Source organism: Paramisgurnus dabryanus, chromosome 13 (genome assembly GCF_030506205.2).
Source record: "Paramisgurnus dabryanus chromosome 13, PD_genome_1.1, whole genome shotgun sequence".
Taxonomy (NCBI): Eukaryota; Metazoa; Chordata; class Actinopteri; order Cypriniformes; family Cobitidae; genus Paramisgurnus; species Paramisgurnus dabryanus.
In genome coordinates this window covers 24,466,078-24,610,256 of record NC_133349.1, presented here as the reverse complement: position 1 = coordinate 24,610,256, position 144,179 = coordinate 24,466,078, and the positions used below count along the sequence as shown (strand labels likewise).

General features: G+C 37.9%; 7 protein-coding genes and 1 long non-coding RNA gene across 14 annotated transcripts; 3 read left to right on the top strand and 5 right to left on the bottom strand.

The window, feature by feature from the left end:
* Positions 1 to 14,176: 14,176 nt before the first annotated feature.
* LOC135728092 (uncharacterized) lies at positions 14,177 to 19,711 on the bottom strand. The gene is made up of 3 exons (XR_010525401.2): positions 19,616 to 19,711; positions 14,703 to 14,769; positions 14,177 to 14,532 (listed from the first exon to the last, which is right to left on the bottom strand). It is a non-coding gene; the product is annotated as an uncharacterized lncRNA (long non-coding RNA).
* ncalda (neurocalcin delta a) lies at positions 19,556 to 69,475 on the top strand. 3 transcript variants are annotated; one of them, XM_065246171.2, is made up of 5 exons: positions 19,557 to 19,720; positions 21,212 to 21,299; positions 59,046 to 59,445; positions 66,639 to 66,744; positions 67,414 to 69,475. In XM_065246171.2, exons 3-5 carry the CDS (start codon positions 59,068 to 59,070, stop codon positions 67,509 to 67,511), a joined length of 582 nt encoding a protein of 193 aa, XP_065102243.1. In that variant the 5' UTR covers positions 19,557 to 19,720; positions 21,212 to 21,299; positions 59,046 to 59,067; the 3' UTR covers positions 67,512 to 69,475. The 3 variants fall into 3 exon arrangements, with proteins under 3 accessions (XP_065102244.1, XP_065102243.1, XP_065102242.1); XM_065246172.2 differs by lacking the exon at positions 21,212 to 21,299 and having other exon boundaries at positions 19,556 to 19,720; XM_065246170.2 differs by lacking the exons at positions 19,557 to 19,720; positions 21,212 to 21,299 and adding an exon at positions 37,995 to 38,171 and having other exon boundaries at positions 67,414 to 69,474.
* A 4,178-nt stretch (positions 69,476 to 73,653) lies between these two features.
* Positions 73,654 to 85,210, top strand: grhl2a (grainyhead-like transcription factor 2a). Of its 2 annotated transcripts, none has more exons than XM_065270123.1 (16): positions 73,654 to 73,868; positions 75,070 to 75,256; positions 75,335 to 75,393; positions 75,470 to 75,809; positions 75,944 to 76,002; positions 77,522 to 77,678; positions 77,778 to 77,889; positions 78,797 to 78,891; positions 81,256 to 81,414; positions 81,691 to 81,772; positions 82,011 to 82,147; positions 82,828 to 82,880; positions 83,021 to 83,103; positions 84,068 to 84,153; positions 84,263 to 84,327; positions 84,508 to 85,210. In XM_065270123.1, exons 1-16 carry the CDS (start codon positions 73,852 to 73,854, stop codon positions 84,620 to 84,622), a joined length of 1,806 nt encoding a protein of 601 aa, XP_065126195.1. In that variant the 5' UTR covers positions 73,654 to 73,851; the 3' UTR covers positions 84,623 to 85,210. The 2 variants fall into 2 exon arrangements, with proteins under 2 accessions (XP_065126195.1, XP_065126194.1); XM_065270122.1 differs by having other exon boundaries at positions 75,335 to 75,404; positions 75,469 to 75,809.
* Positions 85,211 to 87,776: 2,566 nt separating this feature from the next.
* Positions 87,777 to 102,291, top strand: tapbpl (TAP binding protein like). 2 transcript variants are annotated; one of them, XM_065270125.2, is made up of 9 exons: positions 87,777 to 87,990; positions 88,383 to 88,595; positions 88,685 to 88,954; positions 89,113 to 89,313; positions 89,413 to 89,580; positions 98,262 to 98,365; positions 98,470 to 98,698; positions 98,901 to 98,969; positions 99,088 to 102,291. In XM_065270125.2, the coding sequence occupies exons 1-9, from the start codon at positions 87,942 to 87,944 to the stop codon at positions 99,093 to 99,095; spliced, it is 1,311 nt and encodes a 436-aa protein (XP_065126197.1). In that variant the 5' UTR covers positions 87,777 to 87,941; the 3' UTR covers positions 99,096 to 102,291. The 2 variants fall into 2 exon arrangements, with proteins under 2 accessions (XP_065126197.1, XP_065126196.1); XM_065270124.2 differs by having other exon boundaries at positions 98,901 to 98,975.
* Positions 99,338 to 106,460, bottom strand: vamp1b (vesicle associated membrane protein 1b). The gene is made up of 5 exons (XM_065270126.2): positions 106,272 to 106,460; positions 105,532 to 105,661; positions 104,571 to 104,729; positions 103,981 to 104,032; positions 99,338 to 102,291 (listed from the first exon to the last, which is right to left on the bottom strand). Coding segments are annotated over exons 1-5 (360 nt in total). The 5' UTR covers positions 106,274 to 106,460; the 3' UTR covers positions 99,338 to 102,274.
* Positions 106,461 to 107,165: 705 nt separating this feature from the next.
* On the bottom strand, positions 107,166 to 111,750 carry psmd4b (proteasome 26S subunit ubiquitin receptor, non-ATPase 4b). The gene is made up of 10 exons (XM_065246163.2): positions 111,671 to 111,750; positions 110,981 to 111,121; positions 110,777 to 110,891; positions 109,741 to 109,827; positions 109,445 to 109,513; positions 109,129 to 109,344; positions 108,939 to 109,047; positions 108,679 to 108,792; positions 108,532 to 108,596; positions 107,166 to 107,740 (listed from the first exon to the last, which is right to left on the bottom strand). Exons 1-10 carry the CDS (start codon positions 111,694 to 111,696, stop codon positions 107,570 to 107,572), a joined length of 1,113 nt encoding a protein of 370 aa, XP_065102235.1. The 5' UTR covers positions 111,697 to 111,750; the 3' UTR covers positions 107,166 to 107,569.
* A 179-nt stretch (positions 111,751 to 111,929) lies between these two features.
* Positions 111,930 to 130,568, bottom strand: pip5k1ab (phosphatidylinositol-4-phosphate 5-kinase, type I, alpha, b). 3 transcript variants are annotated; one of them, XM_065270175.2, is made up of 17 exons: positions 130,452 to 130,556; positions 127,688 to 127,729; positions 125,852 to 125,886; positions 122,557 to 122,637; positions 122,286 to 122,416; positions 121,835 to 121,952; positions 119,992 to 120,144; positions 119,522 to 119,821; positions 119,211 to 119,434; positions 118,167 to 118,250; positions 118,035 to 118,083; positions 117,155 to 117,236; positions 116,903 to 117,064; positions 116,520 to 116,652; positions 116,282 to 116,344; positions 116,121 to 116,205; positions 111,930 to 116,039 (listed from the first exon to the last, which is right to left on the bottom strand). In XM_065270175.2, the coding sequence occupies exons 1-17, from the start codon at positions 130,495 to 130,497 to the stop codon at positions 116,037 to 116,039; spliced, it is 1,791 nt and encodes a 596-aa protein (XP_065126247.1). In that variant the 5' UTR covers positions 130,498 to 130,556; the 3' UTR covers positions 111,930 to 116,036. The 3 variants fall into 3 exon arrangements, with proteins under 3 accessions (XP_065126247.1, XP_065126248.1, XP_073667757.1); XM_065270176.2 differs by lacking the exon at positions 127,688 to 127,729 and having other exon boundaries at positions 130,452 to 130,568; XM_073811656.1 differs by lacking the exons at positions 127,688 to 127,729; positions 130,452 to 130,556 and adding an exon at positions 126,068 to 126,522.
* A 5,817-nt stretch (positions 130,569 to 136,385) lies between these two features.
* Positions 136,386 to 140,193, bottom strand: ecm1b (extracellular matrix protein 1b). Its single transcript, XM_065270145.2, has 7 exons — positions 139,969 to 140,193; positions 138,998 to 139,036; positions 138,505 to 138,534; positions 138,330 to 138,392; positions 138,163 to 138,228; positions 137,810 to 138,078; positions 136,386 to 137,278 (listed from the first exon to the last, which is right to left on the bottom strand). The coding sequence occupies exons 1-7, from the start codon at positions 140,036 to 140,038 to the stop codon at positions 137,066 to 137,068; spliced, it is 750 nt and encodes a 249-aa protein (XP_065126217.1). The 5' UTR covers positions 140,039 to 140,193; the 3' UTR covers positions 136,386 to 137,065.
* Positions 140,194 to 144,179: the final 3,986 nt, after the last annotated feature.

Sequence of the window (144,179 nt, the reverse complement as noted above, 5' to 3'; positions counted from 1 at the left end):
ACAGAACAGGTCTGTTAATAAAAACGACATAAACTACATAATACCTGGAAGAACAAACTACAACCCATCATCCAACAACATCTCATTCTGTCCTTATTTATACAATTCATTATTGTTTTGAAGTAATGTGCATGATGTCCAACTCTTCATGTGCATAACGGAGATGTGTTTATGTGCTTGTCTGATTGGGTGAATTCATTTCCTAAGGGCCACTTCCCATCAAGTGATCTGAAACTCTTTAGCCCAGAATGAAAGAGCTCTCCTGCATGCATTGGTTAGTTAGTCTGAGTATGTGCCATTATAATTGTTATAAACGCTTCTCAGAACTGCACTTCACAAGAGTGCACAGAGTCTCAGCTCGTTTGTGTGTGTGTGTGCGCGTCGGGAGAGAGATTTGTTTGTGTTTATTTGTGCGCCTCTGGAAAGCCTCACCGCCCTCTTCCGCTCTGCCTCCACCGTGCGCAGTTAATGCGTCGCAACATTAGCATAGCGTTTGATGTTGAGTTAGAAGACGTTTAGGCGCTCCGTGTTTAACAACTGTGTCAAGTGTTTGCACCGTCTACATGCTTCAATAACGACATCAAACAATACACAATGTTCCCAGCGCAGGAGAGGCGTGCTTTGTCGCCCCCATCTACGCCCTCTGAGAAAGAACCGGCCTCAGAGAGCAATGAATAATACAGGACGAAAAACCTCTCCGCCAAAAGGGACCTCCAATACAGGCCAAAACAAGACAGCGCATTTGCTGGGAACCGCATTCATCTGATTCTACCTTGCCCATTTTATTCGTCTATCTGCACTTTCCTCCTCGGTCAGATAAAAAGAGCCATCGGGTGGACAGGCAGAGTCTGATGAATACAGAGGGAAAGAGGAGGGAGGGAGATTAGAGGTCTGGAGAGAGAGAGCTTCCTGGAAAAGGAAAGATAAGAGGAAGGAGGTGAGCAGAAACACTTGTCACTGCAGATGTTGGCCTTGATTTCGTCGAGAGGGAGGGAAAACAGTGCGGCTGAGGCTGGACATAATGCAGCCGTCCACTGTTCGTTCCTTGCACAAGTCATGGTGGTACTTTTCCCAGAGACCTAGAGAAACATGTTCATAAAGCCAGCAAACCAACTAACAGATATTTTAAGGGCATCGCACCTCTACAATTTTACATCCTGGGATATTTGAGTGAATTTCAAAGGCTGTAAACATGAATCTTGGATGAAGTGCTACTCTGAATGTTTGTTTAAATGATTGCGTTAGACAACGTTAGACAAAAGTAGCAGGATCACCCATTCACAAATGAGATGTTTTTTTGTTTTTATTCTTTACATGTCACCTATACCCAATTTCTCCCCAAAAACTTAAATGACGATATCCCAACTTTCTGTAAATTTCAGCTTTTTGGCAATTTTGGTTGGGTTCATAATAAAAGCTTAGGTTTAACAGGCCTGTCTTTTATATATCGTCTGTTCTTATTTTGTAGGGAAATCATTATTGAATCAAGGTAAAATAGAATGTAAAGAGAGCTGAGTTTGGTATATTCAGATATGTTGTGTCCTCTGACAATTGCATCAGATGCTTTTATGATATTAAGCTTCCAATGGATGGGGTCGAGTTCAGATAGTTTCACTGACCTTTAAGATATAGCAATCAATCGTCAGTTATAATTATTTAGTTAAGTCTCATTTTGTTTCAGACATTAAATAAGTGAATAAAAACGATCATGAAATGTGATTTCAGCATTCCTGTCATATTTAGTCTTCATTTCTGCATATTTGTGCATGTGGCTCATCCTTACTTTCACATTGGCATCCTCACTGTGGCACGAGATGCGATGCCCTTTATAATATGAAGAGCAGGGAAAAGGTTATTTGCTAGAGGTTGATATGTGCCAATCACCCTTTGCTGTCAATCTCTCTCTCTCTCTCTCTCTCTCTCTCTCTCTCTCTCTCTCTCTCTCTCTCTCTCTCTCTCTCTCTCTCTCTCTCTCTCTCTCTCTCTCTCTCTCTCTCTCTCTCCCTCTCTCTGTGTGAGTGCATGCTGGGAGCGAGTGCGGACGGAGCTGTTTGGCGTGAGTGAGAGCGCTGCTTTGTTGATGCAAACTTTTCTTCCTTTCTGGCTACTTTTCGTTGCTAGTTGCAGGATTAGTGTTTTTGTGGTTTCCCGCACTTCGGTCAGCGGGGGGAAAGGATGGGGTCGGAAGCGAGAGACCCCTCGTTTCTCACCCCCAGGCATGGCTGTAAATGCATGCCTGATGCTGATGTTTCAGTAGAGGACTGTTTGATAGCTGTAAGTACAGTAATTGGTGGAGGAAATATTCAATCTGCCTCACGAATGAATAAAGCTATCGTTTTTTTCCTCACTGACAGTCGTATGGTTGACGATTTGATAGAATCAGGCATAACTATTAACAATACTTTTGTCCCGGTGTTGCCTTTGTCAAGTCCGTCTAAAAAGGTTGTATTTTCCAATATTCCGCCTTTTATAAAGAATGAAATGTTGGAATCATTACTCCTAAGGTACGGCAAAATGATAAGCCCGATTAAGATGATTCCACTTGGTTGCAAAAACCCCGACTTAAAGCATGTGATGTCTTTTCGGAGGCAGACTTTCGTGATTTTGAATAATCAGTATGATTCCATAAATCTCTCTGCTAAATTGAAACTCGATGGGAAAGACTATACCATTTTTATTACATCAGATTCTATGAAATGTTTCGTGTGTGGTGAATTTGGACATGTCAGACAATCTTGTCCGAATCAGAACAATCCGGTGGCCTCGGCTGTGGTTGCGGATAACAGTGGGAGGGCCGAAGGTGCGGTTGTTACTGCGGCAGTTGTGGTAGAGAAACCCCAGCGGGCCGGAGAGACTCCCGCGCTGGAGACGCCCGAAGGGAGGCCGGTGCCGGAGGCCTCCAAAGTTCGCTCGGAGGAGCCTGCTGAGGAGGTAGCCGGGCCGAGTCACACGCCCGCTGTCCCGCGGACAGACGCGGGGCCGCTGTTGATGCGGCAGGCGGCATCTGATGTCGACCAGCCTAATGCTGATGATCAAACGCTGACGGATAATATTACTGACGATTCGATTTCTCAAAGTCAAGAGGATTTTTCATCCCAGGAATTTGTGGATGCCAAATTATTGAATGAGGATTCTGATAAAGAGTTTGATGATATGGAAATGTGTGATTACGATGTGATGGATCACGAGTCTGCCTCCGGTAAGTCAAAACTTTATTCTGTTAAAGAGATTACTCTTTTTTTGGATACAACGAAGGGTCTTCGCAAGCCAAAGATTGAAAATTATTTTCCGGATTTGAAACTGTTTTTGATTTCATGTTCAACGGCAATGAGAAGCGCCTCTCTAGATGAACTTGACAAACCTAAGCGATACCGTCTCAAGAAGTTTATGAGCAGTGTCAGAAGTGTTTTAAAAACTAAGAAGTAATTATGGACATATTTTTTCTGAGATACTTTTTCGGATTCTTTTTACTGTGTGGGTTTAGTACTTATTTCTCTATGGCACCGCTGAGGTTTTGCTCTTTAAATATTAACGGGTGCCGTGATGCTGTTAAAAGAGCTAGTCTTTTTGACTACGGTATGTTTCTTTAAAATGTGCCAGTGTAGTGTTTTTACAAGAAACACACACTGATGTTCAAAATCATGTACAGTGGTTGTGTGATTGGAAGGGGCAGGTTTTTTTGAGTCATGGCACCAGCCTAAGCGCAGGTGTTGCCATCTTGCTGGCCCCTGAGTTTAAAGATTTGCCTGTGAATATTACTGAAGTGGTTCCCGGTAGATTGATTAGAGTGGATGTGACACTTCGGGGCTCTGATTTCTCTTTTTTAAACGTGTATGCGCCCAATGTTGGGGCTGAACGGATAGTGTTTTTTGAAAAGCTTAAGGATGCTATTAACGTAGTCCAGAGTAATAGGATTATTGTGTTGGCTGGTGATTTTAACTGTACACTCAACCATGTTTTAGATAGGAATCATTCTGAACCCCATAGCTCATCTTCTGATGTGCTTAGATCACTTGTTATGTATCATGATCTGGTAGATGTCTGGAGGGAGTCTTTTCCCTTAGCTAGACAATACACTTGGGTGAAAATTAATTCTAATATGATATCTGGGGCCAGATTGGACAGATTTTATGTACAAAAATGTATGAGGGAGAAGTTTTTTAACAGTTCCATTACTCCGACTGCTTTGTCTGACCATCACCTTCTCTTGGTTGATGTTGTCTCTGCTGAGAAAACCTATAAGCAACCTTATTGGAAGTTTAATAATAGACTGCTATTAGATCAGGCCTTTGTGCTTTCTTTCACTTCTTTCTGGGAGTTTTGGAGAGAGAGGAAATGTCAATATAAGTCCTTAAGTCAATGGTGGGACATTGGCAAAGTCCACATTAAACTTTTCTGTCAAAACTACTCTGCCTACTGTAGGAATAATCTGGATAACACAATGATGCAGCTGGAGCAGGAGATTTTACACCTCAGCAATGAGGGGGACGGTGCAGATGTAAATGGGGCTCTGGAGCGGAATAAGTTTCTATTACGGAACCTTTTGGAGGAGAGGGCACAGGAGGTATTGACCCGTGCAAAATTTTTATCAGCTAATAGCATGGACGCTCCTACCTCCTTTTTCTTCAAACTTGAAAAGAAAACTGTGGACAAGAGAATTCTGGGCTGTCTAAAACTTCCTGAGGGGGGGAGAACTACTGAGAGTCATCGGATACTTTCGTATGCACGGTCTTTTTATGAGGAGCTCTACACTGCTGACCACTGTGAAGAAGAGATGGTTAATTTACTCCTCCAGGATCTACCTCAGCTTTCTAAGAGAGATCAGTCCTTGCTTGACATGCCACTTACTTTGGGGGAGATATCTTCAGCGGTACAGGAATTGTCACCCGGTAAAGCTCCTGGCCTTGATGGATTAAATGCGGATTTCTACAAGCGTTTTTGGACTATCATTGGGAATGACTTACTACTCGTTTTTAAGGAGAGTATTGAGAATGGTCTTTTACCAGTAAGTTTTAGAAGGGCGGTAATCACCTTACTTCCAAAAAAAGGGGATCTAGAGGACATCAAGTGCTGGAGACCGGTTTCGTTACTTGGAACGGATTACAAAATTTTTTCAAAGACCTTAACGAACAGGATTAAACTTTGCATCTCCTCTGTGATCCATGCAGATCAGTCTTATTGTATTCCCAGTCGTACAATTTTTGATAATCTGTTTCTAGCCCGAGACTTGATTTCATACGCCAAAATGCACACCTTGGACGTCGGCCTTGTTTCCTTAGATCAGGAGAAGGCTTTTGACCGTGTGGACCATGGTTTTCTTCTAAAAAGTCTTAAAGCTTTTGGTTTTGGTACTTCTTTCATTAACTATGTTAAGCTGCTGTATACAGACATTTTTAGTATGCTCAAAATCAATGGTTCCCTTACTAAACCCTTTAAAGTGGGTAGGGGTATAAGGCAAGGGTGTGGTCTCTCCGGCATTTTGTATGCTATCACCATTGAACCATTTCTGGTCCGTCTGAGGAACAATCTGAGTGGCCTATCTATAGTATGTCCTCGCAGTGCAGAATCTGTGTCTGTCAAGCTTACTGCTTATGCGGATGACGTTACGGTTCTTATAAGGTCTTCAAAAGATGTGAAAGAACTGGAAAATTCACTTGAGATCTTTCAGAAAGCTTCTTCCTCCCGCATTAATTGGGAGAAGAGTGCAGCCCTCTCACTGGGAGTTTGGGAAGATGGAGGGCCCCCGGCTCTCCCCCAACGCTGTGTATGGAGTCAGGAGGGCCTTAAGATTCTAGGCGTCTTTCTAGGAACAGAGAGGTACATGAGGAAAAATTGGGATGGCGTTTTTGAAAAAGTGACTGGACGCTTACGCAAATGGGAGTGGATTCTACCCAAACTTTCCTTCAGAGGAAGGGTTTTAGTGGTCAATAATCTGGCAGCTTCAATGATGTGGCACAGAGTGAATGTACTTGACCCACCTAAGGATCTGCTTGTTCGTTTACAGAAGGTGTTTGTAAATTTTTTTTGGGATGGGTTTCATTGGGTCCCTCCGGCGACTCTTTATTTGCCAGTGAATGAGGGCGGTCAAGGGTTGATTAATTTGGTTGCTAAAGTTGAAGCCCTGAGACTAAAGGCTGTTCAGAAGCTACTGTACTCACCAGGGTTTACCCCGTGGGTGTCTCTGGGTCTTGCCCTTCTCAGATCTTTTGGTGGGTTGGGGCTGGACAAGCAATTATTTTTAATGTCTGAGTATGGTAAGGTTTTTCCCTTCAATATTAATTTTTATGGCTCCATTTTGGCTTCTTGGTCAGTGTTTAATATCCACAGACGTGACGATTTGCACTTTGGTGTTAATGAACCTCTGTTTTTTAACCCTCTTTTAAGTGGTTTCACATGCAAGTCTAAAACTGTTGTCAGCATCTTTTTGGAAAAAGGGGTATCTACCATAGCTGATCTAATCTGCCTTCCTTCCAAGTCATGGAGGACAGCTGAGTCTATCTGTAGCCAAACAGGCTTTAAATCTGTAAGGATGGTGGAACAGATCCTGGGTGAGCTGAAAACTGCTTTCCCAGCAACCCTTCTCTCTTTTTTAGAGAGTGTATTGTTTAAAGGCTCATATGATAGTTTTTTCCCAATACTGACTGTGTCTCCAAATGTTTCTCTGGATGGTGAGCGGGATACGAAACTGCTCACTTTTAAGTACTTGGAAGGATTTGCCCTTAATGAGGCTGGGAAGGATATACTCTATCAGACTTGTGTCAAAGTCAGGTTTTCCCAAGGAATCATGAACAGAGAGGACTCCAAATGGAGGGCCTATTTGCAGGCTCCCTCTAATTTTTTGCCTTCTTGGAGACTTTTTTATAAAGGCCCTCTGCCTAAGCGTTCTGGGGACTTACAGTGGAGGATTTTACATTGTATCTTACCTACTAACACTCATGTCTCGAAATTTAATTCAAATGTTTTGCCTAAATGCTTGTTCTGTGGTTTTCCTGAAACTGTTTTTCATGTCTTCTCTGAATGCACCAGATTGCTACCACTGTTTTCTGTTCTGGGAAAAATTCTTAATGATTTGGGTTTTGTTTTTGACATGATGCACTTCATTTTCGGTTGTAAATACTCAAGGGCGCTTATGAAGCAATGTACTGTGGCAAACTTTTTAACGGGTCAAGGGAAGTTAGCAATTTGGAAGTCTCGTAAGCTAGCAAATGATGGAACAAATGTGAACCTTCTTCAGCTGTTTATGGCTTTGGTGGAGTCCAGGGTTGTTGTGGAGCACAAGTTTTTTCAGTTGACAAAAAATCTTCCAGAATTTGAGTTTAAATGGTGTGTAAATGGGGCTTTAACATCCCTTGGTGAGGATGGAACACTAATTTTTAACTGGTAAACTTTGATTGGGTCAATCAATGTGTCATGTACATTTTATTTGTTTTCCAGCTGTGATTTAGTGTGAATGGATATGTTTTTTCTAATGATTAAATAAAGGGAGTTAAAAGTCAAAGTCTCTCTCTCTCTCTCTCTCTCTCTCTCTCTCTCTCTCTCTCTCTCTCTCTCTCTCTCTCTCTCTCTCTCTCTCTCTCTCTCTCTCTCTCTCTCTCTGATAATGCACCAAATATCAGGTGAGAAGAGAGAGTGCTGGCAGAAAAGAGATTGCCTGACCTTATTGTTTGCCTTCGCCTTCTCTTTGTTCTTCACAAATAAAGGTTTTTTAATAAACTGAAAAGGTCCCCCGCCACAGCCTGGGGAACCAATGAAAGGGAGCACTGAGGTATGGCACAATGTGGCAGCCCAGAAAGAAGCCGCTCATCAGAAAATAACAAAGGTGCAAGTAAAAGATAAGGCTGCTGTCAGAGATTAATCCCACCAGCCTTGATTGTTTTCTTTAATACCGGCCCTGCTATGGCAAGCGATAAGTTTGCTGAGTAATTTAGTTTTTCTTTATTTTTTCTTCTTTTCTAGTGGAATAGGAGGCAGCGGAGAAACGTAGGACAGAAAATAATATTCAGGTGTGCCCAGTAATTGATTTTCTGTTTTTCTCCCTCCCTTACTTTCCGCTAAATAAAATGAAAGCCGAAAGTGCTTTCGTTCCACTTTTTCCCCGCTTTCTTTCTGCAGATTAATAAACTTGCTTTATTCAAACCATTAAAGGATAAAGAGGCTGCCGGGGGATTTTTTGAAAGCAGATCTCAAATTGAAAGCAGACCACCATCAAATGAGCTTGGGGTGATTTGAGGTAAAGAATGAAAGAATATCTGTGATGAAGGTAAATGCATGCGACTCAGATTGTGTTAATTAGTAACAATACTGATGAGGTGAACAACTGTGCTGATACTTAATACAACAGGGCATCTGTTTGCATGATATATCTCTTTCCAAAAGTGCATCTTTGTATCTAAAGAGTCAATTTACATATGCACATCAACAATAGATATAAAAATACTGTGCCTAAATTGTACACTGTAGAAAAGTCAACTTAAAAAGTAAGTAACCTGTTGCCTTAAAATATTAAAAAAATATTAGTTGGCCCAAAAAAAGTTTCATACGTATATTCATTTTGAAGGATGCACACGATTGATGCAAATTATGTTTCAAACGTAGTTACATCATTTTAAACTCAATTGAAATTGTAACATAAGAAATTAGCTAAACTTGATGTTTTCATTTTGAAAGAACATGATTTAGAAAGTATATACAGGTGCTGTTCATGTAATTAAAATATCATCAAAAAGTTGATTTATTTGACTAATTCCATTCAAAAAGTGAACCTTGTATATTATATTCACACATTACACACAGACTGATATTTCAAATGTTTATTTCTTTTAATTTTGATGATTACAACTGACAACTAAGGAAAACCCAAAGTCAGTATCTCAGAAAATTAGAATATTGTGAAAAGGTTCAGTTTTGAAGACACCTGGTGCCACAATCTAAGCAGCTAATTAACATAAAACACCTGCAAAGCCCTTTAAATGGTCTCTGTCTAGTTCTATAGGCTACACAATCATGGGGAAGACTGCTGACTTGACAGTTGTCCAAAAGACGACCATTGACACCTTGCACAAGGAGGGCAAGACACAAAAGGTCATTGCAAAAGAGGCTGGCTGTTCACAGAGCTCTTTGTCCAAGCACATTAATAGAGAGGCGAAGGGAAGGAAAAGATGTGGTAGAAAAAATGTACAAGCAATAGGGATAACTATGAATGAACTGAAAATGTGGGGCAGATTCACAAAGAGTGGACTGCAGCTGAAGTCAGTGCTTCAAGAACCACTACGCACAGACGTATGCAAGACATGGGTTTCAGCTGTCGCATTCCTTGTGTCAAGCCACTCTTGAACAACAGACAGCGTCAGAAGCGTCTTGCCTGGACTAAAGACAAAAAGGACTGGACTGCTGTTGAGTGGCCAAAGTTATGTTCTCTGATGAAAGTAAATTTTGCATTTCCTTTGGAGGAGAGGCACACAATCCACGTTGCTTGAGGTCCAGTGTAAAGTTTCCACAGTCAGTGATGGTTTGGGGTGCCGTGTAATCTGCTGGTGTTGGTCCACTGTGTTTTCTGAGGTCCAATATAAACGCAACCGTATACCAAGAAGTTTTAGAGAACTTCATGCTTCCTGCTGCTAACCAACTTTATGGAGATGCAGATTTCATTTTCAACAGGACTTGGCAACTGCACACAGTGCCAAAGCTACCAGTACCTGGTTTAAGGATCATGGTATCCCTGTTCTTAATTGGCCAGCAAACTCACCTGATCTAACCCTATAGAAAATCTATGGGGTATTGTGAAGAGGAATATGCCAGACCCAACAATGCAGAAAAGCTGAAGGCCACTATCAGAGCAACCTCATAACACCTGAGCAGCGCTGGAGACTGATCGACTCCATGCCACACCGCATTACTGCAGTAATTCAGGCAAAAGGACCCTCAACTAAGTATTGAGTGCTGTACATGCTGATATACTTTTCAAGTTCATAAAAATCTTTTCTTTGTATTGGTCTTAAGTAATATTCTAATTTTGAATTTGGGATTTTTCTTAGTTGTCAGTTATAATCATCAAAAATAAAAGAAACATTTGAAATATCAGTCTGTGTGTAATGAATGAACAAAATATACAAGTTTTACTTTTTGAATGAAATTTGTGAAATAAATCAACTTCTTGATGATATTCTAATTATATGACCACCTGTATTTCGATAGAAATTGTCTTTCGTTCTTGCACCACGTCATTTGGGATTTCATGGGGTATTTTTTTTTAACTATTGTCACTTCTTATTGTTAAGGTTAGGGTTAGGTGAAAGGCTTGGTTCAAGGTTTTTGGTAAGGGTGTCTTAAATCTAATCATACAAGACCATGGTTGGTTACCCATTATTAATGGATAAATATTGGACAGAACACACTGCTGGGATAAAATTGACCCAATGCTGGGTTGTTTAAACCCACTGCTGGGTTATTATACCACATGGTTGCATAAAACAACCCCACATTGGGTCCATTTTAACCAAGCATGGGGTCATTTTAACCCAGCATGTGTTCTGTCCAATATTAACCCATTATAGGTCAAAAATAACTCAGCCACTTTTAGAGTGTACATTTATCACCAAAAACTATGATCTGAAATGACACAAACACAGACAAGTGGAGTGAAACAAACAGCAAAACATCACAGTGCTGTTGAACCTAATATCAATACTCTTGAAATGCTACTCAACCAATCACCTTAGATGATCTAACTGCTTTCTAAAATATTGTAATTTTGCATGATAGATTTTCTATCACCTCTATCTATTAACCTGTCCAGAGTTCTCCGACAATGATTGACAGTTGTGGAAGTCAAGCTGAGCTGTGTCTGTTATTGCTCAGTGTAGCTGAGTGGTGGTTTTGCTAATGGACATCCGTCTAAGAAGCGTCTGCCATCCAAATGAGCACCACCAGATCCTGACATGCGTTGACACAATCAGCTATGGGGTGAACTGACTGGCAGGCACAGGACCCATAGTCAGAGAATGATAGCAATGTCTGCATGTGCATCTTTCATTTTGCAATTCATCTATTTTATGTTATTGAATGTATTAGTGAATCGGTTTATAAATGTATGTCCCTTCTCCCTTGCTTGCCCTATTTTACCCACTTTAATGTTTCTCTCTCTCTCTCTCTCTCTCTCTCTCTCTCTCTCTCTCTCTCTCTCTCTCTCTCTCTCTCTCTCTCTCTCTCTCTCTCTCTCTCTCTCTCTCTCTCAAAGGTTCTTCTGAAGATGGACACACTCCTGGGTTGTTTTTCCAATTATAGAGTTCCCTCTGCAATGAAGGTCATCACAATTAGAGCACCATTTACCTTCTCCCAGTCAAAAGCCCAGAACAGCGGATGCGGCTGTGTCTTGTGACCGGCGAATTGTCATCGCAGCCCACTCAAGTGGGTCTTTTATGACTGCGTACTAATGCATTAGAAGAAACCTGAAGATTAGCTGTGGGCGAACTCAAAAGAAATCTTGGAGAGAGAGAAAAGCTCTCAAAATCAATATTAGCCGGCATCTATTATGCACTCAGCGGCGGGTTGTATAGTCCTATATGGCTAGTGGTGATGAAAAGCAGAACGAGCTTTATGGACTCTGCTGTTTATTACATTTCTCCATTATCACTTTTACAGACAAACTGTAGATGAATGTGATGGTGGTTATAATAGTACCTTACTGCTATGGAAACAGGCAGGGAGGTTAGAAGCACGTTCAGCGCACCCATCACATCTAATTACCTGATGCATGATTGATAACATACAAGAGGGCTCGAAATAAAGGGTCGGGGCCAGCTGATGGGACCCAATGCTGCAGGTATATCGACATATTGCATTCACTGATCATTTACTTGGGCTTTAATGCCTTGCAAGGTGTTTCATTTGATTTTAGTTTCGAGATTAGGATTTTTGGGTTATATTAAATGTTGTTGGATAACAAGAAAATTATCTGGTGCCAAAATTGCATAAATGATGTTAGTTGTGATGCATCAGGAATTTTAAAGGGTGCAAATTTAAATATTGAGAAAATTGCCTTTAAACTTGTCCAAATGAACTGCATCCAGTCACAAAAATACATTGTTTATATATTTAAGGTAGGAAATTTACAAAATATCTTAACGAAACATGATTTTTTCATAATATACAAATGATTTTTGGCATAAAAGAAAAATCTATAATTTGGACCCATACTATGTATTATTGGCTATTGCTACAAATAGTTTTGTGGTCCAGGGTCACATATATCTATTTTCACATGAAATTTAAATCTACTCAAAGTGCATTCAGTTTGCTGTTGTCTCTCTGTAAATCTTTGCCAGCAATTTTGGTTTCCTCTTTCTCTCTGTGTATGAACTCCTCGTACAGTGTTTGCATTTCTCTTTATTCACGTAACTGTTGCAGAGAAAATGAAAAAATTAAAAAAGCACTGATCCTCATATCCTGATTTCCTGTAGCATATTTACCCAGGCTCTCCGCTGCGTGTTTAGAGCAGATGGTGTGGGACTAAAGCTCCATGGTGGAGGCAAGGCGTCTAATTGCTTTAAGTAAATCGATACGGGACTGCAGCAAGCAGCAATCCCTCACTTTCCATCAACCTCTCACTGCAATTACCACATTGATTGGCTACTGCTAATTGAAGGCCTCATTATTTCAGCTCTATGCGGATATGGAGACACAGGGTCCAGACCTTTGTTAAAATTAGTTTTTTTGTGTTTTATTTCTTTGTTTAGAGATTTTATGTTATGAGTATTATTAGATTTTAATATTTGGTGTCAAAGATAAGAAAGGCTGTATAATGTATTCACATAATGTATTCATATTTAGGCTATGTATTAATATCATAATTATTTTATTTTATGCATATTCAAGTTAATTATATACAAAATGCCTCTAGACAGAAACCAACATTTAAAAGGCTTGTTGAGATTTTTAATAAATGCTAAAATTGACAGAATTAATATATTTTAATATGACAAAATAAGATCTAGAAATAAAATCTAGATAACGAAAATTATATTCGTTATTTATAAATTATAAAAATTATAACTTTGATATGTTTAATATAGACGGAGTAAGCTCATGTCAAAGATTAAAATCAGTGATTGAAATCATACTTTGATGCTCCAAATCTCATAGATTATGCGGCTTTGATTTTAAAGGCAGGGTCACATATTCTGCTATAATTATTTTGATTTGACTATTTTATGCATGATCATATCTCTTCTTTAGAATAACAAATGTCAATACATATTTGTGACCTTGGACCACAAAACCAGGTCTATTCTTTTAATAGAATAAATAAAATAAATAAACCTAAAGCCTAAATAAAATAAAGCTTTCCATTGATGTATGGTGTTTTAGGGTACACTGTCTGAAAAAAATTGTCATAATATGTCCCCCAGCTGTCACTGGGGTGTACCCTTTCAAAAAGTACAGCTTTGCACATAAGGATTTCATTTTAGTACCTCAGATGTACATATTGTTACCAAAGAGAGCTTATTAGTACCTCAAAAATACATATTAGTATTTCAAAGGTACATATTGGTACTAAATGTTTACAGATCTGTACCTAATGGTCCATATTAGTACTGCCCCAGTGACAGCAAGAGGTACACTGTAAAAAATACTTTGCTGCCTTAAATTTTTTTGTTGAATCAACTCAGATTTACAAGTCATGTCAACAGAGATGAGTTGTCACAACATATAAAATATAGTTGAGAAAAGTCAACTTCATTTTATAAGTTATAACAACTCACCTGTAGTTATAATAACTCATCTCTAGTCAATATAAATATTTGTAAGTTGAAATGACTTGTAAATCCAAGTTGACTCAACAAAAAAATTTAAGGCAGCAAAGTATTTTTTACAGGGTACATATTTTGACAAATTTTTCTAACAATGTACAGTAGGTCCTTAAGGTACTGTAATCTACCAAAATTGTATTCTGTTTTGTATTACGGTAAAGGTACAAAAAGGAAACTTAGGGTATAACCCCAGTGACAGAAATGGTACAGTTACAAACCTTTTTTTTCTGACTGTGTAGGACAATTTTTGGCAGAGATACAACTATGTGAAAATCTGGAATCTGATTGTGCAAAAATCCAAATATTGAGAAAATCGCCTTTGAAGTTGTCCAAATGAAGTCCTTAGCAACTGCATCCACTCACAAAAATAAAGATTTGATGTATTTATGTTTGAAATTGTACAAAATATCTCATGATCTTTGCATAATATCCTTATGATTTTTGGCATAAAAGAAAAATGTACAATGTATTTTTTTAGACTATTGCTACAAATACACCCACGCTATGACATGGGTTACATATTTTGATGACATATACAAGTCTCTCATGAACATTTTTTGAAGATTCATTGAGTCAGTTCACAGTGGTTGTCTATTTTCAACAGGTTAGGAGAGAAGATCCCGTGGCCCACCACCCGATGACCCATCTCTCTTGGTTCTCTTCATTTCCCATGAGTCCTGGTTAAAAATGACCTTCCATGCCTCTCCTCTCTGCTTCAAACCCCCTGGAAGAATAATAAGGGTGCCAGACACATTAATTAGACGCTCTATTTAGATAAATGTCTGCGAGCGAACGTGAGGTAGTTATTAATATTTCATATTAAAATAATTAAATTCAATTTTTCATTTGGGCAAAGTAGAACGTCTGCATTAGTGTGCATTGCTTTTTGCTTACCTCCTTCCCTGTACGTGCGTTTTTACTGCGGCCTTTATTCCTCTTACACACGTTTTTTGGATTGGGTCTAAGTGCAACATGGAGTGAAGATACAGGAAATGACTGTTAATTAAAGAGCTGACAGCTCGCATGGTGCAAGTTGTGTGTGCGTGCGTGTGTGTGTGTGTAAGACTTTATGCATGCGTGCTTCTGAACTGAATACACGGACAGTCCTTGATCAACTATGTGTCAAAAGACATTGGCCATGGTAAAATTCTAATTTAGCCTATAATATTTCCTTCAACTCCAGTTTACGCACCCTTTTCCCATTCTGACGTTCCTCGCCCTTTCCCATCTCATCTCATCTACAGCGCCATCGGTCTGTTGAGCACTTTTGTGCCCTGATCTCTTCGAGGTTCAAATCCATCAGCAAAAATCTTAAATGCTTCCATTGTCTCTTCTATGGGAGGTCAGTTCTCTGTTACACCTGACCAGAAAAGGGCTAAATGGTTGCCAGGGAGACTGGAGATCATTTGTGCGTATGTGTGCGTGTGTGTATGTGTGTATGCGTGTGCACTTGTGTCTGTGCTCCTTGTTCCTTGTGTGTAGTGCTTCTATCAGCCTTTAGTCATGTTGGTGATATTTATATCCAGCCCGACAGTCTGTTTCTCCTCTGTCCAATACTCAGTAACATAAAGGCACCTTTGACCTTTAAAGAAAGCACTAATAGATGAATGAAAGCGAAGGCGGAAGGTACGAATAGCAACGGCAACCTCCTGTGAAGCAATTCGGATACAGAAAGTACAGTAATATAGCAGCTATCTATCACAGAGATGCCACACAGACAGTGTAGCACATATATGTTTATTATTGATTGAATAGCTATAAAATATTCATTTTATAATTACAAAAGATACGCCTATGTGTATATCCTTATATGGATGCATTTTGGTAAATTTGACAGTTTTTGTCATCTGGATGGCTAATATGTCTGAAGTCATGAGGGTCAAGATGTCAGAGATCAATAGAGAAATGCTCCTGTTTTGCATTTTTCTAACTGAAAACACTTTTCTCATTACAGATTATATTATCAGCATTTCATTTATGTATTTATATATTTGGTTTGCACTCCTTTTTTTTTATAAAAGCATGCATTAGATCATTTGTGCAAAAGCATGCATCTTGTGTGCTTCAGTGGATGACATCTATTGTAATATAAAGTTAACACGATAAACATTGCTTTTTTTTAAAAAAAATTAAGTGCAAAATTTTTTATATTTCTTATTCATTATACATCATATCAATGTTTATTTTATATTTTTCAAAATCCCAATAACACAGACTGGTGGTCTCAGATTTTTGTCCCCTCTTTGTATTTGAATAAAAGAAAGCCGAACAAAAGGTTTTTCTTAACCACACACAATTAATTTACAGTGATCCCTTTTATTCTGCTCCAGCAAACACCTGCTTATGCAAAGACACACGATTGTACACCTACAGTTCTTCACAAAAGAGACATCCAAAACAACATTAAAACATTTTGGCCTGTCAGTCTCCATAGCATCTCCTCAACATGATAAATAATGTGTGTTTGTTCATGAGTTAGCAGTTTCTCTACCCTAAAAAGCCAGCTGATGATTAGGCAGATATGGGGAGTATTTAGCATGTTATTCTCTCTCCCCCTGCTCTCTTTTGGACTCTTCCTTGGCTCTGTGCCTAGTGAGTGTAATTTGGATGAGTACTGCTCGCTTGCCTTTGGGCTCATTAACAACAATATAAACAGTAATTACAGTGATCGCCTAATTAATTCATTGAAAAAACGGGCGAAAAAAGGAAAACGCTGAATGGATAAGAAGTAAGCGCAAATCTTTTGCCAAGATAACAATTTTATGGCAACATTGTTGACATAATTAGCAATTTCACATGCCACAATACAACTTTAATTATTACGACGCTTTCATTTTTCTGGAATTCATTTATGTGCATTCTTTTATCGTCCACGATATCTGCAAAGCCCATCATTTGCACAATTGTTCCTTCTCTAATACGCTTTTGCAACAGGGCTCCTTTGATAAAGCGATAAATTAATCAATCTCCTTCTTTTGTTCCAGACTCATAATTGCCTTGTTTCAGTCTTGGCAACTATGATGGCTAGACTGGGAAGAGGAAAAATGTTCACGTGACTCTCAACTATTCATTATTGGTCTTAATTAGTTTAATTACTTAATTGCAGTTAGTTCAAAAATGATAAATACCTATGGTAAAAGATGAATCACTTGTAAGAGAAATTAATGATCTTTAATTATATTAAAATAAATATGACTAATACTTCTTCTTAGAAACTTAATTCATCTTTTTTATTAACCAACATGTGTTGCTTTTCATCAGCATGCATCAAAAATACGTCATCTTCAAGCAAATGCATATAATGTTAAAATTGGCAGATTCCTTCTTTAATCCATTAAAAGGACATCACACTACAGTTAATGTGACTGGGCATTTAACGGCTTTGCATTGGCAGCATAACAACAGGTTTCTCAGCTGTTGATCTGAGGGCCGTGTCTAAGGCCCTGTCATTGATTAGCAGTGAAAGCAGACAGGCAGAAACCATGAATGAGCTACTGGGATACACAGAGACCGAGCTGTAGTGGTGCCAGCTGACTGGGCGCCAGCAATGGAAACTTCCCACAATTAACACAAATTACTGACAGTCTGCCAGCTATCAGCGCCTGGCATCAGCCTCAGGCCTGGCAGTCATGCTGAAAGAGGAGGTGGGGTCATACAACAATGATAATGTGTATGTTTCTGTGTCTGTTCATGAACTCTATTAACACCAGTGTCACTGCCATGTCTGTAAACTATGTTATTTCTGAGTGGCACACGGGTGTGTATTATGTGCATGCTTACAAAATAAATATTTGTTATTGTTAATCATTTTGTAATTTACATTTTTAAGTATATGGTCAATTTTATGAATAAATATACATATTTTTCGCAATCAAGCAATTTTAAAAGAAGTATGCGAGTGGTATTTTATCCTTTCTAGGTTTCTTTATTTTTTATTTATTCATTTTATTTTATCATTCATATTTTGTTATTTTGTGATAGCGTCCATATTGTCCAAAAGGTTAATTCAACGTGGATATGTACAAAGCAGGCACAACTAAAGTCAACTAGAGCTGCCGTCAACTAGTTTAATAGTGTTATAGCTCCATCTACTGTTTAAAAACAGTTTGGAAAAAACGTTTTATGTAAAGTTTCGAGTGTATCTTAAAGGCAATTATCATTAAAACATTGTACAATATAGATCAAATATGACATTAGATAAACATTGCATTATTCTGTAATTCCACACTAAGCAAAAGTAGCAAATAGGAGTAACGTGCAAAACAAATAGATACATACATTTCATTCGATTAAGCAAACTATAATACAGTACCAAGTCATTGGTGTCAATGTGTTACTTTTTTAATGCATTTTTAATACAAAAGCCAAAATAAACCGCACACAAGACGTTTATAAAACATTGACGTTTCTCAAACCTAAACACGTTTGTTATTATTTATAGTGCACTACGTTAATTGTGCTAATTTGTTTTATGCTAGATTCGGTATTTATAAAATGTACCCTATAGATTTTTAAGTATTTGTATTTTATCAGGGTCTTTCTTTGGAAAACATGCATTCTAAAGCATATTTTCATAATTTTTACTACATGTCATAATTTCAAGTTTTTGGTTTATATTTACTATTTAGGTATATAAACATCTTGTATTTTTTTTACTTTTACTCAAGTAAAAAGTACTTTTGTACTTTTACTCAAGAAAAGTAAAAGTACAAAAATTGTATGTAATTAGGTATTAAATTCATTGTAATATGCAATATAAAAGGAATACACAGTATGACTCTATGTTTAAGAATGTAGTGAATATTTTTAAGTAAAGCAAAGTACATTTTTTCCCAAGACAAACACTCTGATAAAGCACATATGCTCGGAAAATTTACTTAAAATACTCAAGTAGTGTCCGCCTCTGTATGTTAGGTACAGTTATGTATTGTTTCATTACCATTAGAAACCACCAGATGTCAGTACGCTCATATTTCATACATATTGACCGTCCACTTATAATAATTCTAATTCTTTGCATGTTTCTTACTGAAAACCTTTTTCTCATTATAGATTATATTATCACCATATCATCTTATGTAATAGTATGTGGTTTACACTCTTTTTTCTTTAATAAAAGCATGCATTAGACCATTTGTGCAAAAGCATGCCTTTTGTGTGCTTTAATGGGGGACATCTATTGTACAATAAAGTTAACATGATAAACAGTGCTTATTTGTCAACCAAAAACCACTAAAAAATAATTGTAACTACAAATTTAATGGTTGCTATGTGCTGTATATATACACTATGTAACAAGCGAAATGTAACAGGGAGCACTGAATATCAATATTAATAAAATAAAACAAATTTAAACATTTATTTGAAGTTGAGAAAATGCAAAAAGATGAAGTTATATAAAAGCAAAACAACGATATTTACAGTAGACCAGAATAATGTTTATATGAAGAATTTGATTCCAAAATTATTACTATATAATACATAAATTATTTTTCAAAAATCTCGTTTTTTGATTGTGCATTGCAGTATCAATCAAACTGCAGTTGGTTTGTTTTGAATTAAGCCTTCATAAGATAAAATACAGCTAAGTAGCTAAATAAAACAGAATAAAAACATTATAACACGTGTGACAAAAATGTAAAAACGGAGTTATCTCGTTTGGAACCAAACACTTCATATTCTTCTTATCCCACATAAGCTGCAGCAATGAAAGAAGGCGTGCCGCGCGGCGCTTGGGTGACGTCATCAAACATTTCTCGAATCGTGCCACAATCTCCAAACGGCGCGAGAAGTCACATTTGTCTTACCTTTAATTTTGTGAGACTTATCACTTTATTCTTCGTTGTTGAGCTGGAGACACCGCCTTTCCTGTCCCTCGGCTTCCTCCAGCCGTCTGCGGAAAGTTTGACACCGTGAGTTTGTTATTTCTCCTTTTCTTAACTTTCTCGTAAAGTTTGCGTTGTTTGCGTCATTCAGTCTCTGAACTTCGTGTGTTTGGATTTGTTGTTAAGTTCACTAACGTGTTTCCCTGCGGCGAAACGACTTCCAGAGTCTGACGAACGAAAAACACCGTTTCTTGTCATTATTTACCAATAACATCGTGTCGTATCTTTACTCAACTCGTCCTGTGTTGCCCTGTCAGCGTGTTTTTAGCCAGTTAGCTTAATAGCAGGAAGTTATTCAATCTATCAACTGCTCTGTTTAATAAACACGAAACTGACAAATTCGATCATTTAAACTCACTATTTTCAACGCTTTGTTCTTGAGACATCGATGTGTGGATGTGAAGGGACGAATGATTGCTCCAATTAAGTTACCGTTAGTTAGCAATTTCGTCAGTTTAATGACGTCAGTCTTGTCTACTACAACGTCGCAGTTTCACGCAACATCAACTCTGAGACACAGGAAGAATACACTGTGTCTTATGAGACTTTGTTGTTTCATTTTACGCCAGTATTTTCATAGTAGACATATTTATGACCCTCTCTGTGAAATTCTGCTAAAGTCTCATAATCTGATCTAAATATGAGATTTTATTCATTGATTTCAATCTTTGACATTGCCTTACTCAGTCAATATTAAAGATATCAAAGTAAATTTTTTTACAGTATCTTCTCTACATTATGTAGGAAGATTTACATAGAAAACAGAAATCCAGTATCACTCCTTTCATGACTGTCTGTGGTGATGGAGCCTTTCGCTGCCTCCTCCCTCGTTCTCCCACTAATGCAGACCAGATGGAAATTAAAGCCACTGATGCAAGCCCAGTGATCCCATGCCAAATACCCCCTCCCGAACGCACACACACGTCTGTGCTATCTGTTGGCCAATTTTACTAATGCATATAATTTGCTGTGAAAGAGGCATTTGGCATAGAAGCTGAGCTGGACGATCATCTTGCTGTCACTTTGTGTGAGGAATAGCCACTTAGAACATGTATAGCATGTTGGCATCCTCCTAGGTTGACTTTTGTTCTTGAGAGCCATGGGTCATGGCCCTATGCGGGCAGACAGTTTGCATGATTGCAGAGGACGGGCATGTGGTATCAAAATGCATGTAAGCGATATCCCTGTTTTAATATGAAATCAGCTGTGATTGTATCGTGGTTCATAGCCTGTGATTCAAGGGTTTATTAAACTAGGTTCAGTAAACATGAAGGGCTGATGAGGCACATAAGTGTAGTCTAGAGCCGTAGGTTCTGTTTTATTATTTTGTAGCTTGCTGTTGAACAACATGCGATCAATAATGGGTTGAATCAAGGTTTCTGTTGCTTGGAAACAAGAGCATCCACCCAGACATTTCCTGTTTTCTGTCTTTATTATTATTATTTTTTTTAAGAATCTCTTTATGATTTCTAGTATAAATAAAATTTATTCATTAGGAATTCTTCTATTGCCTTACAGTTCAAGGGTTCACCAACATTATTTTGTGGACGACAGCTAGAGAAAGCGGTCTGTTCACCCGTAGCGTGCAGATTTCTTCGGCCACTAGGTAAGGATCTTGGTGCTGTTTTTTTAAGAAGAATATTTAAACCTGAAATCTATTACAAGACACTTTTTATGGATTTTTAACCAGCAACGGCCATCATACATTCACTTAGTAGTTGTGGTAATTGTTAAAAGGGAAGGAAATGACCTTGAGGTTTATGTTGTTGAATTTCCAAATCGATTGCTGTTGTTTTAAAACACTTTTTGACGCTGTCATGAATATAACTTATTATAACTTTATATAAGCTGCTGTTGCCTAGTAACAGAAAAGAAATAAAAGCCCACCTGTTTTGCCTAAATCAGTACAAGTTCAAGTCATTTAAGGCATAGCAGGCAGCTGTATATAGACTGCATTGAAATGGTAGCTTTAAGTCCTGACAAACCTGTAAATGTGTAGTAGTCTGGAGGATTGAGTTTAAAGTAGGCTTTTAATGTCAACACAAAACACTTACTGTACCGAGCTATATGCAAATGAATTAGTTAGCGTCTCATTGCTTGCCCTCAAAACCAGGGTGGATCAGCTGACATTCACAGAATTTTTTTGCTGAAAACCACTGTAATGTCACCTGCGGTGAAATTCTGCCGCTATGCCTGAATGATCACCACCTACTAGCTCTCATATCCGTAATTATAAACGCCTAAAGAGTTTTAAGTCTCACATCTACTGTATTTTCCCTGGGTGAATGACTATACACAGTTCTGCATACTGTATAGGCAGATCTGTCTGTTCTTTTTTCCACAACTCGGCATTAGATTCTTTGTATGACCTTTTATAGTCCTGGCTATTATTGTAAAAGCTGTTTTCTGTGCCTGAGTGGCATGAATAAAGAAGCTTTAATAACCGGTTTTGCAGAGTCATACTAATGTGAAAAGTGCACAATTATTACATCTAAACAGATACATGGGTCTCTCGCCATTCTACACAAATTTACGTTTATAAATTTGCTTTTATCCAAATAGCATTGCATGTTTCCTTGGATTGAACCCGCAACTTTTTGCACTGCTTACGCCATGCTCTACCACTGGGGTTTAGGAACACACATTTTAATTTATGACAGACTTATACAAAACATGGCTTGACTGACATAGCCCACACAACACAATCTCCACTTAATGGGACAGATTTTGCTAAACCAGTGCAGAATTTTTTTTTTTTTTTTGTTGGAAGACTGCTCGTTTGGCATGCCTCAGGTTATTTCAAATTTAGACTGATAAAGCAACACCTTTTGTTGCTGTGGGTACATAGTTTTCTTTAATCTGCTGTTGGCCAGCTCTCATCATAGTGCTAATGACTATGCTGCTAGGGCTAGATTGGTCTTTAATGCATTGGTTATATGGTCGGTGGTTAAAAGCAAATGGAGCCTCTCTTGATTGCATGTTTATTGATGGGTGCACTTAGAATATTAACATCCATTATGCAATTATTACTTTGGGATAAAGGCTTTTATAATTTTTACTTTTAATTTTTTGCCATTTATTATGTGTAATGTGCTCTACTTTTAAGTCTCATTTATTGTTATTCCCAATACCAAGAAATGATGCAGCAAAAACAGTTTTAATTAAAAAATAACAATTATAATGCAGGAATATAAAAATATATACAAATAATATCATATTACAAAACTACTCAAATATTTGGCAAAATGTTGTAGGTTAGGCATGACATGATAATAATCTGTGGTAACCTTGTTTAGTTTGAAATAATTCCCAGATATTTGCATAATGAAGATGTTGTTCTGTGTCTGCTTTTCAGGTTTTACATTTTGACTTTCATCATTTGCAGTGTTTCTAAGTGCATCTTTGCAACTGCACTTAGAGATTCATTCAGCAAAAGATTCATTAAATACCAATGAAATGATGATTTAAATGACATTTATGAGTGTGTCTGAGCACTCATGGATTTCCACTTTTTAACTCTAGTTCAAGTATACAAGGGATGTGCACATTGTGCAGAGTTACAAAGCTCTTATTCCAATTTAAAGGAAGATATTCCCTTTAACCGAATGTTAATGTACTACAGTAAATGCCTGAGATGTACTACTGTTCTACAGTTATTTCCATGAACTAATTATGTGGACGTGTTCATTTGAATAATGCCTGCCCACTAGCTGCTTATTCCCCACACACTTGCTGTTTCCAAGGAGACCTGATTTGTTAAATAGTTGAAGTCTGTTTGCTAACAATATTGCAGAGTTAAGGGCCGTTTACATATCGCGTCTTTTGCACGTTCAAGTTCGTTATCTCAAATGTATGCGCGCTCATAATGAAAGCGACGCACACGTGGTGCGACACGCTCGTATTTCCCAGGTGCGTCCGCACAGCATCAAGTTAAAAACATATAAACTTTTTAGAATGCCGCAAATGCGCCGCAGGTCATGTGACAAGAACCTATGCAGCTAGCGTTTCCCACACGTTTTTAGGCGCGACATGTGAACGTCCCCTTATTAATGTCTAGAAGAAGCAGGTTATTTTTAGATGTGAGGGCAAAATAATATTGTACAGTATGCAGAGGAAGTGAAAAATAGGGGTTAATGTATATGCAATAAACAGTTGCAGCAAAATTTCCTCTGCACTGTAACCAGAAACTATATTTCTGCTCTCGTCATTTTTGTGATGACTGCTTCATTAAACCATGCATGGAGAGGTCAAGGCTGGATGTTCCTAATTTGTTGAAACTTAGCGCTTAAGTATCACAACCAGTATAAATTATTATGTCTAGATTTATTTTTAGAGTTAAAGTAAAAAACATAAAAAATTTATTAAAAAATATATATACAACCTCCCCAACAGGGGAGATTATATGAATGCCGATACCGATAGTTTGGAAAATGCCTAATATCGGCCTGCCGATAAATCGGTCGGGCTCTATTTCTGATAACATTCTCTTTGCATGCTAAGGAGACTCATTTAAGATGAACTTAATACCTTTTAAAAAACGACGTTAGCAGGTGCTGTCCATGGTAATAGTGCTGAATTGGTTGATAGCGATCTTTCTAGATCCATATTTCATACAGGCACATTTATACATATATTATACTTATTTATAGATATTTGTCTATCTTTAACAAAGGGAAGTAAAAAAAAATGATTCACTGTGTCGTCTTTGCCAAAATAAAGTATTTGGCTACTTTTCTAATAAACTGACATTATTCAACAAAAGAAGGCGCAAATCTATCTGCATGTTGTGTTAAATCCCAAGCACAACACAATAGAGTTTGGTAGGGATGCACTGATACCGATACTCGATACCACTTTTCTAAAGTACTCCTACTCGTTAAAAGTCCCCCGATACCTAGAATCTATACCATGGTTTGAGAAATGTTTATGTTTGAGCGGGGTGTAAGGGGTTAATGCCTCTTGTGTTGTCCAAAGAGGCAAAGTTTACAACAAACTGCAAAACTAGTCCTTTGTTTTTTTTTTGTTAAATTATATGACTAAAGCTGTTACCTGTAAATTTAAATCATGTTTTTTTATTAAGTACTCTGTATCGGTATCGGCAAGTACTGAAATGCAAGTACTCGTACTCGTACTCGTATTCCAAAAAAGTGGTATCGGTGCATCCCTAGAGTATGGACTCTATTGACTGTGTTTAACATTTTAAAACAATTCTGGTTTGCCGTCACACTTTCACACAGTGAAAGAGAGTAAAAGGTACAAAATTACCATTGTTAAGCATCCTGCACAATTCTTCCTTGGGAAGGTGTTTCTGTTTGATTAGTTTCTTCCTCCAAACTCTCTGGATCTGATTCGGGCCCAAACTGGTAAGGCAATAGCGATGCCATAGGCCAGTGTTCTTCACTCCCAATCCTGGAGAGCCGGTGTCCTGCAGTTTAGCTCCAACCTTAATCAAACACACCTACATGTGATTTTCTAGTGATCATGAAGACATTGATTAGCTTGCAGGTGTGTTTGATTAAGGTTGGAGCTAAACTCTGCAGGACACCGGCTCTCCAGGACTGGGAGTGAAGAACACTGCCATAGGCAGTTTACAGAGACAATTTTGTTTGATTATCTATACACTCAGGAGACACTGAAACCCGATGGTCATGGGCGTTACATTTCGAACACACTTGAAACGATTGACCAATCACAATTGTTTAGAACACCTGACCAATCAGAGTATACTTGGCATTTGTGGGGGTGGGGCTTTGAAGAGACGCACACTGCAATAAAGTGTTTTAGAGAGAGGTGTTGCAAATATTTACATTATGAGAAAAATAATGTGTTGTTTGAACTTTATATCAAACAACGGTATTGTGGCAGACCCCAACAATAATTATATAAACTTTTTGTGGTCAAATTAGTGGCTCTTTACAAATCTGACAAACTAAGCAAATAGTTAGGACTTATCAGTCTTTTTTTTTCGGCTTCAAATTAGACCAATCTACCTTTTTATAACTGACTTTAAAATTTTATGACCAGTCTTGAAGAAAAGATTTGATGACTTCCTTTGTAAGACAAAGCAGTTTATGCAACCGGCCACAAAGCACTATTCCCCAAAGCCAACCAATCACAGCAGTGCATGATGGTTACTATTTTCTGTACCTTTGTCATTTGCCTTATATAATGTGGATGAAAAAGCACTGAAGCTTAGTTTGCTTATTTGATGAAATAACCAATATGGACATGTTGGCATTATTTGTTACAAAATGGCTAGGCTACTCAAGTGTGTTTTTTTGGGGGTCACAATATTTTCAAGTTTTATTGGTTTTAGTCATTCTTGACGAAACCAAAATAGGTCTGATTTTATATGATCTGTGAAAAGAAATGTGAATGCTCTTTGTGATACTCTCTAAGTGTTTAAGTACATTTTATTTTTGAACAGTTACTTGGTCAAACACATTTGGGGTTCTGCTTTTTTATAGGAAGTAATTTATCAGTTGCATTATTTTTGTTGTTATATGCTACATTTTTGTTGGGTGTATATTATCTTATACCCTGATATGATTCCTTTTATGTCGTTGTAAAGATATTTATCACGGTTGGGTTTTCTTTTGTAAAGGTTTTTATGTTATCAAAATCTTTAATGCCTTCGTTTACAAAAACAGCATTAAAAAAAACTAAAGCGAGCATATAGCACTGTTGTTTGTGTTTCAATGGCTTAGAATTAGAGGTTGACCGATATGGGGTTTTTTTCTGGCCGAATTCGATATTTTGCAACGAGGGCAGCTGATCGGCTATATAAGATGCTGGTTTTCTTTAACGATATGTTTGGCCAATTTTTTGTTTGTACATAATAATCAAAATGTCCTCATCATAAGCAGATATTTTAATTGTAAAAATGTCACTTTTTAAGCCAGAGTATAAAAAAAAATTATGACTTGTCTTTCTAAAGAGTTTTACAACCTTTCCATACCATGCATTTATCAGACACCGATATCTGACACTGTGCAGCTGTAATTTCTTGCTCTTTGCTCTGTTTTTTATGGCTTTTATTGCTTTGTAGGATATAATCCTTCTTTGGTAGACCATTAAGTTAACATCTATTTTGTTGTTGTTGTTTAGACTTATTTAGGGCAAATCTTTCTGAACATTCTTCAAGCACATACCTTCTCATTTCTGAGGTGCTGTGAGTGATGGATTGTGGTCACAGTGACGTCTTGTTACGTGTTGGACAGATCTGTTGTTTCAACTGTTCATTCAAACAAATCAGTTCAAAGGAGTCAGTTTGTGAATTGGAGCGTTGTATGCTAATCCCGGCTGAACATTGCAAAGTAACAAAGTGTTACTGTAACAACACGCTGGATATTTCCTTGCTGGATATGATTTGTTCTTCTGACTTTTTGCCAACATATCAGTTTTGTTTTGAGGAATATGCATGAGGGAGTGAGTGAGAGAGACAGAAAGAGTGTGTGCGGCTTTCTGCTCATTCTCTGTCCCGTAAACATCAAGATCATTACATTAAATAAGCCCAATCTCAAGGAAAGATCTGCCTGCAGCAAGAGGCGGCATCACTTGTTCTACAACAACACTTAGGTACCCGCAGATACGCCTGCCTATTAATCGGCCTAATCTGCAGCGCTATCAGCCAAAGCCAAGTTTTTTTTTAATGGGTCCAATTATCGGCCCGGCCAATCAGTCGGTCTAGCTCTAGAATCGCTTGTTTTAAAACGGTACAAACATTGTTTTATCATACCACACGCCTTTGGTGCGAGAGACCCGGGTTTAAATCCACTGTGACACACCATTGTGTCCCTGAGCAAGACACTTAACCCCTAGCTGCTCCAGAGGCGTGCGACCTCTGAAATATATAGCAATTGTAAGTCACTTTGGACAAAAGCGTCAGCTAAATGAATAAATGTAAATGTAAATACCTACCGGTTTATCATACTTACTAGTTTATCCCCATTTTCACTATTCATTTGAATAGCGGGATAAACAAAACTGTGGTCACTGTGAGTGGCATGTTGTGGTGACGGTGCTGAGAAGTGTAACTACTGTAAAGTAAATGGCACTGGCTTCACACTCCTTATCTAAAAGGTTTTGGCTTCACACTCCTAAACTGTCAAATGGCCCCTGTCTCCAAACAGAAGCATGTTGTTGGCAAAGAAAAATCTAAACTTTTTGACCTACAGTAGTTACCTCAGCTTAACTCCACTAAACTTTTGTCCAAACGGCTTATAGTACAATGCCAAAATACATAAAGCAATATCACATTACTGCGTGAAATCAACCTGTTAAACCAGTTAGGTTAGATGGCATCAAATATCTGGAAAAAGGGCTTTGTGTTTTGTTTTTGTTTTTCAGGAGGGGATCTGAATCTATAAAGCTGTTATACAAGATGTATCAGACCAAGACGCTACCTATAGCATAGACCAGAAATGACCAGTAAAACTATCAACCTTATATGTAATGCCAAAACACTGTGAATTTCTTTTCCCCCACACTTACTGGATGATTTTCCTTTGTTCGAGCCAAGCATATTAGTGTTATATAAATATAACTATTACACACATACCAAATTCTTACATCATAAATTCCTTCCTGTTGAGTTTAGCCAATCTAATCATTTTTTAAATGTAGAAGAAAAATAACTTTATAAACAAGCAATTGCCAAGAGGGGTTAAGAAAATATTTCATTTACAACATAGGCCTACGTCAAACTGTGATTAAAATCGGGTTGTGCCTCATTTTTAGCTTGTTTTATTTATAAAGTGTGTAGTTGGAGACACTACCACTACATGTTAATGTGTTTCTCTTGTGGGTGTGGGGGGAAAACTGGTTTCATTTGTATTTCTTAGGAATCTTATAGACACACTTTTTTTTAATAAGAACTGTACTACTACCATGTGCAGGATTCTAAAACCACCTTGATGCTCAAATACAAGAGTCAACCAGCAGTGTTTAACAAGCACGTTTATCCAAACTGAACAGTAAGAGGCATCACCAATTCAGCTTTGACAGAACTGAACCATTGCACAGTGATGAATTACTCATTCTCGCATTGCTTCGTGACCAGCTGTGCTCTGTGTTAGGTATGGTGATGCTTGGGGAGGGGTGGTTGGTTAAACAGATGGTTAACAGTGATGGTGTAATCAATACATCCATTGCTCCTCTCTCTCCCTCGCTGCCTGTCAATATGACACGGGAGGTTTCGCTGTGTGAGTGGGCTTCGAGTCGTGACAGTCGTCTCTGCCATGAGGAAGAAAACTAAAACAGTCGTAGGAGTGCTGCTGCCTACATGCATTCATATAAACCTGCATGCATCCATGACTGCACAACCTGTGCACCAATGTCTTCTATATCATACTAATACTTTACATTGAAGGTACATTCACATCTCGTTTCGTGACATCAGATACTTAATGTAATGACGAGCATCATCATTGTTTTGCTTATTGTTTGGAACAAAAGATGTATTTGTCAAGAAACACAATATTTTTTTGTGTTTACATGGGTGGCCACAATGGCACACAGCAAGAACTTGAACAGACACTTGTAGTGATAGACATGACATGAAAGATCCAAGTTGGTACATATGGCAGTATGAAGTAAGCAAAATATAACATTGTAATTTTTGTTGTAGCCTGTTTGTGTGGTGGAGCCTAGTAATGATTGCAAATACCTGCAGTTCTCTGTGACAGGGCATTGTTAAGTGCTCATTATAGTTGTGCATGTGTCCTATGGCGTAGCTTTGACTGCATGGGCAAAGCAATGGTTTTCATTCATATTTCTGCTTTGTTGTCCACTATGTGCAATTACACATGCAAGACTGTGTATGATTTGAGAAGATCAGCACTAGACGGTGACTTTTTTGCAGTTTGAGTTAAATCATTCCTCAACTTGGCACATTTTTGTTCTTACCGACGTAAGCGGAAATGCCTGTAAAAGAATGCAATGTCGTTTTTTTTGTGGTCTGCGTGGAATGATATTGTTGTTACATTTTTGCTGAGGTGCCCTTCAGGCTAAGAAGAGCTACACAGCCTTCGGCATCGAACTTACACAGGACCATAAATTGGGCTTTAGGATAGCAATTGCTATAATGTAAATATAAAATATCGTTGAGCATTACAAAATGTGCCATGACTTATGCTAGTTTAGGCTTTGAGGAGAGTCATCAAAGATTGGTTTGCTTTCAGAAGTGTACTCTACATGTTTCAAATGCATTAAGTCACCTCAGATGGTGGAGGATGAAGATCAGAAGGTTGCCACTCTTCTGATGATGAAAATTGCGTCACGTGCACTAGGCTTGGGCGGTATCCAAATTTTGATACCATCAAACCGCCTCTCTGTTTTACCCCGGTATACGGTATTACCGTATAAAATAATAAAAAAATATGACGTAATCAGACGGCGTCACTATAATGTTGGCTTGTGCCTAAACCCTTTAGAAACTGAATACCAAACACTAATACTGAAACAATAGCAATAATAACATGCACAACAATATTAACAAATTTTATTAGCAACAACTAGCAGTTTATAAAAATGTTAAATACAAAGGTCAAACAGAATGAACCAGTTGTCGGTTAAAAAAGTGATCTCTAAATTAGGCTATTATAGACAGTGGACTAAACGCGACTACAGTTAGCCATCTCATTCCAATTTCCAGGATTTTTTGTGTGAAGTGAACAAATCCCTCACACTCAATTTTTCACAACTCGCCTGTACCTATAAACCAATAAAAACATTTGTCGCAAGGTCATGGCATTTGGGTTCTGGCGCAAGGTCACATCGTTTCATGGACTCGCGTTGCATCAAGCTAAAATTTAATCAAAGCAACAGTCTCAGACTTGAAGAAAATTGCTGAACATTTAAACCTATTTCTGCACATTCCACCATATTTTAATGAAATAAAGTCCTCTTTCTGTTAACTTTTATTTTTGCATATTCCAGCATATAAAATAAAAATATTTTTGTAAAATCCAGCAATAAAATCTGTCTTTCCTGATGGTATTCAGAATTATTAACATTCACGTCTTTTAACAGTAAAGTGCAGATTAAGTTTTGTTTTTGTAAATCATTAGACATTTTTACCACTTAATTAGGTTTTGCTTTGTAGAAAGCCTTTCTTTAAAGTTAATTTCGTTTTGTATAAATTGTGTCTTAATTTTAATAAATGTTTTATCAACCAATTGCACGTATTTAATAAGTTAAAAGCAAATAGATAATATAATAACCGTGACATGGAGGCGCCGGCACGGCGCGTTCGCTTGCATTGCATTGTTAACTAGAACGCACGGACCTCATCATAAATGAATGAAACTTTTTAATATCTTTGCTGCATTTTTCTAAAACAGACAAGGGCTTTCTCGTGGCTTGCATCAGCAAAGCATTGCATCGTCCATGTTGCACTTAACAGAAGTTAACACTAAAAAAGTAATAATTAATAATAATTATACAAAAGAGTTGTTCTAGTCGTTATTAGAAGGCAGTTAGACCTGCCTTGGCGGTGCGTCTTTAAAGTCGCCATGAAACGGAAGTAGCGATTGCCTTATTTTCCCCGTGGTGACGTATATCCGAATGAAACGGCTTTTGAGATGAAATAAGGCAGGGCTGGATTTGAATTTGTCCATCGAGATCTGATTGGATCGTTTGAAGTTGGGTCGTGTTGCTAATTGCTAATCACTGCGATCTTCTCCCGGACCCCGCCCACCTGCCATACTTTTGACCGGAAGTGAAGAGAGATCGTTTTGAGGAGGGGAGGAGATTTGCATTTTTTATTAAAGATTATGAGCACACACGAATTTTTAAAAAATAATGAAGCTCACAGATAAGTCATTTGTTAATAATACCACACTATTAAAAATACATATATAGTTTTTCATTTCAATTTCATTGCGACTTTAATGCATTCTGAAGGTGCCAGTTTTATCATGTTGCAGTCTATAAGGCAACATTCCGCATAAGATGGGTTTAGATTTGGAATTACATTACATCTACATTTTAGTGCTAACTGATAAGATGATGATGATCATCATCTTTCTTTATTATTTTTAGCACTACCTCAAACTTAAGCGCCGTCTCTTCGGAGCTGTCATTTTCTTAAATAAGCCGTGGCAGTGTTTCAAATGAGCTTCTAATAAGACAAACGCCTTTATTTTCCACGCGATCACCTTACCAAAACCCTTTTGAAACTAAGGAGTCATTTGTCCTCTGATTACATACAAGCAGCATACAAGCTCCTCGGCGACGCGTTTGCGGGAATCATGTTTCGCATGAGCCGGAGGCAGAGCAGCAGAGAGATGCGACAGAGTTGCGAAATTGCAGGCGCGGCTCGAAATGGCTGTTATTTCAAACAGCGTAACTTGTTTTAAACTAATCAGTTAATGGCTCGGTGGTCGGTGAAGAAAATGTTTAGTTTTCGCCATCCCTAATTTAATATTTAATCCTTGTCTGCTATATAAGTTCATTGTTTTTTTTTAAAGGCCGGTATGGCGGTATAGAAATTGATACCTTTGCTATTTTTAGATCCCGCGGTATACCATATTACCGTATTACCGCCCAAGCCTAACGTGCACTACGTCACACTAAAAATGGACCATACTTCATCCGTAAGAGATCACAGCAAGAGACATGCTAACTATCAGATGGCATCCGAAAATTGCTGGACTTTATTTCCTAAGCACATCAATGCTAAATCATGCCTAAAGGGTTGTTTACACAGCAGCGTTTTCAACCAAAAATGGGGAAAAGTAAAAACTCAATGGTGATTTAAGGTGTTTATGCTTTTTAAATAATCAAGAGCAAAGGAAACGTTTGAGTAAGACATGATATACCAGTACTCTACTGCTTTTTTTATTTTTTATGAAAATGATTTTTCCTTTAGCCACAATCTCTCTTGTATTACATGGTTTTATCTCAGTGGAGTGTGTGTGGTGTGCAGCAGTAGTTCTGTTGTTTGATTCAGTAAGTGCTCCTGTATCTTTATGGCTGCCTTATTTAATGTGCTGCCTTGACATTACAGCTAAAATTCAGACAGACATTCTTGGATTATCTTGACGGGCAAATGTAGAGGGCCTGTGTTTTGCCGCAGAGAAATTCATTCATGGTTGTACTGTGTGTACAGTCTGAAAAGTAAGACCGATAAAATGTAAGTTCTTTAGAAACGTAAGACTACACATTGACATTACTTTTTAAAAAGGTTTTGTGTAATTATACTTGATTGATTCCAAAATTGTAGATTGATAAATGAGGAGCCCCGATGCACAAGCTTCTAAACACCACCTCCATTAAAAATTAGATAATGATATATTATACCAATGGTCTTCAACGTTTTTTGGGTCGGGGACCCCTTAGATGAGAGAGGCATGGAGAAGGGACCCCCTAATACTAAATGTGTAAAACAGAGATATTTAAGTAAGCAGTAAGGTACGAGAGGCTGCCTTTTCGTATTAGGCACGCAAAGTGGAGTAAAGTACAACTGATGACCAATCAGAATCAAGGACTGGAACTGTTTTATAAATAGAAACCATATTGTCACACAGCCATACTATATTAACATGCATATTTTTTTGTTAAAGTAGATTTAGTTTTTATATTATTAATAATAATAATAATAATAATATTTTAGGGTATTTGCAGTGTAATATATTTTCATTTTACTGTGAATTGGACAAGGGCTTTCAGTTTATAAAGAAGACTGATCATGGTGAATGGCACAAAGACTGTCTATTCTGGTGGGGATAGAGGTTGTGCTACTTTATAATTCTGAGGTCTGTTGCTTTTTTTCGTGTATCATCATTGTCACGAGTTTAAGTAATGCAGGTTTATTTTCTGTATAGCTTTATATCAGACTCAGGAGAACAACATGCAACGAGTCCACGCGCATCTCTTTGGGGAAACTTTTTGAGAGGCGGATTTCAACCTGACTATTAATCTTGCACAAAGCACCATCATGGCGCGCGTTTCATTAATTTTTAAATGAGAGCGATAGTTTTGTCACAGTTTAAAATGCAGACGCGGTGTGGTGTCATTTATGTGTTGAATTAGCGCTTCAAATCTGAAACGTGTGAAACAGCTGTCCAAGTTCATAAATATAGATGAGACAACATGTCGCACTGATTCTAAAATGACATTCTGAAAGAAAGACACACATAATATTTCCTGTTTTATGATGACTTTTCTGTCGCTACTGCTGCTTCCTGAGTGGACATTTATAATCTTTAGATATCTTATTTTGGTCCGCTGGCTAAACTGAACGCGCGCCTTCAAACCTATGTGACCACGCACGTGCACAACTTAAAGGGGACATGTAACGTTTTGTACATATATTTTATGTTTTAAGCAAAAAATAGCTTGTCGTTAAACATCATTTGGCGGACCCCCTGCAGTTCCGTCGTGGACCCCCGGTTGAAGACCCATGCATTATACATTCATCAGAACTTTTCTCTTCAAATCCACTTATGCTGGGTACACACCAAAAGATAATTGGGCCGATTGTCTTGATGGTTCTACAGATTATCTTATCAGGTTTTCCCATGGTATGAGGTGTGCTAAGAGTGTCCGAACCTGATTGGAAGAACGTCAGAACCGCCCAATCGCAGATCGTAAATATTAAACATGTTTATTATTTACAATCAGAAATCCTGATGTGTGGGCAGAACCCCGAGGACAAACGTGCACACTCTTGAGAAAGTGAAACGAAACAATATCCAATCAGAAAGCGAGATGATGTAAGACTGAAGACTGAGGCAGTCATGGGGCGGCACAAATGGATGTTGATGCAAAGTGAACTTGTACAGAACATGTTCCCGCTGTCTCCATGACTTCACCCAAACCCTTTTCTTTTTTCCTTAAATTTTTTGTAAAAATCATTCCAAACACTATCATTGAAATTTCTTCATATCGTCCGCCATGCTTATACTGAAGTTTGGCGAGATTTCCTGTGTTCACAGTCGAGTTTAAAATCTGTTTGTGTGTGGTGTGATGTCTTTGACACATCATGGCACATCACACACTACAGGAGCAAAATTGTTAAATCTAGGATTTTTTTATCCTCATGTTTGTGGTCCATCACATTTTGAAAATCTTATGGTGTGTACCCAGCCTCATGTCATTCTGGAATTCCGGGTTGTTGGCAGAATCCATTAAGAGTCCGATAAAAAAGCTCATTTACAAGAAAACATGTCAGACGCACTAAGAGGGTTTTGCATCTGAACTCTTCAGTTGTAGATTATTTATAAAACCTTTCCCTATACACTTTGTTCAAGCCAGTTTTCTTTTTTGCATGTTCAGTCTAAATCACTCTGCTAATGCGATGTCTCTGATGTCATCAAATAGATCACCTCTGTCCTACTTTTGTTTCTGTTCCCTGTGATTCATTTTAAAATTGAACACATGGTTTATAAAGAGAATGTCACCGTCTGTTGATTAAACCATGATTTAGTATGACACCGGATAGAGCACAAAGGATTCATCAGCTATTTTTAGGTACTTTCCAAGACGACTTCATACTGTCCTATTTTTTTCAGTGTAGCACTTTTAACAGTTGGTGATATTTTAACTTTTTTGTAAATCTGTGCAGAATTCATTATTGTCTTCAGTAGATAATTGAATACTACCTTTATTTTAGGATACTTGAACTACACAGCTGGAACAAAGATTGCTCATTCCTTTACAAGTGTTTATCTGATGTTAAATAAATGTATGAACTTAAGAACTTAATTTTATACTTTATTTAATTTGAGATAAGCCTGGTGTTTTTTTTTTAACATTGATTCATTACAATGTGTAGTTTCCTTTCTTTGACAACGTAAATAACTTACACACTTACTTACTGTATGACAGTCCACCCCACCCAAAACAAGTTCTTCAGTTTGCTCACCACAAGCATTTGAGTGCATGTTCTCATTTTTCTGGCATATTATTTGTTCTCGTTTGGACTTAAACAAATATCCGTCTTTCTCACAAGCGTCTGCTCCCCCTTCTCTACCCATCATCAACCCTTTTGGGGGACGTTTCCCCTTTCTCCCTCTGTGCCAGAGCTTCCCCGTGGTGCCCTTATTTCCTGACCTTGCCCTTCTTCTGTTGTATTCAATTCTTTGCCTCATTTTAGAGGCTTGGATACCTCTATTCAACTAGCCACCAGATGGTATTCAAATTAGACCCTTGCATGGAAGCAGATAATTTTTCCACGCTCATGGGCTGAAGAGTGGGAGGGTTCACTCTAAAACATTGACCCAGAGACCTAAGTGCTTCTCTTTCCGTTGTCTGTTAAGGAATGCAGAGACCAGGGCTTGCCCTGTGGGCCGCCTGCGCTCTGTAGAACCAAACAAACGAATGTTACGCATTTTACAAGGAGCTAGTGTTGAAAGGGTAACCTTACAATTTGCAATGCTGAAATTCAGTTGGGTAATTTTGGAAATTTCATGGTTTCATCAATTTTGAAAAGCAATTTTTTGGTTGTCTCAGAGCTCCCTGGCATTGGCCCAACGACTGGGATCATAAGTTTGTTCAAAGAGTGAAAGAAATGGCAGTTTTTAGGAAACTTGTTTGAAGAGATTTGTTGCGATTCAATATTTTTTTATGTTTATAAATTTGATTTGATTTTTTTTTTACAGGCAACAAATATCTTTGGTGTGCTTCATGTAATGCACAGCTTCCAAATACTGTTAGACATGCATTTTCTTTCTGAATTGTGTCACATTTACACAACTATGTTTAAGTATGGCCCTATAATTTCCGCGATCACGGAATCGTGGACGGAATCGCAGAATTTGCTAATTAACACGGAAGCTCATGCTTTCCTAAGTCAGATCACTATATCCTGTTTATGTTTGTAAAGTTTTATGCATTTCAAGCGATTGTGTATAAAATATGGATCGCGTTCCGCTGGACCGATGTATTTAAGGCACTTCTGAAGGCACCACTCCTTTGACACGTGTAGTCTTCTGCAACAACACTAAACAATGCATTGAATTGAGTTGTGTGTGTGTGTGTGTGTGTGTGTGTGTGTGTGTGTGTGTGTGTGTGTGTGTGTGTGTGTGCGCGTGTGTATGTGCGTGTGTAAATGCATGTTTTACATTCATTAAGTAATACGTTAAAAAAGCGTTATACCGTTTTCCCCAAAATCATTTACATTTTAATCATTAACATTAAAGGCACACTCTTTTTATGACTAAAATAACAGTAAAGGGTAAAAAATAATAATTGCCAAAAATTAAAACTGATATAACCTAATTTGCAAAAATTAAAACGGAGAAAACGGAATTTGGGAATACACGAAGGACCGTGCACCGCCGTTTTTGGTAACCGTTGTAGGTTATGTATGTGGGTACAGGAGAATGTAGTATGTAAGAGATGCATTGCATTTTGTCGCAATGCACATGCATTGAATGTCTGTACATGTACTAGTCAAATAAACTATGCTTTGCAAGGCTATGCCTTCGACCATGCGCACATGTTCGTGTACGCATGAAAAAACAAAGTATACCATGGCATTTTGATATAATTTTGTGTAAATATGTCTGTTCAAGCCAAAAGAAAGTTAACCCATTATTTGCATGCTGTCTGAAGCTTTTAGATGCTTCAGAGGTGCGCTCACACTAAACTTTCTCATAAGGCGTGCGAGTAGTGCAGAGATCTGATGCACTGAATTTTTTCCCATTTCCTCTTTATTTGAGCTAAATGGCTCCCTGTTTTAATGTATTCAATGAGATTGCACGACACTCTACAGCCATTTGTTTTAGTCCTATTAAGCAATTGGATAACGCAATGTTTCTTTTCAGAGTAATGTTGACATCATAAATCTGAGGTCTGTTTATTTTCTGCCTTCCTTTGTGGTTCTAATTGCCAAGGAATGTTTATAATCTGCGTCCGTAGTCCCTTGGGAACCATTGACTCAGCACCCGAATGCCTCTGTTCCTGTTATTATTATTGAGGGAGCACTGTCGGATAAAACTAAAAACTCAATGCAACTGTGCTGTTTATATCTTAGAATAGATGCTTCTTTGTACATTGCATTAACGCCGATAGTCACACAAATTGTTTTGCATTCATATGTTGCCTGTTGCTGCCGTTCACTTCATCCGATTTCCTTTCAATGCCGACCACAACACTGAAGCTTTTCTTCTGACGCTCTCTCTCCTGCTCGTTCGGCTGAAGATTAGACTGTGGTTTTGTGAGGGTCTCATTCAGCGCAGCTTCTGACAGATGACCTATTGAAATCACTACAGAACTGTCTGCCTGTTGCCAGGGAAACACTCGCTCGCTTCTGCTTTTTATGCGGTCACATGACCGACGGTTGACGTCACTGGAGGCGGGACGTTGCTTGAGTTTGCTTCACTCTTGGCTGCACAGGGCTTCGAAGAATCTTAAAGACTTGTTGATCTGTACACGCTGTCTGTTATCGCCATCATTATCCTCGGGTGAAAAGAGGAGGGTTATGGGCTGTTGAAGGCAGAGGTTCGTGGGGGGTTAAATAAAACGAAAAGAGGTAAGTCTCGCAGTGTGTTTTTCTTTTGAATCAATATTCAATGGGTTTTTGATGGTGCATCAGGCCCTTTAGCAGTTTCTGAGCATGCATGATGGATGAATAGTGAAGATCGGTTCAGTTGCGAGAGAAATGTCTGTGTGATTATTCGTGCACAGCTGTTGCATGCTCTCACTCTCTGTGAAAGTGCAAGGAGGGTCTATGAATGGGGAAGAGGATGTAGTTAATAGCTTTCCCTTTGGATCCTTCTCTACATGAAGAATTGCATTTCATATTTTTTGTATGTGATTTGTTAATGTACAGGTTAAATATGAATGAATGAGTCCAGTCTAGTATCACTTCAGCACCAACTCAAATGTCGTCAGGCTGTCATAGCGGAAAAATGGTCTTGCATAGAGTCATAGGAAAGATAAAGGAGGGAGCTGACTTAATCTTTTCAAATGTATCCTCTCCTCTTTTCCTAACTTTCATTTTCACCTTCCCCCACGCTTTCATTCCTCACTTAACTCATGCATGTGGGTGAGCGTGTGTGTGTGTGTGTTGTCTAAAGAGATGCATTTGCGCTGAATACCAGAATAGCCCCATCCCCCTGTCGCATTAAATGTGGGTGGAGGGTGATCGTGTCAGGAAGAAAACATTTAGTGCTAATTGCCATAGTTTTTACAGCTCAAAGCTGCACTTGAAATAGTTGTATAATCTGGTTTAAATGAAAATATGTCGGTATTCACTTTCATGTGTCATCCTAGTGACATTTTTCTGTGGAACTTTTGATTTGACAAAAAATCCTGGATTATATTTTGCAAGTGAATGAAGACCATGACTGTCAAATTAACATTAAAGCAATCTAACTTGGTCTGTACTTGTCATATTGTAAGTCTTGTACAACCGTACAGTAGTTTTGTGTGTGCAAAAAAAAAAATGTTGAGTTGTCTTATTCTTCACTAGCTCTAGATGCATTAATTGAAGGGCTCAGATGCAAAACCCTCTAAGTGCGTCTGACATTTTTTGTAAGTAGCATTTTATATTAGACTCTTAATGGATTTCCCCCCAAAAATCTGCATTTCTAAATTGCCTAAGGGCCGGGATAAGTGAATTTAAAAAGGTATTTAATACGTCCCGGAACATTCGGTTAATATCATTATTTTATTTTTGATGGAGGTGACGTTATTAGCTGCTTTTGCATCTGATCGCCTCAATTTTAGTTTGAATCTTTTCAATTAATTGGTTGATGTACTTTTTAATTTAATAATAAATTCACAAAATTATCGACTCAATCCGGTCACAGCCAATCACAGGCCACTAGAGGGAAAAATTATGTAAGGAAGAATCTATATATAAAAAATGTAACCCAGGCTGATTTGTAATCTGATGAAGTGCAAACTCTGTGGTTAGGGGTGGTTCACATTTCGTGTCTTGCGCACACCAAAACGTTATTTTGAATGTAGACGCACAGCATTAGAGGAGGACATGTTTTTTTTTTTGCAGCGAAAAAGTTGCTAGTTGAAAATGCTTCAACTTTCAAAATGCATTGGAAAAGGAGGAAAACGGCGTGGTTACGTTTTCCGTGTGTTTTTTGACGCAAAATGTGAACCACCCTTTAACTCAATTTTCATTGTCGTCGCGATATGAACTCACGCGATGAACACATCGCAACAGACAGCCTTGACGCGATGAATGAAGGGAATCCGGTAAGCGCATGTAATAAACGTTTGACCTATCACGTTTAGTCCTGAAGACATGGTTTGCGCATTCATGCTATTAGGCCAATCAGGGGAACCCCCAAGTCAGCTACGCTCAGATTGATTTGTGAGGTGTCAGTTGCGACGCTGTGCCTGTTTGCAAAAACGATGGCGGAGGAAGGAGAGAAGAGTGAGGAAAATGTGTTGTCAGACAAAGACCTTGTGGTGAAAAGGAACAGCACTTCAGCTATATCATGGAATTATTTTGGATTTAGGAGAGATGACGCCGCAAACACAGGTACTGTGGAAGCAGTGATTCACATATTGCGTCTATTGCGCGCTCAAGTTCATTATTTCAAATGTATGTGCGCTCTGGAAGCACTGCTGTCGCGACTCGCACGTGGTGCGACGCGCTCGTTTTTTCCAGGCATTTCAAAAACATTTTAAGTTTTCAGAATGACACAAGCGCAGCATGCAGGTCATGTGACAATAACCTACGTGTCTAGCGTTTTCCACGCGTTTTTAGGCGCGACACATGAATGGTAGGGCTGTGACGATAACCGCGTCACCGCAGTAATGAGATGCCAACCGCGGTGCTGAGTTCATCATCGTCATCACCGCACTTTTTTATATTTTCTTTATTTTGCTGGTGAAAGTTACAGAAGTCATATGGTGTATGATATGAACTATACACAAAAGTCATTGTTAATCATAATTTACTGTCTTCCATCCTGTGTTCAAGGGTTCTAGAGAAAAAACTGCTTTCCGCACAAGGGGGAGGGACGGTGCATTAAACATATATAGGGGTTTATTATGTGCGCATGTCTTATAATTGTTATTTAATTACTTAGTTTCAGTACTTAAATACACACAATAGCCTACTGTCACGGGCGCAATCTTCTTAAACATGAAGCCATTAATTTAAGCGCGTCATGCCCAGGTGCTCTGATATTTATTGCATGCCATGGAACTGTACCAACTCACTCACTGCGCGAATAACAAAATCTCAATTGCAAGGAAATCTCACAGCCACGCGCATTACATTATTCAGGTGCAAGAAGGTCACCGGGCAGCACGAAATGCCCGTTGGTACTGATAATAATAGCATAATTATTTAAAACTATAATGGTCAAACATGCCAACTATAGTTATGAAGGCTAGCGCGGTCGGCTGTAGACCTATGTGTCTGACTATCGTAGCGAGGAAATGCCACTCTCTAAAATCACATCTTGTGATGATTAACTATCATGTGGCGTTTGTCGGACTTGGGAGCACCAAACATACCTTTAGTAAAGCATAAAACTTCAGCCCAGCAACGACAGTTGGAAATCTCCAAGACTTTTGCGAGAGGAGCAAAGTACCATAGTGACATCAGTCAGGCAGGTGAGGGCTTACTGACCGCGTGACCCGTTAATGCTGTAAACTAATTTCTCCAGCTCGGGATCAAAAAAGTTTTATTATCTTCTTGATTATGTAAATGGACAGCAGTAATTTAAAGCATTGATTGGAGTATCCATAAGTTTTGCGCAGTTATTTACGGGATGATGCAATACGTTATTTCGTTTCGTATCTGCTTTGAAAAATTATAATTAAACATATTAACTATAGTAACATGAAATAGTATTTATTTTCGTTTCTTTTGAGTTTAATATGAATTATGGAACAGTTTTTGTCATTGTTTGTAACCCATTTTATTGTGCAATAAATTATTTAACGTTCAACCCGTTGCGTTTGGAGGAGTGCGTTATATCCACGGAGTGTTACCCGAAAAACACTCTAAAAATGTCTAAAGAAATTGGAATCAAGGTTTTGCTTACAAGAAACAATGTTAAGCTCGGCGTAGTTTTTTTCAGGTTGCTATTGTATGAAATGTATTGTACAAAATGGGTTATAAACGATGACAAAAAATTATATAATTATTATATATATTATATATATTATACGTATTGCTATATATATATATATATATATATATATATATATATATATATATATATATATATATATATATATATATATATATTAAACCTATGGAAATAAATATTATTTTATGTTGTTATTGCTAATATAATTTGTTGTTTTAATAATAAATAAGAAGACGTTTCCGATGCTTTGCGGGGGTGGGGGGTTGTGCTTTTGGGCTTTGGGGGTTACTGTTGTGCGGTTAACCGCATAACCGCATGATTTTTTTTATGCTTCACCGTGGTGAGAAAATATCCTAACCGTCACAGCCCTAATGAATGGCCCCTTAAACATGAAAAAATATAAAATATTTATCGCAACTCACATCGTCATCACAACATTAAACTATGTCATCGCACATCGCAACTTTTACTCACATCGTGCAGCCAGCATTTTTTGTCATTTTCACAAGTTTCAAAAAATGCCTTCTAGGAAAATGTTCTTCTATAAATATATAAACATACAAATATATCAAATGAAAGAACAGACCCTCTGCTTTCAAACAAACAAAACTCTTTTTATAACCTTTTAAATATGTGTAGGTTTCTACAAAATTACAACATTTTGAGCAAAAAGTTGAAATTTTATTTTTATAAAGGAATTTTGTTAGAGATTAGATTTAGAACGATTATCAAAACATACACAGAGTTTTAACTGTTGTAAAATTGTTTTTTGTTTCAGTCTTTTATAAATTGGGAAAGAGCACCATCTGGTGGATAATAACGGAATTACAGATTGACATAAAAACATATTAGGAAAGTGTCATTTTTTAAAGATGTAAAATAAACTTTAGTGTTCCCAGAGTACGTATGTGAAGTTTTAGCTCCTAATACCACACAGATAATTTATAAAAGCATATTAAAATGGACACATTGTAGGTGTGAGCAAAAAATTTGCTGTTTTTGGGTGAGTCCTTTAAAATTCTTTTTGTTGTTTTCTTTTTCAAATATTTTAGGTAGATAGAAGTACTGGAGACCCAATTATAGCACTTAATTGAACATGGAAAGTCAGATTTTCATGATATGTCTTCTTTAATTGACGAGATAACGTGGAAAGAGTTAATGTGGTGAATTAGCCTAGAGTACTTGTCCAAAATAACCTAACTCTCAAATGTGCTGTAATTTGCTTTCAAATCTGAAGATTTGCCTTTTCCATGTTTACTTACGCAGGAGATGAGACTTGCATAGTGTATAAAAAATAGTTCATGAAAATTCATTTACTCGTTCTCATATCATCAGATGACTTTTTCTTCATCTGAAAAATTTTTTTTTTTACAAAAATCTTTAGTCACTTATGCCGTTTTTCCATTACATAGTTCCCCACGGTTTAGGTCGGGTCAGTTCACCTCACTTTGGCTTGATTGGCTTTTCCATCGAGTTTAGTAACACTTCGGAGTTGGGTTATAGGCGTGTCGTTATATTTGCGCTGCCTACTGCTGTGACATTATATAAGTGAGAGCGTCGTTGTACATTCCCATACATTCATAGTGACGATTCTCTTAGACCAATCAGTGATCTAGTGTTTTCACGTCACATTTTTGTATCAGCTTTGTTCATTTGGAACCCCATCCGAGGTGGTACTAAAAAAACTATCGGGTACTATGTATTGCACCCAGTGGGAAACCCCCAAAAGTAAGCTAACCCAAGCCAAACCATGGGGTACTATGCAATGGAAAAGCACCATGTGTGTCCATATACAGTACTCAGCATGTTAAAGCTCCTACATACATCCATCATAAAAGTAATCCAGACAACTCTAGTGGGCCTTCAGGAGTGAACTTACAGATGTCTGTAAAAACAATTAATATTTTTGACTCTAGCAAAGTTGAAACCAAAACTAAAATCACTATTGTTACTGCAGTCTGATTCTTGCATGTCTGGTGACTAGTATTGAGACGCAGAAGAACAATGAGTTTTGAAGTTATTGGGTGAGGGTAAACAAATTGAGAGTTCATGTTTGGATAAACCATGTCTTTAAGCTAATTTTACCCAAGGATGTACCTCAGGACTAATCTTAAATAGCTTAATGTTGGGCTTGACTCCTACAGTGAGACATATTACTTAGGCTATTAAATGTTATCGGGTTCCTGTAGAGCCATGGCAGTATTCCCTATACACGCGTATGCACGCAGGGTCTACTGGTAGTTCAGAAACACATGGCACCAAAGACAAACACACTTCTGCGTTGGAGGCCTGCTGGCAACAGGGATGAGAGACACTGCTGGCAGCTTGTTCGGCACAACCCACGTGTGTAGGAGGAGATTATCCTCACCGAAACCACTGCTATTGTGTGTTATCAGCCCTGTCTGTTATTACAGAGTCTGTCTGCTTGTATGTGTGTGTATATGGGCATTGTGTAGGAGGTGCTTGTGTGTTGTGTATCTATTAAACATCTTAAATACACGAAGTGCTAAATGAACATGATTTTTTTTCCTATAATCAAACTCCTCTGAGCCTTGTTTAAATACCAGCCATTATCACAAGACTGATAAACTCTTAATGCCAAAATGTATGTATAAGTTTTTGCAAAATGAGTCTCTTCATACTCTTTATTACTCTTGACGTTTTTTTTTACTGTTTTAAGCTGCAGAGACGTTTTACAATCTTTCTCAAAATCTGTTTATTTTCCCTTGCTTAAATTCCCACAGCTCTGAATTAAAGATGGTGTTTATGTGCTCAATACTAGTAAAAATGTACTAAAAGAAAATACAGATTTTCCAAAACCTTAAATTTTTGCAAACCCATGTTGTACATGAAAACTGATCTAAACCCAACATTTAATTGCAGGGATTAAAAAAGTATCTAAAAAAAAATCTGGTCATTGCGACAGGCTCGAAATGTACTCGAATTTACAAGGAAGTTTTGGCTAAGTTTAGATTGTTCACAGGCTTTTAAAGGGACGGATTACATAACAGCTTGTAGTTTAATCTTACAGTGTTCTCACGGACAGCTGTTAAATCCTGACAGGTTGCTGTGTTAGTATTCTCATTGCAATATCAGGTGATGTTACAGTCTCAAGGCAGTTGTGAATTCCTTTTTACTTATATATAACGTATATTTTATTTACTTTACATGTTTTACTCATTTGGTAGCTTTTAACTGAAGTGACTTATTCAGTCTATAAAGTCAGTCTATAAATATTCAATAAAATATTTGCAGTCCACATTTTTTTTTACAAAGATTTGTGTTCCCTGTGAATCAAACTCTTGACCTCTACAACACTGGCAACTGCAACTACATAAACGGAAGAACTGATGTTGTAAATCTTGTGAGAATATTGTATTTTTTTATCAGTTTGCTCCCATTATGACATTCTCGCAAAATAATTGTCATATTGTGCCCTGACATGGCTTTAGTACACTATTGGGATTAGAATCAGTTTTAGGTTATACATGTGGCAATGCTTTTGCTTGTGACTTTAAAGTCAATGAAATTTGAAATTAAAAACGAAAATGTTTTGGAATATTGTGCTATTCTTTACCAATGACTTAATTATTTTTTTTAATTGTATGTGCCCTCGTAATCTTTAATCAAAAATGCAAATCTCCTCCTCCTAAAAACAATCTCAGAGTTTAGCCTCCAGCCCTAATCAAACACACCTGAGCAAGCTAATCAATGTCTTCATGAGCAATGGAAAATCACAGGTAGGTGTGTTTGATTAAGGTTGGAGCTAAACTTTGCTGGGCACCGGCTCTCCAGGGTTGGACGTGAAGAACACTGCTTTACGGGAATGTTATAAACACTTAATGACTGCTGTGTACACTTCCATTCTTTTTTTGGGGGGGGGGGGTTAACAAATAATCTGCAATGAATTAAAAAATTGTCTTTATTAAATTAAAGGGACACTCCCAAGTTGTTTGAAAATATGCACATTTTTCTGCTCCCCAGCGTTAAATATTAGGTTTTTACCGTTTTGGAATCAATTCAGCCGATCTCCGGGTCTGGCTGCACTTTTAGCATAGCTTAGCACAATCTGATTGAATCTGATTAGACCATTTAGCATTGCGCATTACGCAGTGCCCGAAAATAGTCCTCTAAGTAACTTTCATTAGCAGGGGACTACTTTCGGGCACTGCGTAATACCATTGCACCTGTTACAACCATGTTACAGCAGCAAAGTCCTTGATTATTACGCCAGAATGAGAGTATAGTTCCTAGCAATATCGGCCTAGAAAATGGCAACTACAGAAGAGTCAAGTTTTAAATAGGAAAAATGTTGAAACTCTTATTTTTAAGCGTTATGTTTAAGTTTGATGCTAATGGTCTAATCAGATTTAATTGATTATGCTAAGCTATCCTAAAAGTGGTAGCGCCAGACCCGGAGATCAGCTGAATGGATTCCAAAATGGTAAAAAAATCAAATGTTTAACTCTAGTGGAGCTGGAAAATTAATATATTTTCAAAAAATTTGGAGTGTCCCTTTTAACCCAATGTGTTTAGCTTATCAATTGTTCATTAATCAGTTTGAACTCACATGCATTTGATCATCATGCAGGCAGTTTTATTGGAAAACTAACCTTATTTGATGCTGAAGTGCACAATAAAGCTTGCATGATGCGTGTATTTTATGTTCCCTTTATAAACATCCACCCTTGACTTGCTTTATTGAAAATTTTTTCCCATACTTTACATAATTACTTGATTCAAGTCCTTGTAAAAACATTTATTTCCAAGTTTTTGTTTTGTAATAAACAAAATCAGTGTTGTTTGTGTAATTATATTTTTTTCTACATAACTCATTTCAGTCAAACATATATGACTCCAGATTAAAAAGTTTTTAAGATCATGAAAACATTTGTCATGACCTTAAACTTCTTATTGGTATGGATACATTATGTATCATTGCAGCCATTGCTGCTATGTATGACTAGCTTCCATATGCATATTTTGGTATTAATGATTAATCGATTGACTCAATTTTAATTGTGTAATGATATTTATGAAAAATTACATCTCTAAACATTTTCAGTATGGATTCTTTACTAAAATGATTCTCAGAACAAAAAGCTAGACACTGTGAATTAGACTTGAATTTGGTCTCGGTTTGAAACAAACAAGAGTCCGTTTTTGCCCTGTTTATGTCAGGCTCATTCTCCACAGGGCACCTCATGCCAGAAAATATTCTCCCCCATGCTGTTAGCTGAACACAGCTGTTGTTCTTTTGTTATGCTCTGAAGCTTTGAACACTGCTTATTCTCATTTCATATGTTTTTTTCTACAGAGATGCTAAAACATATAGAATTCTGCCTATAGGATTTAGTCACCTAAAAGTTAACCTCAGCCAATTCAATATTACTTTATTTTTATTTTTTTGATATAAAAACAATTTGTTGAAAAAATCTTGGCCATCTTATTTATATAATGAAAGTGAATGGGAATGAGTTGTCATTCTACAAAATTACATGAAAAACACAACAGAATGGTCATCAAAATCTTTGTAGACATTGCCATTAGTTACTGATAATGTTGGGATCCCTCTAGCTCTTTTTGGCAGTTTCATGAGAGCAGTAGCATTTTCCAGAATGATCAGACTGATCTGGGTTTGGTCTGAACTCACTGGCTTAGGTTGATCACAGTGGTTCTAAGATCTAAGATCTAATAACTAAAACTTCTTTGTGTGTTCCTATCATGTGACTTGACAAAATTCAGAATGTAGTGTGACTTTAATTTGATTAGCATTTTTTTCTTTAAGACTGTATAACTACATAAAATTGAATTGAATTTAAAGAGCTCTGATGCAAGACTCTTTATCGATTCTGCCAACAAACCGATATTTCTAAATGATTTGAGGCCGGGATTAAGCAGATTTGAAGCAAAAGTATTTAAAGGGATAGTTCGGCCAAAAATGATATTAAACCCATGATTTACTCACCCCCAAGCTGTCCGAGTTGCATATGTCCATCGTTTTTCAGACAAACACATTTTTGGATATTTTAGAAAATGTTTTAGATCTTTCAGTTGATTAAATGTAATGTTGCGGGGTCCACGACCATCAAGTCCAAAAAAAGTGTCCATCCTTCACAAATTAAATCCAAACGGCTCTAGGATGATAAACAAAGGTCTTCTGAGGGTAATCCGTGCGGTGTTGTTGTAGAAATATCCATATTTAAAACTTTATTAACGAAAATAAATACCTTCCGGTAGCGCCGCCATCTTAGTCGCGTCCGCATTCAGGATGAGAGCTTACGCAGCCTACGGAGGCTACCCTGCTGCTGCTCTGTGCCCCCGCCCTCCGAATTTGTCATACGTCACTAAGAGAAGTGCGTACACTACGCGAATACTCTCTCCTGAATACAGAGGAGTCTAAGATGGCGGCGCTAACGGAAGGTAGTTATTTACGTTAATAAAGTTTTAAATATGGATATTTCTACAACAACACCGCGCGGATTACCCTCAGAAGACCTTTGTTTATCATCCTGGAGCCGTTTGGATTTAATTTGTGAAGGATGGACGCACTTGTTTTGGACTTGAAGGTCGTGGACCCCGTAACAACATAACATTTTAATCATCTAAAACATTTTCTAAAATCCGAAAATGTGTTTGTCTAAAAAACGATGGACATATGCAACTCGAACAGCTTTGGGGTGAGTAAATCATGGGTTTAATATAATTTTTGGCCGAACTATCCCTTTAATGAACGTGGAATACAATCTTATTTTTATGTAGTTGGCGTTTAGCTGATTTTGCATTAGAACTCATTTCTCACATCAAACACGTATACTAAAAATACTGTTCTGAGGGCTTGGAAATGGATGCGGTTTCTGTTCCTACTTGGTTTGCTCTATTTATGAAGTGTTACATGGAAGTGTTAATAGTCATTCTGTTTGTTTTCTTGGCTCGTCTCGCTCTTTTCTCATGCGCTGTTGTTAGTTTGTTGGCACTGTCTGCAACACAAAATGTCTGTTGTTATATTTTTCATACTTGTGTTCTTTTGTTTTACTTCCCTCTTTTATTTATTTATTTCTATTTTAAATGAGTTTTTCCTCCTCAACTCTGGAAAACAAAAGTCACCTAACCTTCATTGATTGTATAAATAGGAATGAAAGGAAATACAGCCAGACAAAGTAGTAGACGTTTCTTCCTTCTTTTGGTTTGACTGGTATGATTTTGTAGATGCCTCTGTTTCCACTAAGCTGACGTGATTGCCATAAAATGTAAAATTTTTAGGGAGAGAATATATGTTGAAGATGTCAGATGGGATCAATTTTGTATAAAAGCAGATAAATTGTAGTTTGCTTTTGGTTTTATGAATGACTATTCCTCTGTATGACTTGATCATTCATCTACACTTTGGGTGTGAATAAATGTTAAGTGGGTATATGGGAAACCAGAAGATGTCTGAACAAAAACATTTTGTTATCCATTCAGGGTTATTTTTTCATGGTAGACACAGGTGTTCGACCAGAGCACTTTAGCTGGACAACTCAGTCCCACCACATGCATTTTGCTCTAATCACTGTACTCACAGCTCCCATTTTCTATGTTTGTAAGGAGGATTTCTGCCCTCTCTCTCTTTCTCCATATCTCTCTCCTTTCCTTTATGAAGATTGAACACAGTAAAGCATTTGAAAGGTTAGGAAAGGAATAATGACTACAACAGCAAGGTAATCGCAGCAAACCATCACTCGTCCTAGGTCGTGTCACCCAAACAGTTTGGGAGAAAATCAAAATGTTACACACTCAGGAGGACAACTTTGCTGTTGTGCCAGAATAGGTCACAATATTCTGTGGAACAAGTTATTGTTTCCTTTAAGGACAACATGTTTTTTTTTTTCACTAATAACCCCCTCAAGAATTAAACTTTTTACTGATCACATATCAGACTGCATTGTTTTAGGGTAGCCCTTCTGTTCGTTACATCAGCAGTTCAGAAATTTGGAGAAAAAAAATCCTATAAAAGTCAACAAGTGGTAATTTGCAAGCTCTTTATGGTTCAGAGTTTCAAAGATTAACCTGAAAAATTTTTAAACAACATTTTTTACTGTGCGGTTATGTGCTTTGACTGATTGCTGGGTAGTACGACGACAGCATTTTGGGGTCCTGAAAACTTGAAATGAAGACTTGTTTTAAAGTGCATTGTTTTTTATAACAATACCTTGTCGTACTTAAATGTGAATCCGTTATAATGGTGATGTCATGTGCATGTGTTAAATCTATACACTGTAAAAAAAAATCCTTGTACTTAATTTTTTTATTTATTTAACTTGAAATTACAATTCACTTCAACTTTCTTGACTAGTAAAGAGGTGCTATACATTTTAAAATAATCAAGAAAAAAGTTACAATTAATTGTAATTTTAGGTTTATTGAACTTAAAAATTTTAATGCAACAAGGATTTTTTTTTACAGTGTAGCAATGCGCGAGTTAGGGATGCACCGATACCGATACTGGTAACTAAAGCTGTTACCTGTAAATTTAAATCATGTTTTTTTATTAAGTACTCTGTATCAGTATCCGCAAGTACTGAAATGCAAGTACTCGTACTCGTATTCCAAAAAAGTGGTATCGGTGCATCCCTAGCGCGAGTACAACCGAAACAACAATGGCAGCCTATGGACTGTGTTTGTAAACTGTTTCTTGGGGAGCACAGTTTACAAAACTTTACCGCTTTATAGTCCAGGGTTACTTGTAGTATTTAACCTACCTCATTGTCAGTCTTAACAAAACTGCTTGATGCATTGCTGTCTTGATTGTATGTATTTATCGCTCTGTAAATGAATGTGTGCAGGTGTGTACTGTTTCTTTGCAAGGTAACAATGCCATCTACTGTCCTGGAATACATAATATAGCGGATTTGGTCGTCTTTGCAGATCTGTGTAAATGCAGATCTTTTTGACAGGGTTGTTCTGTGCATGTGAAATCTTAGCCTTAAGTCATCAAGATTTTTGTTCTGAATGTAGTTCAAGCTTTAAAATAAAAAAACTATAAATTGCTCTTTGTGATTAGCCTGGCTCCGCCCTCCTACCTGTTTTCGCTTAATTTTCATTTTGCTTCAGCAGTACGTCTGGGACTGCTCTGTAGAGTTTCGTTTTCTCCTGCAAAAATCTGCAGGTCCAATCAGCGAACAAAGGGAGGTGGCTAAAAATGATGACGTTGGGGTTGTGCGTCAGTTTGAGTTGTTGTTCAGTAATGGCAGCGGAGAAAGACGTGAGAAAAGCTATTCGGTCCGTTGTTGCAAAGCTGCCGAATATACAGAAGTTAAAGCCGGTGCAAGAACCAGGTTTGCAAAGTTTTGTTGGTCTGATTATTCGTACTTGTTGTTTCTGGCTGGTTTTGGCGCATGATGTACGTCACGACCACACGTTAACGTCTGCGTATGGAAGATCCTGAGTGACTCTGAGCAGATCCAATAGTTTTAAACTTCAACAGAGGAGCCTCCTTAACTCTTTCCCCGCCATTGACGAGATATCTCGTCAATTAAGAGAAAACGCTTCCCCGCCAATGACGAGATTTTCCGTCTTTCCGCAATACCGCTATTATCCACCAGGTGTCGCCCTTCCGCAACTTTTTAAAACCGGAAGTATTGCCCTATGGCAAGCTGCTGCATGTCCGTGTCTGTTTTAAAGATCGCTCTGAATATGATCTCTATGAAAAGTCTGTCATAAAAATGGAATTATCCCTGCTTTTTGCTCAAAATATGGTGTTTTTGCAAAAACCTACCCATATTCAAAAGCTGATTGCAAAAGAACCACTAAAGGTAGGATGAAATGGTTTTTTTTGTTTGAAAGCAGAGGGTCTGTTCTTTCATTTGGTATATCGTATGTTTATATATTTAAAGAAGAACATTTTCTGGAAGGCATTAAACTTTGGTGAAAATCATGAAAAACGCTGGCGCTGGCTGGCAACTTTTTTTAAAAACGCTGGCGGTGAAAGAGTTAACGGAAGTAACGCTTTGCAATGGAGTGTGGCCAGACTCTCTGTACAAATGAAATGAATGTACGAGAGTCTGGTTGGACCAGGCAACTTTGTGACTGCAGTCTTCTACAGTTGTTATTTTTCGTTAAAAAGGCCAGTTTTTACCAGATGTAATATAAGTCTCAGGTGTGGCTAGAATGTGTCTGTGAAGTTTTAGCGCAAAAATACCTTGCCTGTCATTTGTTATACCAGGACCAAAATGCCCCATTTGGGTGGGAGTAAAAAAGTGCTGTTCATGTGTGTACCTTAAATGCAAATGAGCTACTGCTTTCTGTAAAAAATAGATCTGAATCCTGTGAATACAGTTTGGGACCGTTGTATCTTTAGTCGCATTAGTGCTACAACATGCTAACAGACACATTTAGAAAAGCTTTTGGGGGAAACTAACCACTCATTCAGTGGCTGTGGCCAAGCTTTGTTAGTGTGACATCACATTAACAAGAAAATAAAACTGCATGTCTAATGAGGCATGAGAGCTTTAATTTAATGGGGGTAAAGTGAAGGAGTGGGTGGATTTTTTTTTTATTGTTGGGTGGTTGTGTTTACACACTGCCAACTAGGGCTGCACGATTCAAGCTAAAATGTGAATCACGATTTTTTCCATGGGACTTGAGATCCCGATTCTCTCACCCGATTCTCTTTTTTTAACAAAAACATTTATTATGCACTTAACTAAAAAAATGTGCTACAGGACATTCAGTTATAATAACGTGTCTTAAAAGTCTCTTTTTCATATTTAGACCCCTTAAAATTTAGAGTAATTTAAAATTTGTTAGCTGTTAAATTGCACCTGTGCTTTTTGTATCAAACTGGCCAAACTTAAAACTTTAAAAACACTAACGTTAAACCTTTAAAAGACTAAAAGATCAACATTTTGAGGCATCAGAGAGAAACGCAGACAAGTAAGTTAACAATGTTCCCCTCGTGCGAAAAACCCTTTCTAATGGGGAACGCACAGAGGCCGTTTCTCAATGTGAAGGCTGCAGCCTCTCTGGAGGTCGCATTTCTAAACTGCGCATCATAAAGACTGTCTAATTTCAGAATATTAACAATTAACATTATAAAGTGAATGTGAATGTAATGCTCCGTTAACTCAAACGAACCAGGCTTGATGATGTATACAGCCTGCATGCGAACTCCGGAGGTTGCAGCCTTCCGATTTAGAAACATCCGGAGCCTGAGGTAAATAATTTTCTTGCCTTCTTTCGAATCCAATGTTGTTGTATCTTCACTTTCTCCGTCGCCACCAGGATTTTGCACAATGACACTCGTTTATCCTCTCTTTTTTGTGAAAATTGCCGCTCCATATCCACCAAGTAAACGACTGTGTTTAGGTCTGCCGCCTTGTTATACGTCACGCGAGTGACAGCGGAACGCCGCAAATGAGATGAGAGAGAGGAGAGAAACGATCGGGTCTGATTGGTGAATGAATAGGGTTTGGTTTTACCCTGTATGACTGTGTGTTAGCAAGTTTGACTGATGTTCTTGGATTGTAATGTAAATACGTGAACACTTGAACGCAGAATCTGAATACAGGGAAATACTGTATATGCAAGTGAATCGCCGTCATTTAAAATGAGGATCGCATATATGTATGAATCGAGATCGTGATTCTTTTTCGATTAATCGTGCAGCCCTACTGCCAACACACATTTATTTCCAAACCCCAAAAAGGTGGATTTTGCATAATTTGAACCCTTAAATCTTTGTTCAATAACCAGATTTGATTGATCACAAAATCTTTGATAGTTTTTTAATGGTTTTGGGTTAGTGAGTCTCTAGGTACGAGGCTGAGAGTGTGTGGACAGCAGTGTGTGGACATCAAAGATCAGCCTGATATGTGGTGTTCTGCAGGAGCATAATCAGATTAATTTCTACACCATTAGCAAATTACCACAAAAATCAAGGGCCTTATTTTTTATGTTTTGCTTTCAAGTTGCCGATATGAATGGTTATGGCACTGGTACAATGCTTCAAGGATGTTAACAGGATGTTTTACACTTCTCTGCTTGATATTCTTGCCTGTTCTTGTCTAATCAACCTTCTTAAATCTTAACACACTTATCTTTTGCAAACCCAGTGATTTAGCAGCCTCAGTTTGTAGAACTGTGATGAATTACCTTTGCAACACTATCAATGTACATTACTGACATCTCTTTGCATGGCTGCAATCCAGTTTGGATAGGGTAATCTTGTTTAGTGCACCAGTGTGCCATCTAGAGATGCAAACATCTGTAGTCTCATTGATTTTAGTGTTTTCTTTCCACTGCATGGATTGTCTGTTTCCATAGCAACATGGCGAGAGGTCACAATGATTCATTATTGTACACGAGGACAGCATTGCTGACTGCGTTGTAATTAAGTCTCATTCTGTTCTCTGTGTTTTAATTGAGGTTCAATTTAATCAGGAGGGTTAATGCTGGATACTTACATCCCTGTCAGCCATGACACCTCTTAGCTTAAAACCATTTCTCAACACGTGGCAACAATATAAGAAGTACTTACATGTAGCTAGCAGCTAATGCAATGTATCTTGAAAACCTCACCATCTGCTGTCATCATGTTAATTTGCAGTTAAGATATTGTATAAATTAAATTAAATGACTATAAAAATTCAATTTCAGAGAAACGTCAATCGTTATCCACTATCGCTGGTAGAGTCCAAACCCAAAGCTTTTGAGTTGTTCTCATGTTAAAGAATTATTTCTCCGCCCATTTATCTAATCTGAGGTATTAATAACAAGTTTTACGTCTTTTTTTACTTCTGGCGTGAACATACGTGAACAGCGCTATTTTTAGCCTATCATTGATAAAACTAAAGCGGAGGATCTCCGTAGTTTCGTTTTGAAAGCATGTGAAACTCCTATTCCTATTTCCTATTTCATCAATTGCGCTGAAAACTTAGAGAAAGCTCTTACATACACACGTACAAAACTCTGTTCAGCATGTTTACTTGCTAAACAAGCAGTGGACTCCGACATAATATTAGTTTGCGTCCATATAAACTCATAATTACTCCCGCTCTGGTTTGAATGACAGCAGAGAGACTCGCCCACCGTCTCACAGACCACCCCCTCACAGTATTCAGGACAGATGCGGTCGAAAGTGGATAAAAGAGACGGATTTAAAACCAGGTGTAAACGTAATGTGTCTCTCTCGTCCATTTGTGATCCGATCGATGAAAACACATCTTAATACCAAGTGTAAACAGCCCCTAAGATGTTTGTCTTTTTTTGTTCAGTCAAGAAGAAATTAAGTTTTTTGAGGAAAACATTTAAGGATTTTGCTCAGTTTGGACCTCAACAGTTTACAGCTTCAATGCAGTTTAAAATTGCAGTTTCATTGCAGCTTCAAAGGATTCTAAATGATCCCAAAAGGAGGCATAAGGGGCTCTAGCAAATGTCCTTTTTAACCACAACTTCTCTTCTTGCAGTAGCTTTGTGATGCACCAGCGTGACCTTACGTATTACGTAATCACGTCGAAAGGTCAAGCATGACGTATGCAAAACTACCACTCCAGCAGGGGTGGAGAAAGTGTGGAGAAAGTACCGTTTCGACATTGTTGTATGTGAAATAATACTAATTAATGTCTTTGTGTCCATTTATTGATTAAAATAGTCCGCAAGTGTGCGTTTCACATAAGTAATGCATGACATTTCGACATGATTACGTAATACGTAATGTAGCGCTGGCACGTCACACGGCTAGGGCAAGACGAGAAGTTGTGGTTTAAAAGTACTTTTCTTGCAAAACATGACAATTGTTTCGCTAGATAAGACCCTTTTGCCTCGGTTGGGATCGTTTAGAGCCCTTTGAAGCTGCAATTTTAAAATGCATTGAATATGTAAACTGTTGATCAATTTAAGTCAACTATATATGGAAAAAAATCCTGGAATGTTAAGTATTTTCTTTTCGACTAAAGAAAGAAAGAGGCATAAATAGAGGTGGGTTATAAACCGGTAAACATGATTAAGGCTTTGTAAGTATCTTCATAAACACAACCATTTGGGGCTTAAGAGAAAGTGAACAGCTAAAAGAGAAAACTGTGTGTAACAGTATATTGGATCCGGTCTTAAAGGGGAAGTTACCTTTGCTCCTGTCTGTCACTCATGTTTATCAAACAGCATTGAGAGAAAATCTTTCACTTCTTTTAAATAAATCACTTTTCTACCTTAAATAAATAAAAATTATCATACATAATTATTTATTATCATTCCTTTATCATTGACCATTTATCTTCAGAGAGCTTGAGTTTTGTTTGTTTTTATCTTCTTTTTATGCTTATGTAAGGTTTTTTTGAGAATTATGGACATTTCTATTTTATTAAAGAGTTTAACCTTATTAAAACATGAAAACTCCACCGTGATGCATATTGTTATCATGATATAAAATGAATCCTATCGTGATAGAAGATTTTGGTCATATTGCCCATCCCTAGGCATAAACATCTTTGATGACATGGGGAATTTTTTATGAAAGTGGAATATTCCTTTAAGCACAAAGGGCCTCTATCATTAGATCGAATGGCTTGGATTATGGACAGACATGCAGTGGTTCAGTAGTGAATCTGGGTCTTGTCTCCTGTTAGATGCGATTAAAAATGCATTAATTGTCTTTTTCTGATTTCAGTTCTCTCTTTACATGTGTGTTAAATGTTTAATATGATGTGAACTTCATGAGTTACACAAAAATGGGCTCTAGAGTGTCACCAATTTTTTCGCACATGCAACCTAATTTCTCACTGGTGCGACTTTAAAAAAATCTCAGGTCGCATCAGTGCGACTTAAAACACTCACTGGTCGCATCGGTGCGACCAACCGCTTTTAAAAGCATAATTTTTGTAATACTAAAAAAATTAGGTTAGGCATGAGGTTTTATATGCATAACACAAAGCAGAGATTTGAATGGCTGGATTTCTCATACTGTTGTTCATAGTCTAAATGTGTAATTCACAGACCATATTCTACACAAGTCTTTCATTTAGTGTGTGAACTGTCTGTGACAGCATCGAGTTGTTTCCTCCTCACACTTTCAGTAGATTCTCTGTACTGTAGTTCAAGTGACTCATACCCACAGTGAGGTTTTTTGCTTTTGGGATGTCATAAAAAAACATATGAAGCTAGACACTAATGGTTTTAAAAAAAATGCCTTGAATGACCACACTTAAATCTTTATTTAAAAAATCAAGTTTAAATGGTGAAAACGGGGATTCATTTCTTTAACTTGGGATCTGATGTCTGATCACATTTATAATTGTTTACTGTATGTTGCATGGCACTTCTTCCATTCTGAAATTGCTGCATCATTAAGCTCTCGTTTGTCTGTTTTTGTGTGTTTGGTTTCCTGAAAGCGTCTTTAAATTGTCACATGAAACCAAGCGGATAGGACGGCATGTAGTGTACTTATAGGAGTAATTCAGAAAAGCAGTTTCAGATCTTGTTTCAGAACAATGAGCACTCTAAGGTCTCGTACACACTGCAAACTTTCGGGAGTGACAACCGCATTCAAATGCAGGATTGAATCCCCTAAATGTTCGTTTCATGTCTGTACGGAAAAAGACTCCCTCCCAAAATGTGATGATTGACCCCAAAATAACCATAGCAACGTTCTGCCGTCTCGCGTGCTTATCACTCACAGCTTTGACCAAAACAATTTAACAGCATTGTGTTTTGCAATAAACCTCCGTTTTGTCATTGTGTATTGTATGCTTTTGTGAGGCTGCTTCACGGTACGCGGTCTTGCAGTGTTGCCAAATTGTACGTAAATCACGTTTTGGCGCTTAACCGTTTATGGCTTTTGGCTCATGAGGCGATCAAGTTTTTGGTGTTAGTAAAGCGTGAAGGTTCCGGTCCCAATATTTTGATCTTTGAGGTAAAGCATTTAGATTTATTTCGGTTTATTATTGGATTCTCTGTTTTTTTTAGTGCAAGATCTGGCAACACTAGTCAGCAAACGCTTGTGCCTCTGTCATTCTGAACCGCGCATACAGAGAAGACATTTTCCCCTTCTAGAAATTTTTTTTTTCAGAAGAGAGACCTGTCCTGTTTATGATGCACGTTTAAACACTTTATTAACTACTAGTTGTTCAGCTCGGTTATGTACACACTAAGCAGAGTTTCTGTAAATGCGGTTGTCACTACCTGCATTTTGCGGGAGTTAATTCGGTTGTCGAATGCGGTTGTCAGTCCCGTAAATTACTGAACAGTGTGTGTACAGAACAGGATTAAGCATTAAAAGGTGAAGTGACAACCGAATTAATATGCAGTGTGTACAGGACCTAACTTCCCTTCTGCCCTAACTATCACCTCAAAACTAGTACACATGATGCATTTGGCATTGCACTAAATTGTGCATTGGTTAGTGTGTGAAACAGTTGTCTGGTAAGACTGAAAACAAGGCTGTGTTTACACCTGGTATTAAGATGCGCTTTGGTCATAAGGATCACAAGTGGACGATGCTAAAAACAGGTGTGTAAAACGTTTCGAACCTCGTCCACTTTTGACCACATTCAGAGGTAGTCGAGAAGGAATTCGACCAAATTGTCGACAAAGCCCGCCCGCTGTCTGTCAATTGATCTAATGTGTGATGTCCAAAGCACAGTGTTTTTACATCGGTTCTGGCTTCTAGTTCCAACCCACAGTCTTTTGGTTTTCATTGATAAAACTAAAACTAACTTCTCTACACACCTTTCGTTTGAAAGTTGCATAAGCTTATTTCATCAATTCCTCTGAAATATGAGAGAAAGCACTTACATACATGCACAAACATTGTGCAGCATGTTTACTAATAACACAAGCAGTGGTTTTCTGACATAATATTAGTCCTTGTCATTTTAAACCCGTCATTTTTCTCACTTGTGTTTTAACGATTCACCCATAGACCACCCCTTGAAGGAATCAGGACAGAAGCGGTCAAAGTGGGGAAAAAGAGACAGATTAAGGTGTGAATTGGGAATTCGTCTCTCTTGTCCATTTGTGATCCAATCGACCAAAGCATATCTTAATATCAGGTGTTAACAAGCTCAGAGAGTCACTTCCTGCATATAAACGCATCACGTATCAGCTAAAGCTGAATGGAGGGTCTGCAGATGGGAAGTGTGAATGACTGTTGTGTCATTTGCTGAATGTACTGTGTTTGGAGATAAATATAATTTCTTTTGAAAAATTGTTTTTAGTTGGTTTGGTTTTAGCATGTCTGGCAAATGTATTCCTATTCTGTGGCCAACACTTTGCTCCTTCACAAAAGCACTCATTGTTAAAAATTTTTGTTTCTAGCGTAGATCCATCTATACTCAATATTTCTCTTGTCTTTGTTTCACCAGTGCTGTCTTGTGAAACTAAACCATGGGGAAGCAGAACAGTAAGCTCCGCCCTGAGGTGATGCAGGACCTGCTAGAAAGCACGGACTTTACAGAGCACGAGATCCAGGAATGGTACAAGGGCTTTCTTAGGGACTGTCCCAGCGGCAACCTATCCATGGAGGAGTTTAAGAAAATCTACGGAAACTTCTTCCCTTACGGAGACGCCTCCAAGTTCGCAGAGCACGTGTTTCGCACTTTCGATGCGAACGGCGACGGCACGATAGACTTTCGGGAGTTCATCATTGCGCTGAGCGTCACGTCACGAGGAAAGCTGGAACAAAAGCTTAAGTGGGCCTTCAGCATGTACGATTTGGATGGTAACGGTTACATCAGCAAGTCAGAGATGCTTGAGATTGTGCAGGTAAACCTTCCTAAACCTTATAAAAATGACCAGTGATGGGGTCAGTACTCTTATAGTCCTTATCAATGTCTGACAGATACAGTCTAAATTTAGCAACCAGTATAACTTAAAGCAACACCAAAGAGTTTTTTTACCTTAAAATAACGTTTCCAAAAAAGTTTCAGTGGTTTATCCACTCAAAACAGGGTTAATGGCACTTTCACATTCGCTTTGCAGCCCTCTATCGGGCAAACCGCACTAAAGAAGTTTCCAACCGTCGGGTAGTGGTCCTATAGACGGTTTCATCGGACTCACGTGATACACGTCTGGATCCGAACCTTACTTCCGGTTTCGTTTTTTTTTAATTGTCTGAGTAGTTGCTAAACTGATCTCTTAAACAAATGCCTCGTCGAAAATAACAAATGTTTTGGTTTCCTAGGTTAATCTACGTGTTGTTGTTTTGCTTGTTATATAAATAAACTACGTTTAAAGAACTTTGTTGTTATTTATTCTTAGCGGAGTTTACCGGAAGTTACGTGGGGACCGCGACAGCCGCGTGTTTACGTTGTTACTGCTGAAACGGTCTATAGTTCGAGTGAAAACTACAAAAACTTGCTTTACGGCAGACCTACAATCCAATCAGAGCCAGCTATGCTGCAGTATTTACGACAGTGGTAATGAGCAATTACGCTTCTAACCTGTAGGGGGAGCAACGAGCAATAAGTCTTTAGTGTTGCTTTAAAGTAAAGAAACAATAGGGAATGCAGTCCTGCTACCCAATTTTCACATTACATATGTTGTTTTTTCTCGCTTGCTGTTTCTCACTTGTTCAATGTTGTGTTTTAGCTGCAAGGATAGCCAAGGTGTTAGACTTTGAGGAAGCTCCTTACTGTAAAGTGTGAGCCCAAGGCTTATTTCTGTGTCTGATAAACAGGCTTTCATCAATTGTAGTTTTTTACATGGTTATTTATATTTGCTGTCTGTGCAGTTGGCCTGGTCTCACATCACAGCTTTCTTGTCTCAGTTTAAGAATAATTTTAGCAGCAAGTGATAGCTCAGATCCTGAGGGCTTGGCCAAACAAAATCAAGTTTGACGTATAATAGTCAGTGGTGTCAAAAGTATTCATATTCATTACTCAAGTAGAAGTATAGATACTAGGGTTAAAAAAGACTTTTGTAGAAGTTGAAGTATCAACTCAAGCTTTTTACTCAAGTAAAAGTGAAAAAGTACTGGTTTCAAAACTACTTAAAGTATAAAAGTAAAAGTAATGTAAGGAAAAAATGTCATCACGGAAAAAAGCCTAGGCCGCACCACAGGGGCCTTTTGTGCACTACCCTATCTCCTCTAAAACATGTTTCTAAACGCCATAATAACTATAGTGTTATATTAAAAATGTTAATGTTAAAAAATTTGGGATGCACTAGGGCCAGGGGTAGGCAACATCAGTCCTGGAGTGCCGATGTCCTGCAGATTTTAGCTCCAACCCTTATAAAACCTTGGCTACCTGTAGTTTCAGGTGACTTTATAGACCTTTATTAGTTTGTTCAGGTCTGCTTGTTTAGACCTGGAGCTAAACACTGAAGGACACCGGCACTCCATGTCGCCTACCCCTGCACTAGACTATCTGTTTCAACCACATACGGTACATGCCCATTAAATAATGAACGCATTTCAATTAGGGCTGTCACTTTTGTGAAAAAATCATTTTCGATTTTTAATATATAAGTGTTCATTGAATCGATTGTAAAATCGATTTTCCATGTCTAAAAAAGACGTTTCCATTTTCAACGCCAAATAACAGACAAATGTAAAGAGAGCGCCTGAAACGCACAAGTCATCAATCTTATTCATTGTCATGAAGTTTCGTGCAGAATAAAAAACAGCAACAGTAGTGCACCATTCTCTAAAAAAATATGCAGAGTGGACTGCTGCCATAAATGAAAAACATTACTGCGGGCTTCAACCGGCTGCTTTTATGATTTAGGCAATTCAAAAATTATTTTAAATAATGATTCGATCCATTTCAAACAACTGTTCAAAAGTGAAACTTTAAATAGACTTACTTGAAGTTGAGAACATGCTGTGTATTTTTTTATTAAACGTAACCGACACTTAGGCGGCACTAGGCAGGCATAATGAAATGCGCAAAAAGAATAGGGCCATTACAAATTATTGGTCAGGAAAACAAGTCGATCAACATTTTAGGGGTCAAGAGCAGAGCGCTTTTCATTCACTATATGTCCTTCTGTTGAGAAGACGCACTCCGACCGCACTGATGTCCCAGGGAAACTCGGGTACTTCGTTGCCAGCTGCGTATTTCGTACTGCCAATCTTCCATCACAAAAGCGGGTCGCTGTCAGCTCGCAAGGGTGGCTCCTTGTCATAACTCATCATCTCCTAAGGTCACAATTTCGACGCTCTCTCGTGTTGAACAGGTTTATTGACGTTGTCCTCCATTTTCTTTGCAAAACACTAGATGCAGCGATTGAAAGCGTGAAACTATAGGTGCGTAAAATTCCTGGGTATTTTCTGTCTAGCTTTCGCACACCTACTGCACTTTCGGAATTATTTATTTTCTTTTTCTGCTTGTTTTGTTACATCTATATTTTTAACTGTTTAATTCTTTTAAAATTAATAGTGTACAGATTTGGTTAAAATCGATTGCCTATTTTCGTTTTCGAAACTTTTTTTGGTTGGTCCGATCGATTGTGCAATCGATTTTCGAACGAAAAGTGACAGCCCTAATTTCAATACAATGCGAACAAATACATTAAAGCAGTGGTTCTCAAACTGGGGGCCGCGAGATGGTGCCAGGGGCCCCAGTTTTATAATATTTTATGAAATACATTACTTTATTATAAATTCTGTGTAATTAAACCTCAAAAAATAAGGCTACTAAACAAAAGCAATACATTGTATAATTTAATATGTTTTGTTTAATTCAAATTGTAAGTTTTAGAATGTTTATGTCATACATTTTATTTGGGGAGTCGTGAAGGAATCCACTGTACACAAGGGAGGTGCGAAAAAAAAAGGTTTGATAACCACTGCATTAAAGAACCACATATGTGTATTACTGAGCATTAACATGTGTTCCATAGAGAGGAAGATATGATGACTAGTTGCCTATAAATATTGTAATGGTGCAAAAAGTCAAACTTCAGAGCAGGGCCGCTGCTGGCAAAACTTTTACAGTGGTGCCCTCTTTAGTTAAAAAACAACAAAATCTCACACAACTATAGTATGTGTGAGAATAGAAATATGCTATTATTGTTTTCATTTAAAATTTTATTTTGACAGCAACACAAACTACAATTATACAAATATGCAATTATATATTATAGCCTATATTCCTGTATCTGTACTTGTGTAGCTAATGGACTTTAGTATACTTTACTTTAGTCAGTATAAATCCAAGCAATTAAGGAGAATTACTAAATGTCTTTCTTGTAAGTAAATTAAAAAAGTCAGGTTTAAGGAAACAGCTGATGTCTATTATCAAAAGCAAAAGTTGGTATGTATGGTTATGTGTTTTGATTGATTTAACACTCAAGCATTCAGATAAGTAGGTTTTGTTAATGCAAATAAATTTTAGGACAGTTATAAGCATATACAAAACAACAATGTCTTTAGCATAGATATCTTTGCCATGCTTCAAAACGCAACGCAGCACAATGTCATTTAAGTTGAACAACTGAAGTTATATGATATAAATTGGTATTGTTACACTATTTAAATCACACAGATGAGTTGGTGTCAGCAGACAGCTATATATTTACACAGGCTTGTGAATGTGAACTGACCTGTAAGTGATGCCCGAGTTTTATTTCATACTTTTCCATTTGAAGACAGAATGCCGCGTTCTGTTACTGTACAAACGGATGGCGGATGATATCAAAGCATCGCGAGAGCAAACTGCTCCGCATGCTTTCTAATCGCTCTCGTGGTTCTTTTATGTTTCTCTGTGCAGCAGCATCGAACAAACTTTTGATCATCTGCAGTCAGCTGGGGGGTGGGGATTGCGTACAAACCAACAGGGTGTCGGAATGGTGTATGTTTATACTTCTCATCCAACCACAATCGCATTTATCTGGATGATGCAATTTATCAAGATAGGTTTTTTTAACGATGACAAGCCGGAATGAAAAAAGCAAACAAGCCGAAATAATAGAAGTAACGAGGCGATTTTTAAAATGTAAGGAGTAGAAAGTACAGATAATTGCGTGAAAATGTAAGGAGTAGAAGTAAAAAGTCGTCTGAAAAATAATTACTCCAGTAAAGTATAGATACCCAAAATAGCTACTTAAGTAAGGTAACGAAGTATTTGTACTTCGTTACTTGACACCTCTGATAATAGTTATATAGTTTAAGCTGCAACATATAGTGAAGAGTGGAAAATGTATGCAGTACTACTTACAAATAAATTATTAGTTATATACTCAATACTTACAATTCACCTTTCTTCATGGAGTTGGTAAATCATCATGCTAATTTTTTATTCTTCAGTGGCATACATAGATAACTGATAAATATTGCTTTTGCATCCATATTGTCAAATACTGTCAGAAGACGATATGACACAGAGGAAATAATGACTTTATTTACAATAACTATTACATCTAACACAAAAGAAACTCATTACGGCCATCATGGAAACTGATGATGTACTGAATGTGTTTTCATCTTTCAGTGATGTACAGCCCCTAATAGTGCATTAAAGATGGCAATGTGTTTGGTCACTAATGGAGCCCATCTATTTCGTGTCTACACTCAATAATGCTACACATAAGAGCGCACTTTCCAGCACAGATTTGTTTTGTTAGATGCGTGTGAGACTTTATGACCGTGTTTTTCAACTTTATCTATGGTAGCCAGTAAAGCTACAATACATGTATTCATGAACACTAAATTCATATTAAACTGTGTTTGATAATCACAGTGACATTATACGGCTCAGGAGCCACTGTTAGAATATTCAGGCTCATGTAACTCTGTAATTTACGTGTTAAGGTAATAGCAGTGTTTTCTTGTAGCTGTTATATCAAGACATACACAATTTGAGGTGTGTCCCTACACTCCAATCACTGATACCGATACCGTTTTTAGGAGTGTTAAAAAGGAAATGTACTCAGGATGCCAAATAAATGCAATTTAAATGCACTTAAATGTCAGTCAAGCTAGTTAGTTAATAAGGAAATGAGTTTACCATTAAAGTGAAGTTGGATTTATTGATCATATCGGAGCTTTTACAGTATTAAGTTTTGTCACAAGTCAACCCACTTGCAGTACGCATTTGTTATGAAGCATGCATTTACCTTTGTCTAGTTGCATAGACATAAAAACGACGACTAGGGTAGCGTGCACACCGGCATATGTTTTCAATTGTTTCCATTGGAAGCACAGGGCTTTTCAGTAGTGATGCAACAATACAATTAGTTCACGGTTCAATACATATTTCGGTACTTGTCCACGGTTTTCGGTTCGGTTTCGGTTCTGATGCCTTGGCCTATTAAAGTGTTTTTAATTATTCTATGCTTAGGTAACAGGAACAGTGAGATGTTAAGAAGAAAAAATACTGGTTTTAATTGCATTTCTCTTTATTTTATGAAATCTGACACCAGCATTGCAAGCAGAGTTCAAGCAGAGTTAAAGCAGCTAGCGCACAGTGACTGGATATCAACTCGCTGTGGCGTTTATAAGCGTGCAGATCACGCGGATGCGCACATTAACAAAAGTGCAGGGAATATAAAAGATTTGGATGGATAAACCGAAATACCGCAATTCACATGCGCGTATTGGACCGTGGGGGTCGAACCGAACGGTTCAATAATGTATTGAGAATTGTGGCATCCCTACTTTTCAGAAACGTCAGCAGCTGGTGGGTTTTGTCCACGCTGAGCGCAGGCACTCTGTGCCAAGAGTTGAAAAATTTTACATTTTGGGTGAAACGCTCAGCTCGTCAATGTCACTTTTCACTCGGCCGTCCAATCACAGTGGAGGAGGGGCGGGACAAATATCAGAACAACCATCCGGTGCATTATTCAACGCCTTATAAACAAAGCAAAAGCATCATAGCAACCAAAGGGCTGGGCTGAAAAAAAGCTGGCAAGCACCTACATTCGGTCTCCCCCTGACGTTTTCAGCCACGTTTAAACGCTTTGGTGTGTACACGCCCCCTTAATTCTCAAAATATTTCTGCTTTGGTGGATTTGCTTTGTTTACTAAGACTGTATTTATATAATGCAATATGTAGGCTTTAGGGCTGCATAACAAATTATCTCAACTCCTCATAATCTCAACCACCAAAATTTGAGAGTGTGCCACTAAATTTTACATCCAGTCGCACATGTGCGACCAGTACATGTGACCTTTTTTGTGATGCGACACTGAATTTGAAACAGCACATTGTACTTTCTGCATCTATCATTAAAGTATTTATTAGTAATACAGTGGAAATTAGTAGAAGTTTGAATATTTGGTTAGCATGTTGATTTACAGTGTGTGCCCCTGAATTTTCTGGTTGCGCCCCTACAATTTTCAGTTTGGGGCCACTGTGCAAAAAGTGTGAAAAAAGTTAGTCTGGAGCCCTGCAACTAATCGTTTGCATAATAAAACTTTTTGTTTGCATCATATATTTGTGTATAACAATTATGTATATATAAAAAACACACATACATGTATATATTTTTTGTAAAAAGTGTATATATTAAGTATTTATATTTATATATAATCTAAATTATATATAAATATAAAGATGTGTATACACATGTTAATATTTCTTAAATATACACATGCATGTTTGTGTATTTATATATACACCTAATTATTATACACAATACACACACATATATGATGTAAACAAAAACTTTTATTCTGCTTACGATTAGTTGTTATGCATCCCTACTTACCAGTTGCCTTTCTACCAGTTTTTGGGTCTGTTTTTATGAAGGTGTCACGTGTTTTGTGTGGATGTTTTTAGTATGCCATGCATTTGCTATTCACACTGTTATAGTTAAACAGTAGGCATCTGAGACACGGATATAAATAAAGCACAGATCAGGCATCTGTTAAGGGTTTACACCTTATGATAATGCCTCTCATTCATTGTGCTGACTGCTTTAGTGTTATTGAAAGGTTTTCACCAAGATTTAAGCTTTGTGTATGTGTGGTTTCTTGGTTTTGATTTAGTCTATCATATAATCTATCTCTCCAGGCGATTTATAAGATGGTATCATCTGTGATGAAGATGCCAGACGATGAGTCTACGCCTGAGAAGAGAACAGAGAAGATCTTCAGACAGATGGACACCAACCGGGATGGTAAACTTTTTTTAATTAGTGAACTTCTTTGACAATGGTGTGGGTCAAAATGGGTATGGGAAATTCAACTTAAGGTTCATATTTATATTGGTAATGCTCAACTGAATGAAACTGGTCTCAGATCTAAGTGAAGCATGGGCTTATGAATGACTGTCAGCAACGGAAGGGAGGGGCGTGATGATCAAAAACTAAACAGATGGACAGTGTATAGATAACAGAATGAGTGATACCACAGTCATCTGTAGCTTTTTCTGTTCCCTTATGATCACAAGTCACACTGTATGCGTGTTTGTCAATTGTCTACACCAATGTTGTACACCAATGAAACATTACAGGACTTAATGTAATGCTGTGGCATCACTGATTGATAGCAACACTATTTTTGTAGACTATCATCACTTATCACTAGGTTAACAGTGTGTCAACACTGCAGGTGTATCAAATCTCCTTTTTAGTGTTTTGGCCTCTGGACTGCCATGAGACTAAAAGGACAGCAGTGCCACCTGCTGACTGATATTGTTCATTGCAGTACATGTTTCATTCTTTTTTCGTCTTTATAATCTTTATAAATATTTTCATAATCGTTCTCTAAATGTTAAAGGTCTGCTTACATGACTACATGTCATTTTCCTATTGTAACTAATATAATGTCCTTCTGTTTTATCCTAGGGAAACTGTCTCTGGAGGAGTTCATCAAAGGGGCAAAGAGCGACCCATCCATCGTGCGTCTGCTACAGTGTGACCCCAGCAGTGCAGGACAGTTCTGAGATCCGTGTCACATGTGTCGACCTTTTATTTATTTATGGGTTTTAATTTACTTTTAATATAGTCACTCCTCCCACTCGCAGGGACATGATGGAGGGTCAGTTTTTCCATAGTAGGGCATCTGGGTCCCATCAGACTGAGCTTGGCCAGATGTAGACACACACACAGAGTTATTGGCTGTGTTATCCCTTTAGGGATATACACCAGGTCAACAGGAACCCTGTGATGGAGTGAATTATGGTAACTAAAGCATCTATCTGAGCTCAGATCACTTCCTGATTAGAAAACAGACTTTGTGTCATGTTAAGTACATGGTCTGTAATCATTTATGATTTAAAAAATGTGTTTTTATTTTTAAAAGCTTGTAGACGGGACAGTTTAAAGAGTCAGGAAGAAAGGAATAACTTGATGCTTCAGTACAGGAATGAATTTAACTTTTTTTTTATCCTGTAAAAAAAGAAAAAGGGTCCGTTTCTGACCCTGGTTGTGGCATCTCTCCAGTTTGTCTATTGACACCTCAGCCTTAGTAATTTGTATATTTGGGTACTCAATACAGTCACTGCAGACTCATTCCGATTTTTAGATCGATCTCGATGATGTTTAAATAGATAATTGACAGCCTAGTCTTGGCCAACTTTGTTATTGGCATATCACAGTATTATTATTATCCAATGGGACCAATAAATCATGCATTCAGATCGTTCAAAATGGTTCTCAACATTTTACTTGCGGTCCAAAGAGCCTTATTAACAAGTGCTGTAAACGCACATCCCGTTTTATGTCGAGTAGTTTTAGTTTAATAAAGTCTGCTGTTTGAAAGACTTAAAAAAAAAACAAGTTCTTTTTCTTTTCCAAGTTTTCTAATGTTTGTACTGTAGTAACGTTTAGGCTTGTATATAAATCTAAAACGTCAGACGCGCATGCAAAACTGTACTCAAGAGTTCCAACTTCGACCGCAGCGATCAGTTTTAATTGATGTTTTTAGTGAAAAGCATGTAACACCAATTTTATCTGCATTTGTGAACAGGAGAGTATTTGTGTTATTTGTATGCATGTCGTGTGTGGTTGAGATCAGTTACAACCCTGGTTATAGATGTTGTGATGCATTGTTTGCATAATTGCAGAAAGTGGGCTAATTACTTTTTGTTGTCGAAGAACTAGAGCTTTGATTCAAGGCTTGTATGAGAGTCTTTAACTCTGGGTTGTACACATGAGCATCATCAAGTTACAGAATTGCCTTATACACACTGAAGTAATGCTGTGTGGCTTTGTCTTTCTTTTAATTAATCTTGCTTACTTCTGAAATGAACACCTGCTGAAAGTTTAATCCTATGGTTTTCCCATTCACCTAATTTATAAAATAACAAAGCAGTAGTAGTGGTTTATCTTGACTGCTTCTATCATTAAAAAGTATGCTTCTGACTTGAAGAGCTTCAACGCACCCATTACTTTTCTAATAGCCCCTCATGTTGTTCATTCGTTTATAACACTGCCCTGAACATTAACAATATCACCACCTGTCATGCTTTTATTGAGCAAGCTGAAGCCACAGAGCTCCCCTATGTTTCTAAACATCAATGCCTCACCACAGTGCATTCAATTCTGCTATAGTAAACATATTTGAATGTTTGTTGTTAGGTTTTTATTCGTTAACTGCTGGTTTTGTAAAAATTGAAAAGGCAGATCAAACCTGCATTTTTTGATTAATGCATATTTTATGTTTCATTTTAAACCTCTGACATAACATTTCTGTATCACAAATATATATCACGTGGTCAGGTGCCAAAAATATGGAAGCAGTATTGTATAAATTTATACTGTACAATTGTTATTTGTTTGTAATTGTTGCATTTTTGTAGATTTTGTATGGTAATCTGTATTTTGTGACTGTAGATTTGAGGCATAGACATTTGTTTTGGTTATAAGCAGAAATTAAATATGAAGAGAACAGAAAGCATGTGTTACTGTGCAGTATTTACTTTATTAATCTTAATGGGGCGGTTTCCCGGACAGGGATTAGACTAGTCCTAGACTAAAAAAAAATGTAAGAGCGATCCAAACTAAAAAAAACATGCTTCCACAAACATATCTTAAAATACATCAGTGCCCTTTGTTTTGCTTCAAAATGCACACAAGTAATGTTTTAAGTAAGGCATGTTTGTTAAAACTAGTTATATTTTCTAATTAAACTAAGGCCTAGTCCTGGCTTAAGCTAATCCCTGTCCGGGGAAACCGATTCAGATGTTTCAGATCGATTCGATTTCGATTCGCGTGGTATCAAATCTATTCTCCTTTCAATTCTGACTCTCGGATCGACTTTTATGCTTGATTCTCGATTCGACTCAATGAATATAGATTTAATACAAATACTATATACATAATAAAAGAATTAAAATAATTAATTAAAAGAAATTAAGAGCCACAACTCAGGATATTAAACTTTTATTTTAGGTAAACTTGGGTACATTAAAACAGAACCCATCCAATTATGTTAAATACAATACAATTTTGATGCAAGATGATAAATGTATGCTGAAAAATGTTAGAACAGTTGCATTCCTTGATCATACAGGATCAGGCTTTTTCATTTTTTTTTAAACGATTTGTGGCCTTTGAGAATCGATTTTGAATCGACCGATTACGATTAATTGAAAAATTGATTTTTTTTTTTTTTGCCCAGCCCTAATGTATTCACCCTCAAGCAAACCAAGAAACATATCCATCATCTTTCAGAAGAACACATTTGGAGTTATTTTAGTAAATGCTTTTCCAAGCTTATAATGGGAGAAACTTTTCGACATGGTGCCAAGGGGTTAATAACAGGTGTAAAGATTAAAGCGGTACTCCGGCCAAATAACAAAAGTAGCCCATGATATATTCACCCTCAAGCAAACCAAGAAACGGATCCATCATCTTTTAGAAGAACCCATTTGGAGTTCTTTTAGTAAATGTCCTTGCTATTCCAAGCTTGTAATGGGAGAAAACGAGTATCAGGGAACAACTTTTGACTTTAAACGCCAAAAAAGTGAATTCATCCTTCAAAGTAACTCACATGGCTCCAAGGGGTTAATAACAGGTGTAAAGATTAAAGCGATACTTCGGCCAGATATTAAAATTAGCCCATGATTTATTCGTCCTTGATCAAGTCGAGAAACATAATGTCAATCATCTTTCAAACAAACGCATTTGGAGTTATTTTAGTAAATATCCTTGCTTTTCCAAGCTTATAATGATAGAAAACCTATATCAGGGAACAACCTTTGACTTTAAACCCAAAAAAAGTCCATTCATCCTTCACAGAAGTAATCCACACAGCTCCAATCTGTTAATAAAGTTATTCTGCGGATAATCCATGCGATTTTGTAAGAAAAATATTCAACCTTTTAAACCATAATAAGTAGCTTCTGGTAACACCACCATCTTTGACGCAATTCACACAAGAGTTTTAGCATAGTGAGCGTTTGTCATGGGAACATTGTGCAGTGACTCTTATGAATCGGATCCAAGATGGCGTTGATACCAGTAGTAGTTGTTATAGTTTATAAAGTTTAAAATCTGGATATTTTTCTGACATTATCACATCTATTACCCGCAAGAGACTTTAATTAAACCCTTGGAGCCTTGTGGATTACTTTTTTGCAGGATGAATTCACTTTTTGGGGTTTTAAAGAGGATCCCTGTTTTCTCCCATTATAAAGCTTGGAAGTGCAAGGACGTTTACTAAAATAACTCCAAATGTGTTCGTCTGTAAGATGATGGACGTGTATCTCGGATTGCTTGAGGGTGACTAAAACATGGGGTAACTTAGATATTTGTATCGCTTTAAGTAGGCTACATTAAGACAAGTGAAGATGCGTAAAGACACTTGCTTTGAAATTGGGTGAAAATACCAACTGTAATACCAACTTTAGCCACAAGATGTCCGAATATTTATAGTAAATTGCAGAAAGAAGACTTGCTTTAATGGACATGTTGTAACCGAGAAACTCCCAAAGCTCAACATAAACAATAAAAACAGTGAGACCAAACCAAGTGTTTTAGACCAAATACTTAACAAATACCGTAATAGTTTGGGGTAGTAATCTAAAAAAATTAAATTACTTTTCTTTGTTCCCACAAAATAATCATTGCCAAAGAGCGAACGTTTTCTAAAATGATTTAAAATGTGAGTTTAATGTCCAGCAACTACACATTTAGGACTCCCAAAGAGTGTTTTGTTTTGGAGGTCCGGTTCAGCCCAGGGGCTTCAGGGCTGAAATCTTACACACGTCTAACACTCTCAGGGGTACACTGGGGCAACTCTATATTCCCTGTCATTGTGGCTGTGAAAGATAAGATGATTAGTCGGGGGGGGAATTAAATATCCACCTCGACCCACCACAAAAGCAGCATTTCTCAAGTGTGTAACAAAACTATTGTGAAAGTACAGACTCAGAGAATGCCATGTTGGCGCACCTTTAAAACGTATAGAGGGTGCTTGCTGTCGCTCCTCTCGTTTTATAGGTTTCAGTAGACTGGGGCTGGTCTTGTTCTCATGCTCGGGATAAAGATGACATCATGTGAATCATGTGAGTCAGCACAATTAGTTGCCTGAAATGTTCCCATCAAATTAAAAGCAATGGATTATATATGAAAGAAACTGTGGGCATTCAATACCAGTAAACGTCTCAAAAAAGGTGGTGCAGTACCTAATAATTAACAGAAATAAACCATGTGAAATTATCAAAGGGCAACTTTCTACAGATGTCTTAAGTGACTTGTACAACAGGTATAATGTGTTGATTCTGTGTGTGTGTGTGTGTGTGTGTGTGTGTGTGTGTGAGTGTGAGTGTGTATAAATTACTGTCACATTTTGATAACAAAGCAGAATCGTTACCTGTCAGACAGGTAAAAGCTGAAGCTCTTCTCCAGGTCTAAACAGGTAATTTGTCTTTTGAGGACGTTTTTTTAATGTGTGACACGCCTCTTGTGAAATGTCCCATGAAGTGCGATAAGGATGCAGATATTGTATGTGTTACTTCGTAAGAAATTCAGTATTTTACAACAGAAATTTCATTAGAATGATAACCTGTATTTGATCCTGTTCCATTTTTATAAAGAAACTCAAGTTTGCTGTTCAGCTTGCAAACCCACTGATCTGAATGGGATACTGGAGCAAATGATGAAATGCTATTTTTTTATCACTCAGGTGTGAGTTTCTGTTCCCATGACTGATAACTGCAGGTCATTCTAGTATGATTTCACCTGACCGCTCACTAGGCTTGTTGTGACATGCACACATTAGCATGACAGATTGTGACATTATTAAGCACTGTATTTTAGGTGATGTTACACAAGTCTGCTCATAAAAAGCATAAAAGTTTATCTCAGACCATCCAAATGCCAGATCCAAGCAAAAAGAAGAGCACATCTGAAGCTTTTAAAATGGTGCCACACCTGTTAGTCTAACAGAGGCTTTTATTTGCAGCTCTCACAAACAAATAGTAGTCTCCTGGTCTACAATAGCTGTATTTGGATAAGCATACACAGACGGCTAAAAGTGAACAAACATTCTTTCCCAAACAAGTAAAACATAATCTTTAAATTCAATGGAAACAATTGAGAAGTCGTGGTTGGTTATTCTCTTGGTTAAATATGGTCGTGAACAGGACACAGTAGATGCATTAAAACTTTCTGCCAGCTGCTGTGTGTAACAAAAAAAAATATCCATATAGTGTATTTAAGCTGCACATTTATATCTGTATTTGTGTTTCCTAGGAGCACATGTCGTTGCTAACACAATTAAAGGGCACTTATTTAATATTGGCTTAAATTAGTGTTTAAAAGTAGTAAACTTATGAAATATGATCAAATAAAAAAGTCACACCTCGTTGCACAATCAGTAAACTTTCACCAACGGCCTATGTGTTTTTCTTTTTAATTATTTTAATAGGTGTGTTCGACTGCGCAGACCGATCGCCTCTGATGTCACACGTCGATGCGTCTGCGCCGCGTCAAGTCGAACACACCTCACAGCAAGCATGCCCGTAGCGTTCACGCCCACCATCTGCTCGCAACCAACCAGCACGCTCGTATCCAAACGACCGCGTTGCGATTGGCTGCCTCGTCCCCTCCTTCAGGTAATGAGAGCTCACCTTTACCTGCTTACAATAACAGTCGCCGTGCCGACTTTGCAGACCGAGCAGAGTTTTCCGCTTCATCTTGAAGGTTTGGCGGAGGATGCGGTAATGAGAGTCGGATGCCAGAAGTTGTTTGACCTGTAGTCCGAGTTTTCCTCCAACTGCTCCTCACAACCACACCGACCTGAAAGTCCAGTTGGGCTGCGACAGGCCAGTGCTGCACATGGCTCAGGAGGAGAAGTAAGTGAGAATGAAAACATTAACGCTGTTTTGAGGAAAAAATTATGTGTAACTTAATAACACCGCACTGAGGTATCAAACTAAAACGTTTTGTAATGTGACGTCATCTTTATAATTCGTCTGTAAAAATATTGATTATTGTTATTAAATGTTTCAGCATGAATTGACCATGGTTTTACTACAGTACCTATTGTTTAATTATTATTTTTTTTTAGTAAGAACCGTAGTTACCACAAATGTACAGTTGTTTTACCACAGTAACCATAGTTTAAGCATTATATTTGTAGTAAACTATGAAAAACAAATAATAAAAATGCCAATGATTATTATACTATAAATTTCTCAGTACGTTAAACTACATTATAAACAATTATAAAGGAATAATTAAATTTTAAATCTCTTATAAAATTAACCATGATTTTATTACAGTAACCATAGTTTAACTATGGTATTTGTAGTAAAACCATAAAAAAAACACTATAGTAACCATAGGTAATAGCAATCAGTCAGCCAAAAACATAGTTGCACTTTTTTACTATAATAAAACCATGGTTATTTCTTTCTATGTGAACTGGATATTTTGCAATATGACAGAATGACTAGGATAGATCACGTGTGTGTGCGTACGCGCGCGCGCGTGTTTGTTTGCTGTGTATATATAAGTGAATATAACGGTGGGTTTGGGCAGGTGGCTTACATTAGCTAACATCCTTGTACAGCCCCTCCCATGAAGCCCTTCCTCACTGTAGTATCCATATCCAGTAGGATATAGGCCATTGTCCGAGAGCTAAAGCAATTGTGTGGATAATGTAAAAGGATAGTGCTGGGAATTTCAGGTGTATGCTGCAACTCTTTGTAAAACTTTATGAACCCCGAGGTATAGAGAGAGGTGCTATTATTGGGCCGAGAGATGTTGTTTACATTGTGGTGTTTTCTTGCTCGTACTTCAAATTGTCTGATGCGTTTTTTACTTCGTATTGTTATACATATATAGTGATTTTCTATTGTCTACAGTACATAAAATCATCTTATATAAAGAACAATCTGTGAAAATATAACCTTGATATCTTAAATATTAACTGAGTAAGGTGAGGTCAGAGATTGAAATCAAACTTTGATTATTATACACATTTGAGAACTATGGGTTCCTCATTATTTAGCCCAATTTTTAAACAGGCATATCTTTTGTCACCTTTAACAGTAAGCGCCTGGTGGTGGTGGTCCCTAATGAGATGTCCATTCCATCACGCCGTGCCTTCACCAGTGAAGATGAGGCCTGGAAGTCTTACCTGGAGAATCCACTGACCGCTGCCACTAAGGCCATGATGAGCATCAATGGAGATGAGGACAGTGTGGCTGCGCTGGGACTCCTTTATGACTACTATAAGGTTGGAAAAATAAATGCACCATAATTATTGAACAAAAAACTAACGTGAACAAGTTCATTTAACCCATCTCTTCCTTAGGTGCCTAAAGAGAAAAGGCTCCTACCAGTTCCCAAACTTCCAGAAGATCACGATAAGAGGTCAGTTCAACATACAGCACATTCTCATTATTTAAGACTTATTTTAGCAGGAACTTGAATAGATTTCATTTAATAGGATTGGTCAGGATGACCTTGAGCCCCCAGACTGTCGTACTCAAATCCTGAAGTCGCTTCCGGTCAACCTGTCCCTGAACACTGACTCTCACGGTGCAGAAAGCAAACAAGACCTGTTCGGTTCAGCGGTCGAGGGAGGTGTTGTGGCCACAGTCAAGGCTGAGGTTTATGCTCAGGCATTCACCGGCCATCACCAACAGCATGGGCTTCAGTATCAACGCATGTCCTACCACCAGACTTTGCAGGAGGCGGCGAGTGTCAGCCATGATGGCTACATGAAGGATGACCAGTGCAGTACACCAGATAGCACCTTTGAGGACTCCTACCCTGAGGAGACTATGGTGAGCTGTATGACAAAAATAAAGCATTTTAGCGTAATGGTAGCTATGGGTTAATGTATAGCGTGAAGATGTAATAGAGTTTGGTTTGTTCTACACTTCTTTATCTAAAACTGTTTTTTTTTTTTTTTTTTTAGAAATATAGGGTGCCCACCACACTAGGGGCCCAAGATTTCAGCCAGGAGCATTCAGGCTTGTAAGTATACAACATAACTAACTTTTGTCCAGTTTTGAACGCATGTCAAACTGAAGCTGCATCCTCATTTCGATGGCGGCATCAAGGTTTATTTTCCGGTCTTCAAAGTAAAAATGAAACTACAGTGATTATGTCTTTTAAGGAATAGAAGTTTTTCTTAAAATGAGAGAAGCTCAATGACTTATGTGGCCAACAAATGTAACTTCAGAAAGATGTAGCCTTCGAATGTAGCCGACACAGCTAAACTGAGTCTATGGGGCGGTTTCCCGGATAGGATTTAGATTAATCCAGGACTAGGCCCTATATAAGGACATTTAAGTAGTTTTTACAAACAAACCTTTCAAAAAACAATACTGGTGTGCATCTTGAGACAAAACAATGACAGTGATATATGTTAAGATTTGTTAGTGCAAGGTGTTTTGAAATGAAGGCAGCTCAAACATGCATTTTAGTCTGGGACTAGTGTAAGCCGTGTCCAGGAACCGCCCCAGCGTTGGGTAAAAAATAGACAATTTGTTATTTAACCTATACTTGGTTGTAATGCTGGGTTGTTTAACCCATTATTGGGTCAAATCTAAAAATGTTCTGCATCAATGTAACCCAATGGCTGGGCTTGTGCCTTTTTGACCCAATGCTGTGTTAAAAATAACCAGTTACACGTATTGGTTCCTCAACTGTTTTTTTTTCTATTTTCTTACAATTGTCGCTTCGGTTTGGGGTTAGAAAAACTTTCGGATACATAAAATGACATCCTTACCCAAACCCAACCCTAACGTCAGGCGACAATGGTTTAAAAAGCATATGAAAAAATAGTATAAACCAATAGTTGAAGTGACATCCTAACGCAAACAGCAAGTCTGGTTTGAGCTGGGGTTACCAAAGAAAATAGGAAAAACAATTGAGGAACCAATACGTGTAACTGACACGGAAAAGAAATGCGTGGCATGGGCACGTAAAATGGTGGACATACGTGACAATGCGACAAAAAACTGAGCAAAATAATGTGTGACTATTTCATGGAAATTTGTGAGATCAGGTTGAAAATAACCCAGCAATATTTAAAGGGTATAGTATCAGATACCAATCATTTTGAACGGACAGTTAAAAAAAAAAAAAATGTAAGCATTGTCTGTAGAAGAGTAGATCTATTTGCCACAATCATAGGATCTGTGAATAGCAATGACCTGGAAAACATAAAAAATTATTCAAATGAATTTAAATGAAACCTGAGGCATTACTGCAGAGAAGATATTGCGTGACTTTGCAGTAATAAAAATGCATTTACACAGTCAAAATGAAAAGTAATTAATTGAATTGAATGAATTCTTCAAATATTTGATTTTCACCTACAGTAAGGTCATTCAGTGTTAAAACATGACAACCATACGATTGATATTCGTTCAAATATGAAGCATAACATTGAACAAAATCAGTTTTGTACAAGAAATGCACTCATGACAAAGCACGTTTCTTTCTATTTTGATATTTATTTGCACAACCGTATTTCTTCGTCTTTCAGAGATATGTTCCAGTACACAATCGAAGCCAGTCGCTCGGTCCGTGAGAAGGCCGGCGAGGGGCCGATGATCTATCTGAACAAGGGCCAGTTTTATGGCATCACTCTCAGCGAGACCGGGGCTAATAAGGGCCTCCGTCATCCCATCAGTAAAGTGCGGGTGAGTAGTGCTGTTGCCGTGACAACCACTCAGCGCTTTTATATTGAGGACCAGTATCAAGCACATCATCGTAACTCTTTCTCTCTTTCTTTGGGTCAGAGCGTAGTGATGGTGGTGTTTGGACAGGATAAGTGTCGAGATGAACAGTTGAAGCACTGGAACTATTGGCACAACCGCCAGCACACGGCCAAGCAAAGAGTCCTTGACATAGGTGAGATGCTGCTTAAAGGAATAGTTCAACCATAATACTCACTCTTGTGTTGTTACAAACCTGTATGCATTTCTTTGTTGTGATGAACACAAAGGAAGATATTTTGAGGAACCAAACTGCTCCCATTGACTTTCATGGTATTTTTTTCCTGCAACGGCAATCATGATCGGACAAATATCTAAAATAGAGTTATTATATCTCATAGTTTTGGTGTGCTATTATAATTCACTTCAATATACTGTCTTTCTGGATACCTCATTTGCTTTATTCTGGGTTTGTCCCAGAAAAGGGGTCTGCAATTTTAGCACAACGCTCAGGGCAAATGACTCCATCATAACTCCCTGTCAGGAACAATGGGGGTCAGGTTAAAGACAGGGGGGTTTTGACACCTGGGGACCACTGTGATGGTCTTTTCCATGGCAGCTGGCAGACTGGAATGGTCTGGGCATGATTCTGGAGCATAGAAACATAATCTGCTGATCCCGATGTTATCCTGATTTGAATAACAGTATCCAGGGATTTTTCGTAGTGCCTGAGGCTGAAGATCAGGATTTGAATAGAAGCGTTAACCGTTGGGGGGAGCATGCGGGCTTGGGAAAGGGTCTTGCTCTTTTGTAAATGAAGGCTTGAATAACATCTGCCATACATTTAAGTGGTGTTGTATTTACACAGCAGGCAGGTACCATGTCATAGACATAAATGCTTGGGAATTTGAGGTGTAAACACATCTCGCTATTTGTTTAAATTTCTCTTAATATAACCTTAAGAGCATTTTTTGCATATAATATACATAGTATTACTCTAATTGAAGACTCTATTTCCCTTACATTCTTTACTATTTCTATTTTGGGAGATTATAATCAGTGCAGAAAATTATACTCATATTATTTCCCCCCCTTCAATCTAGCCGACTATAAAGAGAGCTTCAACACCATCGGGAACATTGAAGAAATCGCTTACAATGCTGTTTCTTTCACCTGGGATGTCAATGAGGAGGCAAAGGTAAGACTTTTTGAGTTGTTTTTAGCACACTAACCATCTTCGGGTCAAACGTTGAACTGCTCAGTCTGAGGATTATTATTCTTCCCTGCAGCATCCTATTCACCTTTAGGAGGATTTTGCATCTTGGGTTTAGTGCTTAACAGACTTTCTTTAAGTGCACACTTAAGGGAGGAGATCCACCCAGTCTTTACGGTCAATATTTGTCTTTCAAATTGATGCCCTCAAAGAGTTTAAGCTTTTGAAGTCGTCTGATGTGTTGTTTTATAGAAAGAAAAAAACTTTTGAAATTCAATATGGTGACTGTAAAATATTTGCATTTAACCTGATCAATTCAATTAGTACTAGTTTGGATATTTATTCATGACAAGATGCTTTGCCAACCTTTTTGAGGTGTAGAAGTCTTTGCTGTTTAACGTTTTCTACATAATGAAAAATATATCCTTGACATATTTAAGTACGATGATGTCAAAGATTGAAAACTATGTAAAAATCAAACTTTAATGCTTCTAATCTCATTAAATTATGAGACTTTAGCCTGGATTTCACATGTGATTGATGGTACAGTAGGACATTGTAAGATTTCAGCGTCGATTGCTTTTTTGTTTGAATAGACATTTGCGCAGACGCGCCCACATGCATGCGCATACGGACGAACCCACGCTAGAAAGTTTTGTTTTGAACGAGCATGTCGTTGCTAACTGAATTCTGTCAAAAATGATCACGTGATCCTGAGAAAGCAAGCGGTTCTCATAACATTTAACACAACAAGCTGCTGTATGAAACAACAGCTACAGGCACAGACATGAAGGCAGGGGAGACCGTCAGTGGGAAACTATTTTCACCTCGGGCTGAAAGATTTGCCACCTTTCATCTTTCAACAGTCGATTTTCCAGTGTCTCTTGATATTTTGGCATAAGACAGGTTTCAGTTGGTAATATTTCAAATCAATTTAGTTTTGCTTACTATTTGAATAAACCACACACGAGTGGGTACTGAAATAGAGGATATGGGGTTTGGTACAGTAGATTGACTATTAAAAGGGCTAAATTAATGCGCGTAACTTTTTGTAGGCAGAAGCTGCATGGGCGTTTAAAAAGTGGGTTTAAAAAATTAAGTGTGGCATTGTGATTCTGGACCACAAAACCAGTCATAAGTCGCACTGGTATATTTGAAGAGTTTCGTTGCAAAATGAGATAACTCCGTTTATTTTTTACTTTTCAGAAAGATCATTTTTTTGGTTGTGCATTCCAATTAATATCAATTCAACTGCAGTGGGTTTGTTTTGATTTAAACTTTCATAACTTTAAAAATAGGGCTAAGTAGCACCATAAAACAAAATAATAACAACGTAATAATGAACATGTTTTTGATAAAAAATGTTAAAAACGAATTTATCTTGTTTTGCAACGAAACTCTTCATTTGTAGCAATAGCCAACAATACATTGTATGGGTCAAATTATTGATTTTTTTTAATGCCAAAAATCATTATGATATTAGGTAAAGATCATCTTCCATGAAGATATTTTGTACATTTCTTCCATAAATATATCAAAAATGTATTTCTCATTAGTAATATGTGTTGACTTCATTTGGACTTTAAATGCATTTTTTTTTTTTTTGCACCCTTAGATTTATAAATAGATATATCTCAGCCAAATATTGTACTAATAAACCATACATCAATGGAAAGCTTATTTAATTTAGAAAATTGGCCATTATAATTTTGTGGTCCAGGGTCACAATTATAGTTTTATATGTTTATGTAACTCAACTGGTAAAGCATTGCATTAGGAACGCAAAAATCATGGGTTTGATCCAAAGGGAAATTGATAAAATAATTATAGATTGAATAATTTTGCACTGTAATTCACTTTGCATAACAGCTTCTGAAATGCTTTCACGCCTCCAAACTCCAGCTATCGACTGAGAAAAAAGCTTTTATACACTATTAATGGTTTATAGTCTGCATAACAAACCGGGTTAGAAGTTTTTAATCTAAAAAAAAAACTTATGTATGTAATGACAGCAAGCAATAATACTATTATTTGCTTTGGAAAAACAAACATTCAAGTTTTTTCTGTCTTTTTTTACATGTTCAAATAGACTAAATTAAATCAGATACTGTATGTTTCATTGATCTTTTCATAGTTGTGCATCCATGTTGTATGTATAGGGTGACCTGCAGCTATGTAAAATCATTTATCCTATACAGGTATTTGCAGCTTAAAGAAAAAAAATGTCTCCTGGCTGTCCTGTCAGTTAGAAAATAATAAATGACTGTCTGACCATACCTGACCTTTCAGGGTTAGGGTTAGGAAATGCACGTTTTGACAAGCGGATTTATGCGTGTTTCCTTTTTACAGGTTTTCATTACGGCAAACTGTCTGAGCACGGATTTCTCCTCGCAGAAGGGGGTCAAAGGTCTTCCGCTTATGATCCAGATCGACACCTACAGTTATAATAATCGAAGTAACAGACCCATCCATAGAGCCTGCGCCCAAATCAAAGTCTTCTGTGACAAGGTTTGTGCACTGCTTGTATGTGTTTAATATACACGTATGTGGGTTAAAGAGTGACAGATCTGCAGTATTTTTTTAAAAGCACCTTTTTGATAAACAATTTCTTTATGGATTTGATTTCCACTTAATTTATCATTGGAAGAAACTGACGATTAACTAAACATTAGTCTCTTACTGTTTATGGTTACTGTTCTGGTCCATTTCAGTTCTGATACTCATATAGCAACGTCAGCAGGTGTTCACACATGTTAACATGCCCTCGGTTTTACCGTTTGACAGGGGGCTGAGCGAAAAATACGCGATGAGGAGAAAAAGCAGCTCCGTAAGAAGGTCAAAGGTCAAACTGTTGGTGGCCATGATGGTGAGTGCTTTGCCAGCAACCATACAAACCTTAACGTGCAGGTGTTATTATGCTTGTGTGATAAATTGTTTGTTAAGAAAATATATGAAGTCACTCTGGCTATAAATCATCTTCTTCTTATTGCATTACATGTTGTACAATCATGATGACATGTTTTGGCACCAGCATCCAATGAAAAGGTGTTATTCGCTGTGAATCATTCTTGTGATTTTGAGTCATTCGATGATCTTTCTTTTAGGTAAGAGAGGAAGTTTCACAGCGTTACCTCAGAAGAAGTCAGATATTACGTTTTTCAAAACCATGTCGGACCTGGAGTCTCAGCCGGTCCTCTTCATCCCCGATGTTCATTTGAACAACCTCCAGAGATCCGGTCAGGTGAGAAGACACGCATAGTTGGATCATTTTGGGTAATGCTCAAAATGCATAAACGAACTATATCCATTCTTTCCATAATGCTGGGTTTACTGGGAAGCTAAACAAGCCTAAATTTCCCTCACAAACAACACACACCACTTCTGGCAGCCATTGGTTGGTGTGTGCGTGTACTATTCTGGTTAAAATGCCCATGTAAGGACTTCCACTGTACTTGCTGCACTGAAATTGTCCTTAAAAGAAATAAAACAAGATTTTAACGTATGAATCTTTTATGTTCGAAAAAAATTCTGGAACTTGTACAAACCCTGGTGATGTGCATTCGGTACCGAAATACACTGTCATATGTCCAAATGTAGGCTTTTTTGCCTATATTTAGCATAAGGAATCCAACTCTTAACTCCCTTTAAAGGGATATAGTTCACTTCAAATGAGCTGCATTGTCTGTAGTAAGTTGCTGCATCTGGGTTTTTTTTTACAGACATGCAAAACAGGAATGTCACCATATAAACTTCCTTATTAAAGCAATGCTATTTTGAGGTCATTGATGTTTGTGCACATACCGCAGAAGCACCTGGTATGCATGCACAACCTATGGCCAACATCAAGCAGAAAGAGGCTTAGTACAGCATCTTTGTAATTTTAAGCTTTTTGAAATGTTTTCATGTTCTCTCCGTGTGCAGGTGTTCAGTTTTGGTGTTGAAGAAATGGAGGGTGACGGGTCAGCGTGTCTGCAGTAAGTTGAATCGCATAAAAATAAACTCGTATACTAAATACAGTATTTCATTAATCAGCAAATCAACGTTAACTCAATCTAGAGTATTTCTGTTGTCATTTTTTTTATTAAAACACAACCCTTATTTTTCGGCTTGTTAGGGTGGGAGCGAAAAGGTCGTATAGATCTTCAGAGGATGACAATTGTTCTCCACCTGCCAAATTCACCAGAGATGAAAAGAGAGGTATGCATCTGTATTCGTGCATGGATGTTTTATTAAAGGTCCAATCAGACTCAAGAGCTTTATTGCACTGATAAAAATCACTGCATATTACAATATTAAATACATGGATGTTTCTTTAATAAAAAAAACAACATTTTAACACGATAGTTCACCCAAAAAGGCAAATTCTGTCATTGTTTACTCACCCTAATTTTGTTTTAAACCTGTATCAGTTTCTTTATTCTGATAAACACAAAAAATTTATAAATGATAGTAAGCACACAGTTGACAGTACCCATTGACTTCAATAGTATTTGTATTTCATACTATTTAAGACTTAACCTGTGTGCTTACAGGGCTCCAGACTGCCACCAAATGGGGGCATTTTGCCACCAAAATTTGAGAGTGTGCCACTGAATTTTACATCCAGTTGCACATGTGCGACCAGTAAATTTGACCTTTTTTTGGGATGTGACACTGAATTCGAAACAGCACATTGTACTTTCTGCATCTATCATTAAAGTATTTATTAGTAATACAGTGTAAATTAGTAGAAATGTGAATATTTGGTTGGCATGTTGATTTACGGAGTGTGCCCCTAAATTTTCTGGTTGCGCCCCTAAAATTTTCAGTTGGGGGCCACTGTGCTCCTAGTGAAAAAAGTTAGTCTGGAGCCCTGTGCTTACCATCATTTATCAAAATATCATCCTGCGTGTTCAGAATAATAAACAAACTCATACAGGTTTACAACAACATGTGGGTGAGTAAATGATGACAGAATTTTCTGTTGACTATTCAACTAAAATAATAAGGATTATACAACTCATAACAGCTCAGTGAAAAGGCCGTAGCTGTGCTTTTATAATGGTTTAACCACAGCTGTTAAGTCATTTCATATTTAAGGGTGGCTTGTTCATATTAGATATTATTAATTAACTCCGAATCCGTCCTATTTTTGTGTATTAATGCTTATTATGATTTGCAGTCCTGCTGTACGTGAGGAGAGAGGCTGATGAGGTTTTCGATGCACTAATGCTCAAGTCTCCAACACTGAAGAGTTTGCTTGAGGCAGTAAGTACACCGTGAAATGAGATGCTTGTCAAATAGCTTCTCATTATAGCACTATTTAAATGTAGGGTCTGATGCATTAGGTAACACCAATTGTCTTTTTGTTATCAAGATATCGGGTAAATATTCGGTTCCTGTGGAAAAGATGACTAAAATCTACAAGAAGAGCCGAAAAGGGTAAGTTCTCAAAATGGGTTGTTTTCTTTATTTTACACATTTGATAACATAGATGTAGGTTTGCTACGATTGTGTATATAATTTAGTCTACTCATTGGGCACAGGGGAAGGCATGCAATGTTTAAATGCATACTAATGGAGGTTTCCTCTCTCTGTTTCTCTTTTATTCACTATTACTAGTATCCTAGTCAACATGGATGACAACATAATTGCGCACTATTGCAACGAGGACACGTTTATCTTGGCCATTGAAAACCACGCTGAGTGTTTCCGGGTCACTCTCACTGAAATATAAATATCATTGCTCTTCACGTTGTTCTACTGGGATGAAATGGGACCCTTTAAGCATCACATCACTCATTCTGCATATCAGTGACTCTGCGTATGATCTCTGTATTCATGGAAAGAAAAAATGCCTTTGGAATATATTTACTTGGGATATGCACTTCGATGGACATGTTGGTACAATCTGAACTATATATAAAACAAAGCACTATAACATGCCAGTCAATTTTCATTTTATGCTTATCATATGCTGTCTCCCCCTTGTGGCCAACAAGATGAAGATTTATAGAGTGTAAATTACTTTAACATTGCTCAGTTGCCCAAAGATCGTAAGATCACACTCTTTCTTTGCAAAGTTGTCAATTATAACCGAATGTTATAGTATACATTTAAAACTGGCTCAAATGTAGCTGAAAGTTCATGACACAGGCATACCAATTTTTACCTGACGTGTTATAAGAAATGCATGTATAGTTTACATTCAGTATGTTTTTTATTGTGTTGTGTGTTAATGTTTTGATGTCTTTTTAAAAACATCATTTGTAAATATTTTTTATGCCTTTGTTTTACCTGCTAAATAAACTCACAAGTATCATCACTATTAAGCATTTAATTAATTAATATTACCATGTTATTATTTGATAGACTGTACAGGTAGATTCTAGATTAAAACAATTGTGAGGACACAAATTGCATAATTTTTGCCGCAAGAGAGAACCAAACAGTTCAGATGTCCTTCCCTGAAGTGAAATTTATTCATTACATCACTGTTCATAATAAGTGGATTAACATATTTGTGACAATTATATACAAGATAATGTTGTAATTTCATCCCACGTGAAAAAAAAATCCTGTGGTATACTTTATATGAAGTTTATTTAACTAAGTTCAGGAGGAGCATGGTCATGTAATCCAACCAATCAGCTTGAAGAGGTGTCTTTATATAGCCGTCCCTCACCTCTGTCCCGTGACAGTTTTGCGCCATTCCCTCCTCCACCCCACTGCCTCACTCTTAAATTTCAAAAACGCAGCCCCACCCTTGGACAGCACGCCAAATATGCTATTTCTAATTCCCCATATTGATTCCATGTTAATGTGAACTTGTGAATTCAGGGTTCAAAAAGATTCAAATACATATTATCTAGAAATGTTTTACAGTTTACTAGTAAATATAAAAAGTATACTACAGATTACTATAATATATATATTAACAGTGTCTACTATATTTATACGGATATAATTATAGTAATATAGTAATTATTACTATAAAATACTGCATAATTCCACAGTTTATGTTTAAGCCCTCAATAACTGCACAAAACTTGGGAGTAATCGACTCTTTAAGTTATGCTTTGAATTACATATCGGCCAGATTGTTACAATTGCCTCTTCCAACAGCATAATGTTGTTTGTTTACGTCTCTGGCTTAATGTTTAATAAGCAGAAACCATTGGTTCACAACCTCCAGAATGAACTTCTGTAACTCTATATTGTGACTTATCAAAGTTATTAATCTCCTCCAGTCACCTGGTACACCTCTGCAGCTCGCCTTACATATAACAATAAAATCTGCAAGCCAATGCAATTTTTTACCAACTTTAAAGGGGGTATATTATGAAAATCTGACTATTTCCAAGTGCTATAATTGGGTCCCCGGTGCTTTCAGCAACCTAGAAATTTGAAAAAGATCAATCCAGTAACTTACATGTTGGTAAACCATTCTCTGCAAGCATAGGTCATTGAAGTTTGGCTCCCCTTGTGATGTCAGAAGGGGATAATACCACCCCTAAATCTGCACTATACAACCACGGCACTGCCATTTAGTGCAGAGTTCAGCTCATTTGCATTTAATAGGACACACACAAAAACGGCACGTTTTTGCTCACACCTATAAAGTGTCAATTCTTACATCCTATAATAAATTATCTATATGATATTTTGAGCTAGAACTTCACATACGTACTCTGGGGACACCAAAGATTTATTTTACATCTTAAAAAAGTCTTGTGAAATCTCCCCTTTAAAGGGACACTTCACCCATTTGCATAAAGCTTTGTATAGTTAGAACCCCAGTCATGTTTTTGAATGGTCATGCATCATTTCCTCAGTTGCCGCTGAGACAGGAGAAATACAGATTTCAGTGTTGCACATCCTTTTTTCAATGATGTAAAAATCATCATTTTGCATCATTGAAAGAAGGAAGTGCAATATTGAGGGGGTGAGACTACAAACACCCCATTTCTCAGTCAAATAGGCACCTAATTGTAAATGTATGTTACATTTCGACTACAAATATGACACACTTTCAAAAAAGATTAATGTTTATATGGGTGAAATGCTCCTTTAATGGATTTTCAGAATTCAGTTAAAACTTCTAAGACCTGTTATGGCATTGTACCTCCATATTTAGCTGAGTTAGTGCATGTCCCTGTTCAGACTCTTAGATCTAGCATGGTGCCTGAGTTTAAACCCAACGCTGTGTGTGGTATTATGGGCCTTAACTATGGAATAAGCTCCCCAAGATCTTCAGTGATCTTCAGTGTCCAGTTGCTGCAACTAGTCTTACAAGTTAGTCAATTATTTATTTTCTTTAAGATCGATCATAATTTTATAAGTCAGTTACATAGACTGGTCATATTTGAAACAGAAAAGTAAGACTGATTAGATCTAATTGCTATCTTAACTTAGCGAGTATGTTTATGCAACTGACCAAAGTTAAGTCTCAACTTAAAAAATTAACCTATTCACCTTGTTTTTTAAATTTCGTCTCCCATCTCTGCTCCTCTGCTTCACAATACTTGTTTGTTTGTTGGTTGTATGAGCATTTTTTTAAATGATTGATGTTAGTTATCTGATTGTATGTTATTTGTCAATTATCTGTGTGGCATCCTTGTTTTATATAAACAAAACATTTATTATATTATATTATATTATTATTATTATTATTAATAAATAAATAAAGTAAAGTATACTGCTGTGTTCTTATATGTAGGATACGATGATGCAGAATATACTAAGGGTGGTCTCTTCTCCATGTTCATTTTCAATAAGAAAAAATTTAATCAAATACCAGAATAACGAAACATTTGTTAAAAATTTTAAATGCAAGAGTAAAAAACTCACTCTTATTTTGAATCTTTCAATGAGGAAGAATTGTTTTAATCAAAAGTGAAAGTATTTCTCTTTGCGAATGAAAGACGGCGCTGGTTTTGACAGGTTTAGAGCTGTTTCATGGCTTTGAGTAAAATATATGCTCGCATTAATCTAAACATAGAAACCTTATAAGTGACATTAAGCCAATTTATTTGTTGTTAAGGTACAGCTCGGTGATGTTAAAAATCCTCGTTACCTCCACTTACATCCTGTCGTTGATATATGGTGAGTGTTAGATGTTAATTCGTGTCCTGTATGTTGATTTCAGTCGAGATGCTTGCATATTTTTGCACATATGTTTTATTAATGTATTATACAATACAATATCTACCTATTGTTTATTTATTTTTTTACGTAAAAATTGACGTATTGGTTTCGTTTTGTCTTTTGTTTGCTGCGATCGGGCGCCCCCTGCTGTCAAGTCAAGCCAAGTGTATTTATATAGCGTTAAATTTGAATTGATTTAAAGCAGCTCTACATGAAAGAAGAAGAGAATTAAGCACAGAAAATATAAATGAAATATACAGTATACAGAGTTGCTGTTTAAGTGAATGTATCGTGTGCTTTGATCTGGCGCCACCTGTTGTTCAAGTGAATGTATTGTCGTGTGTTGACAGGGCTGCACGGGGCTGATGTAGTTTTGTCCTGCTCTCTGATCGAGGAGGGGGGCGGGATGGGGGGCATGATGGGCGGGGCGATGTTTCAGCGCACTCCATCCACTCTCGTCTTCAGAGATCTTGTTGGAAACGATGGTTTGTCACCAGAGCTCGTGACCCCATATAACCCACCTGAAACACCCAGTGCTGATGATCTCATCTTTGAGTTGATGTGTAAGTGTTATCTATTTAGTGTGTATAATGAGTGTTTGCGGCCATAGTATGCATACTTTAACATCTCTACTGATTCCTCTCACCCACAGTGCCATCTATTCAGATTCCTGATGCAGATTCTCTTCTTCACAGCGATTGTAATGAACAGAATATAGCGTGTGAGATCAGTCGGTATGTTCCTCGCGGTGCTGATCCAGATTCTCTACCCGCTCATTTCATTGGCTCAGTTCAGCTGGAAGGGGCGGGTCTCAGTCTCACTCTGGTGCTACAAACCTCAAGCATCGAGACAGCAGATCCTCCACTAATGCAGAGTAAACTCAACCTGGCCCTTAGCACAACAGGAACATTACTGACGGAGGGTACATATATATGTATAACAATCTTGTGTTTGACCATATACAGTAGTGGAGCATTATGTGGACACCCCACATAATGTAACATTTGTAACATTTTTCTCTTTATCTTTTTAAAATCTGTTTCTGTCTTTCCCACTCGATCTCTTAACTACTCTGCCCAGTTGTATTTGTGGTGTTCTCGCGCGTACCATCCATCGTGGCTCCCATAGGAGGAGACGCACTGTTAGACTGTGGCTTTAGACAGAAAGATTCAACACCCGGGCAGGATGTGGCACTCGAGTGGCGTCTACAGCACAGAGGAAATGGGCGTAAAGTCCTTGATTTGAAAGCGAGAGAGATGGAGTCAGAAGTGGGATCAGATGGTAAGTGAAAAGTATAATAGTTTACAGGATGGGATTAGTAAATATACCCTTAATTATTTCTGTGAATATTAAACATCAGAGTATTTTTGTACATTGTAGTGTTGGTGGAGAGAGAGGATACGAGTGCAGAAGCAGATCTGCTGGTAAGGGACGGTAACGCATCCCTGTCTCTAAGGAGGTTAAAGGTCTCGGATGAAGGCACATACATCTGCACTGTTGGTTCTGGGGAGTTTCAGACGCAGCAGGTCGTCCAACTGCACATTACACGTGAGTCTCTTAAAATACACAGCAAAATATGTTCTTTGAACTTTTGTCTTACTTTCAAGTAGAAATATCTTTACTCTTTCCCCGCCATTGATTAGTTATCTCATCAATTAAGAGAAAACGCTTCCCTCCCAATGACAAGTTTTTACGGCAATCCATATTTCCGCTCTTATCCACTAGGTGCCGCTCTTACCCAGCTTATGAAACAGGAAAGCATCCACTAAGGCCTAAAACAGTTCAAACTCTGTGTATGTTTTGATCTTAGCTCTGAATCTGATCTTTAACAAAAGTCCGTTACAAAAAAAATTATCTCAGCTTTTTGCTCAAAATTTTGTGTTTTTGAAGAAACCTACCCATATTTGAGAGGTGATAAAAATAGAACAAATGAAGATACACTGTAAAAAAATTCCGTAAAAATTACAATGTTATTGCAGCTGGGTTGCCGGTAATTTACAGTAGATTTAAATTTATGTTATTTACTGGCAAGAGTTTGTTCAAAGTTAAATAAATTTTAAATATAAACAAGTCTTTATCTTTACAGAATAAAACTATACAATAACAGCCTCATGCAAAGCATTCTGGGAACCAGAAATCATCATCAACCTTTTTCTGTTTTTTGCTTCAGATTTTGTTTCCCAGAATGTTTTGCTTGATGCTGTTTTTTTTTAGTTTTACTCTGTAAAGACAAAGACTTGTAAATGTTTAATGTTTATTTAACTTTGAACAAAATGTTGCAAGTAAAAAACATAAATTTAAATCTACGGTAAGTTACCGGCAACCCAGCTGCAATTTCTACGGAATTTTTTTACAGTGGAGTTTGAAAGCATAGGGTTTTTTATTTGATTTATTGTATGTTTATATATTTAAAGAACAACATTTTCTTGAAGGCATTAAACTTTTGTGAAAATCATAAAAAATGCTGGCGCTGGCTGGAAAAAAATTAAAAGAGTTGAAATAGGAAAGAGTTAAAATTGGCGGAGAAAGAGTTAAAACAATTCTGAAAATAAAGTTATCAAAATCATGGGATGCTCTGCAGTAAAATGAGAATTTTTTGCAGAATTGGGCATGCCTCTATTTTATGGATAACTTTGTGGACAACTTATAAAAAATGATAATGCAGTCTTGGACCCGCAAATGGGTCTGCAGAGTTTACGGGGTTAATAGTTAAAATGAGACAAAAAATGGGTTAAGAAAAATAAACTAAAATCGGGAAATTGGTTTATACGGAGCCCCTAAGGGGACATGGAGCAAAAATTAAATAAAGTTTAGTTTCATGTGCTCACGTGAAAGTTTCATGGCTCACGCAAAACCTTCATGTGCAGAATTTTTTTTAAGTTTAGTTTCGCGTGCTCACGTGAAGCTATCGCGTGCTCACCTGAAACTATCGCGCGCGCACGTGAAAGCAAAAGTTTCACGTGCGCGTGCGATAGTTTCACGCGAAACTAAACTTAAAAAATAAACATCTGCACATGAAGGTTTTGCGTGAGCATGCGAAGGTTTTGCAATGTACCCCACTCAAGCTTACTATTTTAGGTAATTTTACTTATGTAAGTGCAAACATACGGAGCCCCTAAGGGGACATGGAGCAAATATTAAATAAAGTTTAGTTTCATGTGCTCACGCGAAACCTTCATGTGCAGAATTTTTTATAAAGTTTAGTTTTGCATGCTCACGTGAAGCTATCGCGCAAGCACGTGAAACTATCGCACATGAAAGTTTCACGTGAGCATATGAAACTAAACTTTAGATTTTTTTTACGCCAATGTCACCTTAGGGGCTCGGTACAAACAAGATTTTTTAATGTAGGCCCATACTGGGGGGTTATTCTATATAAAATATTCACATCCATAAATTATTTGAGGATTATCTATTCTACACTGAAAAAATCTCCGGTTAAACATGATTGAATTAAGTTTTCTTAAAATGATTTTTTTCTATGTAATTTAATTTTGTACACCAGCTCAACATGATTGAATCAAGTTTTCTTAAAATAAAAATAATATTAATTAATGAAATCAGAAAAAATCCAAAGTGCTCAAAAATAGCTGAAAAAAAAAATGTTTTTGTTTGGGAAAAATTAGTTAGGTGCTCTTTGGTGTAGGGTATACAAAACGTGAAAAAAAGGGGAATCCAAGGCACTCTTCATATATCAAAAGGTAAAAAGCCTTTATTTAAATATGGCTATAACATTAAAAACATATAACAGGGCAGTAACCCACGCGTAGCGGCACAGATAGCCTGAAGAAAGCCATATTTAAATAAAGGCTTTTTACCTTTTGATATATGAAGAGTGCCTTGGATTCCCCTTTTTTTCACGTAATATTAATTAATGTTAATTTCATTTTAAGAAAACCTAATTTGTCCAAAAGTTTTTTTTCAGTTTATGTCTACTTTGAAGATTCAAAACTTCCAGCATGCATGAATATGTACTTTTAAAACGTCTCGGTTACATATGTAACCCTCGTTCCCTGAAGGAAGGGAACGGAGACATCACGTCGTGACCGACGAATTGGGAACCGCTTCGCGGGTGACCTATCTGCTTCGAGAAACCTTTAAAACGCCAATGAACTTGGCATGCAGATAATTGCATCTGCCGGCGCCGCCCCGCCGCGCAGGTATTTAATGAGCGGCAGGTGCAGTTATCAAATCAGCTATTTTTTTTTTTGCTGAGAAAGCTGGACAGAAGGAAAGGGTCCGGCCGGTATCAGCAGTGGAACAGCAAACTGTGGCGACGGGACGTGACGTCTCCGTTCCCTTCCTTCAGGGAACGAGGGTTACATATGTAACCGAGACGTTCCCTTTCAGTCGGTCACTACGACGTCACGTCGTGACCGACGAATTGGGAATCCCTACCAAAGCGCCACTGAAGCTGACCCTTCCAGTGCCTGCGTAAACCCTCCGACTCTCCCTATTCAGGGAACGGAAATGGGGTTGAAGCAGAGGCCGGTCACTACTTGTTCCTTAACCCACGATAGTGACTAGGCGAACTGGGAAGCGAACTCGTCAGGCGGGACTAAGATCGCTGCGGAAAGAAAACCCTCTAGGGGTCTACCACTAAGGTGATGGATAAAAAAGACACGAGGTCTATAAAAAATACTCTCTCTTAGTACACTAGAGAGGCGTGGAATGAACTCCACTAAGGGAAACGTGGTAAATCAGAAGTTTCCACGGAATACTCACAAAGAAACCACTAGGGGGCGCATTGTGGACGCTAGCCTCACCCAGGTTCTTAAGGATACATCCAGTGAGAGGCTGGCAGCCGATGCTCCGCAACATCGGCCACCAAGCGGTGGAGGAGACAAAAAACAGTTTTTTGTAACGTTTTTGCCTTAACTGCCTTCCATAATGGTGCGGTCGTGCAGCACCGAAAAGAAAGGCACCAAGCCGACACAGGAGCCGTCCCTCGATGCTCTCACTGATCTGACGAGAGAACTCGAGAGGATACCGGCTCAACACGAACACTGTAAAATCTAGTGAACGTATTAGGTGTCGCCCAGCCAGCAGCTCTACAAATATCTGCAAGTGAGGAACCACGAGCCAAAGCCCAAGATGAAGCCACGCTTCTGGTTGAATGGGCTCTCAAACCAAAGGGGCAAGGAATGCCCTGTTTCTCATACGCCAGGGCGATTGTGTCTACAATCCAATGAGACATCCTCTGTTTAGTGACAGCTTTCCCTTTCTGCTGACCACCGTAGCAGACAAAGAGCTGTTCTGAGGTCCGAAAGCTTTGAGTACGATCCACATACACACGTAGTGCACGAACAGGACATAACAAAGCCATGGCTGGGTCTGCCTGCTCCAAAGGCAGCGCTTGTAAATTCACCACCTGATCTCTAAAGGGAGTGGTGGGAATTTTAGGCACGTAGCCCGGCCGGGGTCTCAGTGTAACGCTGGATTCAGCCGGCCCGAACTGAAGGCACGAATCGTTGACCGAAAATGCATGAAGATCCCCTATCCTTTTAATAGAAGCCAATGCGAGGAGCGTCAAAGTCTTCATAGTGAGAAACTTGACGCTCACCGTGAGCAGAGGCTCGAAAGGGCAGTGCTGAAGGGCTTTCAGCACCATGGACAAGTCCCACGGAGGAATAGAGGGAGGGCGTGAAGGATTCAGCCTCCGCGCACCTCTTAAAAACCTAATGACCAGATCGTGCTGACCTACAGATCTACCGTCTATGGGTGCGTGATGCGCGGATATTGCCGCGATATCTACTTTAATAGTAGATGGTGACAGCCTCTTCTCCAAGCGGTGCTGGAGATATGAAAGCACAATACTGATCGAGCATTCTCGGGGGTCCTCTCGTTGAGAGGTACACCACACAACAAAAAGGTTCCATTTCAGCGTATACGCCTGTCTCGTGGACGACGCTCGCGCTGCAGCTATGGTGTTAGATACCGCCTGGGGTAAATCACCTAGAACCTCCGCGCCCCGTCCAGAGACCACACATGGAGGTTCCACAGATCGGGACGGGGGTGCCATAATGTGCCCCCTTCTTGAGACAGAAGGTCCCTCTTCAGGGGAATCCTCCAGGGAGGGGCTGTCGCGAGGAGAGTGAGCTCTGGAAACCAACTCCTGGTGGCCCAATATGGAGCAACTAAAATAATTTTCTCCTCGTCCTCCCTGACTTTGCACAATGTTTGCGCAATGAGGCTCACTGGGGGAAATGCGTATTTGCGAAGACCTCTCGGCCAGCTGTGTGCCAATGCATCCACGCCGAGTGTTCCCTCGTTCAGTGAATAAAATAGGCGACAGTGGGTTGTTTCTGGAGATGCAAACAGATCTATCTGCGCTCTGCCGAAACGTCTCCAAATCAGCTGGACCGACTGAGGGTGGAGTCGCCACTCGCCGGGGCGCGCTGCTCGAGAAAGCGCGTCTGCCGCTGCGTTGAGCGACCCCGGGATGTGAATGGCACGAAGAGACCTCAGATTCTTCTGACTCCAAAAGAGGAGATGGCGGGCGAGGTGCGACATGTGACGAGAGCGCACTCCGCCTTGGCGATTGATATACGCAACAGTCGCAATGTTGTCTGTGCGAACTAATACATCTTTGCCTCTCAACTCGCTGCTGAAGCGGACGAGCGCAAGATATACAGCCCACAGTTCTCGGCAATTTATGTGCCAATGCAGCTGGGGTGATGTCCACACTCCTGAAGCTGCAAGCTCGCCGTACGTGGCTCCCCACCCCGTGTTGGAGGCATCTGTGCATACTATTGCATGTCTGGAGACCTGTCTCAGTGGCACCCCCGCCCTGAGAAACGCTGGGTCTGACCACGGGGTGAAAGTGAGACGGCATTTCGGTGTGATCGTGACACGGTGAAAGCCGGTGAGCCACGCTCTCCTCGGGACTCGGTCGTGAAGCCAATGCTGAAGCGGTCTCATATGTAGCAAACCGAGTGGTGTAACAGCTGCGGCTGCTGCCATATGCCCCAGGAGTTTCTGAAATTGTTTCAGAGGGACCGCAGTCCTGCCCGAAAATGTATTCAAGCAAGTCAGAATCGACTGAACGCGCGCCTCCGTGAGACGTGCTGTAAGATTGACCGAATCCAACTCCATGCCGAGAAAAGAGATCTTCTGTGTAGGACACAGTTTGCTCTTTTCTCGGTTGACCTGAAGACCGAGACGGGCGAGGTGTTTGAGCACCCGATCCAGATGGGTGCAAAGCATCTGACGCGACTGTGCTATAATAAGCCAATCGTCGAGGTATGCCAGGATGCGAACACCGCTCTCTCTGAGGGGCTTTAAAGCCCCCTCTGCGACTTTCGTGAAGACGCGGGGAGAGAGAGAGAGCCCGAACGGTAAGACTTTGTACTGGTATGCCTGACCCTCGAACGCAAAGCGGAGAAACGGCCTGTGTCGGGGAAGTATTGAGACATGAAAGTACGCGTCCTTCAGGTCGATGGCTGCAAACCAATCCTGTGGGCGAATGCATTGAAATATGTTCTTCTGCGTAAGCATTTTGAACGGCATCTTGTGAAGTGCTCGATTCAGAACGCGCAGATCCAGGATCGGTCGCAACCCGCCGCTTTTCTTGGGTACAATAAAGTAAGGGCTGTAAAACCCTGACCTCATCTCGGCTGGAGGAACCGGCTCGATCGCATCCTTCGCCAATAGGACGGCAATCTCTGCACGTAGTACGTGCGCATCGGCGGGTTTCACTAAAGTGAAACGAATGCTCGTAAATTTGGGAGGTCGCCGGGCGAATTGTATCGCATAGCCGAGACGGATCGTGCGTAAAAGCCAACGCGACGGGCTGGGAAGTTGCTGCCAAGCTTCCAGATACCGAACGAGGGGAATTAACGGCACGATCGTAGTACCCGCGGCGAGCGGAACAGGGGTGCTCGATGACGCGCTCTCTTGGGCTGCGTTGATATGTATATTGTGTAAATGAGCACTCACCAGACTCCGCTGATGGATGGCTGCGCGGAGAAGACTCTGATGAAGATGTCTCGGTGCGCTCGACACATCCGCTGGCGAAAGAGGAGAGGGAGGACGTAGGGTTATGAGCCCATCCGTCACCCCCGGCTGCCTCTGAAGACCTGGAGGAGGAAGAGGAATTCGCTCTTTTTGTGGTTTTGTGGGTGCCGGCGGAACGGAAATTAAAGAAAACCAAGGATTCCCCACCCGGTCCTCCTCCGGGGGGGGGAGTGGTGCGTTCACCATCTCCCGAAGAGCGATCCCCTCCACCTCCAGGTCGCCCGTCTCAGGGCCGCTTGGATTTACGCTTTCCACCAGGCTTAGCGGGCTGAGAGGGCGGGGCGGGCTGCTGACGGCCGGTTCCTCGCTTCCTAGGAGGGCCCCGATGAGGAACGGAGGCGGCCGCCGCTGCAGGACGCCCTCGGCGAGGGGCAGACTGAGGTGCCGACGTCGACGGGGCAGGTGTTGGTCTCTTCCGACGCGGCATGATGTTGGCAAGGGCCTCAGTCTGCTTCTGGGTGGCTGAGACTTGTTGTGCGAAGTCTTCAACTGCCTCGCCGAACAGGCCGGTCTGGGACACCGGAGCATTCAAGAGCCGGGTTTTATCAGCGTCTCTCATGTCCGCCAGACACAGCCAGAGGTGGCGCTCCTGGACCACCAAAGTGGACATAGCACGACCGACGGCCTGTGCGGTGGTCTTAGTCGCACGTAGCGCCAGATCCGTAGCCGCACGTAGGTCTTTAAAGACCGCCGAATCGTGACCTCCCTCGTGCAGGTCCTTCAGAGCCTTAGCCTGATGAACCTGCAACAAAGCCATGGCATGTATGGCTGAGGCTGCCTCCCCACAAGCCCGGTATGCAGACTCCGTCAGAGCTGACGAATGTCTGCAGGCCTGTGAGGTAAGGGTAGGACGGTCCTTCCAGTAGGAAACGCCGGCAGGACACAACTGCATCGCTACCGAACGCTCCACTGTCGGGATACCGGCATACCCTTTAGCAGCCCCGCCATCGAGGGAGGTGAGGGGTGATGGCTGATGCGGCCGGTTCCGGGAGGAAAACGGGGTTTTCCACGACCGAGTCAGCTCATCATGCACCTCGGGAAAGAAAGGTACTGGAGGGGAAGACTGTGAAGCCCGTGCAGCCCCAAAGTACCAATCATCTAGGCGGGACGGTACGGGAGGGGGAGGAGCTCTCCACTCCAACCCGACCGTCTCCGCAGCCAGAGCGAGCATGGCAGTCATCTCCGGATCGAGATCGGGAACCGCAACCCTTCCAGAAGGAGGGAGAGGATCCGGATCAACGTCCGAAAATGACGGCCCCCCCTCCGATGCTACGATAGATACCGAATCCTCGGGAGGCCCGGCAGAGGTAGAAAGCGACGCAGAACGCGCGCTCTCCGTCTCCATCGGGTCCTCAGATGGTTGCGGATCCGGTGGCTGAGGGCTGCTGGACGGACCAGCTCGCCGATTCAGCACCGTGAGGCGGAGGTCGTCTCTCCGTAGCTTCACAGCCGCCTTCTTAGGGGCGATCAGCAACGGAGGGCGGCGCTCCCGGAGAAACGCCACACGACCCCGCAGATCCGCAAGAGTCAGGCTCTCGCAAGCGGAGCATGTCCCTCCCACGAAAGCCGCCTCAGCGTGCTGGAGACCCAAACACGAGAGACAGCGATCGTGTCCATCACGAGGAATCATGTATTTATCGCATCCAGGAGTCGAACACGGACGAAAAGACATCTTTAAAAAGACGCTTAACGCCCGTGAGCAGTGAACGGCTGTCTTTAAAAAGACGCAAGTTCAACTGCAGCTCTTTTAGGGGAAATCACTCTTTTAGCTGTGTAGTTGATGAAGCACACAGGGAGGAGAACGCACACACTCAACTTAAAAAATGTGAAAGAGATCACAAAAAAAAAGATAAGAGGTGGAAACACTCGCGAGCCCCGCTGTGGTGCCTTCGCCCAACCAACTAGCACGCCGAGATCTATTCCAGAAGAGCAGCTTCTCGTGAGCAGTGTCACTGCCAGCTTTCGAAGCTAAAAAAGCTGATTTGATAACTGCACCTGCCGCTCATTAAATACCTGCGCGGCGGGGCGGCGCCGGCAGATGCAATTATCTGCATGCCAAGTTCATTGGCGTTTTAAAGGTTTCTCGAAGCAGATAGGTCACCCGCGAAGCGGTTCCCAATTCGTCGGTCACGACGTGACGTCGTAGTGACCGACTGAAAGGGAACCAAGGAGCATAGTGAACATATCAATATTTGTTTCTTTTTCACACTCAGAGCCCCCTCACGTTACTCTTTCAGAAGAGAAACTAAAATTTCAAGACAATTCACCCAAAAAACTCGGCTGTGAATGTCAGCGTTATTATCCTCTGGATGTGACGGTCAGCATACCACCATAACAACACTACAAGATTACTTAAGATAATCTCAAATTGTTATAAACTTGTTATCAAACAGTTAATTTTGGTGACCTGTGCTCCTGTAGGTGGAGTGGTTATCCCAGCGTCCCTCTGACGAAGAGCCCGTATCTTTCACAAAAGAATCCTCTCTCTCCAGCCATCGACAGCATAGCGATGGGACATATTCACTCTCATCTTATCTCACCCTACGACCTGATGAACACCCGCCAGACACTGTTGTCACCTGCAGGGTCTTTCACTCCACCTCAGACATACCCACTGAAGTCACACTGACTGTGGAGAAACCCGAACCAGGTGAGAGACACTTTTAGGATCATGTTATCTGTGATTATGTCTATGCATTAATGAAAACTATGCATATACAAAGTGTATATGTGGTAGAATAATATGCATTAAAATAATAAACCTACATTTATATACTTACTTCTAAACATGCATTTAATATGTGAAATTTCTTAGCATTACTGTTAATTTTTCCACTACTTCCATTCAACAGAAATGGCGTTTTGGACGATTGTATTAATGTTAGTGATATCGGTGGTGTTTTTGTATCAAGCTTTCAAAGGTACAGGTAAGTGTTTTTATATTATTCATATATATTTTAACTAGCAGGCATACAAGAGTATATGGAGTTAAATGTTCATGACATCTGTTTTGTATTGCAAATGGTTTTGTCTTTTCAGAGAGCTGAGCGTTAATTTTGGAAGAAGGTTGGACAGGGGTCATATTTTGCCTACTTATCTCATCAGCAGTCTTCAAATGGGTGTAAATTTTTAATGTATTCAATCACTGCACATTTGTTCAAAGGAAGTCAAGAAAAGATTTATCACGTAACTTATTCTATACATTTAAAATACGTTCCCAATTTTGTTGTATTTGATGTTTTAATTGGTTAAGTGTTCCTTTTTTTAATAAAAACACAAACAGACAAAAATACGTTGATGGTTTTATTGGCATCTGTTAAAGTGTCAGAGGCATGCTTTTTATTCCTTTTAAAATCTGAGATTTGTGTCAGAACTTCAAGAGACAGAATTACTTTGTCATGGTATATGCATCATTCATTCACATATATAGACTTTCACATTATTTTTAGTATGTCTCATTTGAGCTTACAAGAGAAAAAAAATAGACATCTACAATCAAAATATGAAATAATATATAAAAACAAAATATAATAAAGTGAACAGATACAGGAATGTAAAACCAACAGTTGTCAATTACATGGCAGTATAGATTATTAGCACGCACTGCAATGATTATACATTTCTGAGTAGATTCGGTACATTTCAGTACATCATGGCAGGCTGACAGCATCTTGTGCCCAGATGAATATTTTCCACAAAACAGGAAAATGAGGTTTGTGTTGTAAATCAGGTAGTTACAGTAATAGAAGTTTTAACAATACAAAATAAATCAAGTCTAATAGTGGGAATAATCTGCTATGAAAGTCAAAAAACAGCAGTTTCCCTCTAAAAGTCTCCCTGTAGTCGAGTATTTTATCACTTAAAATTCGTCCTTGAGCATTATAATAGCATATGTAAAAGTTTTCCTGTCATAGTAATTCCTTTATGCTTTAAAACAGCTTAAATGTAACTCTATACTCTTGCCTCATTTGGTATACACGGATCTATAAATATGCTAAGAAGTCTCCGCGGCCTCCACTCTTGCAGCTCTGACCATTTCAGACACAAAACTGCTAAGTCCGGTTTCACACAAGCATACATGAAATCATTGGCGATGTTTAAGGGACAATCCACTTTTTTTGAAAATATGCTAATTTTTCAGCTCCCCTAGAGTTAAATATTTGATTTTTACAGTTTCCATTCAGCTGATCTCTTGGGTCTGGCTGTACCACTTTTAGCATAGCTTAGCATAAACCATTAGCATTGCAGTAAAAAATAACCAAAGAGTTTCAATATTTTTCCTATTTAAAACTTGACTCTTCTGTAGTATTGTGTACTAAGATCGACGAAAAATAGTGATATTAGTAGTGATATTACACAGCGCCTGAAAATAGTCCCCTGCTACTGAAAGTAACCAAAGGGACTATTTTCAGGCAGTGCGTAATATTATTGCGCCTGCTGCAGCCATGTTACAGCAGCAAAGTCCTTGATTATTACGCGAAAATAAGAGTATAGTTCCTAACCATATCTGCCTAGAAAATCACAACTTTCAGATTCAATGGATCATGCTAAGCTATGCTAAAGTGGTACCGCCAGACCCAGAGATCAGCTGAATGGATTCCAAAACTGTAAAAATCAAATCTCTAGGGGAGCTGGAAAATGAGCATATTTTTTAAAAAAAGTAGAGTGTCCCTTTAACAGGTTTGAGCATCACAGAAACAGGTGAAGCAGCTGTACTGCAATCGTTCCAGCGGTGAGCCTATGCGGCATCTATATATATATATATATAATATCTATGGCTTGAACTACTGATCTACACTTTCAACTGTGTTGATGTGATTGGTCACATGTTTGTGACGTAGGAAATCAAGGTGATTTCAAAGCTCAAATTTTATGGAGAAAATACTAAGCAATGGGGCTGAATGATGAATTTGTACATGGCTTGCCTTAAAGGATATTAAAAACACCATGTAGACATAAAACCAACAATACAAACATGATTTTCACCACAGGGGGCGTAAAAAGGCCCTTAAAGGGGACATTTCACAAGACTTTTAAGTTGTTAAAGAAATCTTTGGTGTCCCCAGAGTACATATGTGAAGGTTTAGCTCAAAATAACACACAGATAATTTATAATAATATGTTAAAATTGCCACCGTGTAGGGCAATTTTTTGTGTCTGTGCTTTTAAATGCAAATGTCTGCACTAAATGGCAGTGCCGTGGTTGGATAGTGCAGATTAGGGGCGGTATTATCCCCTTTTGACATCACAAGGGGAGAAAAATTTGAATGACCTTGATCTTTTTTCATTTTCTAGGTTGATAAAAGCATGGGTGACCCGATTATAGCACTTAAACATGAAAAAAGTCAGATTTTCATGATATGTCCCCTTAAAAGGTTTTTTCAGTGATGCCATTGAAGAAACATTTTCCTCAAAGAACCATTCAGTGAAAACCTTCATTCATACATTTTAATATCTGAAAAAAAAAATTTACTACTAAGAAGCTTTCATGCCACGGAAGGTTCTGCAGAGGTCCTAATGAAACCATTCGGACAAAAATGATTCTTCTACGGCATTTATTTTAAAAGTGTAACCTCCAACACCTTGTAGGGTTTAATGTATTTTTTCCTGCCAATACTGAATAAATAAAAATGAAAATTATAACTTTCTACTCTTGATAAAAATTCAAAAAAATATATAAGTACATCTCAATACTTCTTGTGCTATGCAGAAAAGCTACCAACCTAATCTGTATCATCAGTACACATAAAGGTTCTGAACAAAATAGATGACTGATAGCTCATGGTACTGGCTAATGGCAATAGCAGTAGTAAGAATAGCATAGGGTTATATTTGATAATGTATGTATCAATTTACAAATTCTCTGACTTAGCCTGAGTTAATCTCTCGCTTTCTTTCTCTCTCTCTTTCTCTCTCTCTCTCTCTCTCTCTCTCTCTCTCTCTCTCTCTCTCTCTCTCTCTCTCTCTCTCTCTATCTTCTGCCTGAGTGCAGTCGTGTATGTCTTTGTGTCTGCATAAGGTTTGAAAAGTGCAGTTTATTCAGAAAGAGAAAGAAGGAAAGAGAAAGATTGTAAGAGAATTGATGCATGTGATATGTATAGGTAAAATGAGTTTTGATATCTACATACTAAGGTCACACCAAAGTGTGAGACGACTGACATCTTGAGTAGAGAAGGATCAGGAAAAGGGGTGGAGCTCATTTCTCATACTCATCATGTGAATCAGCTCAGGAGAAGAAATACACTGGAAATGAGAGAATGGTGAGAAGAAAAAAAATGATTAGGTTTTAGTAGTGATTATAATTTCATGCACAACAGATCACATTAGGTGCCGGGTTCTGAGCCAAATCTCAAATTCCCTGACTTTTCCCTCACTTCCACTGACTAAAAAGGTTAATTTTCATAACCAATTTGTGAGATGCCGTAAGCCTGATAATGTAGTGTGAGTTTATAAAACATTTAGCTTAAAGGTGCCATAGAATGAAAAACTGTATTTACCTAAGCATAGATAAATAATAAGAGCTCTGTACAGGCAAAAACATAAGGTCTAAGAGAGCTACTGAAAGGAGCTGCTCTGTGAAACAGGCAATCAGAGCAGAGCTCAATATTATTATTCATGACCCTTTTAACTCTTTCCCCGCCATTGACGATATATCTCGTCAATTAAGAGAAAATGCTTCCCCGCCAATGACGAGATTTTCCGTCTTTCCGCAATACCGCTATTATCCACCAGGTGGCGCCCTTCCGCAACTTTTTAAAACCGGAAGTATTGCCCTATGGCAAGCTGCTGCATGTCCGTGTCTGTTTTAAAGATCGCTCTGAATGGGATCTCTATGAAAAGTCTGTCACAAAAATGGAATTATTTTTACTTTTTGCTCAAAATATGGTGTTTTTGCAAAAACCTACCCATATTCAAAAGCTGATTGCAAAAGAACCACTAAAGGTAGGATGAAACAGTTTTTTTTTGTTTGAAAGCAGAGGGTCTGTTCTTTCATTTGGCATATTGTATGTTTATTTATTTAAAGAAGAAAATTTTCTGGAAGGCATTAAACTTTGGTGAAAATCATGAAAAACGCTTCATTCAAAAGACAAATCTATGTAGATATCAGAGAACATTTAAACATATTTTTCAGTGCATTCTTTGGCACCTTTAAATGCATGAAATGAATAAACAATGTCAATAAACAGCTGTTTAGATTGAAATCAGTGGAGGCTTGGACCCGGAACCGGCATTCCTTACGTCACAACTTAACATGTGGATTACATTTTGAGAAATGCAAACTAAAATTTAAAGCAACAAACAAAATCCTTAATATTCCATGACATAAAACAAGAAAATATTCCAGACATTATATTTAATGTCTGGAATAGACCTTTTAAATTCCATGATATTTTAGAAATTCCATGACCCGTGGGAACCCTGTACGTGTAAGTTAAGTGGAAATATATCCCATAATGCACTGCTATGCAAAACTACTTCACAGTAAGTGTAATGAATTATTAAGCTTATGTTATAAAGCTCCAGTCTTTTAGTACTAAACCCACAAAGCCTTTAGTATGTAACAGCAACAGCACTGAAATGTAGGCTGTCCCTTGTTTACAGAGGATGAACACATATCATATGTATCGGTTCCAACAAAAGTGCTTATACAGTTTACACTACAGAAGTGAAATAAACACTTAATAAATCATTGAAAACATCTAAAATATTTTTATATCATATAAAATAAAAATATTTATAGAAATGATATGCACTATTGATTCATTTGTTCTATTTTTAGCCTAACTGTGTTGATTTATAATACATGGGCTAATTTAACAATAATACCCTCCTAACACTTACTATCCTAAACAAGAGGTGTCTGAAAATAATGTGCTGTGTATAAAACTCCACATGCTTCAAATGAGCTCTCTAATCTAGTCAAAAACTCACAGAAAATGATTCCAATGAAGAGGACTCCAATCACACCCATTATGATCATCATCTGAAAGACAGAAAACAACCATTTATACTTTAATCCCCTCAATCACTTTATATCGAACAATAAAATTCATGAATACTCAAAAGTTTGACATATAATGATTTAATAATATATAATAATAGCGCCATGGTAAAACACATGCTGCATATTTTCATCCAGGATACAAAAAACGATGTTTCCCGGCATCCTTTCATTTGTTCATCATTACTAAGACTCTCTGGCTCAAATTTACACAAATGAACACCAGAAGCAGCTACAGAAGAACTAAACCGCTGAGCGTATCATTTAGTTATGAGGAAGCACTGACCTATTTACTCATGAATGTTATGTCATTCTCCTTTGTATCATTCATATTACATAGATAGCACTTATCATTTTATTTTATTTGATGTGTGTTAATCTTACTGTATCGCACTTTCGCTGAATCCCAGGCTGTGATTTACTGCAGTAAATACCTATTAATTATTAATTGAATATTAAATGAATATTATGTATGACGGCTGAGCTCGGCCTTTCATCTTCCGCTTTCAAAAAGTCTCACCTTGCAGTTTTTCCACCAGTATTTGTTCTTCAGTTTAGCAGCACAGCTTTCGAACTGAGAAGCCCCGGCCTGCAGAGCATCCGCCCGGTCGTCCAGTTCTGAAAGCTTTTGATCTCTCTCCAGAACTTTATCCACATTTACACGCATGATGTCCACCACCTAGAAGATAGATAAACATACGTGTCCAAAAAAATGTTTCACATGGCTGAGATGAGAATGAAGATGCACACAGCTATTTGAGGTATAGGTATTTATATTGTTTATTATTATAATTTATTAGGTAAGTATTGACTTAATTATAGTCTTATTGTTAGAGGATCGGTCCACACCCCAAAAACCTTTAAAGGGGACATTTCACAAGCCTTTTAATAAGTCTTTAATGTCTCCAGAGTACATATGTGAAGTTCTATAACTAAATATCATATAGATAAATTATTACAGCATGTTTAAATTCCCACTTTGAAGGTGTAGGAGCAAAAATGTGCGGTTTTTGGGTGTGTCCTTTTAAATGCAAATGAGCTGATCTCTGCACTAAATGCCAGTGCCGTGGTTGGATAGTGCAGATTAAGTAGCCAGTATTATCCCCTTCTGACATCACAGGGGAGCCAAATTTCAATGAGCTATTTTTTACACATGCTTGCAGAGAATGGTTTACCAAAACTAAGTTACTTGATCTTTTTCACATTTTCTAGGTTGATAGCAGCACTGGGGACCCAGTGATAGCACTTAAACATGAATATGTCCGCTTTAAAATGACAAATTTAAGCTTTATTTAATTACTCTTGAGTTGTAGTCATTTATAAATTTTGCAGACGCTTTTATTTTTTTATCAGCGTTTTGTGTTTTCCCTTGAAATTAAACCCATGACCTTTGTAATGCTAAAACAATGCTCCTACAACTGAGGTATAGGAACTTCTGCTTATTGCTTTTATCGCACATAGACATTCAAACACACTCTCACCTCATCCACTTGTGCTTGTGTCTGCTGTAGTCGGCGGTTGCTGGTGGTGTTTGGAGGGGGAGCAGGAGGACCCGCTGGTGCCCCATCTCCTCCAGGGCCACCGGCTGGATTAGCATTATTAGCAGCAGACCTGAACATCCAAAGAGATCCATGACACCATAGAGGATTTATAAAAGCATTCTCTCATAAGATTGAAAGAAATTTACAGACACAGAGGCACCAAAACTAAATTTGCTCAATGGTGCACAAGTTCTGTATGCCTTCCTAAAGATTTGAGATAGTCCAGTAGATAATGCTTGACCCATTTTATTGCATTTAAAGCCAGAGCCTAAAATTGTAATAATTTGTTGATGCTTAGGTCTTAAATAGTGGATGATTGAATTTTCAATAGATGATACATGAAATGATAAGAAAACCTTTTTATGCATTTATTAAAAATTGACAACTATTTAATAATCTATTGACAAAAAATTACTGACTCTGGAATTTATATAGGCCAAGCACAGAGCATGCAGACAACCTCAATACAACCGATATATATTTTTACAAATCATTTAGTCGTGACAAGCTCAGCTATTATTACTGATGCTACTGTAGACCCCAGTTTTGTTTCAGATGATCTAAAACACATCCATACAAATATAAGACAAGGCTGGCAAAGTTATTATTATATTATTATATGTGTAAACAACCCCGAGTTTAAATTATGAATGGTAGCGAATAGTGATGACAATACTCACATTCTCTATGCAGCTGTTTCAGAAAGCCTCGCTGAAGGAATGAAGTCGATAGCCAAAAAATATGATTGAAAATATCGACGAGTGTAATCAACAAAAGACTGAGACTGAAGGTTGAAGAGGGGAATCAACCGACTGGTGATGATGCTGATGATGCAGAATTTCCAGAGCGCGTGCTGCAGATGCGCGCGTTGGAGAGAGAGAGAGAGAGAGAGAGAGAGAGAGAGAGAGAGAGAGAGAGAGAGAGAGAGAGAGAGGGAGACGCGTGATCGGTACGAGCGCATATATTCCGTTTAAAACACCGAGAGAACTGCAGTTACGGATTTATTTACGATTACATAGCCTATATAGTTATGGTTCTCTCGGTCACGCTGTTTTTTTTCATAAATCAGTTTATGTAAATGTACGCGTGCGTCGCCCGTGCACGACCCCTTCCCACTGCTCAGAGCTTTCTGCGGAGAGTGCGACTCTGCTTTGACAAATTAGGGGAATATTTCGAAATTAAGCCTTTTAAATGTACATACCATATGAAAAAAACATTGTAGTATATTTTAGTGCACATACTAGTGTATACTATATGGTAATTTTTACTACACTTTGCTCTGATAATGTCAGTTTGACGTTTTGGGTGTAATATCTCATAATCCCCCCATTCAACTATCAGTCGGCTGCCAAATATATTTCTGAATGAAATGTCTCAAACAAAACAACACCCTTTATTTATTTATTTTTTTCATTTCGTTTCTCTCAAAATAAGTAAGAATAGTGAAGTTAGATGCAACTTCCGGTTTACATGGATTTTAAATAATCAGCACACACACTTAATATTTCCTTAACCATTACAAAGCCTTTTATTAAAAAAAGGAACTTAATAGTTATACAAAACTGACAAAGAAACATTTACAAAGAGATTTATTGAAAGACCAGACAGAAAATATAGCTGGGTGAAAAAACAACCTATCAAGCAAACAAACAACACTGAAGTGAATACTATACTACTATGTGAAGTAATGTTGTTTGGCATTTTTCTGCTCCATTCAAATGTTACAGATTAGATGTTAATATCATAATGAAACTTTAAGGAAAAAAATAACAGTTTCATTCATTATTACAGACAAGACTTTTTTTATGTTTTATTTAGAAAAGTTAGTCTGTCACTTCAACATTATTGTTTAATGACTTTTATTTTATCAGTAATGTGATTTTATCATCCCGTGATTGTTTCTTATGCACTTTTAAACCCTTCACCCATGTTATTCGCTCTTGATATCCACTTGACATCAGTCCAGCCATCTCTCGTCTTATTTCTTCTCATCATCTTTCTTTCCCTCAGGTGGTTTGGATTTACTCTGGGATGCGAGGGAGCCCATGGCATTCCGGATGGCCTCGTTGCTGGGATCGACTCCTGGAAGATTCTCCAGCACACTCTGCAAAAACTCTGGATCCTGCATCACGTCATAATCCTCTTCCTCCTGCAAAACATGGAAAATAAAACCTTTCACCTTCTTGCTTTAAATGTAATATGGATAATTAATCCAGCCAGCAGTTAAAGGTAGTACATTATTATCATCTATCATTCTTTACAGTCGACTATATTCTTGGCATTCATCCCACTTTTCCCGGACGTTACGAAAGTCTCCCGCATAACTGATGCATGCAAATTATGTAAAATATCCCAGAAACCAATTATTTGGGAATGTAGATTATTTCTGAACAGCAGCACAGATCGTGTGTGGACACTAGAGGTCTTCTCAGGTCCAAATTAATGTAGCCAAACCGAAATGACCCGAATCAGTTTTTACCTGGACCCGACGTGCATTTTTTTTTTTTTAAATAAACCCAAGAAAATTAGACTTAAGTCCGACCCGACCGAGTAGGCAACTTTTTTTAACCTGACTGGACCCGAATGTAAACAGCATCCCTGCACGCACCAGTCAGACAGAGAGAAAGAAACCATGCTGGCCTCGCATCAAATTTCGCCTACGGCTCAATTTATTTTTTTTGGTTTCTGACAAAATTTAAATTGACACTTGATGCGCACACACACACACACACACACAAGATAGTTTGGGTCCTTTCAGCAAAAACTCATTCATTTTAAAGCATCCAAGGCCCGATGTGGCTATTACTATACCCGACCCATGTCCATGGCACACGTGAAACTTTTAGACCGGAACCCCTTTGGGTCTCAGGTCAAACCTCTGGTTTTCGGATCTAAGTGGACCCGTGAAGACGACACAAATGACATACAGTAAAAACACACCTTAGCAGTCTCAGTGTCTGCAGCTGCACCCGCGTCCACATCCATGACCTCTGAAGATCCAAACTCTGCACAAAAAGAGACAAACATTTGTGGTGTCCATAGAAAAGAAAATGTGTGGAAAAATTAAGAAAAATATAAGAGACCGACCTCCTCCTTGCATGGACATTTGTAGAGCATATGCGATCTGCTCATCCTCCGTCATGCGGCTGAAATCAGGAAGGGCAGGAGCTGTAGACATCTTCAGCAGAGCACTTTCAGACTCTGACAAAAGTACAGAAGATTTTATTAATACAAATGTAGACATCTCAAAATACTCCACCAACAAGTCAAGTGACCCCCTAACACATTACACCATTAACAACATTTTACCATTGGCCAATACTTATCTACAGTTAACCATCTCTCACCATCTGCAGTAGGTGATGAGACTCCTGCCTCCGCAGCAGAGGCCACGGCTACCCTGCGTGCCTCCTCCTCCTGCCGCTGTCTCTGTTCCTCCATCGAGACGCGGAGAGCCTGCACAAGAAATTTTTATAATGAAAGAAATACGCCTAGGTATGGTAGATGTTTGTCCTATAAAAGCTGTGTGATACCCACCAGCGCAAGCTCAGGGTCAGCACTGGGATCCACTCCAAACTCAAAGTCACTAGGACCCAAGCCTATAATGGCACCACCCTCACCAGCCATGATGGGAGAAGACATAAGAGCATCTGCCAGGCTCGGGCCCGGTGGCACAGTTACCAAGTGAGAGCCTGTCCCTTCCTTTCCATTTAGGGTGTTTACAAACAAAGTCAGCTTATCCGTGTTCACCTCCTGCACAGTAAGTGATGTAGACAAAACTACATTTTAGAACATGTAAATAAATGAAATGCACTTAATGTGATGAATTATTTTCATCCAGAATGACACTTACCTCCTCCCCAAAGTTAATGATGTCTACGTTTACTTTCTCTTTCTTCAGACGCTTTGCCATCTTCACCAACTGACACGAGACAGAAAACCGGCACAAAGGAGCAGATAAATTTATAGGCCGTTCACACATGATGAATTTTTGCATTAGTCTGCACTGTTTTTTTTTTTAGTTTTGTAAACATGCACGGACAACAAGGGCAGTTGCAATGCATCCCATACCATGCTTTGCATTTTTAAGATTTGTTTAACTATCTGTAATAAACTATAATAATAATAATAATACAAAAATTAATTTACGTCTTTATCCTGGTCTTCAACAGGGCTTCCAACAAAGGCAATGATCCTCATCTTATGGTTCTTTCCTTGTCTGTGTTTTAATGCCAGCTGTGATGGGAACAAGGAGGAGGAATAAACAAAGGGAAGAATTGCAATTTTAGTAACTTAATTAGCAATTTCTTAGTTTCTTTTATAAATGTCTGTAATAATTTTAGTCTAACTTAAGCAGTTCACGTTTTGAGGCCCTGCCATTATGTTATCCATCCTGTCACATACACACACACACAAGTGTATGTCTCTTATATGTTACGGTTTATTATGAGCAACAGTTAACACATCCGACACATGTGGAAGTCAGTAAACATCTGCAACACACTCTCCAGTGCAGTCGCCTCTTGCATTACGTCATACACCCAAATGCCTTATGGGTAATGTAGTACATCCCAACACACATCCATTTATGCATTTTTCTAATTTAAAGACCCACTTAAGTTTGTTTGCCACGTTGATTTAATTTCCACTGAAATAGGAATTTAGGGTGAGATATATTGAGTGGCTCCTCCCCCACATGAAACCGCAGTTACCTCACAGACTGAAACCTGATCAGTAGCTAAAGTGCAGAATGAGGTCATAAAAATAATTTATCCATAATGGCGGACATGAGAGACAGTATGCATATATCTTCTTAATTAGAATTTTGTCATGGCTTTGGAGCATCTTGGTATTTAGATATTGTTAAACAGCACCCGTTTTATTGTTAAAAATTAACATTATTTTGTGTTTTTGGAATAATAAAATGTGTTTGCATGGTTTATGGTTAAAAAACACATTATTTTTCAAATACCATACATATTTTAAGCTCCAGATTTTACTCTCTTCCTGAAAGCACGGATTTGAAAAGCTCTGTGAAAAGTATTTATATAAATAAAGAAATGCTAAAGGGATGAGGGTAGGTTTACGAGTTGGGGATAGACTATACAGTAAAAACCATAATGTCTATGTAAACCACATATGTTTGTGTGTGTGTGTGTGTGTGTGTGTGTGTGTGTACACTCACATGTGCAACTCTGATGCCAGTACAGAAGCAAATAACTCCTTTGGGCTGAACAGCATGAAGTTTTGACAGAATCCTCCCAGTGTCAGGGGTCAGGGTGGTCAGGACCTCACAGTTACTAAAACACACATACATACACAATAAATCTCTCTTTTTTATTTTATTGCACAATATATCCCAAACGGAATCAAATAATCTTCATCCTACTTGGCCATAGTGATGAGTCCCACGTTGTTTTCTGGGTTACTGCGAGTTTTTGAGTGGCAGATAATGTTGACAGCATCTTGTTGGGCCTGAAGTCTGGTGGGTAAGAAGTCTCCATTGCGCATGTATTCACTGTTGTCCACACTAAAATAATAAAAAACAAAGTCTTTATTTCTAATAAACTGCTGCTGCTAAAAAACAGTCTGATGGTGCTACAGAAACATTTTTTTTTTACAAATAGCAATGATGTTAAGAAAATGTAATGTTGTGCTGTAAGTTCAGGTTTTATTTATTAGTTAAAAGCCTTATATTGTCAATAAATCCAGCTAAAGCATTTACAACAGTAAGTATCGCGAGACAAAATAATGTTCACATTAAATCCGAGTTACTAACACGTAAACCAAATCAAAGATCAAAACCGAAATTAACGACACAAATAATACCATATACTTGACGTATGACGGTTTATCTTACGTTTACATTACATTAAATGACAACAAAAGGAAACTAAACAGGCTGAATGTTTATCATGACTAAGGAAAATAATATCTATGTCCTTCTGTGTTCATCACAACGTCTCTCTCAATATTCGAAATACAAAATTTGGCTACGTGTTTGCGTAATACTTCACATAAAACACGCTTATCGAGTTATTGATGATGTTTAATAGAAATATAAAGTCATTTCTCTTACCAGACCATAGTACTTTCAAGCACCATCTTGAAAATCTTGTGTCGCTCTAGACGACGTCATCACGTAAGTGAGACATCATTGGTTAATGAAACGCTAAACGGCTCTGGGAATTATGGGAAATTGAGTTTATAATGTTCGCGTTTATTTTTACACTGCTCTATTATTATCATGTGTAGCACTCACATTTCATTATGAAGTTTTATTGCACATTTTTATTTCCGGTTTGTTTGATAAAAGTTGTGAGAGAGAAAAAAATTGCAAAGTTTGAAAAATATTTTTATTCTTTTTCAAATCAGAAAGACAATGTGAAAAATACCATCACCACATCACTGAAAGATGAAATGAGAAACAGGCAACAAACACCACGCAAGAGAAAAGGCATTCTCGTGACTTGCTTACTGCAGTATATACACATTATATATACATTTTATACAGGCCCAGTAAAAATATAGCATTAAAGCACTTGCCAGTTGTTGTTTCGCCAGACATTCACATGTTGAAAAGAAACTTCCACACATTTATAAGTAACAGGAATCTTTATCGTAAACACACCCTAAACATATAATTAAAAAAAATGATATTGTCAAGAAGCTCCATCCCACACAAAATAAAGTACATAGCCTTCTACTACTTCAATTGGAGAAATATACTAACTGCCAGATTACACAATACATACAATCATCTAAAATACAAAAAGAATGTAAAAATCATACAGGCCTACAAGATTAAAAAAAGACAACAAGTTTCATAATAAATACAATAAAAGACATTAGCAGAAATGTTTATATTGCAGTAGGTTGTGTTTAGTGTCCGGTTTGCCAGCATTTAAGATGTGTGCACTGTGCACAACTGATGTGTCTGTTGTACAAACATTTGTTCATTATTGAAATCAACACAAAATTGCTCATTATTATTTCTGAAAATTTATATAGAAAAAAAGTAAACCTAAAGACCAAAGGATATGCTCACAATGTATTTAGGTTAACGTGTAGTTAGTGTTACTTTTGTATTATTGTCAAGCCAACAGAGTTACGTTTGGGGCCTTTAAGTTATATAATCTAAAGTGCTGGGTTGTTTTTAACCCAGGGTTGGGTCACTATTGGACAAAACACACTGCTGGGTTAATGTCAATTAACCATGAATTGAAACAACCCAGTAGTTAGGTTAAAACAACCTAGCAGTTGGGTCATTTTAATCCTGCAGTGTGTTCTGTCCAATAGTGACCCAAACCTGGGTAATAGCAACCCACCATTTTTTAGAGTGTGTTTTAGTGTTTCTAGAACCTATAATGCAAACTTATAAACTAAAATAACAGTTTAACAGGCCAATCTATTGGTACGCGTATTATGGTTAAAGTATACTGAATTTTGTCATTTTGAGATGGGTAACGTTTTACCCTGTTGAATATAACAAAAAACAGATAATAGAAATAGGAAGTGAGCCCTGAATGTAAAATTAGGTAAAAACTAACACAGGTATGTGATTTTAACTTTGTCAGAATTACATGACAACTGTATCAATCTAAATTTCTAAATAAGAAACATAACACAGTTGTGGACACAAATATTGGTAGTTGGCACCCCTGGTAAATATGAGCAATTTTTTTTTATTGAAGCTCAAAAGAAGAAACGTAGATTTATTTTTACAGCTTTCTTTGCTCACATTTACCAACGGTGCAAATATTTTTATCCACAAGTCTGTAGGTGTTTAACAGAGCAAATGTTATTAGGCCAGTTGTATACTGTTACTTTGATCCATCACAATGGTATAGAGGGGAACTCTATTATAAACATGCAATTTTAATGAGTAGAAAAAAAAGCAATTTAGGGAGATTATCAGACAACGCAGAATCTTCACACAATGGTCGATGGATGTTAATCCACATCTCTGACAGTCAATAACAATCATCCATACATTGGTTAGGATTTAACATCAACATAATAATATACCAGAAAATACCTGCCTATATTTCTGCTTTTATATCGTTTTAAAATAAATATCGATTTGTATCTTTAAAAGTTTCCTTTAAGGGGCAAACTAGTAATTTGTCGTATGTAGTAAAGTTCCTGTGATGTTGACAATTTATCACCAGTCATGTTAGGTTTTGTGACATTTGACAAAGACTTTAATTACAAAAACAAGAAGAAATGCATTGAAATGATTCAAACCAAAGAAGCAAAGCAAAAAATAAATAAAATGTTAAGTTAAACCTTCAACCTACAATGTGATATTAACACATTAACCATCAGAATGTGCATAAATACTGCAGCTTTATAAAAAGCAGTTCTGTAGTTTCTTCAAAAGCAGTCTGGGAAAGACTGTCAAAGTACTTGTGCATATTCTACGTGCATGAAAACATTTCTTTAGGTAGTCCTTGGCAAAAAGATAATTTTTAAGAGATGAATGCACTTCACCAACTGTTTTCAGATGGAAGCGTACTAATAAAAAGTACTGTTCAGAAAAAAAGTTCAATACGGTCAGCCCTTCTTTAAATACTTCAAGACCTGCCTCCATCTAATAACACTTCAGACTATTGTTTAAATGACAGCCAATAAGAAATGCATAAGAGGGCACTTAAAAAAGTGGAAGTAGTGTGTGTTAAAAATGGCCCTGTTAAAAATGACAAGCTCAGTTCAGTCTTATAATCTAAATGTATCAGACAAAAGCACTATTGTTCAGATAATAGAAAAGTAGATTAATCAGAAACTATGCCTCCTTGGGTTACTTTCCAGCTCCTCTGTTAAATACAGTGCTCACATGTGCCCTGGTAAACTCATTTTAGTGTAAATTTGTTTAAATCAAAAGTCAAAAATGAGGTCAAACAGTACAGCTACGAATTTTCTGAGGTTACAGAGAATGTGTGCTTGTGATCGACCGAGAACCCATCGGAATGTAATTTCAATTTACATTCGATTCCTCTTGTAAATTGTCATGTCTACACATTACATGATTGTATGAACCTCCAGAAAACAATTCAGGTTAGTGTGAAAAGGTCATTAAAATACAAATGCGTTTTTGAGGTTTAGCATCTGTAGCAGGTACATGAAGCGAATGCATGCATATCCACATTGGTCCGTGTATTTTGAGGCCTTGCAATTTCTGTATCCAGCAGAAATGAGTTTTCATACCAATGCATTGCTTTTTATAGCTGCATTAAGGCAGGTGATCGGAAGACGTCATGGCACATCGTTCAATCAGTCAATAGCTGATGTGCTATAAGAGCACATTAGTAACATTTTGTTGTAATACATACATGAACACAATGAATAATTATTTACAAAGATATATACACAAATACAGTACATGAATATTATGGAGGCTCATGGCATGGCAACAAAATCTGCCTTTATAGGAAAGTCACTCTGTCCGTTTTGCTAAACTTGATATTGGTCCATTTTTGCGGAGACAACTTGCCATGAGTAGGGAGAAAATGCATAGAAACACAAACACATTGCATCTGAAATTAAGAACGAAAACTTTAAACGCGCACACGCCAAATCGAACGAGACGCACTGTAAATGCACAAAGAACAACAAAGTAAAGGCAATAACGAAAGCAACAGTGATGCCAACCATGAAATATAGGCGATACTCTAGGGTCATATATAACATCCTCAACATAAAAATGCGTTCTGCTTTCTAACAACCGAGAATCATTTTTGGTCAGTTTTTCATCTCTATAAGGGCACATGCTGTCTCAACACAGAAAGAGCTGGAAAAAATCACCAAAGAGAAGCTCTCATCGGTTCACCATAAGCCTTCATATATGTATATGTACAGACATGCCTGAAGAAATGTAAGGTGTCTCTATTTATCGCTGACTTAAAGCAGTGTGATGCATATATCTACACTGGAGCGCTAGCAGCTACTCATCAACATCACACCATTTCAGAGAGAAGCTTCAGGTTTAAAGACCTAAATAAATAAAGATTTATGCAAAATAAACCAACAATAATATAAAGTGGTGCTGACTGCATATAACGTGCATGAGTGTATCTACCTCCCATCACTACAAAGAAAAAAAAACTAAAATTAGTTTGTGCATCCTGCTTGTTCAGTTTTGAGTGTGTTTAGGGAACACAAAGATAGTAAAACGTGTGACTAAAATATCTAATTTCACTTTCCCCATAACTTTGTGGTTAACATCTGTGGTTTAGCAGCATCACCTGTGCAGGAGAGAGCCACTTAAACCTCTCTCATCCAGGGCTTTCTCTTCATTTCCTGTCTTTTTGACTCTGTTTTGAAATACATTTTTATGATCTCTTGTGCTGAAGACCCAAAGCTCCCATTCAGAGAAAACCTCCATTATACAAGCGCTCAGATGAGCCCCGCCATCTGCTCTTCTGTCACCGCTCTTTGCTCTTTTCTTACTAAAAACAAAAAAGGATTTTTTTTCCATTATTTTTCAGTACATGAATAAATAAATACCGGTACGTATGGATGAAACTTACAAAGCAGATTTCAGTTTCTGGGATGTCTTGTAGTGAAACTGCGTCTTCGCTGCTTAATTGCTCATCTAAATATTCGGCTCCCATGCTGAAAAGACAGAATAAGAGGATTAGTAATGTATAATAGACAGTATGAATAAAGTATAATCTTGGTTACGTTTTACCTTTGGGGGGCGCCATTGTCAGCCTCCGTGACTGCAGATTTGTGCACCTCCACCCCTACTGACCTGTAAATAAGCAGCTGTATTAAAACAAGGTGTGTGGAACTGTGCCACAGGCAGATTTAAATCAAGAGATGATAGGAAATACAAATAAAAAAGAAAACTACAGTGCATGAAAAGAAACTACACAGCTGAAATATGGGAAAAGGTGACATTGTAAAAGAGAGAATAAAGGAGGTACCTTTGAGGAGGTGAAGAAGATATCATTCCTGTGCTACCTAATGATGAATTTGATAGATTTGTCTCCGCAAACTCACTGCTTCCATCCAAAGGATAGCTGTGCGGAAGCAGGTCCGGTCTGTCCGACTGCATGCCTGAAGACAATAATCAACATGCCATTTAATTTGACTGTAAACTCAAATGCATTACTTCACTACATCACTGCATTTCAACTTCAGTACTGAATACATGCTGTCAGGTAGAGATTAGCTCCTGAACCAGTAAATCAAGCTTCTCAGGATTATTTAAAAATAAGTCCTACAGAGTATTTTAAAAATAAATGTCTACATTTCATAATTAAAATAAATGTTAAAACTGGAGTAAGGTAAAGCAAGTGTTTCTCACCACTGTCCCCCTCCACATCAGATTGGTTAAGGTGAGTACGATACAGGAGTCTGGCATCAATGGCCGACGTTCCGCTGGGGGCGGGAGCAGCAATTCCCATAGGAAGCCGTCTGACGACACTTGAACAGCCTCCTCGACTCTTCTTTGATGGGGATGATTTTACTGGAGATGGAGAGAGGCACAAGACAATGATATCATAAAGAGGGCAGAGAACAAGATGTGATTTCAAGACTTCTAGATACGCAAACTTACATGCTTTTCTAAAAACGGTGTTGCACATGAAACGCTGAAATCGCTCGGCGTAGAATCCTGGTCGATGTACGGAGACCGTGTCCTACAACAAAAACATTTACAATGATAAGTATCTCACTTTTCATGTAAAAACCCTGGTTCCCACACCTTAGTTAACTTCAAATTCAAGGACCTTTCAAGGACTTTCCAGGTCCAATACCCTCAAATTCAAGGACTAATGGGGACACATTTCAAGTGAGAGCAAGGTTACATTGTGTTACCTTTTAAGATACATCGTTACAGTTCCCTTTCGAGGGAACTCGCGCTGCGTCACTGTGGTGACACTTTGGGGACGTCTCCAGTGGTAAGTGCGTCTGAATGTGTATATCAAATTCAACCAATGGTGAGGCTTAACGACAAAGACGATGACGCAGGAGCCAGGAAGTATATCGCTATCTGAAAACTTGCCAAAGATGGTGCTACAGGGACACAGGAAGTATGGGAAGAGAGACGCAGCGTCTCGTTCCCTTCTCAGGGAACAACAGTTAAATACATAACCCGAGACGTTTTCATGTGTCACTATGCAAAAAAGCATTTTGATATGAATTCGCAAACAGAAGATATAAGCATTTAAAGCAAACATTTTAGCATGTGTGCTTAAAAAGTCTAGAATTTTTATGATATTATCCTACATTGCACAGGGAATAATATGGATTTTTTTTTTTTTCAGAAAACTTCTTGCATAAAATAGATTTAAGCACCTTCAATGACCTTTATGTATGTATGTAGATTTTCAAAAACTTCCCAGGGCCTTGAAATTTTTTCCCCAGATTCAAAAACTTTCAAGGACCCGTGGGAACCCTGAACCCAATTATGTAGGCACTGGGAAATAATCACTTACCCCATCATGAACCAAGGCCTTCCAGGAATGCTCTATTTTTTTTATAAACCTAAAGAAAAAACAGGGGAGGTTAAGTAATGATGTTCGTATACTTGTTAACATGCACACAAATGTGATGTGTTGATGTGTCACCTGTATGACTGCAGGATATCAATAATTCCAATATAAACCAGTATTCTCTCTCCTCTGCTGTTGCGTGCTGGGATTCCTCCCCATCTAGGACAAAAACATGACATTGTGTCACATTACTATCATTACATTGCAAGTGAAATATGTTATGAGAAACCATAGAGGTGTCAAGGGTGGGAGACCAACCAACCAGTTAAAAAAATCTGAAAATGTATATTTTGTTTGAGTAAGAAAAACTATTGTTTTATTTTGCAGCTTATTATGGCCATGAACTGCCCATTAAAAATGAAAGAGGCCATTTGACCAACAAGTAACCATCCAAAGTTTCTTGAATTTATGTTTCTTTTTATTTGTGTAGATTTGAAAAAACAAAGTAGATTAAAGGTGCAATGTGGGACTTTTAGCGGTAACTAGTGGTGAGATTGTGAAGAGCAACCAACGGCTCAGTCCACAGCTCACCCCTCACTATCGAAATGCATAGTGAAGCCACAGTAGCCAGCAGAGAAAAACATATCATCGTCTAAGACAACGTAGTGACAAAACGCACTCTATTTAAAAGTTTGTCAGTTTCGGGCTACTGTAGTAGGGATGCATAGCGAGTAAAAGAAATTAATTTATAGCAGAATAAAAGTTTTGTTTACATCATATATGTGTGTGAACTGTGTATAATAAATTTGTATAGATAAATATGTATAATTTATATTATATATAAATACTTAATATATAAAGATCTATTTTTTCTTAAAATTATAGATGCATGTGTGCAAATTTATATATACATAATTATTATACACAGTTCACACACTTATATGATGTAAACAAAAACTTTTATTACTCTAAGGTAAAACCAATACAGTTCATTATGTAAGGTCTTTATACACTACTATTAATATAGTTATGTATAATATATTGCATTTTTGTCAAGAGTTACAACGTCTAAAAGTCCCACATTGCACCTTTAAAACAAAAAACTGATCTTGTGCTAAAGTTGTTCGATGGATAGATGGTCAGAAAGAAAGAGAGTGGATTAATGTAATGATGACTAACTGGTCCTCTGTTTCCATTGATCCTTTCCCTTTGGCCTCTCCCTGTATGGACTCCATTGCAGTGCTGTACAGAGCTTTTTGAACCTGTGGCCTTCTGTGGTCCGGCGTCACTGCCCCTTCAGACACCCCACCCTCCACTGTCCCCGTCCGCTCACGAGTTGCCTGATTGGCGTTATGGATCCCGACCAACAGACTGTAGTCCATAATCTTGAAACTTTGCAACAGCTGATAAACACACAGACGAATCAACATTAGCATAACGGTGGAGATAAGATCGAACATGATGTACCGCAAGCGAGCGTGCATGCCTACCAGGCAGTCCCGCTGGATTGTTTTGCAGAGGGCGTTGTAGTTGTCTGGTTCAAGCTGGATGCCCTCGGGCATGTCCTGGATGAAGTCCAGGTCTTTGTAAGTGGGGACGTTCTTTTCGATCTCTTTAGGAGAGGCGCGCCGCTTGTACGTAGAACCCTTCAGGTCGTATTTGAGATGCATAGGCACGCTCCTTGGCAAGAGGTTATTCATCACGACCATACGGATGTTCTTCCCACCCGCTTGCACGCAGTACAAGCCGTAAAATTTTGGGAGCAGCGTTCTTTTGTTCTGATTCAGATTCTAAGAGGAGGACGAGAGAAGAACAGGAAGATAAAATGATGTGACATCATAACTTCAACATCTCTAAACAAGCCATTTTTCACGTCTTTATTGTGCATTTGACAATGAACCTAAAGCAACTTTTGGTTTTTCTAGTCATTCCAAACAAAAAGCGCATGAATACTGCGTACCATAAAGTAGCCAGGCAGTAGTTTCTGCAGGAACTCAGCTTCCTTATGCTGCACTGTTTTAATGATGAACTCATCATCGCTGGTGACATAAAATATCGACCCGCTCGCTCCAGGGTTAGACAGCTCGATCAATGGATCATTACACAGAGAGTACTGCAAAGAGATGACGCATGACACATCAAGTCAATTCACATTTTCAACCTGTAACGTTAAAGTGATACTCCAGCTAAATATCAAAATTACCCCATGATTTATTTACCCAAAAGCAATCAGAGATACAATGTCCATCATCCAAACAAACACATTTTCAGTTATTTTAGTAAATGTCCTGGCTTTTCAAGCTTATAATGGGAGAAAACTGGGATCTGGAAACAACTTCTGACCCCTAAATAAGTGCATTCATCCAGACTGCTCCAATGGGTTAAAGGGATACCCAAAAATGAAAATTATGTCAGTAATGACTTACCCTCATGTCGTTCCAAACCCGTAAGACCTCAGTTCTTCTTCAAAACACAGTTTAAGATGTTTTAGATTAAGTCTGAGAGCTTTCTGACCCCTCATTGAAAATCTATGTACGGTATACAGACCCGGAAGAGAAACAATGCTGAATAAAAGCGTAATTTTTGGACCAAAATGTATCTTCGATGGGTCAGTTAGAATTTGTTGAATTCACTGATGTCACATGGACTACTTTGATGATGTTTTTATTACCTTTCTGGACATGGAAAGTATACCGTACAAAGGGTCTCAATGGAGGGTCAGAAACTGTAAATACCTTAAACTGTGTTTCGAAGATGAACGGAGGTCTTACGGGTTTGGAACGACATGAGGGTGAGTCATTAATAACAATTTTCATTTTTGGGTGAACTATCCCTTTTATAAAGGTATTTTCTGGGTAATCAATGCGATATTGTAAGAAAAATATCCATATTTCAACTTTTATAAACTATAATAACAAGCTTCCTATAACAACGATAAATGAGTTATTACAGTTTATAAAGTTTGAAATATGAACATTTTTCTTACACAATCGTATGGATTACCAGCAGAAGACCTTTATTAACCCATTGGAGCCGTGTGGATTACTTCATTCTATGAAGGATGAATTCACTTCTTTGGGGTTTAAAGTCAGATGTTGTTCCCTGATCCCTGTTTTCTACCATTATAAAGCTTGGAAAAGCAAGGACATTTATTAAAGGCGCTCTAAGCGAATTGACGCGTTTTAGACCATAAAACATTTTTTGTTACATACAGCAAACATCTCCTCACTATCTGCTTGCTGCCTGTCCGCTGATCAAACTGTAAAAAACGCGATCTCTGTAGACAGCCCAGGCTTCACAAACGGCAATAACAACACAGTGGCCAAACCTACAAACAGAAACCATAACAAAGTGTTCCAGCCAATAAACGACAAGAAGGATTTGGGGGTGGGGCGCGTTGATGAAAGCCCAGAAGGGAGGGGGAGGAGTAAGCTACGCTCCGTCTGTTTGAAAACAATTCAAACGTCAACAAAAACTAACGTCTCGCAGATTCGCTTAGAACGCCTTTAAAATAACTCAAAATGTGTTTGTCTGATAGATGATGGACATATGTACCCCAGATTGCTTGAGGGTGAGTAAAAATTGGGTAATTTGATATTTGTATACCTTAAAGACTGTTAACCCCTGTTTGTCAAAAACTACATATTTTTGGTGAATTATTTAATGTTACATTTTATTTTGCAGCCCCCTGTGAAGGTCAACTGAAACCCCTGGTACAGTACTACTGGTCTAAGTGCCAAGCCACCAGTTTAGAAGCTGACTATATATGGAGCCCGTGTAAGCATGTGTGTGGTTCAGCTAACCAGATAGTCATCAGGTCTGATGCCAAAGAGCTCTCTGAAGTAGCGGAAGGCAATGGGGGCATAGGTCTTAAACCTGAAGTCGCCATTGTGGTGCGCTGGAGTCAGATTACTTCCTTCACTGTTGGTGGAAGAGAAACAGAGATGTGCTTTTGTGTAATTAGAGATATACAAAAAAACAATGATTATAAATAAAAACTTGGTAAGATGCACAAAGATGCTGTCTGGTAGGCAGGTCACTAGGTTTTAAGACACAGCTGAAGGAAAGTATGTAATCTGTGCTGATGTTATAATCTCAATACCGATTTGATGTGCAAAGATAACTAAAGGCCATTCGTAGGCCGTTTACTCAAAAAGTGAGTTATGTAACAACACACACCCATTCAAATGTATATGAATAGCCACAGCTATTCAAATACTGGATCTGTAACAACCTGTGTACTTCTATACACACCTGGGAAAGAAAATGCTCTCGACTACGTAAAAGTCCTGCATTAGGACGTCCCTCTCGGCTTTCTGACTCAGGCTGCCCACTGTGTGTGCGATCCCAAGCTGGATGGCACCTTTCAAGGCAGAGGAGGTTGTCTATAGAGCATGTGAGAGCATGTTTAAGTACAAAGGGTGAGAAAACAAGAACCTGTTTTATGATAACTTTCACTTTGTGACATCTATGCCCAACTCATGTTTATTCTTTCCTAAAATGACACATTTGAATGCATGCCCACCTTTTTGTAAGTTGTTTCTCCTGTGGGGTCAACTCCCCGGTGACCGATGGTCTTCTTCATACTTTGAGATGATCCAGGACCCTATTTGACAGACAAGGAAAGAGATAAACAGAAAAATCTGTCACTCTTCTGGTTTTATGTCAATAAAGGTCTCCAGTCTTTCCAGGTTTGACTTCCTGTTTGAAAGGTGCTTCCTCCAGTTCAACACCAACACACACATTGCTATCTGTCTGTTCATTTTGTCATTGACCTGATGCATGTGAATCTTTCATTGAATAAATGCGCTGTGTGCGAGTGCCTAACTGTGTCAATATTTGTCCTTTTTCAAGAACCTTCTCACATGACTGTTTGACCAACACACATTAACGGTAAGTCAACAAGGTTCAGTCTACAGGGCTCATGGTTTCTCATATGTCTATCCATGTCCAGCAACTAAAATAACACTCAAGTTAAACCGAGCACGAAAGAAACTGGATGACAGGCAGGAAATTGAGATCCAAAAACATGATTTGCCAAAATCACCGAAGCGTTGAAGAGCAAAACCGTTGAGCCAGTATAAGACATCTACATAAGCAATAAAGTGCCATGATATGTAAGAGATCATGCACTGTCAGATAAAAAAACCCATCTCATCAGAACTAAAAAATTATAAAATGGTCTTGCATACACATTATTTATTTTGTGAGACTGAATGTCTGACTTTGCATAATCCCTCTTAAAGCTGAAATATATTTCCAATATGTGATGAGAACGAGACCTGGAGAAAAAACTTTTGACTTAATAAAGGTCAAGCATACACAGCAGTCACTACCATAGTTTTATTTCCAAAATGCCAGTACTGATTGTTAATAAAAAAAAGACCTATAAAGGGTAATCAATTTTATTTTGTAAGAAAAATATCCTAGCTTCTCGTTCACGCCAATGCGCTTTATGCATAGTTTAGATGCGTACGATCCGGTGATAATAGACTCTAGCACAGGGGTGTTAAACTCATTTTAGGCTGAGGGCCGGATGGTAAATAACGCCATGAAGTGCGGGCCGGATAATTTTTTAAACCTTAGTGTGCTGATAATTGTGTTAAAATTAACTAAACGAACCAATTAATTAGTTTGTTTAGCAAGAAAACCAGAGAAACACACAGCTCTGTGAAAACTACATTTCATAAGGTCACACTCATACTGTATATTATACACACAAATTTGAACAAAACCCACTGGCCTTAAGAATTTAACTTCTTTTGCCTTAATGCCAAAATTATTTATAAACCATTCACTTTTCTTTGGAATATATTTGTAATGAGAACAGTCATTTAGAAAATGCTAGATGGGGCAGTGGCCCAAACCAAAAATGGCACTATGGGTGGTGGTACTATTATTATGGTTTTAATAAAGTATTATAAATATTATGTGTTATATTACTAGCATCAACTTAGACAAGTGATTATAATGGGAAATATAATAATAAGAATTAAAGTGTGACAATCTGCTAAATATTCAACATGATTTACCTGCTGGCTTGATGGAGCTTTGAATCCATGTTTGCAATGTTGAACTGCTGCTAAAAGCCTCTCTTTCCGTTCTCTGTCGTTATTTTGTGAAGGCATTGGTGTTTTTTGTATTTTTTGTCTACAAAGTGTGCCAACAACAGCAAATTAGTGTTTATATTAACTTAGATCTGATCGGGAACATTAAATCGATTAGACAAGCATTGTAACGTTAATAAGAATGTGTATTTTGTTGTTTGCTTGCTAAGTTGTTAGCACTTTTAGAACACTGACAGCAAATCATTACCGGAAGAAATACATAAACATACTTACAAATTACTGATTCTGCGGTTTAACAACTGATATAATGTAATGAATCTACCTGTTAATGCAACGAACTTCGGAAACTGTCGTCTTCGCTCTCCAGGCAGAGAGTGGACACAGAGATGCTGCGGAGCGGGCGGGAAAACACAAAGTGGATTACCAGAATCGGTGGATCTTTAGCGGAGCAGTAACAATAAAACGGCAAGATTTTTGGGCACGTGTTTACTCTATGTTCCGCGTTTTGCTGCTTTCCGCAAGTCTCTTATATTAAAAACGAACTAGACACCCGCCTAAAAGGGTTTTTAAAATATGTATTTAATATTTAATAAAACTGTATAAATCATCATGCGGGCCGGATTGGACACCTTTGCGGGCCGTTGTTTGACACCCCTGCTCTAGCACAAACTGTGCATTGTGAGTTGTTTTAGTTACAGATAGGGTTAACTTAAAGGTCACGTGCTTCCTGATCCCATTTTTTAAACCCTAGTTAGTGTGTAGTGTTGCTATAAAAGCATAAAAAATAGCTGTAAAATGATCAAACTCAAAGTTCACTGCCAGGCGATAGATTTTCTTTAACAGAATTCCCCTTTCAAAGCCTACACAACGAACAGCCGGTTTGGACTACAGCCCTCTACTTCCTGCTTTAATGACGTCAATATAAGAGTTTTTGACTAAACTCCGCCCACAGGAATACGTCAGTCGCCAGCTGTGCTTACACGTGAAAAGTGAACACATGTTATATTGAGCACTGTAAACACAATCAAAGCCTAAAGGAGCATATCACCTGTAGAAACATTCATCTTTATTGAAAGTGTCATATTTGTAGTCGAAATGTAACATACATTCAGAATTTGGTGCCTATTTAACTGAAAAAAGGGGTGTTTGTAGTCTCACCCCCTCAACAAAGATATTGGACTTCCTGCTTTCAATGATGCAAAATGATGATTTTACATCATTGAAAGAGGGAAGTGCAACACTGAAATCTGTATTTCTCCTGTCTCAGCGGAAACTGAGGAAATGATGCACGACCATTCAAAAACATGACTGGGGTTCTAACTATACAAAGCTTAATGTAAATGGGTGAAGTGTCCCTTTAAAAACACAGAAAGAAAGGAACCTTTAATTTCATTTATCCAAATCCTCCGTCATTTTCTTTCAAATCCTTTGTTTAGAGTTCTTATTCGTGACTGGTGTTGACTGGTCTCTCTGCATTCGTCATTACACATCATGCAGTTAAACCTCAAAAAATAGCACACTGTAAAAAAATCCGTAGAAATTGCAGCTGGGTTGCCGGTAATTTACCGTAGATTTAAATTTATGTTTTTTACTGGCAACATTTTGTTCAAAGTTAAATAAACATTAAACATTTACAAGTCTTTGTCTATATGACCTTGAGAGTCTAATGATACAGTCTGAATAGAATGAAACTATATGTCAGTCATTTGATCATTGAAACTTAAGCAGTGCCAAGGTAAACAAATCTCTTACCTCTGTTGCAGTCATCTTTCGAACCCCGCTGGACCCTATCATATTGAAGAAAGGGATATAGAAGTGAGAAAACAACATTTATGAATGATTACTTTTAACACCAACAATATTTGCTAAATTGATATCAAAGTGCTCTTGTTTTAATTTTTTAACATCATTGATATTGGGTATCAGTAGTGCCCCCACTACTATCACTAAATGGTGTTGGAAACACACCAGGAAAATCCAGCCACAGTTCCAGCAATATATTCAGCACCCGACGGGCACAGGGCACCAAATCTGTCGTGACACCAGGGGTGCCAGACAACCAGCAGAACGTCACACAGCAGATGCTTTTGGGACAATTCACACAAAATGCAACACAGGACAAAAACATGGGCACTCATTAGCTTTATTACTGTGCAGCATGGGATGGGTCATATTTATTTGCATTGTTTCAGAAAGATACCATGTCTTCATACCAGACAGAAGGTATGTGGTTACTAGAAAGATTATCTGTCTGTCGTCAAAACAAACAGATTTAAATGCACCAGTGAAGCAAATATAACTGTGCCAAGAGCTTGATATTATTACACATAACCAACATTAGAGTCCAAACTACAGAAATAGATTTGTATTCTCTGTGCTTTGGAAAACACACAAAAGTATGTGCTATTTTATATACATGAAGAATATGCTAGTTATTATGGTTGAAAAAAATTAAGTAATTTTTGGAAACTTTCTAAAAAAAAATACACAGGAATATATGGGAATTGTATTCACACCGATGAGTCAGATGTCAAGGAAGCTAATGTTTGTGTGTGATACTGTTTTTACAAGTAATTTCCTATAATTCCTCAAGTTTCCAACTTGGAAAATTCCTGAGCTTTACAACCCTTTTAGTAATGTCACCAGAATAAAATAAAATAAAACATGACTTGTCGATTTTTTTCTTCCATGGTGAAAAAAAAGTGCTATGGTGAAATATATTGAGATCATCTTTTTGGAATAAATGACACACTGGAATTGCTAAAAAACAAACTACGTGCCCGCATACAGAACGCACTAAAGCTCACATGCTTTCCCAGATACTCGCTGCAAATTCTTACTGTAACCAACAGCAACAAACTACTTTGAGTTTAAGAGGATGGATAATGGATATCTCAATGGCCAGCAGATGTAGCAGTGTGAAAGGATGCATGGGGTCGTAACAGTTAGTCTGAGGACAAACATAATGACATCACAAATGCATGATCAGGGTGGGTTTAAACAGCATGAGATATGTTTGAAAAGGGCAGCATGTCAGTATCCAACCGTTTACACTGTTATCTCACCATGACACTGATCCATATGTGCACACACACACACACACACATAATTGAAAGTTTAGTAGTGGAAACCCCTCGCACAACAAAGGTTATGTTATCCTCTTTAACTATGCAAATAACCAAATTCAAATGTTTGCTTTTATGATTTTCTGTATTTATGAGGACGATTTCAGGTAAGCCCAAACAGCACACACATGCACGCAAAATTAGCTTGAATATGTCAAGCCTGATCGAGTGGGATCCAGTGTGATACATGTTTACATCCTGCCAACCAAAGAGACGCTAGTCACATTCTCACAAATTACCAGACACTTTCATCATCGGTCTGAAATATCAGTTCATATTGCCATCTGCCTGAATCACACAAACAGATGAGTCAAATAACAGCCTTTATTTTCATTACATTATTCCTTGCGCCCCAATCATCAAGCTTTACTTGCCACTTGCAGAAAAAGATCATGCAAAAGACAACCACTCTGGTTACATGGTAATCTCTGTATCACACAAGAAAACAGAGCCATGCATGTACCTCTCTGAGAGGTCAACAGCCTCCAAAACGGAGTCCTCAGATCTGTGGGAGTAAAATAGTCATTTTGAGGACCGGAGCATCCAAGATTCTGGCAGAACCAGTGTGTGGGGTCAGTTTCTTAAAGAGATAGTTCGTAAAAAAATAATGTATTCTGTTATCATTTACTCACCCTCATGTTGTTACAAACCTATAATTTTTTTTGTTCTACTAAACACAAATGAAGGTATTTTAGGGGCTGTTTACACTTGGTATTAAGATGTGTTTTCATCAATCGGATCACAAGTGGACGAGAGAGACACATTACGTTTACACCTGGTATTTAAATCCGTCTCTTTTGTCCACTTTCGACCGCTTCTGTCCTGAATACTGTGAGGGGGTGGTCTGTGAGACAGTGGGCGAGTCTCTCTGCTGCCATTCAAACGCGAGCGGGAGTAATTTTGAGTTTATATGGACGCAAAATAATATTATGTCGGAGTCCGCTGCTTGTTTAGCAAGTATACATGCTGCACAGTGTTTTGTACGTTTATATGTTGGAGCTTTCTCTGAATTTCAGCGCAATTGATGAAATAGGATCGCGCAACTTTCACGCTTTCAAAAACAAAACTACGGAGAGCACTTGTGTTTAATACCTAAGATTAGGTAAATGGGCGGAGAGAAGGCGGTCGCGTGAGGCTGTTCGAACACATTCAACCACATTGCGTTCCGCAACTCCAAAGCGATCCGATCAAAGTGGTTTCGACTACCTCTGGATGTGGTTGAAAGTGGTCGAAAGTGGACGAGCTCAAAACGTTTTGAACACCGTTTACACCTGGCATTAACGTCGTCCACTTGTGATCCAATCGACGAAAACGCATGTTAATGCCAAGTGTAAACAGCCTCTTAAAGAATGTTTGTAACAAACAGACCTGGGGCACCATTGACTTTAAAGATATTACTATGGAATTAAATGGTGCCCCAAATCTGTTATAAACATTTTTCAAAATATTAATTTGTGCTGAGCAAAACAAAGATATTTAGACAAATTTGGAACAACTTGAGGGTGAGTAAATGATAACAGACGGATTTCTTCCGGTAAACTATCCCTTTAGGTCTGAAACTGGATAGATGCATTGAGGGGTGGATAGATGAATGCGTTTAGAGGGTGGATAGATGGACTGATTCATTGAGTGATGAATGCATGGACTGATGATGAATGGATAGATGTTTATCAATTTCAAGAGATAATTTTTGGAAATTACAATCCCAATGAACAAATACAAGAAAACTTGAACATGCTTAAACATCACAAATCTACATAAAAAGTACCAATATTAATCTTAAATTAAAAAAAAAAACTTTTACATCCACTAAAAGGCAACACTGCCTATATTAAGGTCAAAATTAAGAGATCTACACTGTCTGAAGTGCTAGGAAACAAATCTTTACACATTCACACAAACACATTTAGTACTGAATCATAAATAGCCCAACAGTAAATGAGTCTGTGAGGTTTAGATGTTTAACAGTATACAACATTTCATCTGTGTGAAATTGTGCTGGTTTTTGTCCTATTTTTACATGTATATATAGAACAAGAGAAGAGCCTACTGTCATCACCAAGCACTAAAAATATGTGTGTGCTAACTATGACCGTATGTGGGTAACCAACACATACTGTAGATCCATGATATCCCACCCAAACTAACATAATCAATTAGACTATTGAGGTAAGCTAGTCACCTCTTCATTTCCCAAGGGATGCTATTCAACTGTATAGCAGTCAATCATCTAATGAAAAGGTAGTCAATAGGAATCACAACTCACTAGACAAGCAATGTTAATGCTGTTTACATCCCGACAACCAATTAACTAATGAATAAATGAAAAACTGTCGAACAGATGCAGTAGAAGTCACATTATTGAAACTAAGACAGTGAGCTCATACAGTAAGTGTTATCAATGTGGGATGTAAGATCCCAGGGATGTTATTTGTGTTGTTTAATTCGCAAAAAAATGTTTTACAAAATTTGACACACTGGATTAAAAAGGTGCCCTTGTAAGAGATGGGGTAACAATGCATGGCAGATTATGTGAGCCATGTGTGAATTACTATGCAGTTAAATAAGAAAACACCTTTCAATGGGGACTGTATAAATTACTACCACACTATCTAATTTTGCCATATAAAGTATACAAGTGATCTGGACAAAATGAATAACATTTACAAAACTAGTTATCGGTAGTTTTAAAACGAGGCATTTTCTCTGTGAAAAGTTAAACAAGGCAGCAAAACGACAACCATCCAAGCGTTATGTTGTTAAAGCTCGATAAAAATGCACTGGTGGCTGGTTCATGAAACCAAAAACCCACAACAATCGACTTTAATAAATAATAAATAACCAAAAAGATTCTTAACAAGTCTTTATTTTCTCGTTTAAATTATTAATGTTAATAGCATCTCTATTAATTGTTTGCTGGGCTACTTAGCATGTAGCATGTTAGCGGATCCACATAATCGTGTTACGGGATAATTTTAGGAAAAACATTCGGATTACAAACGTAAATGCAATAAATGTATAGTTACGGATATTACATGTTGTTACACTAGCGACTATAAACGAATCATATTCGTTGTTGTTGTTGTTGTTGTTGAACAAAGGTTTGACTGGAACCAATAAACACACAGTAAACCAAGTGCTGCTAAAAACAATAGATCCATAGCAACATACAATCGTAAAAACACACACGAATAAATACCATTTAGAAATATAAAGATTGTATTTACCTGGAGGGGCAGACAAGCCCATGTCGGGTGGACCGGCTGACGCCATTTTGATTCGGGTTTACTGGACCCGAGTTCTGACCGGAACCAGAGAGAGAGAGAGAGAGAGAGAGAGAGAGAGAGACTGAGAGAGAGTGTGTGTGTGTGTGCGCGTGCGTGCGTGCGTGTGTGTGTCCGTCTGCACAACTTACTGTCACTTACTGTTACCACTCATCCAAACAAATACAAACACTGTCTAATAGTTTGTATTAGATAAGAGATAATCTAATAAATAAAATATTTATAGTAAGTTTTTTTTATAGTTATACAAATAATTATAGTAGACCTAAGTCAATTATCTAAATATGCAAATTACTATTTATATATTCTTTATGATATAGCCCAGTGGTTGTCAAACTGGGGGCCGTGGCCCCCTGGGAGACCCTGAGATGGTCACAGGTGGGCCCAGTTTAATGTCATTTTATAAAATATATTAATTTATTATAAATTATGTGTAATTAAAAATCATAAAAATAAAACTACTAACCAACAGCACTACACTGTATAATTTAATCATGTATTGTTTAATTTAAATTTTAAGTTTTTAAATGTTTTATGTCATACATTGGGGGGGGGCTTTAGGGGATGCACCGTATACAAGGGGGGGCCGCACGCCAAAAAAGTTTGAGAACCACTGATATAACCTACCAATAAATGCATTGCTTTGTTAATGTTTCACATGTGTGTGTGTGTGTGTGTGTGTGTGTGTGTGTGCGCGCGCGCGCGCACGTGCGTGTGTGTGTGTTTGTGAAACTAAAACAGGTGCCTAGCCTTTATGTATAATGCTAAAAATAACAACACAGACCAGATAGCATCTTGGGATAGGCACACTGAGCACGCATACTTGCTAAAGAGTCATTGCAACTCATCTGTAAATGCACCTGCGTAAATTTGTGAGTGAGTAATATGTTGTCTTTTTAAAAAATGTGTGACCCTGTCCAGGCTCTCTTAAACTAATGATGATATTTGGAGCATCAAAGATTGATTTCATTCATAAATTTCACTTTAATTTAAATCTTTGACATGACCTTACTCAGTATTAAAATTATGTAGGATAAATGTATGCAGAAAACAATAAATCACAAAAAATGACTTTAGCTGAATGGGTCACATATATGTATTCATAACAAACTATTTCATAAATAAATAAAACGAGAGGTGTGATTTATATTGTATTGTTTTATTTATAATCATAGTCATCTTGTTGAAAATACAATTTCCAGCAAAATGAATGAATGTAACTTATAGGCTGTATTTAATAGCAGTGCATTCACTGGAAAACAGTGTAAACATAAAACCAGAACTCCAAGCATCTCATTTTTTATTTAATATAGAGATTGCGAATATATCTTTTGAAAAAATAAAAATTTTATAATACCCAGAAAATGGTTAAGGTATTGAAATGTATGTGCTCCATTTAACTGCTAGTAAGTACTAAATTAAACTTTGGTAAATAAACAGTGGGCATTTCTTCATCCAACTATTTTTGACTTTATTTGCCTTGGCCATTTTTTTAAATAATTTTTTCATTTTTCTACATAAAATCATCCTACATAATGTCAAGAACATTCTGTGAAAAATATAACCTTGAAATCTTTAATATTGACTGTTATGTCAAACCAAACTTTGATTCTTCTTTATATTATAATTATATTATGAAACAAATACAAGGAGAAAATTGACCTCTGCCAGAACACATGAAGATCTGTCATGCAACACTAGAGAGCAGCACCGCTCCACCATTTGAACTAATGAGAAAGGGAATCAAGTCCTGCTTGTAAAAAAGGTGACTTCAGTGAGTAATTCTTGAAATATGTGGCAAATATACAACTACAACAACAACAATAAAAATGAGTTGAAATGAATCCCTGCACATATTTTAAACATTAGCTGGATGTTTTCTATATGCATGTTTTCTTTGTACCAATGTTTTGTGCAGAAGGTTAACAACATCATCAAACAATGAGATAATCTAGTCAGATATCCTTGGTTTAACATCGTCTCCGTTTTCTAAAAAGCAGACACTCCCAAATGTAGATAAATCAAGTACAACAGTATCACACCTAAATACAGGGACAAAAATAATAAGCTTATAGCGCAATGACCTTAAATCATATTATTTCCAGGATTCTTATAAAGATTTCAGAGCTTTGCACATGGTTCCAATTATTATTAAACAGAAGTGTTTTACATGCTCTGGAGTCTTGTGTGGGTATCACAGACAGAATGAGTCAGGGGTGGGATGTGCAGCAGGAGGGGTAAATACTTCATCAATGGTGTTGTATGTTGGATCTGGGGCAGATGCAGAACAGGAATACTGCTCTTTTCCATTCTTCTTGTCACAACACTCAAAATGCTTTTTTTAATTTCTTCTGCTCTTTACAGAACTTATCCACTATCTTCTTCCACTGAAACAGAACTGATATTTTCGCCATTTATTAGAGAACTGATGGTTGCTTGCATAACATTATTTACTGCTTGGTTTTTGGCAAACAGGCCCAGATTTTAAAACTGAGCAGTAAGATACAATATATTTTCTACAGAAGGTTTCTGTTTGCATGGGTGTGTTCGAATTTAACCTCATCCAACACCCACACAGTGATACCAAAACACAATGAGCACTGTCAAAACAGATTATTACAAATTACAGACTGGATTTGTTTCTTTACATTTAAACTCTCCACTTAAACACATTCATATAGTATCAAGGTGAGGTGAAAATAAGGATTTTGTATTACCCTGAATGCTAAGGGTTTATATGAAATTTTCGTTCATAGGTGTTGGCCATTACATCACTCACTGATTATGTAAAAAATGTGCAGCATTTTTGCCAAATCAACACATATTTTTATGTTACTTTAACTTAAAATATGAAGTTAAACAATTTCAACTTGAATTTATAAGGTTTTTTTACAGTATGAGTCACATTTTTCTTCAACTTTCTTTCAGCACAGTGTTGTTTAGCCTTTTTCTCTTTACAGCACTTGTTAAATTGTTTCTTCAGCACGATGATGGTTTTTTATTGATGGACCAAAGCCCGAGGGAGACACTTGGTAAGGTAACGAGGGTGGAGCTTGTGATGGGCACAGATACATATGCTGGAGGAATCAGGACGACCAGGTGGAAAGTTGATGTCTGGATTTTCGTCTGCTTCATAAACTCATTAAGCTGCCAAATGAGCTAAAATAAATGTACTAATCTATATGGTGACTGATTATTTAAAGTGCACCTATTTCATTGCTAAAAACAACGCTATTTTGTGTATTTGGTGTAATACAATGTGTTCACATTGTTTATGGTAAAAAAAACATTATTTTCCACATATTGTACTTTTTGTAGCTCCAGATTTCACTCTCTTCCTGAAACGCATGGATTTGAAAGCCCTGTGTCCGATTGGCCAGCTAATCTGTACGTTGTGATTGGCCTGAATACCTCTGAAATCAGCCTGAATTGTGACACTCCTTACCATGTTTGAAAGATTTCAAATCACAATGCAACGTTAACGGGAGTTAACTTAAGCCGGTGACACACTGGATGCGTGGCGTAAGCGTCTCAGCTGCGTGGCGTGTCCGTTTTTAATTCGGCTTCCGTGTTAACAGGTTAGAGCTTGCAGACTGCCTGCATGAGACGCGCGTCTCAGGTGCGGCTCGAGCCGCGCGGAAAACGCGTGCTTGCTAGAAATAGAACCAACGCCTATTTTTCAAGCCACACGCAAGCGTCTTGGAAGCGTTTCCAGCCAAAATATATGTCACCTATAGCAACAGCAGCGCGTCAGCGCCGAGTCAGGCATGCTTCTGGTATGTACAGACACAGAAAACGCGACGCAGCCGCCACGCAACTGACATGCAACAGATACACCACGCATCCAGTGTGTCACCGGCCTTACAGGCTGTTAGTCCAAGGAATTATGATGATGTAGGTCTTCTCTACATCATAAATCCCAGGAAGTAAACTGTTGCCTACAATCCGTGTGTTTGTTGTAGTCCAAGAAAAGAGATTTATGTGGAGACGAAAACTCCCGTCATCGTTTACTTTGGGGTTTGTACTTTTGCATATCGTTAACATGAACTAATACACATTTACACACCAAAGGAAATGTAAAATCGTGAATCGGACAATAGGTGCTCTCTTTATTATTTGTTTCATCAGCATCTAAAACTAGCAAATGAACCAATGTTGAGGATTACTGAAGCAAAATGCCAAAAGAGAGCAAGTCTACTAACCTGTCACATAGCCTGTATATTATTTGAATTAGTAACATCTAACAAAGTTGAAAAGTTATATTAACTTTTTTAGGTGCAATTGAAGTAATTTTTTAAGTTTTCACTATTCATAGTGTATTGCAAGTATTATAGATTAAAGTAAAAAAATCATTTGATGTGGTGGTGCACATAATTTGTATTTGTGGGATAAACTCATCATAAACGTTCATATGATAAAATCATCTGGTGCCACTAACAGAACACAAAAGCCCTTATGTCAAAAAAAGTTTAGGGTCCTCATCATAAGCATATATTTCAACCATGTCTGTACGATGTGCATTGCAAATATTTCAACCAAGTTTATTTTTTATAAACACTGGATGGAATATTGCGTACACATCAATATTCAATGCCCATTTTTTGTGTATGCAGCATTTATGCATCAGTCCCTGACGTTACATTATACACTCTAAAAAAACAAACGGTGCTATATAGCACCAAAACAATTGCTTTGGATCGTAACGATAGAAGAACCATTTTAGTGCCATATAGCACCGGTGAAGAACCAGTGAAGCACCAGTGAAGCACCAGTGAAGCACCAGTGAAGCACCAGTGTAGAACCATATAGGGGCCATATAGCACCACATATGGTTCTACATAGCACTATATGGTTCTACACAGGTGCTTCACTGGTTCTTCACCGGTGCTATATGGCACTAAAAATGGTTCTTCTATCGTTACGATCCAAAGCAACTGTTTTGGTGCTATATAGCACCGTTTGTTTTTTAGAGTGTACAGCAGCAGCATCAAAGTTTCTTTAAGGGATAGTTCATGCAAAAATGAAAATTCTGTCATAATTTTCTCATCCTCATGTTGTTCTAAACCTGTAATTTCTTTTTTCTGATGAACCCAAATAAAAATATTTTGATAAATGATGGTAAGCACAGCTGATTGTAACCATAGACTTCCATAGTAGGACAAACAAATACAATGGAATTCAATGGGTAGGTACCGTCAGCTGTGTGCATACCATCATTTATCAAAATATCTTCTTCAGCTTTATTAAAATACTTTCATAATACTTCCTTCTTGTGTCCATCAAAATACAACAAAATCATACAGGTTTAGAACAACATGAGAGTGAGTAAATGATGACAGAATATTCATTTTTGCGTGAACTACCGCTTTAACTAATTTTTGCATCTGAGCTTTGCATCTGACAATGGCACTGTTCGCACTATAGGTTGCACACTTGCACTTTATGTTGATGTCCATGAAGAACTTTGATAATGCGACTAAACAGGAATACTTTACCTGTCTTAACCTGTCTTGATTTGTGTTTACTTCAATTATGACTTTAGTTAGTTTAGTTAGTTGAAATGACTTGACTTGCCTGAATATATTGCACAAATTCCCTTCAAATTCCCTAATAAATAAACTTGATTAAATTAAAGTAAAAATAGAAAATACAAAGATTATCTTTAGAGACGTAGAGTAGAGAAAGAAAAGTATTGAAGAGCAATTTAATAGTAATAATGAACATTAACCATATTTGGTCAAGTCATAAATTCATATGATGCCTATCATGATGTAAATAAAACAGTGAGAATTAATGTATTTAATTGTTTATTGAAAAAATGAGGTTGAAACATTGCACCTAATTATGCTTATAGGGTGAACTGCCCTAATGTGGGACACTTTTTGAATTTTCGACTTCTGTGAAATGCGCTTACTATTTGATGATTGCTCTACAATCACATATGACTGGACATTTGAGAGGTCATGTTAGACCTTAGGTGTCCCACATTAAAAAAAATGTGTGTCCCACTTAAGGGCAATTCACCCTATGTGTGCTTATGTGGATATAATTATTAAACAGTTCTTAATGGCTTAATGGAGAAAACAACAGAATATATAAGCACATAAAAGTAAACTTCTTGAAGTTTACGTCTCTACATATGGAGGGGACATCAATGAAAGGATGACTTACACAAATAAATGCAATAAAACAAATGCCAGTATTCTAAACATCTTACTGTACTGCTGATAACTTGACGTAAATTCAATGTGTATGTACACATATGTAACCTTGCCTGGGAAAATCCAGCTAAAGTATTTATTTTTTAGATTTACTGTTTTCTACATAAAATCATCCTCCATAATGTAAAGAACTTTAGGTAAAAATATAGCCTAACATGTTGACTGAGTAAGATCAAGTCAAAGATTGAAATCACAATGAGAGTAACGGCTGAAATCAAACTTTGATGCTCGTAATCTAGCCTGACAGTGTCACATATCTGTTTTACAAATGTTTGAACAATAACAAAAAATTAATTTTTTGTTTTTAACCAAATACACTCTTTAGGTGCTCCAGCCCTACCCTTTACAAGAACTGGGTTTATATCTGAAGCCTTGGACTTTGCGAGGAATGTTGACATTCAAGTCAAGGATGGGAATGTCATATGAAGTCGCTGAAGCCTCCTTATCAAAACAGCTCCATCTGGCCTTCCCCTTCTTCTGGCAGCAGACATCTGCAACCGTCTTTATAGAAAATTCTTCTTTGCAGAAAGCAGACAGGGTCTTTCTCCACTGAATGATAACAAAAAGAGAATAAAAAAATGATGACAGGCAAATACACAAAGTACGAAAGAGAGACAGAGATAGACAGAATAATCTGCGCACTATAGACGACACTTAAGGCTGTTTACTATTTTGCAATTAATGAATTTCAGACTCCCAATGTTTTGGATAATTGCTCACTAAAGACTAAACTGTGAGCAGAAATCAAGGACAGATTTTATCTGAAGAAACCCTAAACAGTGCTTAATAACATGTCTTTATTTTCTAAGAGACCAGATGTTTCCTGACTGTGCACATTGTCCACATAAACACATTTTTATCCATCTGGTAGACGCTTTTATCCAAATATAAGTGCATATGGAGTATATATATTATATGTTACACTGTTGCTTAAGTGGTCATGGGTTTGACTATCACACATACTGATGTAGCTGTACAGCATGAATGCACTGCAGTTTAGTGTAAAATATACAGATATAATTATTTGTGTGATTCTGTGATTAATAAACATTTTGTAGGAATGTAGAAAAACGTTCTTACCGCTTGTTCAGCACAACAGATCTTCTCTGCCTCTGATCCATCAATGCCACAGCACACGCCGTACCAGCCCTGGAGTCGATTCACAGCATCAGCCTGCCGATGCTCACTACCAAAGCCACTTGGGGGAAATATGTCCTCAGGGTATCGGACCGAAGCTTTACTAAACTCACAGATATCTTCAAGATTGCTGATACTGGGAAAGGCTGGTGGGAAATGAATCTCTGGCCCCGTGTTGGGTCTCATGAAGCGAGGGCCAAACCGTGGGGGAGCTAAAGCAAAGACAGAGAAAAAATTAAATAGATAAACAAAATATCAGTCCCCAAACCAAAATGCATCATAGCATGCAACTGTACCTCTTGGGATGTCCTCGGGGTGAAAGTTTGTGTTCTCTGTCTGGCTCATATCTGTCTCTGAAGAGGCTGAAATTAAATACAAAAAAAATGGCAGGTAAGAAATGCCTCCGACAAGATCAAACGGCATCATATTTAGAAAATATAGAAGAAAGATAAAGAGTGGTCACCCATCAATTTAATCAAATCTGAAATGTCAGGCATGATTGGTCTCTGTACCATTAACTCCAATTCTGAAAGAAAAAGTGTATACTCTTGTTATTGTTGTTTATTAGAGATACATACATTAGAAGAGAGAGAGATAGAAAGAGAGAGAGAGGTCAAGTTAATAACTGATGGCCTTACCTTCAGGTGTCGCCTCTCGCTGAAGACCATCTGAGATCAAGAGGCAAAAACATAATTTAGAATCCCTGTATAAGGCCATACAAAATCCTTTCAAAGCACTTTACTGTTTTCTGATTAGTGTAAAGGTAAACCTTTAAAATAATCAGTTTTGCATGATGTTTGTTAGCGTTTCTGGTTTAACAATTTGAATAATGCACATTAGGCTTATTATAAAATAGTGATAACACTGTACACTGTTGTAATGCATTAGTGACAATAAACAAACAACATGGATTAATGTCAATATTCATCTTACATATGCTTTAACTAATGTTACAGAAAAAATAAAAACATCTAGTGGTTTCCATTACAAATACTATTAAAAACCAGCAGATTTTAATGATTAAAACCATTCCAAAGATTGTAATGGTTGCTGGATTGTGTTTATAAGATATGCTAATAATAACAGATTATGAGTGATGCGTGTTTAGTGAATAACCTCATCCAAACAGACCTTTATCGTAAATCATTGGCCTTTGGCGAGGCTGTTGGTCTGGAAAGAAGTAGGACACATATCTGTATTAAAATATAGCCTTAAAATATACACAAGAAACAACTTCAAGGAACAGTTCCCCCAGAAATAAAAAAAATTCTGTCATTTACTCACTCTCATGTTGTTACAAACCCGTATAAATGTATTTGTTCTGAAGATATTTTGATAAATGTTTTTAAACAAACCATTCGTGGAAATTTATTTATATAGTTTTCTTTTATCTTACTATGGAAGTGAATGGGGTCCACAAACAGTTTGGTTTCAAACATTTCTCAAAATATCTTCAGAACAAAGAAATGTATGTGGGCTTGTAACAGCGTGAGATTGAGTAAATGATGACAGACTTTTCATTTTTCGGTGAACTATCCCTTTAAGCAAAATCCACAACATATGCGCGTGTTTTACGTAACTTTGATAGAGAGCACACAGGCGCTAAAATATGTAAAAGCTGTCCAAACTGAAAACACATCAGTGCCATTTGTTTGCCTCAAAATGCACATAAGTAATGTTTTTAGTAAGGAATGTTTGTTAAAACTAGTTATATTTTCTAAATATACTCTTATCGTCCTGTCTTAAACTAAGACCAACCCTTAATCTCAAATCACTTCATGCGTCGCTGCGCAGACCGATCGGTTTATGACAATCAAGTACCGTGAGAGCGATTCAAAACAAAACATAATCAAAGCACTCTCGCGGTTCTTTGATGTCATTGGTCAAAAAATCTTCGCAGCGCTGAATAAAGTAGAAAACAAATGCTATGCCTTTAGTTGTCGAACAGAACATAACCTAAACTATTTTCGTTCTAATCAAATACATATTTTCCTTTATATCTTAGTGCTAAAACCTGTGTTAGAGACGAAGTTTCGAAGAGCATTTTGTGCAGACGACATTAAAAACACTGAAGTGGCACAAGTCAGAAAATTCGCATTTACCTTCAGATGCCTCGCACATAAAAACTAGTACAAGTATCAAACAAAGTCCCGCGCCGTTTGACGAGCCCATGGTGGAAGATGAAAGACTTCTGGTTGAATGCGTCTCGAATGCAGAACTTCTGAATCTGCGCAGCCTTCTCCCGTCTGCGCTTTTATAGATCAAATTCAGGAGGAGATTGTGGAGGAGGTCGTACCAAGAAGGATTGGACACGTGCCCTCACTGCATCTCCTGACCGCCATGCACTCCTTTTTCCCGTTATTTACTTAACCCACATCTAGATGAATCAACTTCAAGTCAGGGCACATATGAGTTGCCTATGATGTCACACCTAGAATTTCCCACATCGTCAAAAGACTGTTTAGCTAATTACATGGTGTATGTCTGAATCTTATTATAGTAAATATTAACCTACAGTAGCTACTACTACAGTTTTTTGGTTGTGATAGGGCTATATTATAAGCTACTATAATTATAATGTACTACGATACACAATTATCCAATATGCAGTAGAAAATAAAGTTTAGTTTTACTGGGTAGTGTGGTCAGAGATGGGCATAAATACATTGAAATGTATTTCAAATACAAATACAAAATACTGTGTGGAAAAATGTATTTAAATACAAATACAGTTTTTTGAAAAAAAAAAAAAAAATACATGTAAAATTGGCGATTCAGTGCAAGTATCCCTAGGCTGAAATCTGGGTCTATTTCTGAATCCCAAAAAGCATTTAGATGTGTGCAACTGATTAGAAACTTTCATTTTATTTTACATACCTCTTCCCTTCCCCTGCCCTGTAGGAAATAAAAAAACTACAAAAAAACCTTGGTAACACTTTACCTGAAGGGGTGTGCATAAGACTGACATGAAATCTTCATAATCATGACATGACATTTGTCATGAACATGAAGAAGATTTTATGCACATTTATGACAACTGCCATTAAGTGTCATTCACTAAATTATGTAATTTTTAATGCAAAGATGACATTGTTTGAGATGTCTTTGTTATGACAACTTGACATAAACCAGTACAACACAACTTGTTATAAATCTGTCATAAACAATAATGATCAAACTTAAGAAACTACCTAGCTTTGTGGGTTAACATTACATGATTAAACTGTCATATAAATGTCATTAAGTGTCAATACTATGTGACATATTATTAATACTCGGTCAAATAAACATTATGAACTGAAGAATATTCATGATGCTTTTATAAAACTATTTAACAGAGTATTAACACTTAATGACAAATTATATTTGTACCACTGTCAGGGCCATAGCTAGAAAATTCTGGGCCCCCTGAAAAAATATATATGTGGCCCCCCACCACCACCCTCAACCCATATAATATACTGTATAAGAAATGAGCATGGATAAAAATGAGAACTATATTGTATGGCGGAAGAGTACTTAGTTTGCAGCACTTCAAAAATACTGATATTTTAAATACATGTATCTGAAATACTGCCCATCCCTGAGTGTGGTGAGGTAACCTAATGATGGTTTCACATCAATACAGTATAATATCTTAGTAGGACAGGTTGGCCTGCTGTAGCCTATGTAGTAATAATGTGCATTGTGTAATCTTAAACTGTGTAAAGTATTTAACTTCTCATGAGCAGTATTTCAAACTGCAGTGTTCAAATGATACCATAAATGTGACCGAATTATAACAAAAACAATGGGGTGGTTTCCCAGACAGTGATTAGACTAGTCCTAGACTGAAATTAATGCAAGAGCTGTCCAAACTGACTTGCATATCTTAAAATACTTCAGTGTCCTTTGTTTTGCCTCAAAATGCATACAAGTAATGTTTTTAGTAAGGCTTGTTTGTTAAAAACTAGTTCATTTCCTAATTAAACTAAAAGGCCTAGTCCTGGCTATAATCCCTGTCCGGGAAACCACCCCAATGTGTGTCATGGTTGACACTAAAAAACAAGCATTAGAACTTCTCATATCTCATAAATGATTACAAATGAATGTGCAGTAGACACAGTCAATGTGTTTTTGCATAATGTCATATTATTGTTTGTAATAAATAATTAAATAATCAGTTCCTAATCCTCATTATTAACTCAATACTTGAATATAGCCACTACAATTAAGTAATTTAAATAATAATCATTATTTGATCAATTTCAGTTTTGATATTATCTCATTGCCATCAGGAGAATTTGCTTTTGAGTTAAGTGTGTAAAAAAATGCTGTAGTTATGCAGCTGTTTGCCAGTAACTTACTGTAGATTTAAATTTTTGTTATTTACTGGCAACAGTTTGTTTAAAGTTAAATGAACATTAAACAATAACAAGTCTTTGTCCTTACAGAATAAAACAGCCCCATGCCAAGCATTCTCGAAACCAGAAATCCTCATCAACCTATTTCTGTTTTCTCCTTTAGATTTTGGTTCCCAGAATGCTTTGCACGAGGCATGAGTTTTATTCAGTAAAGATAAAGACTTGATGATGTTAAATGTTCATTAAACTTTAAACAAACAAGCAAATAAGTTGCAAGTAAATAACACAAATTTAAATCTACAGTAAGTTACTGGCAAACAGCTGACAGTAATACTGTAATTTTTACAGAATATTTTTAGTGTGTAGGTTTTAGGTACAGCAGACAGGGATGTACCAGATCACTAAATGTTTATTGGAGCTCTTTATTGTATTTAACTTAGCAGTGAGTTCTCAAAAGGTGTAAAGCTGCTGGCTCAGACACTACAGGTCTCACATAGCATTGATGCTGTTAAAAAGCTGGTCACATCAGTGTCTGTAAGACAGAGCTTGTATTTCAGATCACACTGTGTTTTTCTTTGATTCGCTCTCGGCTTTGTTTTTCTTGGACACGGTTTTGTTTCCAGTATCACTACAAACGAGGCCTTGAGACTTTGTATCTGCACCAAGGCCTTGCAGATGGCAAGTAGCTGGTGTAAAAACAAGATTGTTATTGTCTCTTTGAAGTTTTCTTTATACAGATTTTCTAGGACAGATAGACACATACAAAACAAATTAAAATGTTTGGTCTTCATCTTCTGTTTGCCTACTCTTTCATGGCTTATTCAGATAAGGTGAAAGTCACTTTATTTCCTTTCACCCTTGGATTTGGAATAATATTTTTCTGACCGATTCAAAGTTTTGTATGAATAAATGTTAAAATGTACCCAGTTTTGGATGGACTGAGTAATAGGTCATCATGGACTTACGGTATCAACATCTGACAATAGATTTTACTGTAAAAGTTCATAAAAATAACAGATTACAAATAATTTAGCATTTCCTCATTATGAAACTGTCTGGTTTGATGCGAATCTGTCTAAAAGAAAATAATTGCAACACTTCCCGGTTTTGTGGGGTTGGGAACATGAACAAATGCATAATTACCTTTTATAGCATTATATTGCTTGGCAATATTTTCTGTATTCACAAAATGTGCCTCATATATTTTATTGTATTGGCTCCCAAGCTGAGTCTGGCATTGCTTTCTCATCCTAATATCTTACACTGTAAAAATTCAGGGTTATTTTCAAGCCAGCAATGGGACCAAATGCTGAAGTGTTTTTATCCTGGGTTCTTTCAACCCAAAATACTGTGTTGTTTTTAACCCATTGTTCGGTCAAATATAAAATTTTTCCAGGTTAATGCAACTTAATGGGTTCCCCAGGAATGCCTGTGGAGACATTAAAGGGATAGTTCACCCAAAAAAATGTAAAAATCTGTTAACAAATTTTGTTGTCAGTTCTTTATTCTGCTTGAGGACTACAAACTAAGGTATTATCAAAAAACAAAGATTGTTGGACTTTTGCAAATTGTATTTCTATATTTCATGACATTTCTTTTAACATATTTGTCTTATAAATCACCTTCTAATGTCTATCCTGCAAGGTCATCAAATATCTTTAATCATTAAAATATATCCTCAAACAAACATGCCTTTATAAAAAACTAAAATAAATCATAATATTTCAACTGAATAGTTAGCTTTCAAAAGATGTTTTGCTTGGGTGAATCGGTTCATATTCTGTCCTGAAAATGAAATCTTAGTTTGTGTATGACAAATTCTTTCTGGACTGCTGTGACTCAGACTTTTTTGCTTTAAATAGTTGAACTTTTGAGAAGTCTTACGAAAGACTTTTAGCTTCGTAAATGTTAGCTTGAACGTAATGAAACTCATAAAAACTAAATCATGACATTTACAAAGTCTGAAAAGT

What these genes read in the sequence shown, in the direction of transcription:
- ncalda (XM_065246172.2), top strand. Translation starts at nt 59,068, where the DNA reads ATGGGGAAGCAGAACAGTAAGCTCCGCCCTGAGGTGATGCAGGACCTG. An exon ending in AGATGCTTGAGATTGTGCAG is followed by an intron (nt 59,446 to 66,638) that starts GTAAACCTTCCT and finishes CTATCTCTCCAG; the next exon opens with GCGATTTATAAGATGGTATC. An exon ending in GATGGACACCAACCGGGATG is followed by an intron (nt 66,745 to 67,413) that starts GTAAACTTTTTT and finishes GTTTTATCCTAG; the next exon opens with GGAAACTGTCTCTGGAGGAG.
- grhl2a (XM_065270122.1), top strand. An exon ending in GCAAAGAGTCCTTGACATAG is followed by an intron (nt 77,890 to 78,796) that starts GTGAGATGCTGC and finishes CCTTCAATCTAG; the next exon opens with CCGACTATAAAGAGAGCTTC. An exon ending in TACAAGAAGAGCCGAAAAGG is followed by an intron (nt 84,328 to 84,507) that starts GTAAGTTCTCAA and finishes CACTATTACTAG; the next exon opens with TATCCTAGTCAACATGGATG.
- tapbpl (XM_065270124.2), top strand. Translation starts at nt 87,942, where the DNA reads ATGTTAAAAATCCTCGTTACCTCCACTTACATCCTGTCGTTGATATAT. An exon ending in TCTCATCTTTGAGTTGATGT is followed by an intron (nt 88,596 to 88,684) that starts GTAAGTGTTATC and finishes TCTCACCCACAG; the next exon opens with TGCCATCTATTCAGATTCCT. An exon ending in AGGAACATTACTGACGGAGG is followed by an intron (nt 88,955 to 89,112) that starts GTACATATATAT and finishes TACTCTGCCCAG; the next exon opens with TTGTATTTGTGGTGTTCTCG.
- vamp1b (XM_065270126.2), bottom strand. An exon ending in CACAAGCACAAGTGGATGAG is followed by an intron (nt 104,730 to 105,531) that starts GTGAGAGTGTGT and finishes TCTATCTTCTAG; the next exon opens with GTGGTGGACATCATGCGTGT. An exon ending in ACTGGTGGAAAAACTGCAAG is followed by an intron (nt 104,033 to 104,570) that starts GTGAGACTTTTT and finishes TCTGTCTTTCAG; the next exon opens with ATGATGATCATAATGGGTGT.
- psmd4b (XM_065246163.2), bottom strand. Translation starts at nt 111,696, where the DNA reads ATGGTGCTTGAAAGTACTATGGTCTG. An exon ending in CTCATCACCTACTGCAGATG is followed by an intron (nt 108,793 to 108,938) that starts GTGAGAGATGGT and finishes TACTTTTGTCAG; the next exon opens with AGTCTGAAAGTGCTCTGCTG. An exon ending in CAGACACTGAGACTGCTAAG is followed by an intron (nt 107,741 to 108,531) that starts GTGTGTTTTTAC and finishes CATGTTTTGCAG; the next exon opens with GAGGAAGAGGATTATGACGT.
- pip5k1ab (XM_073811656.1), bottom strand. Translation starts at nt 126,227, where the DNA reads ATGTTTTTGTCCTGTGTTGCATTTTGTGTGAATTGTCCCAAAAGCATC. An exon ending in TACTGCCTGGCTACTTTATG is followed by an intron (nt 119,822 to 119,991) that starts GTACGCAGTATT and finishes TCCTCCTCTTAG; the next exon opens with AATCTGAATCAGAACAAAAG. An exon ending in GATATCCTGCAGTCATACAG is followed by an intron (nt 118,084 to 118,166) that starts GTGACACATCAA and finishes TTTTTTCTTTAG; the next exon opens with GTTTATAAAAAAAATAGAGC.
- ecm1b (XM_065270145.2), bottom strand. Translation starts at nt 140,038, where the DNA reads ATGGGCTCGTCAAACGGCGCGGGACTTTGTTTGATACTTGTACTAGTT. An exon ending in TATGTGCGAGGCATCTGAAG is followed by an intron (nt 139,037 to 139,968) that starts GTAAATGCGAAT and finishes ACTTCTTTCCAG; the next exon opens with ACCAACAGCCTCGCCAAAGG. An exon ending in TCTGTTGTGCTGAACAAGCG is followed by an intron (nt 137,279 to 137,809) that starts GTAAGAACGTTT and finishes GTTATCATTCAG; the next exon opens with TGGAGAAAGACCCTGTCTGC.